General features: G+C 43.6%; 1 protein-coding gene across 4 annotated transcripts; it reads left to right on the top strand.

The window, feature by feature from the left end:
• Positions 1-16,921: 16,921 nt before the first annotated feature.
• Positions 16,922-111,855, top strand: PRR5 (proline rich 5; the record flags this gene model as incomplete). 4 transcript variants are annotated; one of them, XM_082280264.1, is made up of 10 exons in its annotated part: positions 16,922-17,032; positions 48,203-48,341; positions 60,879-60,992; positions 69,230-69,310; positions 74,776-74,824; positions 75,473-75,530; positions 80,641-80,732; positions 82,850-82,990; positions 107,649-107,787; positions 110,509-111,855. In XM_082280264.1, the coding sequence occupies 8 exons, from the start codon at positions 60,889-60,891 to the stop codon at positions 111,057-111,059; spliced, it is 1,215 nt and encodes a 404-aa protein (XP_082136390.1). In that variant the 3' UTR covers positions 111,060-111,855. The 4 variants fall into 4 exon arrangements, with proteins under 4 accessions (XP_082136390.1, XP_082136391.1, XP_082136388.1 ...); XM_082280265.1 differs by lacking the exon at positions 16,922-17,032 and adding an exon at positions 17,302-17,437; XM_082280262.1 differs by lacking the exons at positions 16,922-17,032; positions 48,203-48,341 and having other exon boundaries at positions 60,862-60,992.
• Between the last annotated feature and the right edge of the window lie 32,324 nt (positions 111,856-144,179).

Consider the following 144,179-nt stretch of genomic DNA (forward strand, 5'->3'; position numbering starts at 1 on the left):
ACTGGTGAGAGTTATCTTAAGAAGGTTCTTTAAATACTGACTCTCCCTCCCAAATTCTTTCTGGGCTTTGCAAAGCTCTTTCAGCCCTGCAGAATCAAAAGGTTTCCATGTGGGATTATTGCCAGTTCGATCATATGTTACAGGAGCAGCAAAGGGGTAGGAGGGGGCTGAGGGGACTCCCAGACCCGATTTCAAGATGGCGTCGGTTCCGGTTTCTACCCTGTGGGAACCGGAAGAGGGGGCGTGGGAACCAGGAAGTCCTCCACAGGGGGCGGGGTTGGAGGATCAGGAGGCGTGGTCACAGGATGGGCGGGGATTCCTGACACAGGGGGTCGTACCTGATGTGTGGGAGGAACCTGGTGACGTCACGTCTGGGGGTGGGGATAGGAAAGGGTTGGGGGTAGGAGTGTGAAAGGGACTGTGGGAAGAAGAAGGGGGGAGGGGTGAACTGTGCCATACGGTCAGTGCCATTGTTCAGACACGTGGAGTGGGGGGGGACAATGGCAAACAGCGTTTAGAACAGTTTTCTGGGCTTACAGCTGGGGAAGAGGGCGAGGAATACAGGGTTTGGGAAGAGGTTGAGGCAGCTCGGCCAGGGCTAACTTGACAGGGTGGCTGAAAAGACCGAGAGGGGCCAGAGAGAAGGGATGCCTCTGGACATATCACCCCATTCGGTTTTTCCAATGAAGGGGAAGTGGGATGAGGAACAGGAGGGGAGGAAGAATGGATACGAGAAGAACTGTGAGGGGATTTGTGCTTTTCTTTTACTTTCTGATCCATTTTATGCAAGTCCCAAAGGACTAGAACTAGAGGAAAGAATTTTTCTCCAGAGGAGTCTCCTTTTCGCTTTAAATCAGTAATCTTATCCCCCACAGCCTGCCAGAAGGCAGGAGATTTTAAATTTGTGGGAGACACTTGAGGAAGGTAAAAGAAAAGCCAGCGAACAAGCTGTTTTAACAGACCCTTTGAAAATTTAAAACCACTAACTTCAAGGAATTTCACAACTTGGAGAAAAACCTCTCACTGGGGCTTTGGGAGTTTTGATCCCATCTTTCTCTCAGCACTTCTTCTACCCGCCACCCGCAAAATGAAAAAAGAAACAAAGTATCAGGGACCAGGGATACTCACACAAGTTTCAGAAATCAGTTAAAAGGTGTCCAGTCCCAAATTAAAAAGCACAGTTGGGGTTCTCCGAGGCATGGCTGCTCTCCAAAGCCAGTTCAGTGCACAATCGGTGGGACTTAGCAGTCTTCTCTCAGGACACCGCTCCTAAACCAGAGCAGACTGCACTGAGAGGCGTTGGCAGGTCCAAAGACACTTCTTATCGCTGTCCACCAACAGCCACGACGTTGCAGGGATTCACTCGCGTGAGCCCCACGCTTGGTGTGCCAGCCTAACGCAGTACTTGTGTTCGAGGCATGAGCTCTGGCGTGTCCCAGGTCAGAGAGAGTCCAGCTGTGTTATTTCTGTGTGTTGCTGGAGCGACTTTGGCATCAGGAAAAGGTGCTGCTGGCTGAGCTAGCTAGCTGGCTTCTTTGCAGAGGAAACACGGCAGGAGCTGATGGGATCGGCTCGCGTTAGCTCAGAGACAAAGGAAGAGAGAGGCTGTTCTGGTCTGCCTCCTAACAAGTTTACTGTTAGAAGTTTCGCAACCCAAACAAGCTCAGAAGGGATGGAATGTGATGGGATCCTCCCCTGAGGCTTGTCCTCAGTTTTATAGAGCGTTTGAAAACCGCGGGGAAAGGGTAAAACAACCAATGAGTTACAAGCCAGGGGGAGGATACAATTTAACAAGAACCACTGGGGGAAACTGAGAGGCGGGAGTTATAACAAAGAACCAGTGACCAACCGAGTAACCGAGAATTTTCTTGAACCAGGGAAGGAGGCTTGTACCAGGGCGCCGCCCGGGGGGGTGCAGCTTAGGCTTCTGAGCCGCCCTTCGACCCACCCTCTGAGTCTGCCTCTTCGGGAAACTCGATCCAGGGGATGGGCTGGGATTGATTGGCATCACGCTGCCCCAGCCCCGCAGTGGGCTGTGTCACCGCAACACTCATGTCCAACAGGAAGGTCACGGGGCAAGAGCCTGTTTCTTTGCCCAGTTCATAGTGAACAATTCACACCAAAATTAATAGTTACAAAGAAAAGACAGAGACGGATCCTCCCTCAAGCAGCCAGTCGCAGTTGTAGTTCTGTTCCTAGTCTTGGTTTGAAAAGACAGGTGTCTGCTAAGGAAGACAGGACCCTCCCTTGGAATGGCAGATGCAACCCCCCTTCCCTCTGAGTTATTATAATTTTGAAATCAAGAGGCTCTCAGGCAAAGATATGGGAAATAGGAATAACAGTTCTTTATTATTTTATATGTGTATAACAAGGTAAACAAGCAGCAATAACTGTGGCAGTAACAGCACACACAAACCCAGTCCCAGCCTTCTCGGCTGTCAGGCCCTTTCCCCTCGGGTGCAGTTCCGCTCGCAGCCGGCAGGGGCGCTGGCGGCTCCCGGTGAGCAGGGCAGGTGCGATGGTTCCCCCGCGGCTGCAGGGGGCGCTCCGGAGCGAGCTCGGGGAGCACGCGGCACTGGTGGCCTGGGATCCCGGGGAAGGATGGAACAAAGGTTTCACAAACCCCCTGGGCAGCCGATCCGGGTGTCCGGCCGGACCCTCAGAAACAGCAGGCTGGAACAGCAGGGATGAGCACAAATCCCGGGTGGCAGATGAGATGTATCAAAACTGCAGAGCTGTGGTGGGAACCCCCCCCAGAGGTCTGGGCAGGCAGGGTGAGCAGGGGTACAACACAGCAAAGGCTAGAAGCAACGGCGGGGCAGGGTGGCCATGGCCCAGCTCCCAGCGGGGCAGGGAAAGGTGGGCTGGGATCCCGGGGTTTCTCCGGTAGAAGGAAGGCAGCCGAAGAGCAGCCTCTCTCTCCATCCAAACGCCGGGAACTGACCTCCCACACAGCCAGGTGAAAAAAAAAGAGTAGCTGTAGGTACAAAAATGCTGTTAGCGAGGATTTTCTTGTTATTTTTCTAAGTCTGTGAGAGACTTTTCTCTCTCGCAGAAAAGGTAGCAGGGAATGTAAACAACTGTCTCGGTTTTGAAAGACAGGTGTCTGCTAAGGAAGGCAGAAGCCCCCCTTGAAGTGGCAGATATAACCCCTTTTCCCTCCAAGTTATTATATTTTGAAATCAAGGGCCTTTAGGCAAAGATGTGGGAATAGGAATAACAGTTCTTTACTATATATATTTATATATATATGTATATGTATATAACCAGTCAAACAAAACAACAACAACTATGACAGTAACAGCACACACAAACCCAGTCCCAGCCTTCTCGGCTTTCAGGCCCTTTCCCCTCGGGTGCAGTTCCGCTCGCAGCCGGCAGGGGCGCTGGCGGCTCCCGGTGAGCAGGGCAGGTGCGATGGTTCCCCCGCGGCTGCAGGGGGCGCTCCGGAGCGAGCTCGGGGAGCACGCGGCACTGGTGGCCTGGGATCCCGGGGAAGGATGGAACAAAGGCTTCACAAACCCCTGGGCAGCCGATCCCGGACTCTCAGGAACAGCAGGCTGGAAACGGCAGGCGGGAACAGCAGGCTAGAGCGGCAGGCTGGAGCGGCAGGGACGAACGCAAATCCCGGGTGGCAGGCGAGATGTATCCAGATGGGAGAACCCCACGGATGCCCAGGCAGGCAGGGCGAGCAGGGCTACAGCGTAGCGAAAACTCGAAGCAGCAGCAGCGGGGCAGGGCAGCCACAGCTCGGCCTCCAGCAGGGCAGGGAAAGCGGCTTTTGGGCTCCCGGCGTTGTTTCCAGCAGGAAGAGAAGAACGGCCAAAAAGAAAGAAACAGCAGCTCCTTTCTCTGCAGCTTCTCTCTCCGGACGCTCAGAGCGAACTGACCCCACACCCAGGTGTAGACAAAGGAGTAGCCAGGCCCGCCCCACTCCCCTTTTTGTCTTTCTTAAGTACAGCTATTTGTCCCCTAGCAACATGCATATGGGAGAAAATTCCTTTAACAGAAAAAAAACCAAGACTAAACTAAAACCCCAACAACAACCAAGCCACCTGCAACCTTGGAAAGTCTTGTTTATGATATAGTAGAAAATATTTTGATAATGGATGTTTTAGGATTTTGGCCAGTCACCCCCAAGGGGTGGCTGGTCCTTTGTCCAATTAGACTATGAAGAAAAAAGTCTATAAAAGAGTTTGTAAAATAATTAAATAAATCAATCTTGCTGCACAATTCCTGCCTGCTGGATTTTCTCCTCCTCCTCCTCCCTATGGCTGCGGGACACCGTGATATACCGTAGGAACCAGGCCTGCGGTAATATTTGATGCTGCTCGACGTGATCTGCACTCTCTGACGTGTCCTGCTGCTGCGAGCCAAGCCAAATTCCTCTAGAGGTACGCTGTTCCCCTTCCCCCTCAGGACCGGGAGGTCCGACAGAACTAAGAAATGGCGAGCAGCGGCTCACAGAACGACGCTGTGGTACTGGTCTGGAAAGGTGTGTTTAGCATATTGCGCACCTCCATTCCTGAAAACTCAGTTCGGGAATTATTAGACTGGGCTACTTTAAAAGGGATTTCCACAGACAAAGATACTGCCCTGGACTTTTCCTTATGGAAGGAACTCAGATGTGTTGTCCGACACGAGCTCCCAACTGGGGAGCCGGCAGCGTTAGAATTATACAAAACCTGGCGGTCGTTATTTATTCTGCTGACAGCCCCTGACTGTGATAGCAGAGCTGGATCGCCTATCTCAGTGATGAGTGACGGAGGAATGTCCGAGGGGGGCCCCGCTGACTGGGCTTTGGGGGCAAGTGATGGTGGATTCGGAAAAACCCCCCTGGCTCCACAGGCAGAGCCTGTGCCGGCTCACTGGGCACAGTCGCAGGACTCCGCAGCCCCCAGGGACCCCACGCCGGCAGAGGCGGGGCTGTCGGGGCAGAGGCAGGGTGCACAGCCTGCCTTGCCATTCGGCTGGACGGCAGCCACGGCTTATCCAGGGCCGCAGATCAGCGGCTTAGCAACTTGGACGCCCAGAGAAGCTCCTAGCTCAGTTCCGTATGCACCTGGATCTAACCTTTTAGCAGGCGTAGCACCGGGTGTGCCTGCCCCAGGACTGCCTGGCTGTGCTCCGCTGCCCTCCCTCGCACTGGATTGTTCTGCGCAGTCACAGAACCGAGCCATGGACCTTTTAATGCAACATCTGCCCTTTCTGACAGAGCTACCAAACCTATCCCGAAGGATGGAGGACTTGCTCAGCCTGTTAGGGCGGCAAATGCCCGAGCCCGCACCAGCCACGCCACCCGCGCCGGCTGCGCCACCCGCACCCCCCCCCCGCCAGCTGTGGGAGGCACGGCTCCAAGCCAAGAAACGGCGCGGCCGGCAGCGAAACCGGGAACAGCGCTGCTGTGGGGAAACCCGGAAGCGGTGGCGGCTGCAGAGCGCCAGCCAGAGACGATGGCGCCGAGTGCGCCCGGGAAGCGTGAAACAGCAGCGGAAGCGGCGACCCCGCTGAATGCGGCTGCTGTGCGAGAGACGAGCGCGGCTCCGGCCGCGGCACCAGCCGCGGTGCTGGCCGTGGTGCCGAGCGCAGCCATAACCCCAGAGTTGGCTGCAGCTTCAGTACCGGCTCGGTCGGATCTGGCCGAGACGGCCTCCCGTAAAGAACCTGCTGTAAAAACTGCCGCACAGCCAGCTGCAGTCTGTGCTCTCTGTTCTGGCTCTGGCGAACTTAGCCAAAGTGCCTCTCCTCCCCGTACTTTTCTGTTCACTCCCAGCACCCCGAAGTTGCCTTTGCCTGATGATTCCTCGTCAGGCAGTGAGGCAGATGAGGTTCTGGCCCCAGGTCGTCAGGCGGCTGTAGCCACGCGGCGAAGGAAAAGGCTGCGCCGGTCTCGCCCCTGGACCTTTCCGGACTGCATGGTAACAGTGCATCCGACGCATTATAATCGCTTCCTAGAGTCTATTAAGATGCAAGCATTGGAGGAGGGTGACTGGAGGTTATTAGAAATCCTTGGAATGCCAAATAGATCTGAGGATTCTGGGGGTAACCGGGGAGCTGTTACACTCCATCCGCAGGCTGTGCCAGAAGTTCAGGATGGTAGTGCTTCCCCAAAAGAGATCCATGCTTTCCCAGTGTATAAGGCTCTCCCAGATTCAGGAGAGCATGACAAGCATGAGGTAATTGCTTGGAAAGTTGCCCAGGACCTCCAATCCAAGGTGGCACAATAGGGGCTAGGTTCTGCTGAGGTTATGGCAGATAATAAGGGTGATAAATACAGATTTGCTTTCTCCATTTGGTATCAGACACTTAGGTCAAATTCTATTTCAACCTGTACAATTTACAATTTTTGAGAAAACCCGGAGAAAGCTGGCCAGCAAGACTGCTTAGCAAATTTGCAGCTCCCTGCTGCTGATCCTAGACAGACAGCAGGAGTGGATGCTTTGATGGGGACTGGTCCCTTCTCTGATCCCAGTCTACAGGGTAACTTGTCCTCTAGCGTCCTGCAGCAAGCTCAACGGGTTGGCATGGCTGCCCTGTTGAAAACCATAGAGTTGTCAGCACCCAGAAAGCAATATACTGAAATAGTTCAAGGGAAATCAGAGTCATTCCTCTCCTTTGTAGAGAAAGTCGCTGCTTCTCTCGAGAAGCAGGTTGAGGATGATGGGTTAAGACAGATGTTGTTAAGGCAGTTAGTGAGAGATAACGCAAACGAGGAGTGCAGAAAAATCATAGATGCCTTACCAGGGGATCCTGAGGTAACAGACATGGTCGAAGCCTGCGCTAAGGTGGGATCTGGGAACCAGAGAAGGTCTGCTTTGGCTGCGTTCCTGCAGCCTGTTCACGCATCTTCTGGTCGTGAACCAAAGCAAGCAAAACAGGTGAAAAAACAGAAGCGGCCTAAGATGAGCCAAAAAGAGAACACACCGATCCCCCAGTGCAAAAGGTGTGGCAGGCCAGGGCATTGCACGGGCTACTGTAGATCCCGGACTCATGCCGATGGTCGGCCATTGCCAGGAAACTTCCGCCGGGGTGCAAGGAGGGGGAATTGCTCTCCGATGCAGTCGCTCCCCCAGAGAGTGGCACAGGTACAGGCACAGGCCTACCCAGCCACCCTAGAGACAGCACCAAGGGATCAGATGGTTTTGATGTCCACACCGCAGCCGCAGTCATCTTAGACTCTAGCGGTATTTATAAGGTTCCCTTGGACGCATATGGACCCTTAGCCCAGGGATCCAGTGCGATGCTGGTGGGAAAACCTGACGTTGCCCATCAAGGAATCTTAGTGCACTCAGGAGTTATTGATGCTGACTTTAAAGGTCACATTTGCGCTATGGTCTCCACGCAAAAACCACCTGTCACTATTCCTGAAAAGACCTGCCTTGCTAAATTGGTGCCTTTTAAGTCTTGTGTCCCCAGGATAGAACAAACTCACGAAGATAACGGCAGCGGATCTACGGGACTTCTGCCAGCCTTCTGGACTGCAGACATCTCTGACCAAAGGCCACAGATGACATGTACCCTGGTCCTGCCGAACGCCCGTCCACCCCGGACTCAGCTTCAAGGTTTGATTGATGCGGGTGCTGATGTAACTATCATCTCCTTCTCTGCATGGCCTCCCTCATGGCCTTTAGCCCTGGTGGGATCAGCCATTGCAGGATTAGGAGGAACCACACAGAGCTATTTAAGCGAACGGCCTGTGATGGTGAAGGATTAAGAGGGGCACACAGCTACAATTAGGCCTTATGTTGCTACCACTTCCCTTAACCTTTGGGGGCGGGATGTGTTGGCAGCTTGGGGCGTACGGATTGGGACAAATTTTTAGCAGGGTCACTGTCTATAAGGGCGCACAGCATCCTATACTGCCTTTGCGGTGGCTGACTAACACACCAGTCTTTAAGCTGCAGTGGCCCCTACCAAAAGAGAAGTTAGACACCCTTCATCAGCTAATTCAGGAACAGTTACAACAGGGGCACCTTGAACCTTCACTAGCCCCTGGAACACTCCTGTTTTCGTAATTAAGAAGAAATCAGGTAAATGGAGATTATTGCAGGACCTCCAGAAAGCTAATGCAGTAATGGAAGGTATGGGGGCATTGCAGCCTGGCATGCCCTCTCCCACCATGATTCCTACGGGGTGGGACATCCTGATCATTGATTTAAAGGATTGTTTTTCACAATTCCTTTGCATCCTGATGACAAACAAAAATTTGCCTTTACTGTGCCTGCCATTAACAATTCTGAACCTGCTAAGAGATACCATGGAAGGTCCTCCCTCAAGGGATGAGGAACAGCCCAATTATCTGTCAGTGGTATGTCGCCCAAGCTTTAGCCGGAGTTTGCAAGCAGTTTCCTGATGCACGCTGCTACCACTACATGGATGATATCCTGGTGGCAGCATCCACACGGAATGAACTGCTGAGAATACAGCCTCAGCTGCTCGCTGCTCTGCATGCCTATGGATTAGAGGTAGCTCCAGAGAAAGTTCAACAGCATCCTCCTTGGAAATAATCAGGAGTGAAAATTTTGGACCAAACTATCCAACGCCAAGAGGTGCAATTCCCGGATTCGATTAAAACTTTGAATGATGCTCAGAAGCTGTTGGGTGTCATCAATTGGTTATGACCTTATTTAGGTCTAACTGCAAAGCAGCTTTCCCCTCTTTTTAATACATTAAAAGGGGATCCTGATCTGAATTCACCTCGGGAGTTGACTCCGGAAGCGTGACAAGCGCTGCAGGAGGTCCAACAGGCTGTTTCCACTCGTCAGGTTTATCGAGTGGATCCCTCCATTGCTATCACTGTTTTCATTACTATTCCAGTCCTCCATCCTACAAGTATCATTGGCCAGTGGAATGCACAATGGCCTAATCCTTTGCATATCCTAGAATGGGTCTTTTTGCCTCACCAGCCAAAAAGGACGGTAACCACAGTGTTTGAATTGGTTGCTTCTCTGATAATCAAATGCCGTCAACGGTGTTTGCAACTGATGGATGCGGATCCTGCAGTAATTGTCATTCCGATCTCAAAGGAATACTTTGAGTGGAGCCTCATCCATAGTGCTCCTTTGCAAAGCACGCTGCAAAATTTTTCAGGGCAGATCACTTACCATCTGCCCAGCCATAAATTACTGCAGCTGGCAAAATCAACCGTACTTTCCTTGCAGCCGAGAAGTAGCCGAGTACTGGTGCAAGGACCCACCATCTTTACGGATGGTTCAGGGAAAACTGGGAAAGCCATTGTTACCTGGAAGGAGGGATCGGAATGGCAGGTGCTGAAGGAACATGAGTCAGGCTCTGCTCAGTTAGTTGAATTAAGGGCTGTTACCATGGCTTTTCAGCAATTCTCACAGGAACCTTTGAATTTGGTTACTGACTCTGCTTATGTAGCAGAGATCACCCAACGCTTAGATTGTTCACTTCTGAAGGAGGTGAACAATGCGGCTCTGTTTTCACTGTTGCAAACCTTGTGGTCTGCAATTCAGGCTCAAGTGCATCCGTATTACATTCTGCACATTCGAAGCCACACCAATTTACCAGGGTTTCTAACAGAAGGCAATGCCAGGGCTGACATGCTGGCCAACCCTGCGTGGGTAGGGCCTCAGCCTGACAAAATTGCACAAGCCAAGGCATCGCACGGTTTCTTCCATCAAAGTGCACATACCCTGCAGAAGCAGTTCCATTTAACGCCAACCGAGGCGCGCGACATTGTCAGTGCTTGCGCTGACTGTCACGGACTCGCTGTGCCTTTGCCAGCGGGGGTAAACCCCAGAGGGCTAAAAGCCTTGCAGATTTGGCAAACAGATGTAACTCATGTCCCAGAATTTGGTCGGCTGAAATATGTGCACGTGTCTATTGACACTTTCTCCTCGGCTATGTGGGCTACTGCTCACACTGGAGAGAAGGGCCGTGATGTCATTGCCCATTGGAAATTGGCTTTCTCAGTCCTGGGCGTGCCAGCTTCTGTGAAAACCGATAATGGTCCTGCCTACGCCTCGGAGAAGATGCGGCAGTTTTTACACCTATGGGGTGTAGACCATACCTTTGGTATTCCACATTGTCTTACTGGCCAAGCCATTGTCGAATGCGCTCATGGTACCTTGAAGCGTGTTTTGGACAAACAGAAAAGGGGAATGCATGGAGAAACCCCACAGAGCCGACTAGCAAAAGCTTTGTATACAATTAATCACCTTACAGTACCACAAAATTCAAATAATCCTGTTATTCTGAATAATTTTCTCTCATTGCAGTCTGCAGGCGAGACACAACTGCCCCGGGCAAAAGTCTGGGTACGGAATTTACTCACTAACCAGTGGGAAGGCCCGCATGAGCTTATCATTTGGGGTTGTGGGTATGCTTGCGTTTCCACAGATACTGGGGTACGGTGGATACCTTCAAAATGCGTTCGCCCTGACCTACAGCAGCAGAGGCAGAACAGGCAACCTCCAAATGATGACCAGAACGCCAACCATCCAAATGGCGACCAGAATGTAGATCATCAGCCTAATGATTCTTCTGATGATGACCAGGATGTCGACCATCAGGCAGATGGTCCTTCTACAAGCAGAGACTGGGATGGTCCTTCTACAAGCAGAGACTGAACTTTAAATTTCTTGTTATGGAGTCAGATAGTTAAAGCCTTAAGGACATATTTAGAATTAATAACTGATGTAGATTTCTATTTAGGATTAATAGTAGGGTTGTTATCTTATAAAACAAGAAGAGGGAATTGTAGGTACAAAAATGCTGTTAGCGAGGATCTTCTTGTTATTTTTCTAAGTCTGTGAGAGACTTTTCTCTCTCGCAGAAAAGGTAGCAGGGAATGTAAACAACCAAGCCACCTGCAACCTTGGAAAGTCTTGTTTATGGTATAGTAGAAAATATTTTGATAATGGATGTTTTAGGATTTTGGCCAATCACCCCCAAGGGGTGGCTGGTCCTTTGTCCAATTAGACTGAAGAAAAAAGTCTATAAAAGGTTTGTAAAATAATTAAATAAATCAATCTTGCTGCACAATTCCTGCCTGCTGGATCTTCTCCTCCTCCTCCTCCCTATGGCTGCAGGACACGGTGATATGCCATAGGAACCAGGCCCGCGGTAAGAAGTAGCAAGATGCACCCTTTAGTGGGGGGGGGGAGGGGGTCCCAGGTGCAGAAGAGCCAGCCGGAGTCACAACACGAACACTGATACAATTTGAGCATCGTGCTCCAGTTTTATTGTTTACCTTCACCAAGTTATACTTTTTCAAAGTTCATGCCCCTTTCCCACAAGAAAGCCTCTAAGCAGCAGGGGAGCTGACCAGTGTATACCTTTTCCCAAGGCTGTTCAAGGCTGCCAGCTAGCAAGTGCCTTGCAAGCCCATCTTCAGCCTGAGGCCCCGTCAGGGGTACTTCTGGAACAGCCCTGGGATGCCCAAGCTCTTCTGGGATATCCTATGCCCCTGTTCCACAAGGAATTCCTCTACAGCACGCCACTTCTGTGGCCAGGTCTTTTGTTTTTCTTAAGCACCCAGTAATTTGTCCCCCTGGCAACATGTATGGAGAAAATTCCTTTAACAGAAAAAAACCCCAGGAGAATTCCTAAAACCCCAACATTCCTACACACACTGTGTGAGACCTGGCGGCAAACTCAGCAGTTGAATCAAAGCAGGACCTTGGTTCCCTGGCATTCTTGACAGGCATTTTCAGGCACTGTGTATTCTCAAGGCGGCCTCACTGACTGGGATCAAAAATTTCAGATTTTCCTAATGAATGCTTCACTCAAAAATTACCCAATCCTGACAAGACAAGATTGAACACAAGGAGGATCTCTCTCCCCACTGTGGTTCATAGTCAACTCCTCTCTGGGATGGTGGGCTTGTGGCTGTGGGCCCCTGCCAGACTTCACCAAGGGGGTGTTTAAGCAACACTAAATGCAAAAATAGCAGAGATCCCAGCCAGCATCTCTGCAGAGCACTACAGTGCCGTTACAAGGAGTTTTGCTCAGGCTGACACTGCACTGAATTCCATCGTCTACAGTGCTGGGTTTTGAAATGTTAGCTGAACCGCAGTTTCTTTTCCTTTTCTGCTGACTCTCAAGTTGAAACTTCTGGCTTATTTCATATAGCCTCCAATGCTGGCCAAAACAACTCCAAAATAAAAAGTGTTTCTAATGTTCAAACCTGTTTGTGCTGAACCCTTGGTGGCAGCCATCTACTGCTGTACTTATGCATAACTTACCAGCACACCTGGAGATACTTTGACACTGGATGTGGGAGTGTGTTTTGGTTTAGTCCGGGTCTCCCCTCAGGTTTTGTACTCTTGTATTTACCCAGTTTGTACCCTCCCAGTTCTCTTGTCAATTACCCTACTTCCCTCCTTTGTCTCCTCCCTGGCCCTTGCCAATCGTGCTGGTACCCCTCCCAGGCTTCTAGAAAGCTCTGGCTGGGGCGTTGTGTGATTGGCCAACGGAAAAAGGTCCCTCCCTTCTTCTCTCATGATTGGTTCCCTTATGCGCCTTTCATCCTGTTCACCACACCCTCCCATCCTCTGATTGGTTGTTCCGATGATCCCTCCCTTGTTACCACCCTCCCATAAAACCTCCTGCAAGTACCTTCTGAGCTCGCTCAGAGCTGTGCACCCCTGGGAGGTGGGATCTTGTGTTGGAGGGCTCAATAAACTTCCCAGATTTCACCCAGATCTGAGTCTGCCTCCTCCCTCCACCACCTGCCTCCATCGCAGCGGTCCTGTGGAAGGACCCACGAGCCAGACCTCTGGTCTCCCGGAGTCCGGAGGCTGGCCCCCGCAGCCGACTGCGTCCGGAGCTGACCGGGCTGAGTGGGATCCGCTCCAAGGGGACGCAGAGGCAACTGGAAAGTTCTTGGACCTCTGAGAAGCAATATGAGATGCAATATAGGATGTCTCAGACACATCAGTGGTACATCACTGATTTGCTACATACCTTTCAGCAACTCATGCCATCTCTTTTGTTGTAAGTAACCGTACATGCATTTTGGTGTTTTAGCTATTGCAGCTATTTTGCAAAATAGTTATCAGCATCTCAGCTGGATGCTACGACAGAGCCAATTAATTAACATTAGTGAAGCATTTGATATTCTTGGGTAAAAGACGCTACAAAAAACCAAGTTATTATCCCTTTGCAAATCAAAATCCCACTCTATTCCTAAATACTTCTATTATCTTTAGCTGATAGCAAAAACCGACAAGCTCATAAAGAAAAAAAATTAAGACAGAGTTGCCTGAAGGCATCCTTAATCAGAGATTTTTTCTTTTCAGATGAAAAAAACAGACTTCTGAAGTGAACAGTTTCACTAGCCAAGAAACAATAGAGAGGGTTCCATGCTAGGGTGGTAATTACTTTGTGGCTAGAGAAGGGAAGAAGCCTGAGACAAGCATCCAACTTCTAAGATATTCAGGCTATGGAAGAAACCAAAGGCCTACAGCTCCATTAAGAACTAGAAGTTAGAGGTTTTTATCTCAGTTGTCCTACAGCTGAGAAAGTTATTTAACCGCTTACTTGGGCCTTGGTTGCCTCGGTGAGTTCCCTTTTCCAACTCATTGTCACTGTACCTGTGAACTACAAGCCCTATTTAAAAAGTTGTGGTTATAGTTCGTCATGACATCCCTTGAGTTTCCCATCTTCAACTTCCCTGACAATAACCCCTTGTGTCATTTGAGGAGATGCAACAGTAGGGACATGTAGAACAAGTGTGCACACCAACATTGTAACTGTGTCCAATAAAATAAATTTGGCCTCATATTAATTTTAACCAGCTGGTGGAAAATGAGCTGCCTCTGCTCTTACTTCAGGAGTTTAAAAAAATGACTGATTGTGAGTTACTGTTCTTGCAGATGGAGGGAAATATCTGTCTCCAGTAATACCTGTGGAATGAAGTTGCCTGGAGTGGGCATGCTATGGCTTAACTGAGGCCACTCTGGCAGTCATATTCTTCCACAGTGTGAGATGGCACTTTTCCACAGCGTTTCCCCAGTATCAGGACATCAAGCTTTTTCCATTAATTCATCCTTTCTGCAGGTCTGTGGTTTCCTGTGCTTGTTCTGGTGTGAATTTCCTTCCATCCACAACTTTGTTAGGCAGCTTTTACTTCAGGATGCAAGACGTTTGCCTTTGTTTTCATAATTGGGAACTGCTGAGGACACAAAAATCCGCTACCAGCTATCACCCTTCATTTCCCAAAGCCCTAAAAACTCTTTCTGCTGCCATAACTGAGACATCTGAAAAATGTGCACCTCAGCATATGAGGCATCAGGAAACATTTGCTTAAAATTAACTTTTACCAATCTCCTGTCTCTTTGGCAGCCTGAGAATATGAGCGCCAAGGTCTCCAGCAATGCATGGATGACCAGGTTTCTTCAAGAGCGGCTTTGAGCTTGGCAGTCCAACCCAGTGTGACTTCTACAGATGTTCTCACTGCTCACCTTGGACTTTACTGCTGCCACTCAGGCTGCCCTGGTGATTAACATGGTTGGCAGGGGAAGAATTAATATTTGGTTCCTATGTACAGATAACTCTTCACCAGGCAGTTTTGCTGTCCTGGGAACTGGGTCTGACTGCAGTTATAGCACTCATAGTCTGCTTCCTGATGCACTTATACCTGTGTGGAACTGACAGGGAGCAACAAAATCAGCTGATGGTTTCTCTGAACCATGTTCTCCGTGTTAGAACTGTTTCTGGTGTAGCTCTGCTGTACTAAACTCTGCCCATCATCTCCTGCACTTACACTACCAAGAAGTGTAAACATGCAGATTAGACCCAAGTACGAAGATGTTGCTAGTGATGTGTTTTTTCTAATGCAGCTGGATTCATTTGACTGTTAGCAAAGTACTCTGACAGATGTGACTCCATCTGGCAACAAGATTTATTTGAATTCTTTAGTGTTTTTTCCTGCAGTGAAAACTAAGTATGTCTCACACCAAGATACCATCTTGGGATGGTATTTCACCCACCTAGCATAATCACAAATTAATCCAGCAAAGTGAGGCTCTGATCCCATAAGAGGTTCCTAACAGAAGTTTAGTGCCCATGCTAGTTTTGATGGAAGCCAGCTGAGCTGCGGAAAAGTACAGAGCTCATTCAGCTCTAGCTATGATCCTCTAGTCATCACTAAAGTTCCTTGAAAGTACCAATTTCTCTTGGGTTTTTGTTTACTTGTAGTTTTTAAAGCAAAGCTTTTGGAAAACTTCCAGAAAGAAGGTAACCTGTGCATTTTTGATTTGTTGAATAAACAAATGAATGTATATGGGGCTTCTGATGACAAATTCAGATACCCTTTCCTACCAAAAAAGGATGAACCAATAGTGATTCTGTAACACTTGGATCAAAGACCCAACTCAGGTTCCTTTGCATGATACATAATTGTGTTTTAATCATTTGGTTTAGATTTTATTAAACAGAGATAACTTAAAACAGACAGTGATGAAAACGTCTCTTCCACGGGCTTCAGTTTGTCCTAGGGACCTACTGTTTGAAAAAAATGCCAGATTTGGAGAAGAAACTGCTCCCCAATTCTAAGATTAACTCTTCCTTGCATTCAGGGACAAGGGCAACTGGGGAAATTCCTCTCATTGCTCCACTGAAGATTTAGAAGGGCAAAGCTGTCTTTCTCAGATTTTTGGGTCACTTAAGATGATGAAAAATCATAGCTTACTTTTATGCTGGATTGTAGCTTTATGGCTTACATGACTCTTGGACTACTTAGTCATGAACTTGGTTGTTTCATGATTTAATCATGAAAGACATAATGAATTTGGCTGGTATATATGACAATGACCCAATAACAACTCATACACTGCTGCTGTTTTCTTTGCAGTCAGGAAATAGACAAAAATTGCTTTTAAAGTGTAATAATTTGCCCAGAACATTGCCAAGGAGGACTTCTTTGTATGATCCTTACTTCTCCTCTATTAGATTCCTTCATATACTGTCACTGTTTAAAGTCGTTCTAGTTCAAATGCAAACTGGATTAAATTGTTACAGTAAGTGGTGATGTCCAGCTTCCACTGGAAGTGGAAAACTGTGAAGCATTAGCAGCCCCTAAGACCATGTAGGTTGAAACCTATGGTACTGTGACATGGCACTAATACGCAAACACAGCTGTCATCTGAACTTGCTTTTTGGCACTGTCATTCCCTCAAACAGGACAGTTGAAGCGGGTATGAGTGCCTGCCAAATACCCCAACCAAGCTATGATTTGGTGTGGGTGAAAGTCAAGCTGGAACTGATTTTAGAAAACCTCCTTGGTTCAAACCCCTGCAAGGTTTACCTAAAATCCCATAACTCAGATCAAAACTACCCCTTCCAGCCCTGGCGAAACCACCAGTTTTGGCTGATCAGGGGCTGCGAAGCACACTCTGGCCAGTCCCACGCTGCACCACATGCTCCAGCAAAACCCCCGCAAGGACCGCTGCACACCCTGGTCTGCGTGTCAGTGGAAAAAGGTGTGATGCTTTCCAAGTGGCTTTCTAGCTCCTCCAACACTGGAGCACCGCGAGCAGCATAATTTCTCCTTGACACGCGTGAATGTGCTGCTGCCTCCACGTGCACCTTTCTCGTAGGCACGAAGTGTCGGTGTCGCTGCCTGGCCGCTACTCCCTTTTTTCTCTGTGGCTGGAGCAGGGAAGGGGCCCATTGGCCGGGCTTGTTCCGCAGGACAACCCGGGGGCTGCACGACAAGCCCAGCGGTGCCTGGCCGGCCGAAGCACAGGACCCGCCGTGACCCCCCGGAGTGGGGGGTGCTGTCCCAGACGGCCCTGCCGGGCTGAGGTTGGGTGGGTCTGGTGGTTCGGAGCTCCTGGTTTATAGCCGGGTTTCTCCCTGCCGCCCCTCCCGGCGGCGCGGGGCCGTCTCCCAGCCCTCCTGTCCCCGCCCCGCCGGCGTGGCTGCCGCGGCCGCGCATTGTACGCCAGCCGCTGCCCCAGGCGGAGCTCGGGGAGTGGCTGCGGCAGCTCAGCACCTCTGACCCTCTTGGGCTGGGCCTCGTCTCTGGCTCTTCTCTCGGGTGCACCGTCCGAGGCTGACGGTGAGTGGGGGTCGTGCGGTCCGGGGTAACCGGGTGATGCCGCCGCCGAGTCTTATCAGCCCGGGGCTCTCCCCAGAGAGCTGGGCGAAGGGAGAGTAGGTCTGTGCCCGGCCCCTACTGCGGCGGACGTGGGGTGCGGTGCCGGGGGCTCGGGGAGCGGCTCCGAGCACCCCCCGGGCCGGGCGGCGGCGGAAGGTCGGGGGCTCTTGTAGAGAGCAGTAGGCTCGGGAGGCTCCAGGCTTTGTTTATGGCTATGAGCTGCAGTGAGACATAGCCCTGGTAGTCGTTCGGATGGTCCCTGGGACTGTTGGAGCTCGGGCTCGCAGATTTTACTCCCTGCGTGAATATTCAATGTTTGTGCAGACACTGCTCTCCTTCTCTTCCAGTCTGGAATAGGGATCTCAGGTAACTGTAGTAGGCTGTAAATGTGATTCCTGTGGGCTGACTGCTGTAAGCTTTATTCACGCAAGTAAGACCTCCATGCATGGGTAAAATACTTTTTGCAGAATGATTTTGCATGTTTCCACCCTCAAGTGCACAGTCTTCGATGGCTTCTGCAGGAGATGAGCTTGTCCCTTTCTGTGTGTGTGTGTGTACGGTTGCTGTTAGTTTTGGCAGCTCATAAGTGATCATTGGTAAAGGTCGGGTGTCTTCATGTTCTTCAGGAATGCATTAGGCTGGATGTGTGCCTGTGTTTTGATACTGCAGAAGCAACAAGAGAGAGCAGCCTTAAAAAAAGGTTAAAGGAAATTGTTTATATTTCGTAAAGCTTATCATTTCCAGCTAGCATACTTGTAAGCAAGTCACGGTAAATTGCAGGAAACAATCAGGTTTTGTGTTTACTAGCATGTTGATGAATAATGAAAAGATAGGTCTAAAGCTGAATTTTGATGCTTCATTCAAAAAAAATTCTTGTAATTTCTTCCATCTCTTGCACCTGTTAGCTTTTAGGAAAAGACAACTATTACGTGATTATTAGGTAGCTTTCTTACAACTTTATTTAAAGAAATAGTTTACTATTGGCCAGCTATAGAATAATGGACCCACTTGTCATCTAGTACATAGTTTAATGTAGAGCTGTGGTACTGCCTGGCAAAACTGTTCTTTGCCTGTAACTTCTCCCATAGCCAAAGCAGAACTAAATCTTCATTCTGGGAGTCAGGTGAATACCGTGTGTAAATCTAGTTTTTCTGTGGAAGACTACTGATAAGTGGCTTACTATGAAACATGTATTGACAGGGATTTCATATCTGTAATGTACATTGTTGATTGAGTGACTAAATGCTTCATTTCTCTGTTTCTTATTAATAATCGAATTAGGGGAAATCTCTAGAAGGAATATGGAATTAAGACACAGTCCCAGTGGAACTCAGTAAAAAAGACATTGCAGAAGAGACGGAGTGTAAGAGGAATTTCCTGAAGTACTTACTCATCACCCAAGACAGAGACAGATTTTGAACACTTCTAGCTTGTCTTTAGGCTCCAGAGTTAATTGCTAGATGTTCAGGTCTTTCTTTTCAGTATTCAAACTTTTATATCCAGAGTGCTTTGGGGAACAGTGAGGGAGATGTGTCTGTGTAAGCCAAATCAATCTTCAATGCATAAGAAAATTACACTCTGAGCACTTAAAAAAATCTGATCCTTGGGTTGCAGTCATAACTCCTACTACTTCCATTCTGAAGGCACTTCCATTTAATTTTTACAACAGATAGAATTACAGTTGTAAAATCTAGCAACGATAAGGCATGCCAGTAAAATACTTTGGTTTTTTTGTAATGTAGAAACCATCGGGGTTGATGAAAAGCTCTGTAAATACAGTAATAAACTGTATGTGGCACTTAATCTCTGAACAAAATAATAGGTAACAGTTAAAAATAGTATTTTCTCTTTCAACAGTAGAGTTAAATATGGATAGTAACTGCAGCATGGTAGAGTGGTCCAGAGCTGGAGACTCAGATCATTCATGCTTGCTGACCTGTCCTACTTCTTTGTTTTCCTTTAAGGTATCACTTTTGTGTGTGTGTTTGATAATAAATCCCAAATGCAAATCAAAAAGCTGTTCTTTAAAGCAAAAATTGGAGCTTGTTTTGCTGCACCATAAAGGCACTGTAATTTCTAGAATGTGTTCTGATCCCTTGTAGCTTAGCACAAACTACTGAGCTGTGTTGAGGTTGTGCCTCTGTTTACACAAGTGGCTGTTCTCACACGTGGGCAACAACATCTTTGCACTAGGGGAGAACTATTAGGTCTGGTTCTGATCATTTAACACTGCTTGAAGTGGTTCAATGTTACTGCTCAATAAATGCCTTCATAAAAAGGTCAGATAAAAATTTGCCTCTCTAATAGCCCTGTCACAGCCTCTGAAGGAACTGTTGAATTATGAGAGCTGGTGATTATCTGCCTACGTCTGTGGCCTGGGAATCATTGACACTGAGCACAAAGAAGAGAAAAAAGATGACAAATGCTTGTCCAGCAGCACATCCTCTTGGAGGTGTTTGCTTTCCCCTGGTTTCTTAGGATAAGACTGGTGAGTTTGAGGTGTGGCTAAAAGAGATCAATTAGCTAGTGCATATATAGCCCTTGGAAGATGGAAAATAACGTATGGGGATGATTTTAATTAAGTGATGTTATTCCCTGCCATTAAAGAAGTTTCTTGCCTTCTCTGTGTCTCAAGTTGGAGCTGTAGGCAATTTTAAAGCTTTATTTAAGCTGTGGTTTAGGTTTGTTTAAATACAAGGGTGAGGGAAAGCCTTTCAATAGGAAAAAATAGTAGGTAAAAATTTTCTTGTTTAAGCCTTTTTTTTCAGTAGCAGCAAATCTGTGTATATGGGAACGAGGAAAAGGGAGTTGAATGGAACCGAGCAAGGAGCTGTCATGTGAGGTAAAATTCTGGTATTGTTTTCTTATGCCATCCTGGAAATACATTTGCATTTAAAATTTCCAGGTGAACCAAGCTGTAGGACTACTGCAGAATGCTAAATGAAACCTGACAGCTAACTGAAAATGCCACACAGTGGTGCTCGGCATTCCTCTGCTCAGACAATTGAGTTGAAGACGGTTTCTTTAAATGATTATGGATCTGAAATGAAGACTGGTTCTGAAAAAAAATGGGATGTCAATTTTATTATGAGATATTTTCACTTGAAAGGTGTTTACTTTCTGTCACGTTACCCCAGGATTGCTTGAAAACTCAAAGAAACTGTAAAGCCCAAATCCCTTTCTGTCCATCAGATGGCCACAATATACACCTTTGTGTTGCTCAGGCTGAAATTCAATCTCCTTGGGGGGCTGATGAGTGGTTTGGGGCACAGTTGTGATCCCAAAGATACTGGGTTATCACCACAGATGTACCTTTATGTTGCTTGTTGGAGCAGGCAAAGTAGTAGTTCTTTCAGGGAATGTGGGAATGCATTTCCTGTACAAGAGTAAAACATGTTTCTGCTCAGGAGTAGTGTGATGTAGAAGCCAGGATGATGGCAACTGGGGAAGGAACATGAAAGGCACCGTGAAATGCATCAGAAGAGATTGGTAGGTTTTACCTTTTCATGTGTCAAACTTGGGTGCCTGCAGTTATTGGCAATAAACTCTACCTGTGTAGACAGACCAATGATGCAGAACAATCTGAGAAGACCGAGGGTTGGAAAGGGAGAAGAAAATGAGTGATAGGTTAATGTGTGTATTGGGTGTGAAAGTGCACCTGCAGTCACAGGGCAGGAACAAATCAAGGGCCCATGCTTGGCTGTGGCTGCTGCACTGCAGCAGTAGTAGGAGACAGCGCAGTGGTCTGTGATATCCCAGTTATGAATGGAAGAATAACAGGCTTTACACATGCAGTGTGGATGCATTTGGCTCTCTGACATAAACGTAAGGTACTTGCCTTGGAAAGTTTCTGAGGAAAGAGAAAGAGCTGATCAGGAGAGCAAAGGGACTGATTTCTGAGGAATGATTAAAAATGCTTAATATAGATTATCTGAGAAGCAAAGACTTCATTGATTTAAGGTATGATTACTCAAGAGACATAATCTCTTAGTGTTTGCAAGAGGGTGTGATTAGACATAATGGGCTGCAAAAGAAAAGGTGACTTGAACATCAAGAAAAGCTGCTTGCAATGAAGCTAAATAATCTTCCATGAAAAGTGGCGGTAGCATTGTTGTTTGGTGTTGTGTAATGCTCACATAGAGCTGGGGAAAATGTTCTGCAGGGCTGGTGACTTGGAGTCACATCCTCCCTGTCTGAGCTGTCTTTGGGGTTAAGGGGGAAGATTTTGGAAACACAGCTCTTTAGTCTGCCAGGTCAGCTCCTCTGCTGGGAGTCAGATGCTAAGCCCTGCTCTGTAGTCTGCTGGAAGGGCAGTCATTCTGTGGTGGCTTGGATTTGTATGGATGAATTAATAGGTTTCATTCTATCTTTAGCCTCTGATCCAGGAAATACATAAACATTTGCTGGCAGCTGACATGTCTGCTGTTACTCTGTAAAACAAACACTAGAGCATCTTGAATGCTGTTCTGATCATGCGGTGAGGGAATATGGAAGGAGGAAAGTGATGAAAGGTGCTCCAGTGCTGAGCACAGCAGGCTGGGCTAGAAATCTTACTGGGTTTGCATTGACTTTGTTAATTTGTGTTCTTGGACCCATGCTGAATTTTCCTCTTAAATAAAAGCTGAAAACCCACAGGCTTGGGGTGTTTTCCTGTTTTAAGTTTCAGCCATTACTGGCAAAAAAACCTAATGGATAGTTGTCGGGGTCTCCTCCCCCCCGCCATGTAGCCCTGGGAGAGGGGCCCTGAGGGGACAGACATGGGATTTCCCTGCCCCTGGTCAGCTTTGTTCCCCATTGGTTGGTTTGTGTTTCCCTGCGCGGGCAAGGACCCTCGGGCCTGGGACAGTGAGGGTTCCTCGGCAGAGCTCCGGCCTTGCGGCTGGAGAAATAAACATCTCTGAAACATCTGCCAAGAATCCATCCATAAATATATTTCTTTTCCACGGGACTCCTGGTTTGATATATGTGTGTTACAGTAATCCCCGCTGTAACAGATAGTCTTGGACAGCAGTTGCCTCTTTCTTTGCTGAGCCCAGTAATAGGCACAACTCTATTCTTGTAAAAATGTGAAGAGCCATTTCAGAGGGTTGTGCAGCTCTGGGTTTTATGATACTGTAGTATCATACTGTAGTGTAGTAGTGATACTGTTCTGTTTCTCTCTTCAGATACAAGGTGGATCGGTTCATGAAAAGCCTGATCAGACCACTGAGAAGTACAATGTATGATAACTTATGTCTCCTGGGTGGTTTGATATTGTAACAGGCAATCTTTCCTCCACTAAATTTTTTGTATCCCACAATGAACATACTTTTCCTGCAGAACAGGTAGAGTTATAGGGGCTCCAAGATGGTATGTTGTTGCTATATAGGGACGAGTATGTTTATTCTGATTCATAGTGCCTGCTTTAAAAATTGGAGACAATTTGTCTGCCTTCAGCATGAATGGTTTATTGGAGGGCATGCAGAAAATATACAGACAAGCATTTACAACGCTGGTTTAAGAATGTGCTTCTTTTAATTAAGTGCAACTTGAGTCACAAAAGTTCCTCACCCAGTGACCTGGTGTAAGTCACTTCCTGCATCATCCATTTGTAGTGAAGATTTAGAAGAAAAGAAACTCTGAAATGTCATTGTTTTGGTTGCAAAAGAAATCAGAAAGGTGAGAGAAGTTAAGCAACTTCCAGAAAGTGCATTAACTCAGCTTGGATGTGCTCATCCAGCCCCTCTGAAAGCCAGTACTGCTGGTTTTCCTGTCATCACTAGATTAATTTTTCCTTCTGTAAAATACTCTGCTAAGGCTTTCTTCAGGAAGAGCGGAGGGCCGCTTCTTTTCCTTTGTTTAACTACTATATCCCGATCTAGAGAAATATCAGAAAACTGATTGGATTTGGTGATTATCAGTGATTCCAACACTGTAAATAAATTTTGCTTCCAAATTTCCCTTTAAAAGGAATACCCATTGTTGTCTGCATCGGTATGACTTGGGTTTATAATATCAGTTAGTTTTTAAAACATGGGCCGTAAGAACTTCAATGCAGAGTTGAAATGAATGGTCAGTCACTTGAACAGGTTTAACTGATTTATTAAACAAAACACAAACAACAACTGGAAGCGGGGACCCAGGATAGACCCAGGACCCCAATGACAAAGCAGAAAGGATCAGCACTCTCGAGGGGCTGGGTGCTCCCTGTATGCAAAGGTAATGGAAGGAGGATGTGGGGTGAAAGCCCACAAGAGTTCTTACAGTCTCTGGTTCACCATGATTGGTTCATTTTTCAATCTGCTTTCCCATTGGTCCTTTCAGAGTCTTCTCATTGGCTCATTTTGGGAAGTGTTCTTGTCTAATAATTTCCTTCATTCTCCTTCCCATTGGTTGGTTGAGTCCACCAATCATGTCCCAGGATGTTAGGGTGATGTAAGACACTTCATAAGCTATTGCCATCTAGTGGTTACATGGGAGCGTTACACCCGTACACTTTCAATGCTGACATTAATTAACTCTTATAATTAACTGGTCAGAAAATCCAGCCCCAACATAACCAATTAACAATATAACATTTAACAACCGCGAATGCGTTTATAACTATTCCCCCCTCTAATCCTTTGATTGGGTTGTTTTAACCATCATCAACCATCATACTCTTCATAATCCTATACAACTTTCTTAACCTTTGGTACTTTTTGTATGTTTCCTTGTCTGTATCAGGAGTCTCCTTCTGTTTGTCAGTTTTCAGCATCATTATCTTTTCTTCTGTTAATTTTTCCAGGGAACTTCACACAATTCTCGTAATCAATTGAATTAAACAAGGTAAAACACAGGGGAGAAAAATGATGCCTGTTAATGCATACAAACCAAAAAATAAAATCTTACTCCACCAATTCCCTCCAAATAAATTGTCCCACCAATTGGCCTTAAAAGGAGGGGTCCATCTCTGGGCAGGTACATGGGCTAATTTTCTGGTGTTGTTAGTGATGTTTTTTATGGCCTTGCCATGATCATCAATTCCCACACAATATTGTGATGAGTTGAACTTCCTGCAAACACCTCCCTCCTCCGCGAGAAGATAATCAAGGGCCAGTCTGTTTTGATAAATTGCCACGCTCAAGTGCCTCTGTTGAGAAGAAATCAAGTTCAAGGCAAGGGCTGTCTGATTTGTTATTATCTCCAGGACAGCTTGTAATCTAATAACTCTGTTTAACATATAAATTAGAGTTCTGTACCCCCATGAGATGTCCTGGGCCCAGGTGGCAGGGCCATAAGTCTCGATGATCCTCTCAGGGGGCCACTCATCGTCCTGCCATTTCTGGATTCCCCCAATCAAATTCCATTTTTTTTCATACCAATTCATCATACAGGGAAACCCCTAGTTCTTGACCCAAGTTCTGGGGAAGTAAAAAGAAAGAGGGGCGAATAATCCCCAGGGTACAATTCCCAGCCCATTCCCTAGGTAGAGTAACATGAGCTGTTTCCCCGCATAACCAAAATAAACCCTCGGGAGCGTCCCAAAAATTTGGTCCCCTCTGTCCAATTTGTCGCCAAAACTTAGAGATTCCAGGGATACCTAAGAATGGGTTGGGATTTTGGGTGATACATTCTTCCTCTCCATCCCAACTCTTACCAACCCTGTTATCTCCTTTTCTTTGATTATGTCTAGTTCTGAGATCTTTCCTTTTATAACTTTGTCATCGGGATGTTGCTCGGCGTGTATCCATGCCGCCTTAATAGGGCATTCCCCTTCTAATTTTTGCTTAAAATTTCCTATATTTTGTACTAGCCAGTAAGTTTTCCCATCTTCAGTGCAAGTTTGAACTTTACCGGGTTGATACACTTACTATTCAGATTAGCTTGAATTCTAGAGTCTCCCACATAACGGGGTAATAGTACCTATTGCAGGGGCCAGCCTGGTTCCCCTGGATACAGAATATCCACAGTATCCACCACAGTATCCACAGGGGTCCGGTACCATATACGCACCCAACTCTTACAGCTGCATAGGTATTACACATGGTAAAAGTAGAACCTGGCCCGGTCTTGCCCCCTGTGATGCCCCTTCCTCCAGTCTGCCGCGGTGACTCATCTTTCTAGTCCCTTGCGTATTGACCTTGGATGTTTCTTTTGGAGCCAGATTACTAAACAGATGAGGAATGTTCTACCTTTCCCAAGGTGTGGACTTTTAAACGTATCTATAATAGGATAGAAAATATACCAAAGGTTAAGATTATTAATTAATAACAATTAAATATAATAACATTTAAACAATAACTCTTAGATGTCAAACTTTATCTTAAATTGAGCCTGGGCCACTGTGAGGTAGATTAATTGTGATGATGAGGTCTCTTTCTGAGGGTTATTTTTGTGTCGGCTCAGTCTACTACTGTCCATTCTGTTGGCTCTGGTACAGGTCCTTTGACTCTGGTGAAATGGGTCCACCCTTTTTCCTGAGTTCTTACTGCAGTCTCGGTGGTGAGGAGAACCTGGAAGGGGCCCTCCCATTTTGAGGTTAATGGGGTTTCCTTCCATACCCTAATCAACACCCAGTCTCTCAGTTGGAAAGGATGGATTTTAAAGTCTGTGGGTGTGCTCTGAGGGAGGTACCCCTTCTTTCTGAGGTCTTCCAAGGTTTTGGCTATGGTTTGCATTTAAGTTCTGATACCTCGCTCTCCTTCTTCATAGGATCCTGAGTGGTTCATGGTGGTTAAAAATGGTAGGCCAAACATAGTCTCGTAGGGTGACACTCCCATATCTGATCTTGGTTTTGTTCTGATTCTTAGCAAGGCTGAAGGGAGACATTTTATCCAGTTCAACTTGGTTTCAAGCACTAATTTAGAGAGTACTGATTTCAGGGTTTGGTTCATTTGTTCGACCTTACCTGAACTTTGTGGTCGCCATGGCATGTGGAACCTCCACCTTATATCCAGTGCTTTCATTGTCTGTTGTAGTACCTTTGCTGTAAAGTGGGAGCCTCGATCTGAATCTATGGTGTTGACAATGCCATACTGGGTATGATCTGCTCCAACAGTGTTTTACTGACTACATTGCCTGTAGCACTGACAGTTGGAAATGCCTTCACCCACTGGGTCAAAGGGTCTATGATGACCAACAAATATTTAAATCTTTTTACTGGGGGAAGCTCTGTAAAATTTGAATGTTTTGAAATGGTCTTCTCACCAATTCTCTCCCCCCTTGTGTAGTTTTCCTCATTCCCTTTTTATTTATTTTCTGGCAGATCATACAGTTTTTAGTTATTTAGGGCAATTTCGAAGGCCCCCACACACCCGTAGCTACTCAGGAAATGATTGCATATAGCCTGCATCTCCCAATGTGTGGACTGATGGAGGTTTTCCAGAATCCGTTTTGTCAGTACCTTATTTAAGACCTGTTTCCCATCCGGTAGTATCTATTGGCCTTTTTCATTTTCTTTCCCCCACCATTTTTTGAGTTCCTCCTGTTCTTTTTCATTGAAGATCAGGATATCTTCCTGTTTCTCATCCTTGCCTCCTCCTTTTCCAAAGCTGCTTGCTTTGCTTGTCTGTCGGCCAGATTATTACCTTCTATTTCAACTAAGATCCCTTTTTGATGTCCTTTTATATGCACTACTGTGATACCTTCTGGTTTCATCAGTGCCTCCAGAACTTCTCTTACCAACTTCTCATGCACTCAGGTTTTTCCCTTTGAATTTAGGTAGCCTCTTTCACTCCAAATCTTACCAAATGTATATACTATGCCATATGCATACCTTGAATCTGTATACACGGTCCCCTTTTTTCCTTCTAGTAACTCAAGTCCTCTTTTCAATGTGTAGCCCTCTCAGCACTGGGCAGACCATTTTGCGGGTAATTTTCCAGGACCTGCATATGTTTGCCATCCACTACGGCGTAGCCTGAAGCTTGTTTTCCAGCTATTACCCTGGAGGAGCCATCCACAAAAATTCTCTCTCCATCAGGCAAAGGTTGCTCCTGGAGGTCTTCTCTCACCTTTGTCTGTAAATCAATTATTTCTAGACAATGATGCTCTAGATCTGCTGCCGGTTCACCATATAAAAATTGGGCAGGGTTCTGGATCTTTGCAGTATTTAGTTCAAGGTTCTCAGTTCCCATCAAGACCAGTTCATAGTTTAATATTCGGCTGTCAGAGAGCCACTGGCCGGCTTTTTGGCTTAATATTGTTTTCATGTCATGCGGGGTGTGTACTCTTATTTTTGCCCCAAAAGTCAACTTAAAGCCTTCTTCTATTAGTGCCACTGTGGCAGCTACAGGCTGCAGACAAGTTGGACAGCCTCTGACCACCGGGTCTAGTAGTTTTGATAGGTATGCTATGGGCTTCCTGATCCCACCCCAATCCTGGGTGAGAACCCTGCAAGCCACTCCCTCTTCAACATTGGTGAACATATCAAAAAGTTTCTCCAAATTTGGTAAACTTAAAACCGGGGCTCTAATTAATTCATCTTTCATATTTGTTAGCTGTTTTTATCTTCATCACTCCAATTAAAAGGCTCTGATTCCCCTAACTTATTGTAGAAGAATTTAACCAATTCAGTGTATTCCCGTATCCACAATTTACAATATCCAGTTAATCCCAATAATTTTCTTATATCCCTTTTTGGTTTTGGTGCTGGTGAGGATATTATTCCCTGAATGCGGTCCGGGCTTAATCTTTTATATCCACTCCCAATTATGTGTCCTAGATGGGTAACCTCTTTCTCTACAAATTGTAATTTTTCCTTCGACACTCTCCAAAATGTTCAACAATCCAATAGTCATTCTCCTAACTGGTTCTTCCCTCTCTCCAGATATTAACAAATCATCTACATACTGTGGGATCTGCACATTGTCTGACGGTCGAAATTGTTGTAATAGCTTTTCTATGGCCTGTCCAAATAGATTCGGGGATTCAGTGAACCCTCGCGGCAGACGGGTCTACCAAAGCTGTTGTTTTCTCCCTGAATCTGAATCTTCCCATTCGAAGACAAACCAATTTTGGCTGTCCTCTGCCAACGGACAGGCCCAAAAAGTGTCTTTTAAATCAATTACTGAGAACCAGTTACGATCAGATGGTAATTTACTTAATAGACTGTAGGGGTTTGCCACCACTGGGTACCTGGATAAGGTGTGTTTATTTATTTCTTTCAGGTCTTGTACTAAACGGTAAGTTCCATTTGGCTTTTTCATAGGTATTACTGCAGTGTTATAGGGTGATATGCAGGGTTTCAGTATCCCTTCCTGTATTAAGTTTCTTATTATCGGTGTTAGTCCCCTCCTCCTTTCAGCTAATATGGGATATTGCTTTACTCTAATTGGTGGAATCCCTGTCTCCATTTCCACCTTTATTGGCCGTATGTCTAACAAACCCCTATTTCCCTCTTCTGGCCATACACCTCCTTCTATCTCACTTTTGTTTTCTTCTCTCATTAACATTACTTCAGCCACCATTCTTCCTTCATGGAGTATCACCCCCCACTCCCAGTTGGACCTGAAGGTCCCTCCCCAACAAATTGCAACCTAACCTTTGCCTATACAATAAATTGCAGTAGCCTTCTCTCTAATTCCCTTTTATGACCACCTCTTCTATTATCTTCACTTCAAAAAGTTCTGCCTTCGCCCTTTTTACTTTACGATTTTTTTCACTTAATTTACAACCTATTGGTACTTTTAAAACACAAGTTCTAGCTGCCCCGGTATCCAGTAAAAATTCAAATTCTTCCCCCTGGGGGCCAACTTGTAATTTTATCAAGGGCTCTACAGGATGTTCAAAGGATTTCCCGAGGGGGTAGAGCCCCTGACACCCCTAATCTTCAATTGTTTCTCCTTGTGATTCTTTAAAAACCTTTTGATTCCTCTTCCATTTTTCACATTGCCTTTTGATATGTCCCTTTTTGCCACAGTAATAACAATAATAATCTTCCCCTCCATACGGGCCTCTCTGCACTTCCCATGATTTCAACTCCTCTTTACCTTCCTTTCCTTTCATATTTTTTCTTCCTTCCTCTCTGCTTTCTTTAGCCACTGCTACCATGATCTTTGCCTTTGATTTTGCTTTCTCCTCCTCCTGCCTTAAATATACTTTCTGAGCCTCCCTTAACAACTCATTCAACATTTTTTCCTGCCAATCCTCTACCTGTTCTAACTTCCTCCGTATATCTTGCCATGATCTGGTTACAAATTGTACCTCTAGGATTACTTGACCCTCAGGACTTTCAGGGTCCACACTTGAATATAATTGAAAATTACGCTTTAGTCTAGCTAGCCAAATGCTAGGTGTTTCCTCTTTTTCCTGTTGACAGTCAAATGCCAGCTTAGCGTTACTGGTCCTCAGAACCGCCTCTTGTATTCCTTTAACTATCAGGGCCCTAAAATCCTTCATATTTCTTTATCCAATCTCATTATTTGGGTCCCAATTAGGTGTGTTTAGTGGCATTTTTTCCTCACCTGCGGATCCTGGCTGATTCTCCCTCTCCCAAATCTGCATACCAGCTGTCCTTATTAATTGTATCTCCTTGGGGGCAAACAGAATACCCATAATTGAGTTCAACTCTTCCCATGTATAAATGTTCGGCCCCAAAAACTGGTCTACCTGGTGGTTAATACCAACCAGATCCTCCAGCAAGCTTTTAATTTCCTTTTTAAAAATTCTAACTTCGGAGGCAGTCAATGGTGCATTGATGAAGCCAAGTCCCCCCCTCATCTCTCCCATAGGGACTTCTCTCAAGGGGAATAACATTTCTTCTTTCTTTTCACTCGCCTCACATTTTGCTGCCTTAAGTCTCATATTATATTGATGCCCTTATACCTCAGTCGAGTTTCCCTGTGAATTATCCAATTTCTAACAATTACAGGCCCGTCTACTGGCCTCCTTCAGGGCCCTAGAAGAGGCACTTCCTTCTAGAACTTTATCTTCAGGTGTGGGTGGGAGTTTAGGAGGGACAGTGGTTATGGATGATGACAAGAGCTCAGGAGAAGTGGGAGTTGCTGGTAGGGAAGAGGAAGAAGGGGATGTTGCAGCCTCCAGATGGGGAGAAGAGACTACGGAGGGGGCTGCTGGGGGTGCAGGTGGGAGGGATTACGAGAGTTGCAGGGGGTGGAGAAGGTGGGAGATAGTCAAGGGGGTCCCATTCTCTTCTAGGTATTCTCTTCTTTAGCCTCTTTATTTACAACTTTATACACCATTGCCCCTTCACCCCTAGACCCTTCATTCAGCCAAGCCCCTTAATTCAGCCAACAGGCCGCATATCTTGATTTCCTCATCACTGGGACTTTGACGGGTGTTAACATACTTATTTAAAGCTTTACACAGCCACTTTAGAACCCTACCATGGGCAATGCACAGGTCCCTCCTGAATCACCTCTCTAGGCCATTCCTCCACACAGAATCGTACCATTTTTACTTTATCCAATTCTTTTGTTTTTCCCTCTTTCTCCCTATTTTCCAACATTCCTCCCAAAGGACTGTTAGGTGGAATATCCTTTCCTCTTGGTTTGCCCTGCTTGCCCTTACGTGGGGCCTTGCCTGCACATTGTCCCATGTTTATATCCACAACAGTAACAACCACTTTAACTATAACTTGTAACTTTTAACTCCCGGGGGTGATATTTATACAAACTTACAATACAAAAAGAGAGGGTGGAGGAAACAGAAATAAAAATTGGAAGCAAGTAACTGTTGTATGGTACCATGGGAAAACTAATAAGGCTGTGGGAAAACAAAATCTATTACTAATCAATAATAAAGAATGAAACTGAGAATGGATTGACGGAAAATGAAATGACAGCCTCCGGCAAATACAATAATCAAGAGAAATAACCAAAATTATAAACAGAAAAGAAATACTTACCTACAACATAGGTAATGAATTACTCACTTTAGTTATTTCTCACACAAGGCCTCTTCCCAGATGTCACTTAGAAGGAAATTATCACACAGTGTGCCTGAAACACAATCAATATGCAAACTGGCACCCCAGTATAGATGTCCACTCAAGATTTTAATAAACTACCCACACAGATACAGGAAAGATAACGCCCTGTCAGAACAGGACTCAAACTTATTCACAAAATGGCTTCAGCCACCAACCCAAATCTGATCACTCCTACAACGACCTCTCCCTTACATCAACACTCACTCTGGGTGAGGACCACCCCTCACCCAAAGTGATTGACATCAGCAGAACCAAATCACCACAAAATGACACCTAGCTAACCAAAGGAAGGCCAAAGGAAATGCGTTCAACACAAAATGGTGCTCTAATCTCAGAAATTAAATGGCTGCCTGAACACAATTGAATCAAAATGGTGGCAGTCTTCTGAACTCTTGCTCAACCGCCTCACTCAGCGAGTGGTCCAAGGACTTTTGGCTTGCTCAGGCCTCACGTTGGAACACACTCCACCCCGAACACAAACTAATTACACCAACTAAGAACTTAGTATCACTTTATAAAAGAAAAAGATGTAGTTCCTAGCTGGCAGGGTTCTAATTTCCCTCCCACTCCTAACGAGTGAGGGGTCTTCTCTCAGCTGGTTGCCCCATGCCCAAGTGGCACACCCCAGGAACTCCTAACCTGGAGTCCTGGGGACACCCTCCAGCCCTCATCACCGTGCTGTGAGGCAATCTTTCCCTCAGTCAGCCTTCCCTTTGGCTCTTGCACACAGAGCCAGTAACTGAGGTCCTAAGTTCCCCTTGGTCTGGCCCTATCTTGTTTTCCCCACCCTGCCTAGTGAGGAGCTCTCCCAACTGGTGGCCACACTTCAAGTGGGCCTCCAGTTGAAAGTTTTTATACCTCCGCCCTGAGGGTCCTAATTCCTCGGCTGTCTTTCCATGACTTGGGTCGGTCAGCTGCCCAGACCCTCACCGAGGAACCCTCTAACCTTCCAGGTGTCTACACCCTGTGACCACACTTCAACCTCTCCTCCTTTGCCCCATGCGCAGGCCTCCAGTAGGAGGATAGGTGGTGATCACGGACCCCCAATTGTTGGAGAGGATGAAAGTTTGGTAAGAAAGTTTCACAGATATGTAGGCTTGGCAGAAAGATCTCTGAACGTAGAAACTGAGATAGAAATGAAAGCAAGCTTTGATATAGAATAAAAGATGTTTTGCTGAAACATTGAGCACTGAATAACTGAGAAGGCAAAGGCTGGAGATGAGTTGGAAGGAGATTTTTATGATTAGGACAAAGGTATGTGACTACAAACAAAGACATGTTTTTCACCAAGTAAATAACTCTCAAGAAGAGCGTAAGTAAATAGAAAACATGTTTTTACCAAAAAGAGCTATCACAGGCAAACAAGAAATGTCAATGTAGCAAGAAGAAGAGAGGTCTGAGAATTTTCCATTGTAAGCTTAAATTGTAACATACTTACTCTTGTGATTGGATAATAATGACTATAACATGGTAATGGTAGTAGCTATGATAAGCTATAGGCAAATGTAAAGGTATTGTGTATGGTGCTTATTGGTTGTTATGTATTAAGATACTCTGCAAAGAAAGGTATATAATGCTTTGTAACTTGAACAGAAAGTGGCTTCAGGTATGCCTACAGCTGTAGCTGACAGCTGTAGGGCTGGCTCTGGATACCCACTCCCTGAAATGCTGTAACTTTGCCTATGCAATAAACAGCTTTCAAGAGAGCCTCCTGAAGTCCAGACATCCTTCGTGAACCTTTCTCTTATACCCAGTGTTGTGTGGCCTTAGGTAAGATGTCCCTAGGAGCTTCCACCTGGGAGAACGAGAGCCTACTCAGGTAAGGGCCGGTTTAAAAGAGAGTGCTCCTCCGTCTCCCGCTCCACAGGTCCTTTTGGAGTATCCACTTACTCGTGCCCCCCCCTTCGGAGTGCCACGCTCGCTTCCACTTGCTTCCCCCTTTTCCGGCCAGGCTCCTCGCAGAGAACCGGAACCGTGGTACTCAGGGGTCTGCACTCACTTTGGGGGTCTGTACTGTACAGCCCGCATCTCATTCACATCACAGTCTCGCTCGCACTCTCTTTACCATACCCTACTCACGATACTCACCGCCTACCGCGAGCCCCACTCTCTCTTGGAAGTTTGTCCATCAACGGGGATATACCCCCCTGCAGGGTTCTGGTTTGCTGGGCTTCCAGCTGTCTCCTGGGTATTAGCCAGCAAACCTTCCATGGTCGCAGAAAAGTCCAAAGCCGGGCAGTTGAAATCAGCTGGGGGCCATCTCCCTGTCCTCATCCTTCTTTGGGACTGCCTCTGGGCATGGCTTCCCGGGTTTCGGCACCAAGTTGAAATTAACAGTCAGTCACCTGAACAGGTTTAAATGATTTATTGAAACACAAACTCCAACTGGAAGCGGAGACCCAGGATAGGCCCAAGACCCCAACGACAAAGTGGAAAAGATCAGCACTCTAAAAATGCTGGGTGCTCCCCCTATGCTAAGGTAATGGTAGGAGGACGTGGGGGGTGAAACCCCACAAGATTTCTTATAGTCTCTGGTTCACCATGATTGGTTCATTTTTCAGTCTGCTTTCCTATTGGTCCTTTTAGGATCTTCTCATTGGCTCATTTTGGGAAGCGTTCTTGTCCAATCATTTCCCCCATTCTCCTTCCCATTGGTTCTCTGAGTCCACCAATCATGTCCCAGGATGTTAGGGTGATGTAAGACTCTTCATAGGCTATTGCCGTCTAGTGGTTACATGGGAGCATTACACCTGTACACTTATTCTTAATTTATGATGGTTTTGGCTTACTGTGAGGAAGTTAAATGGATTGTGGCTCTGGGTGGTGAGAGAAGATGTCTGGGAACAGGGACTCCAGCTCCTATGCAAACAGATCTCAGTGCTCTTGTCTTGCTTTGTAGCTGCTGAGGGAGTGTGATGGACTGGGGCTTGCACTATCCTTTTGCAGACTTGGGTGAATTCTAGAAGAGTGCTTGGGTAAGAAGTCAGTGAGTGCGGAGAAGTTGAGTGATGCCTGTGCATTTAGAATAGCCAAAGGTGTCGATTATTCAGCACTGAGTTTTTAGGTACAGCAGTACCATGTGCCCTCTTCCTTGGAGCTTTTCCATGCCAGCAGTGCTATCTTGTGCTTTAGCTGAATCCTGAGCACTGACAACCACATCTTGGCACTGTCCTGCTTCCCATCCCTCCTTTTTCCCCACTCTCTCTGATTATGTTTTGGTGTCTTCTACGTAAGAACTGTAAATTTCTACAGTAAACCTATTACTCTCTGGGATTACGCTAGTCTGTTGCTCATTTTAATGAATAGAACTGTGCAACAGTCCAAAAGATAAAATCATGTGAATTAGAGTACTAGGTCATGTTCCTAGGCTTTTACTTTCTGCTAGATATAAGAGCAAATATTGTAAGCCTGAAAAAATACAAGGGAAATATTTACTATGTTTTTTTATGCATAGAATAATTTAGGGAGGGATGCAGATTGGCTAGCCCTGCTGTATCTCACCTAAGTGATGTGCAGTGCAGCTCTCTGGTGCCTTAGTGGAAGATGGATACCAGCACAGCACGGCTGGGTGCAGCAATGACCTTGTGCCTTGTCCGAGCAAGGTTGTGCAGTGGGGGACAGTGGCAGCAGGAAACAAGGACAGAAAGGATTCCCAGGAAAACCTGAGTCTTCTGAAGTCACCCTGAAGCTTAAGCAGTTTAAAAAGTCACTGATTCAACCCACCACCTTTGCTGGAGAACAGAAATCTAGCCTTTGTTTCAGTTATTTCTGATTCAGCCACCAAAATGCCTTTGTGTTTGGGCCTGAAGCCAGTCTGGCTTAATGCCATCTTGGGGGAAGAACCTTCCTCTTATGGGAATACCAGGTCTGGAGGTCCTCTGGTTCCACACAGAATATCTGTGCTCCAATAGAAACAAGCAGAGCTTTTTACTGAATCAAAAACCCTTGGCTCCCTCCGGTGCGTTTGCCTACTGCCTCCTGCAGTCTGCTGTTAGCTGTGCTTTCACGGCTCCCTGGCAGTTTCTCCCCTGTCGCATTTCTTTATATGTTTTCCATGAACACAAAGGCATCTGTGTTAATCTCTCATTTTACAGGTGATTTCACATTCTCTTCCAGCCTTTATCTGTCTCATTTTTCTCAGCTTTGTCCCAAGGTGGAAGTCAAATTTGCTAAAGATTAGAAACAAATATGTACTAAGAGGAATTGACCCAAGTTTTCAAGGCTTGAAGATGACTATGAAGGGAAATAAAGTGCACTTACACCCTTCTTTTTTAATATCAAGCCAGATTCAGCCCAGCTTGTTTCTGTGACTGTAGTAGGACAGACAGGGCAAGAGGGGCTCTTGCATTTTTTTCTTTGGCAAAACTTGAAAATGTCTGGTCAAATCCCACCACGTTAGAAAGGCAGTATATTAAATCAGCTCTTGAAGGCCTGCCTACAGACTGCTCCATGCCTGAAGAAAATGGACTTGGAGAGCTGGGAGGGAGGGAGTGTTCCCTTGGCTTTGATTTTGTCTTTCACTTGTGAGGGCTCCTTTTGTTTGTCTGGTTTTTTTTTTTCATTTCCTTGAGCATCACTGTTGTGACAGAAATGAAACCTTTTAGAAAGACTGCCTCTCTTCTCCTGCCCTTTAATTGGGAAGTGAGAACTACCAAATATCATCCCATGAATATTTCTGCAAAATCAGGGTATTTCTGGTGTGTGTATAGAGGAAACAAATGGAAGGAAACCCCAGGATTTTATAGTAGTCATACAGTATTCATAGTAGTCTTTCAGCTTCTTCTGAGGCTTCAGAATTAACTTTGAGGTAGAGAACTAATTTTTTTAATTACCTGTCTCAGTTTGAGACAAAATAGGAAGATATGTCCTGAGATGAACGTGTCCTCTAATGGAAGGCAGGTTTTGGCAGCCCCTCCCCCACAGGTTGGAAAGGAATTTCTTGGAGGAAAGTAAAAAAAAATCCGTTTATTTAATGATCAGGGTGCACGCAGGCATGAGGAAAAAAAAAAGAATAATGTTAGATAATAAACCTTCTCATTGTGAAGAAAGATGGTGGATGTTTTTAGAGTCCTGCTCAGCTTCTCCTGAGGTCCTCTGGAGTTGGGGTGTGGCATCCCAGGGCCTCCCCTGTGGTGCGGGGCTCCTTGCGATGTTCTGGTGTTTTGGACCAGAGCAAAGCTGAACAGTTCCAGAAGAAGAAGAAGAAGAAGAAGAAGAAGCCACAGTCCCAGGAAGAATTTCTTGCCTCAGCTAACAGGCTAGCTAAAAAGCAGGAAGGTGCTTCCTTGGCTCTGCAGCAGTGAGAATGCGGGGGAGTGTGTGAGTCCTTGAACACAAACTGCACTGAAGAATTTGCCTGGGTTCTCCTCCCCCCTCTCTTGGATCCAGATAAAGCTGTGGGACCCATTTCTGGGCAATAAGCAGATGATAGAGGAATACAGTATTATCATTAAGTCACCCCAAGACATTACCTTTAAGTAAAGTGCTGCTGAGGAGTAAAAAAAGCTGCGTTGACCCTGTGTGGGGAATGTAGCACCAAGGATCTGGCCCTTATTTCCTTGGGAGCCACTGCCTTATCATCGTCTCAGTGACATCTTTGGTATTCAGTGAGATGCTGACTCAGCATGGTATAAATGGAGTCTACCAGCCTTTTGTGACATCTTGTAATGCCTTTTTCTCCCTCATTGTTTGAAAATGAAGGGATATAGGAGTTTTGAGGTTTGAGTCATCTGGCTTGCTGCTGTGAGATTTTGTGGAAACGCTTTCACTGTTCTTTAGTTACCCATATATGATTGTGTCTAGAATGTATCCTGGGAGAACATGTGCTTCTCTTTTTGCTTAATGCTTAATTATCTTTTTTTGTGCTGCCTTCCCACAGCTGCCTTCTACAGCACCTACCGCTGTCAGATTTTGGTCTGTGAGTCTGTGACTGAGGTTCCACAGTTTGAATAATGCAAAAAACCCCAAGAAATAAGGATTCTAAGTCTTTCAATACAGCTACTTTTAAGCTATCTTGTAAATGCTTAGGAGCCTGTTCAATCAAGCCTGGGGGAAAAATTGCCTGACTTGCAGTTAATTTTTATTGAAGTATGATTGCCCTTGAAGGTCAGAGAGAGTTTTCCCTGAGTTAAAAGTCTAAGAAATGATGCTTAGGTTTGTGCAGGCTTTTGAGCATCTTTCAGGTTTGGGGTTAGTTTTTTGGGGTTTTCCCCTCTTAGTTTGCTTTGCCTGGACACTTGGCAGCTTCCTAGCATTGTTTTCTGACCTGCTGGGAAGGAGTGGAGGAACAGTGCTCTCTAATTCAGCAGAGGTTGGGCGATAGCATTTGGTGAAGGTTAGAGCTCTTACTAGTTGATACTGTCCACCATCGCAGATTCAACAAGCTGCATAGTATGCCCTGATACCCAGATTCTTCCTCTTCTTCAGTTATCACCTAATTTTTGCTATTGTAATTTTGTAAGATTTTACAGAGTTTGGTTTCATACATAGCAAGATCTGGTTGGGTTGTGCCACTGGATCTAAAATCTAAATTGTGTTGCTCTTCAGTTACTTGTCATATCGGATCTCCACTGGAAGCTGGAACACTCTTTAACTGTATCATCTTTTGTTGAAGAAGCAGGTTTTGTTCAGGTTTAAAATGACTCCTACTACTTGCACAGAGTTGTCACCTGCTTGCAACAGGGCTGTGGAACTAGTGTTTAAAAAGCTCGTAGGTTTGTGTTCTTCTTGCCCCATCAGAAAATTGCATTGAGGCTTTTGATGTATGACTGAGATAAAGCATAGCAAAGGTGCTGCACTGCCACTGACTTTTCAAACTACTGCTTCCAGTTAAAATATGAAGAGTCCCTTTTGCCTTGGCTGTTTGGTAGTGCCCCTTTGCCAGCAGTTAGTCTTGCATGTGTCTGCTTAGCAGAACAGAACCAGTTGAGGTAAAATCAGAAAACTCAGGTTAACCCATGGATGGGAGATGCTTCAGTGAGGGTGGCTGTCTTAGTTCTGCTGTGGCTGCTGCTCTTCTGTGTCAGGGTCTTGCCCCCGCTCAGGGCCATGTAGCCCTGGGAGAGGGGCCCTGAGGGGACGCACGGGGTTTCCCTGCCCCTGCTCAGCCTCGTTCCCATTGGTTGGTTTGTGTTCCCTGCGCGGGCAGAAGGACCCTCGGTCCGGTGACTGGAACAGTTCCTGGGCAGAGCCCCGGCCATGCGGCTGGAGAAATAAACATCTCTCTGAAACAGCTATCAAGAATCTGTCCATATATATTTCTTTTCCACGGGACTCCTGGTTTGATATAGGCGTGTTACAGTATCCCCGCTGTAACACTTCTGCCCAGGCAGGAGGGATCCCCAGGCTGGTGACTGCTTTAACCCTCCTGCTTGCAGCCACTAAGGGATCTGTTTGCATAGGTTGACAGTGTCCAAGCAGAAGCTTAGGCTGGTTTAGTTAAATGGATTTAACTGTTTTGGCAGAGCTGGAGGGTTCCTGTGAGCTTGGATAATGTGTTAGTCTGCAAAATGTTCACCTTTAAATTGCTCAGTATTGTTTTTCTATCAGCTCTTTTCCTCTATTTTGCCTGGTGAGAGGCTGATGCTTGAGGCTGAGTGTCTTTTTTGCCACGTGCCTTCATACAGGCTTCCAAAGCTCACAGAGTGCCGTGTTAGTAGCAGGAGGCCTGTGTACTCTCAGGAGGTCATAACTCTTCCTTTGCTGGAAACAAACTCATCCATCCATTTGTGTGTGAAAATTTCAATGGTCTTAGAAATTTTGGTAGGAATGACAACATGACAGTGAAAATCTCTGAGGCCAACCTGGCAAATGAAAATGGGTAAGCAAAAGACACCACCACCCAGACTGAAAAGGGTTTTATTTTAAAAAGCTGGAATTTTTGTGGAACAAGTTGGCAACCTGTTGGGTGGTCCAAGATAACTTGTTGCTTTATCAAGTGAAGCAGAAGGAGAATGAGGAAGAAGTCTTAGGTTGTTCTTTATATTGATGAATTCCTTTTATTACCTTCTTTTTGTGGTAAGGTTATTTATCTTTAATTCATCTAATATCAGTCTCGCCCTCAAGATGATCCTGAGGCATTCGTGTTTGTATGCCCACAACCATGGCAGCTAGATGCCAATGAGGATCTGAGAGCCTCCTTCAGTCCTCTGATAAATGCCTGGTGCCAACTGGCACAATCCAAGAATTAGTGGACTTGTCCATTAGGCTTTTCTCTGATTAAACCACCACCCACTCTGCAGGAACAGCTTCCAAATCACACTCCCCTCTGCAATAGGCAGGGATTTCTTCCTTGATTTCTTTGCAGCTGGTGAGCCAAACTGACATCACACCTGCCTGCTGTTCATCTGCCAGCACTGCTGATGCCAGAGCAGCTGTGCAACAGCCGTTGCCTTCTGTCTGGGGTGAGGACAGATTGCTACTACAGAGACTCAGGAAGTAATTAGATCAAAAATATAATTTGCTCTTTAAGCACACTGAAGTGCATGTAGATCTCCTTCCCCCCTCCAGAAGAACTGGTGGGGGAGAGGAGGGTTGGAGAAAAGAAGATACTAGGAGGGAAATAAAGGGAGGAAAGAATTGAGCTGCATCCTTGCCATCTGTCTGCTTGGAGTGGTGCAGCTTCTCTGCCATTGACAGGTTGCTGTCTCTCCACTCAGTGCAGACAGCCAAATGACTTGTATTGTGAACACAAATTGCTGAAGATTAATACTACTAAATAGCCTGGTCACAAAATCGACCCCTAAGCAAAGCCTCTAACTGCTTGAAAACCTTAAGAATCCTCTCCCTCTTGTTTCACACTTCTCTTCAGAGACTTTCTTAGAACTTGGTTGCCAAACATTTCAGCACACATGCTTTTTCAGGATCAAATCCTGTATCTTTGCAGCACAGTCAGTTTTGGAACATTGATAGATTATCTAGAAACAAAGGAGAATGGCCAGTTTGGGTTACAGTGGTACAGCTACTGCGTTTAAAATTAGTTAAGAATGTGTTTCAATGCTTCATTAGCTCAGGGTCTGTCTGCTACCCAGGGGTGCAGAGTTTCTGACAGTCCCAGATCCAGGAATATGTGGAAGATGCCCTCCTTTCAATTGTAAAGAAAATGTTCTTTGCATCAAGTAACATGGAAAACAGGCAAGCATGAACTGCAAGGTAACAGACACAAAACTAAACAAAAATTCCAAAGGTGTAGTGTGCTTTTGTGAATGGTTGTAAATACCTTTGTTGAAATCTCAGCTGGGCACTCGAGGTATATGAGGGGTTCACCCAGTGCAAGGAATGTGGAATTTACTTCTCCTCTCCCAGAGCCACAGGCTCTTTTAGGTGGTCTCATGATAACCTGTGTCCTGATCCAGTACTGTTGACATCAGTAGAAGAATACCTTATGTACAAAATTTAAAAAAAAAATCCAGCATAACACAATTTTGGATACTCCTCTCCCAGTGTTACTAATGATGATAGAGATTTTCCAGAGATGAGTCACTGGCAAGTGTCCCTTCCTGAGGCTGAAGGACCATTCAGGCAGTTGTTAATCCCTGAGAATAGCTCTGCAACTGAGTCATTACTGAGAATCTGAATATAGTTTAGGGGCTCAAGGGGTGTCTCATAACTGTTCAGAGAGGTCATGATGAGATGGCAGTCTTTACATCACATATATTTGCAATGTAGGAGTATAAATTAGTGATGGCACAAGCTCAAAAAGATAGCTGAGTTGAATCCAAGTGCTTTTTGTGATAGCTCTGTAATTGCTGCTACTTCTCTTTAGCTCTTCTTTTTTTGTTAGTTTATTTCCCACAAAACCATTCCCTACATACTGCCTCCAGCACACCAAGTCCCAACTTTGGTGCATGGCTTATCCAGCCTCTGGCTGGTTTCAGTTATGGAGGATCAATGGAGCCATGAACTTGCCAACCTTGGTGGAAGTCCACGCCCTGTACTCACATCTCCCTAGACTTTGTGAACTAAGAGATGAGAGACCTGCTCTGTCTCCTCCCACAGTAATATATGCAGGCATATCATCCTCACTGGAGAGGAGGCAGAAACTTCTTTTATAGCCTTTTCTCCTGTTATTCTCAAGGGGTTCAGGCAGCAGTGTGTGCTCTGAGAATGGCAGCAGATGCAGGCTGTGTTCTCATATTTCTGGGTTTCCTGGGGAAGCTTTTGTCTAAGTGGCTGCCATCTCATGAAGAGTCAGAATCTGAGTCTGAGAATGTGGTAGAAATGTCAGAGGAAATATAAGAAGTTGCTGCTTCCAGCTATTTGCTGCATTTCTTCAAAATCTGCAAGGCTGCTGAAGCAGAAAGTATCGTAGTAATGCATCTGGCAGCTTCAGCCAAGCTTCACCTCTCTTGGCAGCAGAGCTGACACCACTGGATTTACACAGCAACAATAAAACACAGCCCGTCGGCCATCCTTGCTTTGGTAGGGCAGGAGAAGGGGCAGAAGGGATAATAGTGGCATCTTTTATTTTATTTCTCTTTGCTTGAAAATCCTTGACTTGAAAAGCCATCTCTGATGAGCTTAGGATGAACTGGAACTGCCTACTTAATGTTCATTTTTTTCCTGTTTCCCTCATACTAATAAATGCAAGTGACTGTTACTTCTGTTTTCAGGATTCATGACGGTGGAGTACTATCCATGTAACCCACTCACAGTTTTTGTTTGCCACTGGGGCCTTGTGAGCATCTCTTGTAAAACTCCACTACATACTCTGTGTATGCCTATATCTGGTGCCATTGCTGGCATTGTCAGGCTTGTGATCCCCACCGAGGGAATAAGTAAGCCCAGCTCTGCTCTGAAAATAGAGACATGTGAGAGGTGTATTCCTGAAAGGTGCTGTGCCAGAAGCCTGGTGGTTTGAGTAGGGATGTTCATGATAACCTTGGTGATCCTTAGAGCATGTTCAGCAAAGTCTACAGAACTGTGAAAAGAAACAGATAAAGTTGTCAAGGGGGTTTGTGGGTTGTGACTTTGTAGTTACTTTTTGCCATGCAGACTATAAATTCCTGCTGCATGGGAAGTCACTCTTGGCTCTGCTCTGCTGTCAGATGCCTCTCTCCCCCTCTTCTCATGCTCCTTCCAAAGCTTGCTTGCTGCTGGCCAGGAGCGGTGGCTTGGATGAAAAGGGTGAGATTTGTTTCTCTTAGCTGGCTTTGAGTCCAAGTTGCCCAGGATCCATCACTGTCTTAATCTCCTTAGAGGGTGGCTATTGTTCTTAATGGGAAACTGCTATTCCTGAAGATGTTTTCCACATGTGGTGTGACACCTTGGCAGACAAGCTGAGCACTGGGCTCACTGAGTGAGGATGACTCTGGGCAGGACCTCCCCACTGTGAAGGAATAGGAGGACAAATTGACATGTTCCCTTTTTGTTTCCCCACCTCCCACAGTTCTTGGGAATGAGGAAGGAAACCAATAAGAAATGTTGGCATTTCAGTCAAAAGCAAAGGAAGATGAAGTAGAATGCTGCCTTCTTTTTTTTTTTTTTTCCTTCTGTTTTGTGGTGGGCAGAGAAGTGTTGCTGCAGAGCTAGTGCTAGGCTGCTGCACAAAATGTCCTCCCTGGATTTGTTCAGTTTTCAAATTCAGGGGTAAAGCAGTCGACAGTTCTTGTCTGCAAGATGCCTAAAGCAACTAGCCAGCAAAGGAGACCCAGCAGGTTCTCAAGTGAAATTCTTACAAAAGGACCTCGTTTACACTCACTGGATCCTCTAGCAGTAAAACCCTTCAAATGCTACTTCAAAAATTCATGAGTTCAAGTGCTTTAATGGAAGATAAGAAGAGACCTTTCTGTTTTGTCCTGAAAGAGCCCATGGAGAGTTCAAAGGGAACTTTCAGTGTCCAGTTATGCTGTGCCCACCCATCCAAGAACTCTCCTTGAGTTAACCTGAAGCTTTAATGTTTTATTGAAATCACTGTGGGATATGGACTTTCATGTGAGACTTGTAAATGGACAGCCTGTAAACCAAAGCACTAATACATCAAAGGTGAATTTAACTTCAAATTATGCACACTATAAATAGGATTTTCTAGTCATTTCCTGCTGAAATGGTTCAATATTTTTCTATGATTTTCCTTAAGGCAGAGCTAAGGCAGTGCAGAAGGATTTAAAAATGTCTATAAAAACATGAATTTATGAATTTGAGGAACATAGCCATCATCAACATTTTCTATCTGTTTCGTTAAATTGTAGTTCACCCCTTGAAAAATGTGTTGCTCTTCTACCTCCAGGATTAAATTCACAGCCTGGTTGCAGTGTGTGAAAATTCTGTCAGTGATGCAGTTGAATTTGGAAGCTTTGCTTGCGAGGTGTTTTCACTTAGCTGAATATGAATTAAACTTGGGGTGCTGTGAAATGCAGTTCACTAGGTGCTCTCTGCAAAGTGTCACCACTCTCACCCATGTAAGCAGCTGGCAGAGATCTGTGCATGATTGTCCCTGTGATCAGTTAGTCCTTACGTTTAAGAGTCAGTTTATGAGAAGTGAAGAATGAAAGAGCTTCTAAGTATGAATTCCTGGAGCTGTGAGTGTGAAGAGAGGTTTTAAGTAGGAGCTTTGAGTATTGAAAAAGTCATAATCTGAGATAAGATGGGAGATATTTTGATACTTTTAGACCATGTTAATCCTGTAATCAGCCCCTTAAATTTTAGTTTTTGTTTTTAGTACATTCTTGCTTTCTCTTTGTCTTCAGAGTTAAATTTGACACTTTTTATTGCAGAGCTTTCTATAACTTTTTCATCTGGCTTCTTTTAAGAGTAGCTTGAAGGATTTTCAGGAGAATTATTTCCTTTAGGTTGCAATCTTCATTAGTTTATGTCCTCAGAGATATAAAAGCAGATTAAGTGTCACTAATGCAGCAGAAAAGAAAGTCAGCAATACATGCAACAGAAACAGGCTGTCAGCAAAAAAAAAATCCGCTATGAAATGTCAGCCTTAAAAACAATCTAATTATTTGTCTGAGGTACAATGTTGCCCCAGGGAAAGTCAACAGGGGCTTTTCTATCTTATTCTCTGGCCAGAACTCATCACAATTCATCCTTTAGTTATAATTTGATTTTATAGTAAGAACTTTATTCCATTAGAGTGAAATACAGAAAGATCAGGGATGTAAAACCCAGAAGACATACTGTCATCTTTTTATCTCTGGTAAAAACAGAGACGAAAAAGTCTTTCACAGGTTTGAAAGAAGAGTGAACCATGGTGCTTGGGAAGTCAATCATAGGCTGAACCATGTGGTTCTTTGTGTTGATACCAGTTGTAGGCTGACTAGTTAAATGGAAGGGGAGGGGAATGCCAGAAGTACAAGAGGCCATTGAAATAAAGCTGAGATAGCCCGAAGGAAAAACTACATGCATGTAACTTGAAGAATAAAGCCAAGAGTATGGATGGTGCATTTTATATTGATGTCTTTTCATTTCACTATTCATGCACTTTTTTCCACATTTGTGGTTGATTGAGCTGACCTGGCAAAATTTTGTAAGTAGTGACCAAGGCCTTTTCAGTCTCCAGCCATCAATACACTGCCCTGTCATTGCAGCCCCAGATTAAAATTTTGCAGTAGGAAAAGGTTCATAATAGAGCCACAGTGGGTTTTAACACAACAGACCCTGATCACATCAGCCTGCCAGACTGATTAGAGTTTAATTGCAATCACCTTTTGCAGCCAGAGCTTTGATACTTGGCTTGCACCTTTGTGGAATGCAGTCACTGAAATGGTAAGGCTTATTTGCCGGCCACTCATGCTGAATTGAAAGACATCCGCAGTAACAGCCAAAATTAGAGTCTGTGTGACCGATTTCTCAGGCTGTAGCTGGCTGAGAAATAGATGATAAGTGGGGCAGCTCTTGTCAGCTACACTGAAATACTGATTTACAGCAGCTTTTGTTGTCAGTACTGAGGAAGAACTGATATTCCCTTCACTGAGCAAGTTCATGTTGTATGAGAAATCAATTGCACCCTCAGAAATAAATTAATTTCAAAATATAGTCACTTAGAAAAGGAGGGCAGTTGTATTACTTGTACTGCACTTGCGAGGAGTGGTCCTGTGGTTTGCCCTTTATTTTTGGATATATATATAAAATTGTATGTCCAATAACATTTGGACTACTATCACCTCTACCAGGAGTAAAATTTTGGTTTTGAACAAATTCCCAAACAGCATCAGTAACCACACTACATCTTTTCCTCTGCCTCACATGTAGAATTTACCTGGAAACTGTACTGCCATGTGGCTCAGAACAATTTGAGATGACTCTAGATTTTGTGGCAGCTTTAGGGTCCAAAAACCCCGGGAGTCGTGGTTTTTTATGTGCTAGTCAGGAGGTCTCCAAAGCTACAGCCTGATGGTAATTTTGGGTCATTAACAGGGATCCTTCTGAGAGCCTTGTGTTGCTGCTTTCCCTGGAGTAGAGGGTTGGGCCAACATTGTGTGCCCAAGAAAACGGTCATGCAATTCTGAAATTCTGCTTCTGGGAAATGCTGGTTTAAGGGATGGTATCAATACTTGATGACAAATGAATTCTTCATTTGCTTTATCTGCCAAAGACTGCACCGATTGCTCAGCTGGAGAAAGGAATATTTAATTACAATCTCCTGGAACTTCTGTACAACAGCATCATGGGTTGGGTTTTTTTTAGGCATTCTCTTTTTCTGCTGAACCTATACATTGTTTAGGATATACTGAATATTAGATGAAAGCAAGATAAATGTATTTCACAAATTAAAAAAACCTGATAATTTATACTTCATTCTTGCATTGATGGAATAGCTGAGCTTTAATTGTCAAATTTAGGTCAGTTTAAGTGAAAAAGGCAGTGGAGTTTTATTCTGAAATGACCTCCTCAAATCCTAAAGAATAGCACTATGATGTAGGTTTATTATCCTGACTGATCAAATTATCACTGGTTATAGGCAAAATGGAGGATTTTAAAAGATCTGCTAGCATAGAAATGTCAAAGCAGGTTCTCCAAGCAAAACACTATTTTCATATGCATAAGCACTTCATTTTTTGAGAACCAAATAGCTATTATTGTGCTCTTTGTCAATAATATCTGTCTGAAATCAGTGGGTGTTCTGCCAGTTGGTGGGGCAATTTAAAGGACACAGACACCAATGGAAAGAATGGTCTTATTTTACTACAAATATTAAGGCAACACAAAAGTAAAATGATACATCCAGTAAAACTACGCACTTGGCTTTAGCAACAAGCAAAAATAAGCAAGGTAATGCACCTAATCATTACTATACAAGAGAAAGGATAGTGATTGAGAAAGATATATCACCACTTGCCTAAATACTTTACCATCATCTAGAGTCGGCAGTCGCTGCTGGAGGCAGTTTCACAGCAAGGACCTGCAGAACCCTTCTCAGCAATTGGGAAAATCCTACACAGTGTGTCCACCCATAGGTGAAGTCTCCAAATTCACCCCGAAAGTGGGCCCAGCTTTTATAGGCCCAAATCAGTAAGTCGAAGTGACTTGATTATATTTTTAGCACAGAGACTCCTGGATCTGAGGGCACGCTTCCTGACCAGCAGGGGCCAGGACTTGGCCAGACAGAGCCCAGGCCTCGGCTGGGAGGGTTTCCTGTAAAATATCGTAGAAACAAGTCTCTATTCATGTCGGTTTTGAAATTTCTTAAAATGATTCATTTCTTGGAGATAACTAACTACTATGTGAAAGTTTCTAAAGGAGCCAGCTAGCATAAGCGTCTTAGTCATCTATTTTTAGCTAAATGATACTGATGGTGTTAGTCACATATTGCCCAAGGTCATCTTGTAAGTCAACTTGGGTTGAGGCCTGCTGCTCAGGCCTAAACACATCAGTGGGATTTCTCATACAATTAGAGCAGTTTTTCATATACTCATGCAACGTCCAGCTGTGTCCACAGGAGTTGTTGCTCTGGTGTGACTGTGTTTGTACCTTGTGTTTTTGCACCACCTCATGTCGATTTTGTGTATGTGTTATCTCCCACATGCTGCTGAGAGGTTGCTTTCCGTACCTTGGCCCAGGTGCTCAGGACACCAGTTCAAGGCTCTGTAGCCTCCAACCGAGAGTGATTTCTCCAGTTCTGCAGCTCTCTGCTGAGCTGCTTGTGTTTGTGGTCCTGAATGCATTGCAGGCAAAATGCCTAGCTTTGCCCAATGCTCGGACTTAAGCTAACATCTCTAAGTTCGCCTAAAATAAGTGGTAACAGAATGAAGCTGATACCCATGGAGCAGACAAAGGTAGGAGTATAAGGGGATTGTTTAGCTCTCTCAAGTGCAGGAAAGGTTAACTTTAAAATACATAGTTTTAAACATGTGCAGCCACATCCTTGCAAAGTGGGTATGAATGTCACAAAACAAGAGTGGTTTATACCCAGGATGAACTAAGCCATAAAGGACATCTATGTATGTTTAGTTAAATTTAGCAGTGTGTTAGAGCTGGTACTAATGACTGTGCAAAGTGCAAGGCATGAAGAACTGTACTCAGAATGTGTATGCATGTGAATACCACTGTGTATCTGTGTGTATGGTGTATATATGTATGTGTGTGTGTACATATACACACACACACAGACACACACATATATGATTTTCCTAATAGTATTCTATATTTATTGACCAGTTATTTGCAAAAATAATCTTTAAATTATGAAAGTGTTTATATTGGGGTTAGAATTCACATAATTCTTAATTCTGTGTTGCACCAGTCTGTCCACTCTGGAGTTGGTAACTATGTTAATAGTCACCTCAGAGGGGCACTTCAAGACCGGACCAGGGCAGGCAGTGATATTACACGCATCATTTGAAGCCCTAAAGGAAGAATTCCCAGTATTTCTAAATGATGAATTTAAGACTTTCCTGGGCATCCAGGACATCTGCTTTTCAAAGCTGATCACAGTAGATCATGCAGCATGTTTCAAACCTTTTTCTGTCACCTCCTTAGTGCTGGGAGACAGAACTGCTTGTACTGTCTGTGCCCCTGGAAACTCTCTTGCCTTCTCTGGAGATAAGTGTAGCTTAATGTTGGTGCCAATGAATTGCTCCCCATGAAGAAAAAAAACCAGGAAAGGGAAAAGTGCAAGAAGAAATATTTGAGTCACCAATGAGGCAGAACAGCACTGATTATTTGGCTTATTTTACTTCTGTGTATGTCATTATGGGTTTATTAGTGCACTCTTGAAACATATTGTAGAATAGCAGTATTTACAACACTACTCTTTTGTTCATCTTTCATTGCAGAGCTGACTTTTTTGTAAGGGCCTGACTTTTTTCAACCAGTTTATATCACCTGTCAAGAATTTTCATGTTGGCTCTTGGACACCTGATGCAGAGTCTCCCCTGTTTATTATTCAGTCCTGTTTTCTTCTTCTTTTAGCAGGTAAGCACATGTTTCTGCAATACTAATTGCAACTGGAAAATGTTTCCAAATTCAGAGACCTGGAGAGTTCGTTTCGTTGGAGTCAGCAGGGTTAGCATCCCTCCTCCAAAATTTCCGTGTTTTCTGCCACAGGAAAATACCTGAATAATAGTGCAGTACTTTGGAGTCTATAGCATCAGTGCATGCCAGTCTGCATCTATCTAGCTTTAATGCAGCTTAAAAAGTGCTATTCATGAACTTTCAGCTGGAAATCTATTTACAGCTGAATCAGGATTGTGAGTGAGCAATATAGAAAATTGCTTGAATTGTTGCTGTCTGAGAGGAGCCTCTAAATAACTTTATGTCCTTGAGGAAAAAAGCCCTAAGGAGGAGAGCCAGAGTGGGTGATGGAAAACCTGGGGTGTCACCCACCACAGCACCCTCAAGCTGAATGAGAGCATTCAGCTGCTGTTCACCAAGATCACAGTCGTGTTGCAGAAACAGATTTAGCTGCCCTGGCTGGCTGTGCACTAAAGCAATGAGGGATTCTCAAATGACCCATATGTGATTGATGTATATATGGGTGTGGCAAGAAGGGACACTGAACAGCTGAGCTGTAGGAATGTCTTACACAGCTGCAGCTTTTCTGCAGGGGGCCTGGCCAAACCCATAATATTCATTGTTAGAATTGGATTTGTGTTTGAGATTCAAGATTTTTAGGAAGAAGAACATTTTTAATGTTTACTTGAAATCACTTTGTTAAATGCTAATCATCAAAGGAGAGTGTGTATGGTGGTGTGCAAGTGCATTTATGTGAAAGGAAAGAGTAAATGTGCTTACTCTGTCTTTGATGTTGTTGTTTCCTTTTTAACATTATCATCACATGTAATAACTCTTGTTTTTTTCAAAACAACTTAAAAATTTTCTCAGAAAACAATTGTCAGTTTCGTCCTACAAAAGAATTTTCTTTCTGAATGTATAGATATTTATTTATTTTATCACTAAACTGCAGTCTAACCTCTGCTGTGGCTTCGGTGTCTTTTCTAATGGGTTGGCTCTTGAAAACGTCTATTTCGATTTATTTGGTAGTAATGCATGCTTTCTTCCCAAACTGTATGGAGTGGCAATGGTGGGAATTCCTGTTCTATGCTACTTCATTGCAGTGGTAGCTGGATTTTCCTACAGTGTTACTTGGTCTCATCCCAGGCTGCAGGAGTAAATGGTCCCCTATAAACTACAGTTTGCCAGAACCTTGCATGGCTCTAATCATAGTCACAGTGTTGGGTTGGAAGGGACCTTGAGGACCATCTTGTTCCAGTTCCCCTGCCATGGGCTGGGACACCTTCCACGAGAGCAGGATGCTCCAAGCCCTGTCCAACCCGGCCTTAAACACTTCCAGGGACATATGCAAGGCTGAAACCTACAGTAGAATTTATCTTGTTCTGTAAACTGGGCACAGATGTTTCAAACAGAGAAAAATGAGACCACTCATTTTTACTTGTCCTGTACCTTTTTTCCTTTAGGATTTCTAGGGTGCTGTTTAGGTACTGCCACTCTGGATTCTCTGACATGTGAATTAAGGATGTCAGTAGCAGAGAGGGGAATTGTTGTAGTGTAGTACAATGGGAACTTGATAGTCCCAAGTCATGAGGAGTATGGGCATTGCTTTTCTCTTCACAAGTGATTCATCAGGAAAAGGTGAGGGAAGAATTACTCAGGCAGGAAATCCCTGCTACCTCTGCCTGCATTATTTCAAGCACACCCAGAAAATTTCTGCTCTTGAACTTTACAACCCTCCCTAAAACAAATCTCTAAAACATCTGCTCTTAGCTAAATTAACAGTCTAACAACTAATTTGCTATCAGACATGAGTTCTCTCAGCTGCAACTCCAAATACAGCTCCTAGGAGGATTCAGCCACTGCCAGCAGAACTAAAAGCTGCTTTAATGCTTCACTGAAATATTTTAAAAGTTCATTGTGTACAATCCATCTTTGGTTTGTTCATCATTAAACTTTTTATTCTTGGTATTCTAAATAATTCAGAGTTAAAAGAGACACATGTGTAAGCTCCACTTTGTTTTTAGTGGAGCATTTGCAAACTATCCTATTATAAACTGTTTATAGATTGCCGTGTAATCTGTAATGTTACTGTGATGGACAGTCAGATCAGAGTTCCCACCATGCGAGGAGACATTATTAAACATTATGCCTGGAGCAACTTACCACCACCCTGACAGAGTGTTTGCTGACTGGAAGTATCAAAGTCTTATGAAAAATCACTGCCTTCCCACTATAAACCCAGTATTTTATAACCACTTGGGTTTTTTTCCTTTGCAAAAATGCATTACTTGGCTGGCAATATAGTAAACTTTAAGCAATGCTTACAGTTTGATTGTATTCAAGTTTTATATTCCAACATATTTTTATAGTTAGAAGTATTGCTTGCTCTTCACTGTGTTATGCTATAATTTAAAGATCTTAGGAGTCTGGCTGTACTGTAACAGGGGCCATAGGAAACAGGTATTGAAGGCTTCAGGCCCGCATTAGTTTACATCTGCAGGCCACAGCCTTTGTAAATGTTTGTACATAGGTTTTACTTTCTGGATGTGTCCTGTGTTATTCCATGGAAATGTCACAGGTTTCAAATCTAGCACATGCAGAAGCCTTGGCATGTCAGGGCCAATCAGAAATGGCAAAATGACATATTTGCTGTCCTCATGAGGAGACAGAAAAGTCAGTAGGAGAGTGTTGAGATAATAAAGGAGGTTAGCAGGGTTTACTGTGTCACAGCAGAGGAGCGCTCATTTTTATAGTAATTAGTATTATGGGAATTACTGGCAAAACTGTAACTCTTTGTTTGCTCCCTTTTTCTCCTCCTCCCAATACAAAGAGGAGAACCTGACAGTATTTTCATTTATTGTTCAATTCTTGTTCACTGCTGGAGGGTGTTACTCTGAGCTGAAGTCTCCTTAAAATCCCCTAGCCAGAAGATGTTCTTAGCCAGTCTTTCTATTGTGGCTGTCTCATGAAAGTCTTTGTCCTTTTTCTCTCAATCTCTTGATGCCTTTGGTCAGCAGCAGATTCTCCTAGAAATACTAATTTAGTATCTCCCAACTTGAAATACCAGCTGACCTTGTAAACCAGTGATAGCTCTTGAAGATTTCTTCATCCCGGGTCAGAGTATATATTTGAGGAGATTAAACATTCTTTAATTGGAGGCCAGACTATTTACACTTGTGTTGTGATCAATCAGGCAAAAAGAGACTGGGGATGACATTCATGTCATCTAATTTTAGGTATTTACAGCTTGGAATACCATATCCATATCTGAACTCCTCACATTATAGTCTCCTTATAGCTGGTGGAGAGAACAGGCACATCCCCAGCATGACGTTCCTGACCAGGCTGAAATATCCTTTAAAGGATGCAATGCTTTGCACCCTGAATGTGCCCAGTTTTCTCCAGCAGTTACAGAACGAGATCTGGATTTTCCTGTACATTTTCTAGTAGCTAGAGCTGAGTGAGCTTAAAAAGAATGAAAGACCAAACTGGAATGACAGAACTTTATTTCAAGAGTGTCTTAAATGCACCTTCCAGTTTTGGCCTCCGAGGCCACTATACTGCTGTTGCTGTGGTCATGAGTGTATTGTCTCTCTTCACAGTTCTTACGGAGAATGTAATTAAAAGGAAGAAAGTAATTCAAATGCTATTTCCAGTTTTCGTTCCTTTACTTATTTGCCATCTCATGAATACAGGCAGTAGTAAAGTGTAGATACAAGCATAAATATTCTATCTATATATCTACCTGTTAATACTATGTGAAGTAATTCTACCATATAACAGCTTAAGTCTTATATTTATTACATTTAATTTTGCGGTAATTAAAGAAAGATAAATGTAGTACCTTTCATTCCTCTTCCATTTCCTCCAGGAGGACAAGTCACGTCACTGAGGTCTGAATAATCCTCCAGAAGTTAAATGATGAGGATTACCCAAATAAGGCTAAAAAAAAAAAAAAAATCATGATATGGGCTTGAAAATTGATTGGGTTTTTTATAATGTCTTTAGAACTTGTGCTCTGCATTTGAACTGAAATGGAACTTTTAGCTGTTTCAATGCCTGACATTCATAACTAGATAGCATTTCTTGATAAAGGTCTAAGAAAAGTGTGAAATGCAAGTGGGTCCTGGTTATATTTTCATTAAAACTTTCAGCTAGATCTTAAAGTATGTAATAGTTTTGGATGCCTTTGGTTTTGACTACAAAAGTTTAGTCCCTCTCATAGGGAAGGACAGTTACACACTGGTAAGAATTCAGCCTTTAAAATAAAGGCTTCTATACTGTTTTTATTGGTTTGTTATTTTGGTTTTTTTTTTAAACTACTGCGTACCAGCAATAAGTTGGAAAGCCTTTTGCCTTTTTATAAGGCATGTTTCAAAACATTTGAACCAAGAAGATGTTTTGTTGAAAGCATTAGAAAGGAAACAATACACTACCGTAAAAAAACACTGAAACTTTCTATTTTATTCCAGCAGAATAAGTTTAGATGTGTATATGTTTCAACTGACATGCTAAATTCTTGTATGAAACAAATCAAGGAAATCCAAATTAAGTCAATGAACCAAAAACCTGGATTCAGATTATCTTTATGCCAGTTGTAATCAAAAGTTCAATTCTGAATACTCTCCTTCCTTGGGAGTTCAGGTCTGGTTCTGAAACTTTCTTTTGGAACCAATCTCTGTAATAAATGACTATTAAAACCATCATAATGACATGGACATATATACATGCACATATCTCCTTTTTAACTTGGAGTATTAGATGAGGGCCAGGATCATTTTACATTTATTTTACAAAAAAGTGATTCAGGTCCTTTCCCTGTCATCCTCCCTGATTCCTCCAGTCTGCTCAAATGTTTGTGCTGCATAGACAGACACTGCAGAAAGCACGACTGCTTTATTTATTTTTTTAATTTTTAGCAAGAAGATAAAAGTTTTGGTTAATTTTTTCCCCGTGTTCATTAAATTAAACAGATGACCTAAAAATTGATGCAAACAAATGGCATCCAAAGTCCCCTTGTGCGTTTTGTAATTGCATGCAGCTATGATTACAGTCCCACAGAAGGTACTTTCGCATTTTCTTTTCTTTCCATACACTGGTGATTCACTCCCTAGAAGGAATTCACACCTTTTAGGAGAGAGTGAATTGACTGGTTGCATGACTTTTTATTTCTGCGGGTAGAAGTGCGTGAACTCACTTGGAATAAATATGAACCAAGCCAAAACATTACTCAGGATAAAATTAATTCTAATTCTGACCATTCTGAGACTGAGGGGAAAAAAAGAAACTTTTTTCCCCCTGTTTTCTATCTTTTGACTGATGCCCCTACAATTTGAAAGCAGCAAAATATCACAGCAGGGACTAGAGCTTTAAAGATGCGGCAACACTGGAAGACTTCTGCAGGGACTGTCTCAGCATAAGTGTGTGAAGGATGTCAAGAAGTCCCCATTTTTAAGTTCCTATGAAAGTTCCACCACACTGAGTGCTGCAGAGTCCAAGTGCACAGATAGATGTTGCAATTTTGGACTGTCTTTTAAATGTGTCTGGCAATTTTTCCATTCAGAAAGATATCCTTGTGAGGCAAAGGAAGAATGATGAATTTTCTGACAGAATCCATTTGTATTGAACAGCAGGGTTTTGTGATTGATTCTTGCAGGGTTACAGGATTTGTTCCAAAGAGCTATAGTACCAAGCAAGTAACAGCAGTGTAATACTACCATAGTCAAAGATTCCCCAAGTTTGCAGAGCATTCCTCAGGTCTGAAGTGAACTCCCTGACTTAGGCACAGGAGGGGAAAGTGATCTCAAGGCACAATTCATGTTTGTAGCCATGCTCAGAGAGAACATTAGACAAGCGATATTACGACTTTGAGAGAAAGACAGGATATTACTTGTAACTAACAGCTGGCCACCAGTGCAGTTCATTAGAAACTCAGTGAGTTACTGAAGTGGATTCTTTATCTTGGTGACCTTCCAGGGCAATCAGAGCCTTCTTGGAAGACCTTGAATCAGAAATGTTTGGATATAAGAAAATAGCACTGTGCAGCACACACTTCTGATCTCTCAGGGTTCACAGATTTGGAAGGTGCTGTACCATATATAACTGTAGAAGACAGCACTGAGATACTGTAGCTGCTGCATCAAGGTCATGGTGTTCTGGGATCCAATTAAAATTATGCAAGATGCAGTTTAGGAAAGAATTCACATAGAGCTCAGGAAGGGGAAAAAAGTCATGTATTATAAGCTCAGTTACTTTGTAAGATTAATTTTCCACTATCTTGTGATCTTGTAATAAGAGCACAAAGTATTTTAAATGTTTGATTTACTTATTGATCAGAACTCTTGAGACCTTACTTTCTAAATCAAAATTAAAGATTTGGCTTCCATTTAAGAGCAAAGTTCTGAGCTTGTCTTGGAGTATACACTGGTTACAGTGGATTGTTTAATTCACTGAGTGGGCAACAGTAATACCTGAAACAGGTACATTTGGCACTCAGAACCCCATCTCCTTTCCTAGGAGCATGTGAGTGGAAGGTGGTAATGCCACAGGTCCTATAATCAAGAGCATTGGTCCTCACTTCTTCCAGTAGAACCACTGTGTTTTTTTGGACTGCTGCACTGTCTTTAATTCCCAGAACCTTTACAGAGATAACTAGAAGCAACACTACAAGCCAGGAGAATTGATGTATCATGGAAAGCTTGATATTTTGGATGGGGGTGTAACAGGCCTATTCCTGTCCTAATTCTCTCCTAATGCCTTTCTCCTGAAGAACAAGAAAAAAAGATTTGGCTGTCTACTGTATATTAAGAACTGCTTATATTGCTATGCTCTGTAAAACCAAAAACTACTGCTGACAAAGGGGTTGGGATTTCATGGATGCTTTCAGCAGGTACTGGTCAGTTCACAACCTGTGTTAGATTATGCTGGGGACTGGGGTTCTATATCTGACCTTGGAGCCCTGTTTTGCTGGCTGAAGAATGAAGTGAACTGCCGAAGTGGAAAGGATAAGGAAGAGCTCACAGTCCAAACAGGCAAATTGAAGCCTTAATTCCCTGAGAGCCAGCTGAAAAGTGGTTTGAAAATATTGTGGTAATACCAACTAACTATTTTCCTTTCCCTTTATAGTTAAAAACTGCCTGAGGAAGAATTAGCTAGCCAAGAAAGACAAAAAACGAAGAGGGAGTACAAAAGCAAAGGGTGAAGGAGAAGCAGGAAGGGAGCAAGGTGGGGAGGCTGAGGAGCTCAGTGTAAAGGTAATAAATATCATCCATCAGCAGACTGTGAAAAGAAACTGGAGTTGGATGGTGGCTGCAGTCTGAATGATTCTTTGCTCAGATGCAGGTCTCTCTGCTGAGAAAATCTTGTAGGCACACTCATACTGCTCTGCCTCACACTGAAAAACTTCTGGAAGGGAAGGTCCAGGAAATGGGCCCTGGTTGTCTGCAGGTTGCCATGACATGGATGTCCATGTTTGGTGGAACCCAGTGTATCTCTGAGGCAGGCAGTGGAGCTGCAGCAGCTTTGGGTTGCCTGAAGGTCAAGTCCGAAACTTTGCTGGATGGATTATTAACTGCAGAGGTGGCGACAGGGGCAGAGCATCCCTTTCTAGCCCTAGTCTTCTTGGGTGTCACCTTGTGATTGCTTAGGAAGGAGATACTGTCACGAGCATTTCTTTGTCACAACCTAAAAGACAAATGCCATGTGTCAATCCCACGTGGAGGTGAAGAGGCAGAAAGCCCAGCTCTGTCTAAAGGGAGGCAGCTGTGGTCATGCGGGCATGGTTGGTCACAGGATGCAGAACTACAGGAGGTGTTCCAAAGGTTGGGAAGATGTCTAAGTAGAGGCCAAGTCCTCTCTTACAAATCAGTGCTTGGCTGTGGTGAGGGCAGAAATAAGATAAAGGACTAGCAAAACCAAGGCTGTCCTAGGACTAACCTCAATAAACCAAAAGGCATCCTTGAGAATGCCTTTATCTCCAGAGGTTGGCAGCAAGTCAGTGGGATGGAGGAGTAAGGGTATAAATAGACCCTGTTTGGTTTCATACTTTCTTTACTCTTTATTCTTTGTTTTCTGATGATAAAGGAGCTTTATGTAGATACCGTAGCAAAGGAATTGATGAGTTGTAAGGTTTATGACTTCATTTCCCCCTGGCACTTTTTATTTTTTCCTGTTGGTTGTGTCTCCTTCCTTTAACTTCGCTCCTTGTCTGCTGGTGTGGCAAGATGTGCTGTATCTCTAAGAAGTGTTCTGTCAGAAGACTAGTTCCTGAGCTCTGGCATGTGTCAAGGCATGCCTTAAGTTTTGTGGTATAGTTTATGAAAAACTAAAATGCATTTGTGTAGGGAGGGTTTTAACTCCTTTCTGCCACAGAGACACTTTACCATTCTCTTCTTTGGTTGCAGAGTGTATACCACTCAGCATCACTATAGGAAGGTCTGCTCTCTTCTCCAAAAGAAATAGGGAGATAAAGTAAAGTAGTGGGCTAGCCTTTTTTTTTTTTCAATTAAAATTTTTATTTATTGAGTTGTTTTGTTTCATGGCAAAGCTCTGAATGGTGAATAAAGCTGAGATAGCAAATTCTCTTACTGTTTATATCCTCCACTGGTACCAATACCACTGCAGTGCTCACCTGTCATTGTAGTAGCAGAGTGGTGTAGTCCATGTTGACCCATAGCAGTCACAGCTTTATTATGAATTTTATATGTTGTGAATTTCTTAATGTTCCCCACTGTGAAGATTACTTCTTTATTCTTTTTCCCTCTCATCATGGTCAGAAAGAAACTTGTAAGTGAACAATACATTTATACTGTAAAAATTAACATAACATTAGGTAAATAAAATGTAAGGTTCTTTCTTTTTCTTTTTTTTTTCAGCAAATCTCATTCTCTTGAAACCAAGTGTATGCTTGGGGAGGACTGCCTGGATTTTTTTTCTAATGTTTTCTAGGGACAGCAATACAGTCTTTAAACCACAGCTCCCAGCAAGAATGTTGCAGACATCACTGGCATATCAGGAGGTAACTATGGAGTTACCCTTGTGGTTTTAAAAGTAGTGTTTGATACAAGGTCTTGGATCTGTATGTTAACATGGTTTTCTAGTAAAAGCATAAATCCTCTTCAACTTCCAGCCTGTATTTATCTACTTATATATTGTTTTAGGCCTTGAGATAGAAGTAAGTTCAGGTGAGCAGAGATTCCCCTATGACTCTGGCACTGTGGCAGGTCTGGGACTTGCTGTGCAGTCACCCGCAGGATGTGGGCCCCACAGATCAAAGAATTCTTTCTAGTAGAGACAGGCCTGTTTACAAGGGGAAGTACTGGAGGGGAAGAGAAGGAGCTAGGGCTGGTAGTGCCTTCCTCACTGAGGTGGTTGTGTGGCTCTGATTAAACTACTTAACCTTTGAGCTGCAGGTTTTGTGTGAGCTAAATAGTGGTATTAGCACCCTGTATGGCATGCTGGGTTTAAATGAATTAACCTACCAGTACTTTACAGTCTCAGCTCTGTGATTGTGCTGAGTGCAGTTGTTCTATTAAAGAAGCTTGTAGTGCTCCTTACTGAGCCTACAGGAGGGCTCCTCCCAATTCCCAGTCCTCCCCTCCCTCCCGGTTAGTCCGGCAGTGCTGTCATCCCTCTCCATGGCCAGTGGCGAGCAGTCTCTGCTGCTGAGCCACTCTGGGAGCAGTGCTGTATTGTGACAACTCTTTACCAGGGGTTGCAGAAGCACAGCTGCAGCACAAGCACACAGCTGCAGCACAGCTCCTCTTCTGAGGAGCTCTCTCTTCTGCATTGCCCTCTGCCCACTCAGGCCCCAGGAATGCCCAGCTGCCTCTTCCCTGCAGCATCCACTCATTCCTTTGCTGGAATGAGAAACAGAGGTCCAGGATCTTCTGATGTCTCTGCCACCTTCTCATGGGGTGGCCTGGGCAAGTAACACCACCTCTCTCTTCTTCACTCTTAATGCTGAAGTGCAGATTTGTCTTCTGCCTTCATACCCAAGACCTGCCTAGGCCAAGTTAATGAATGACATGAAGTCAAGCATGTCTGTGGACTCACAGCACAGTATAAATATGAGCTATTACTCTGCAATTGTGGGTAGAGGTAGCCCTTGTTGAAAATTATTTATTTTGTCATAAATCAACATTTGATTGGGTGTAATCATAGGAAGGAGAAAGGAGTGTAGAGAAAGCCTGTCTCCATTACAAATTTTTCAGGAGATTGGAATGCTGGCTCACCCATGTTTTTGGTGCATGCATTGACTCTGAGTCTATTACTGGTTACTGAGATTGATGGGGTGGCATATAAATAGAATGGCGTCTACAGGTGTAGTATTTCACCGTACAGAGGGAACCAAAAAGTTAAAAGGGTTTAATCCAGTATAATAACATTTTGCAAAACCTATCAAATTCAAAGAAAGTGAGAAGCAGAAAAGCAACTGAGCTAGGTGGAAAATGAAATTAGAGGGAATTATATTGCCACTTGTTTATCTAACTAGTTTTTTCACTTAACAGGGCAGACAAACATTTGTGTACCCCTGATCTCCCCAGCTGTATTGTCCACAGAAATGGAGTGCCCTTCATCCTGTTTGGACAAAGCAGTGTTCTGCTGGAGTTGTGCTTGCTCCCTCATTTGTATGCTGTAGAAGACATCTCATCCCTTAAAATACGGCTACATATATATATATATATATATATATATATATGTAGTTGTGTTTGTTTTCCTTTTGCTGCCATATATATTGTGGATTGTTGTTTGTTTGAAGGATTTAAACATCTGGAAGAACTGGGGATAGCAGTGTCTTTGTCCATAGGTTAGATGGGGAGCTGCAGGTCCCTTCCAAAGTGAAATATTATATGCCATCTACTGTGATGCTCATTTGTATACTTGAGAATTTCGGTGTGGGAAGGGCAGTTAATACAATGCTAATTAATACAATGCTAACAGCTGGATAAAACCACTATGGCTAAAACTGGCACAAGGTAAAAATAGATTTATTTCTCTAAGTAGTTCTGCAATTGGTTCCCATGGAGGTAACACCAAACACAAATTTTGGAAGTAAATATTTGTATGCAATAATCTTATCTGATCTCAGTTGAATAGTGAGAGGAATTGTTTTTTACTAAAATTATGTCAGTACACGATGCGCATAGGGCAGAGCTCTCTGTGAGAAATTGAGCTTTCCTATAATGTAAGCTTTGCCATGTTATTTGGACACCCACAAATCCAGTTACAGCCTGACTGTAGACAACAGGCTATCACAGATGAAAAGAGTAAGTAGAAAACAGGAAGAAAAAAAAAAAGAAAGGATAAGTTCTATTGCAGCCCCTTTGCAGTGAGTGGGAGCTTACTCTGCAAGGAGCGTTTGTGGCTTTTACCAGACTATTTGCAGACCAATGCTGTAGCAACAGAAGAGCAGTTCTTATGTTCTGGCTCAGTCTATTGCAAGCTATCCCAGAAGATTAGCCAGGCACTCCTCGATTTAAAACAGAACTGCAAATGAATGACAGCAAAACTAAGCATGGGGTGGAGTCTTGGAGCAGCATATCCTTCAGCTCCACTGCTGCAGTCAGAGAGAGAAAGAAGATTTTTCCTTTGAAGATAAGACACCTGGGGCTTTTTTAGAAACTAAGTATGCTTTGAGTTGTGCAGCTGTTATCTCAATTTAAAAATAAAACCCATACAAGGTAGAGAAAGGCAAAGCATCTGGCTCTTCTGCGCACCACCAAAAATTCCTTAAAATGCTAAACCCCAGACTAGCACTTTTCATTCTGCAGTTATGTTGCTCGTGAATCCTTTGTGTGAGGCTTTGAGCTGGAGCAGCCTCTGAGGGTGTGGATATGGATGTATGAGTGAGAGTGCGTGTGTTCAGTGTTGTAATGTGGCAGGGCACAGGCACTTACGAAACTTTCCAGTAAAGTCTCAGTGTGTCAGTATTGGTTACTTGGGTTTGTTGTTTGGTTTTTTCCTGTCCGTTGCCCTCCAGTTTTATTTCTGAGTGCAGTAAGAGGGGAGAGAGGTTGGGAAATGCTGCAAGACCCCCCCCCCCCCCCAAGCTGCTGGAGGAGCCAGGCAGTTCCTATGACTGGTGGAACACCGCAGTGCTGAGCGAGATTCCCGGGACATGGTGCCCAGGGACATGGGGAGGCGAAGCCCTCACACTTGGGGCAGCTGTGGTTTTGAGGGGCCCCTTCAATGTGCTGTAACAGCAGCCAGAAGTTTGACTTACTTTTTGAAAGGAGTGGAGAAAATATTAACCTCAGTTGATGACGTCAGAGTTGATCTGATTAAAGGTTTGTTTTCTTGCTGGCAGAGGTGTGCTCTGTAGAGACTGGTTCTCTCTTCTTTTTTTTTAAGTTTCTTTTTTGAACAGCAAACGGAGGGAACTGCTTGCACTGCTGCTGCTGCCGCTGCTCCAGCTGCGTGTGTTATGTGTGTAAACAGGATGGTGTATCTGTAGCTGCCACGCGCAAACACACATTTGACCATGAGGACTCTTCGCAGGTTGAAGTTCATGAGTTCGCCCAGCCTCAGTGATCTGGGCAAGAGAGAGCAGGCAGCCTTGGATGAGCGGGGGACCCAGCAGCGCCGGGCCTGCTCCAACGCTACCTGGAACAGGTAAGATCACACAGTGTGCTGGCTCCTGGCAGTCTCCCCATGCTCCTGCAGTGGGATTGACATGTGAGTGGCTGTTCTGCAGGCTGCAGGCTGGGCTACCTGGCTCCCACCTTGGCAGGCTCACAGGCACTGGAGCTCCTGCTCAGATAAACACAGGAGTGGCTTTTTTCCCCTTGCTCTTGATCTTTCTCTGAAGGCTGATAACAGAGCCTTCCCTGCCTTCCCTTCAGCCTTCTTTGTGACAGACAATAACTTGTTTCAAAGGGTCCAGCTACAAATATATCTTTGTGTCTATCTAGATACTCTCATTCAGTGTTTATTTGGCTTAGGTTATTTTTTAAAAAAATTACATATGCACAACTATTAAAATACATACTTTTTATCTGCATATCTACGGTTGTTGCTGGTAGTTGATATAGTTATGATAAAGTCTATTAAATTTACTCATGTAAGTACCAATAGATATGTGCGTGTGTGTATGTGCACATGCAAGCACCTGCACTTTGGACAGGGAAAATAAACCCTGGTTGTTTTCTTTATTGTGTTTATACATTTGAATTCTGCAGCTGTTTTACAAGAAATCCTATGCAAACATTTTGTTGTGAATGTGTCAATTAGCTCAGCTATTGAGAAAGCATCTTAATGTCCATTTTGGTGACAATCTTAAAAGATTAATCTAAGTCTCTTAAATTTTCAGGAATTAAATTCTTAGGTAATTTTTGAAATGAAATGTCCCCTTCTGGTTCACAGCTTGGAAAGTGTCATTTGTAGTATTTATAATTGAATGGCGGTACAACTGTAGGAAGAAAAGTACCAGTGAACTACAGACACATTTGCTAAAGTTCTGAGAAAACTAAAATGTATAAAATATATCTTCTGTCCTTCTCACCACTCAATTTGTGGTTTCATGTCTCTATTAAGAATTAGTTGTTGAATGCCAACAGTGCACTAAACTCTGAAACTGTGCTGATCACAAAAGAGACTGAGTTTCTGCTCAAATATCATGCTGTTTGTATGACCCTGAGTTGTACGTGATGTGTGGATAGATGGTGATGGTAGTTCAAGGATAGATTGGACCACCTTGAGTTGTGCCAGCTGGGACTTTATTTGGCCAGTAGCTCTAAGGGAAGCAGCAGGGAGTGAGAAACTCCTGGGTGTGGATCAAGGTGACAGAATACAGTCCCCAGAGCCTTTTTGTGATGGTGTGGTGACAGCTTTTGTTGGCAGGGGTTAGCTTTTCCAGGTCTTGCATGTGGGGAGGGAGCTGTGGAAGCAGATGCGAATGGAGAGCAGGTCAGGCACCTGGCTTGCTGGGAGGCAGAGAGTTCCAGGCTTGGGGCTGCTGATACTCAAACTAGAGGATTTTCCTAGTTGAGATGAAGCAAGAGTTTGTTCCTTTTAACTTGGACAGGACAGGTACAGCTCTGGCCAGAAGTGCTTGCCAATCAATGAGCTGGACATCTGCACGTTTCATCCAAACAGTTAGACAACTGTCCCATTGCCTGTTCCTTGAATAGGTGTACGTGATTCGTCCTGTCACTGCTTTCTATGAACTCAGACCTAACTGTGTTTTCCCCCCCTGGGCTGCCTTTTCCCAGTGTGTGGATTGCCAGGCTGTCCTTTTTGGTGGCATGTTCCCCTGAAATGCCTGGGAGCACTGGTGGAGCTGTCATGTGGGTGCAAGTCAAGTGGGCGTCATGTGCCTACATTAACAGCTGCCTAGAGCTATGGCAGGTATTGCAGATATGAGCTGGTTGCACTGCATGAGCTAAGGGAAGGTCCTTTATTTCTTTTTTAACAGTGCAAGGCTTTTGGCTTTCTTCTGAGTGAAAGAGAGAGTGAGGGTAATTCTTTTTTCAGGCTCAGAAGGACTTGTATCATCTGTTGCTTTTAAGAAAGTCAGATATTCTACAGGCTGTAAAACTGGGTCTTTATTCTGAGGAAGGAAAGGTCTTAAATTGTATTGAATTAGATGGATTAAGAAATTATCCACTGTAGCTTCTGCCTATCACCAGTGCATGCCCATCTTGACATATACAGCAGGGTCTGGTCTGGAGGGAATCTGTATTCATCTCTCCTGGGGAGACTGTAATGTTGCTGGACATCTAAAGTTTGACTCACCAGAAATCTTGTCTGGGTTTTTAAAATCTTGGGCTGTGGAATTTCTTTTATTTTTCTGCTGCAAAATTGAAACAACCCAACATAGGACACTTTGCATACTTTGGTTTACAGGAATATTTTTCCTTCCAAACGAAAGGATTGCTTGTGTTGTTTCATTCTGTGTAAGCATAAGAGCTTGCTGATCAAGGAAGTCAAGATACACCAGCAGAGCACTCCCCTCTCACCAAGCCTGGCTGTTCTGTATTTAAATTTCTGCTGTTTTCTTGCCTGAAGTTAGCAGCTGTGCCTGGGTGTGGCATGTCTGTATTTGGTTTACAAAAAGCTTTGAATCAAGTTCATGAGAACTGAAGTGGGGAGAGTTGAAGCACAACCCACAGCAGGTTTGGCCCCACACAAACTGGCCAATCCCGTGCTGAAAGGCAGATCTTTGAGGCAGAGCAAGGATGCTGCTCTGGACATGCTAGGGACTGAAAAGCTGAAGTGCTGCTAGTGGGGTCTTTTGCAGGACAGCAGCTCTGTCACTACAGGTGTTTTTGAGGAGGGGGAGGGTGCATGGCTGCCCCTCTGCACGTCTTGTGTGTGGCCACCGTGGCCCAGGGATGTCCCCTCTGCCACCTCTGCCCCCTTCACACCAGTCTCAGCTCAGACTGTTCAAGCCTGAGAATTCTTTCTGCATTGTGACACCAGGGGAGGACAACCTGAAGGAGCCTAATTCAGCATACTGGAGGAACACAGCACTCTGGTAGCCAGGAAGGTCACTTCCTCCCTGATGACTTCCCTTCAGCTCTGAACTAAAATGCAGTGAAACTTCTCAGCACTGTTACATCAAAGGGAAATTGGTGCCAAGCTGCTGTCTGCTACTAGGCAAATGAGACTTTATATCATGGCTTTTTCAGAGCTTGCTTTCCCATGAACCCCAGATCTGTGCAGCAAAGCACTGTAAGTGCAGTTAACTAGCAACCAACAGCAACATAGAGGAACAATACACTTCATTACGGCTCACAGTATTTGCACTGGATTAAAATAGTTTAGATTTTTTCACTAGCACTGTCTTCAATTTTTTTTCTCTCCCCACTACCCCCATTTCTGCTTCAGGCAAAAAAATGAGGGCTGAATGCTGACTAAACCAATTGTACTGAGAAACCCAGGGGTTTTAATCTTGAGCTCACAAGCCAGGGGGGGGCACTCAGGCCAAATAAAATCAATGGTGAGGTTTTCATTCTGACTAAGCTAGCACAGACTGCTTAATCAGGAGCTGATACTGTCTGAGTTGTGCTCTGGGAAAGCCTCTAGTCGAAGGCTCTTAGATCCTCTTTGATGTAAGAACATAGGGAAAATTCACAGAGTTATGAAGGAGTAGGAGATAGCAAAGAATGGGTGAAGAAAACTGGTAAGTTTCTTGTGACATTAGTGAGGTCACTAGTAAATCCAAGGAGACATACTGGATCAGAAAGGATTTTATGGCCTGGGCTAATTTTTTACAGGGTTGTAATAAGCACAACTACTTGCTGTAAAATAACTTTTACAGCCATGAAAACCATATTTCATCTTCTAATTTAAGATGAATGTTTTTTCAGACCACAGGGAGGCTTTTCCAGTGGAGAAAATATTCCAGACCAGCATATTTTTCTATGACTTCTACTTGGAAATTTTATTTCTTCTGTTATTCAGTGTTTATTTAGAAAAACTTTGAAATATTTCTGCCTGTCTAAGAATCACCCTTTTGTTCCTGACCCTTTAGTTGAAGCCCTCTGTGGAGTGCTTGGCACTCTATGTGCACAGGGGGGGCAGAGAGAGTCTCAGTGTGGGGTGGGAGGGAGGACAGAGCTGATGAAGGGGACTTCCCACTGACCCAGCCACAATGCTCCATGGAGCATTTTCCAGCTGTGACTATAGTTACAGAAGGTGGTGGTGGTAGTGGGGAATTGCTGCTCCCTGTAGCCCTCCAGAATAACTTATACTTCCTTGAATGCAGGGAACCAGGCTTCTTCGTCCTACAGTCCATAGAGATATTAACTCTCAGTAACACCTCTGGCAAGTCCCCTCACCTGTCTGTCTCAATTTCTTGGTGTGAGCAGTGATTATAGTTGGTGAAGTGAGTAAACTAAAGCCTCCCAAACTCTTTGAAGAGGGAGTTTTCCAGACCAGCTTATTTTCACTTATATGACCAAGTGCTTAATTGCAGCCTATTCTGCTTTGTTGGTTACCTTACCTTGGGTAGAAATTCCAGGAACATAAGTGAACTAGCATCTTCAAGCTTATTTTGGAAGTGTCAAGGCCTCATGGAAAGGTGGTGGAGTTGCAGCTGGACTGAACCTGTGCTGAAAATGGGCTCTTCCCAATTGGATTAAGATAATTCAGAAAAATGATGTTTTACTCTGGAGCAAGGGTGTCTTCAAGAAGGTTTTGATGTAAGTATATCAGGTTAATTATTGTTAATTAGCTGTTCATGTAACTGTGCAGAGGAAATTTGTCCTAACTAATTTAGTCCCTTTTGGAAGTGTAAATGTTGTCTTTAACTGCCGGGTAGTCACAGGGTGCGATTATTCACACAGCATTGTTTTTTTCTTATGGACTTCACCTGGAGCTCTGGGAAGAGGAGAATTTGCAAACACTACATAAAAATCATTGTAGTTTTTTCACCTATGCTGTTTGCACGCAAAGGCAGTGACTCCTTTAGAGAACTAAAATTATCTGTGTGACGTTTATGGAATGTCGACGTTGGCTAGTCCTGCTGCTTTGCCAGGAAATGCTGAGCTGGGAGGGCCATGGCCATGGTTGAAACACACAGAAGGTCAGGACTTAAAAGACTTGCAAGCCCAGCTTTGGAGTTGTTCATCATCTCCGTGGCCAAACTGATTCTGATCTGGCAGAATGTTTTAATCGCAATAGTTTTTCCTTCTTGGCTTCCAGATGTCAGTAAAAGAACAGGGTGTTGTTACTGGAGGGAGCCAGGCTCCCACCCCAGTGCTGTCTGGGTGGACAAATAGCAACTCAGGAGAAATGTATGTTATGGTGGTATCAGGCTCTATGGGTAGTAGCCTATAATAGATTGATACTATACAAAAATCAGAATTATCCACCAAATCCTGCCCACCTTGACCCTGGCACTGTTGGGCTGTTTGGGAGTGCTGTCAGCAAGCATCCAGCTCTGTGCTCCAGGGATTTACACCTTCCAGATCCCTTCATGCTGAAGCTAATGGTGGGGAAAGTCTGTGCTGTGTGTGCTGGAGCTGCCATTCCCCACGTTTTGGACAGCTGGAGCCACCTCCTCCTCAGGTGGTTCAGTGAAATGTGGAATGAGTTGTTGTTTGAAAGAGGTAAAGTTTCTTAGGCTGCTGAGTTGATTTTTGTGGCTGTGAGTCCTGCCTTGGTTTTAGGTAGTTTGCCTTTGGCAATCAGTAGCTACCATGGGACAGATAAATACAATACATTGCTGGAACTATCTGACATTTTGTTGTCATTCTAAAGGCAACACCCCAAAAAACCTGGTCTCTTCAGTTTTCTCATCCTGATTTCCCCTCCTCCAGCGAGCCTGCTCTGTTGAGTTTTTTGGGCTCTATTGGGCTGTTTCCTGCAGTACCGTTTTCTGTGCACACGCTTACACACAAAGCAACTACAGGGAAGGTGTTTACAATAATATTAGTGCATGAGTGCATCCATTATTAACTTTCATGTTGTAAAAGAGTTACAGAAGGGAGTTTACAAGGCATTTTCAGTTCAGGTTAACTAATGCAATATAAGTTTAATTATGTACATTACTGACTTAAGCCTCAATGAAAGCTGGTTGCAGGCACGGGTAAAGTGATCTACCCACCTCAAGCATCTTGCAGGACTTCTGTGTGTAAGCAGCAGCCTAGATTTTCTTTATGCCAAAAGGTTTAACCATTCTGACCACATCTTTTTAAACAATCACTTGTTATAGAAACCCATTGATTTAAGCAAGGTCTGGGTGTGTTTTTTCATTAGCTTAAGGTAACTGAGAAGATTTAAGCCAACTTTTCATCATCCTGACACCAACTGAGGCCACCAACAGCATCCCGGTTATTCCGACTCCTCTGTGTTTGCTCTTAAGGAAGTGTGGACGGCCAGTTCCAGTGCCATCCTCACATAACCTGCAGGCAGGGGCTGTATCCTGCACCTTCCATACAAGCACTGCTATCTGTGATGGGAAGAAAAGGCAAGTGGTCAACTTAATGAGGCCAAGACTTGTTTTCCAGACTACGACATTGTCCCTCACTACAAGGGAGATCCCAGGCAGATTAAAAGCTCACTGCTAGCATGTTTTATGTAGATGCCGTTCTCCTGTATAGACAATAACTTAAATCCTCACAACCTGTCACCCTTAGTTCTGGTTAAAAAAGCTTGCTCTCTCTTATTTCTTTGAGGAATAAGAGCTGGAGAGAGAAGACCTCTCCCTCATTTAGAAAGGGGTGCCAGAGAGAAAGAGAGAGAGCCCGTTGCCTTTTAGGAGAGATAGTCATTCTTTGCAGAAGACTGTCAGGGAACATTGCAAAGTTCATTTCAGAATCAGAGCATGTAAAGACTGCTTGTGTTATTCACTACATTAATCTTATTTCCCATATTACTCATAATATTAAAATACCCAAGTCATTTCACTGTATACCAGAGACATTTATCTGCCAATTTTCAAGGAATCATTAATTGAGTGTGTCTGTATGAGCTAGCCAAAATATTCTGGGTTAGATCATGAATGTATGCCTGTGCTTGTGGGTGTAGGGGGGAAGGAGGGATTGCTGTGGCAGTAGTAGTGTGTAAGGCCTCAGAAACATCTTCAAAGGAACAAAAGAGAGAAGAGGATAATGGTTCTTATTTCTGTCTGCATCTGTATTTCTCCACAGCAGGTCAGACCCTTCACCTGCCACTTTTAGGTTCCTTTTTCATTAGATGAAGATGGCCGAGCTTTTCTGATAGTGCATCTCTTTGCTATTGTATGCCTGCATTTTGAATCTCTCAGTGAACAGTGTTGAGTTTACCTTCCAGCCAGTCCTCTGCTCCCAGCAGGCATTGAAAGGAGCTGTCTTATGGGCCTGGGAAAGTTTAGTGTGGGAACTGGCATTCCCGAGGCACTCTTTGCTGCTGCCTGGCATAGCTCCTGCAATGACATCCCCTTGCAATGGGAGCAGCCCCATGCAGCTGGATCTGGCCCTGGATCAGGCCAGAGCTGACCAAGTCTTCCAGCAGCTGAAGGGAGCCTACAAGAAAGAAGGAGAGAGACTTTCTACAAGGACATGTGGTGACAGGACAAGGGGGAATGGCTTCAAATTGACAGAGAGTAGGTTTAGACTGGATGTTAGGAAGAAATTCCTCCCTGTGAGGGTGGTGAGGCCCTGGCACAGGGTGCCCACAGAAGCTGTGGCTGCTCCATCCCTGGAAGCATTCAAGGCCAGGTTGGACGGGCCTTGGAGCAATCTGCTTTAATGGAAGGTGTCCCTGCCAATGCGGGGGGTGGGACAGGATGATCTTTAGGTCCTTTCCAACCCAGGACATCCTGGGATTCTATGATAAGCTCTTCCACCAATAGGAATCAAGCTTCCTCCCCCTGGACACCTTATGAACAGATACCAACCACCTTTAGCTCTTCTTTACAAGACACAGCCCCACATCCTTGTACCTCCAGGAGGGGCAAATCTGGTCCTGGTCCTGCTTTCCAGAGCTGTAAAGCTGATTGCTGCTCCCTTGCACAGACTCTAGTGCAGTGGATGCTGTTAATTGTCTCTGCAGTGAGTCACAGAGATAAAAAACTATACTTCTAAATACTTCAAATATACTTAATATGTGAATGTATTAAAAGTTATAGTTGACATACTTAAAGTACTTAAAAATATAGGCCTAAGTTTTTGAAATTACTGATTTCAAATCTGCAGCTGTTGAATTTACTGAGTTGGAACAAGTCAAAAAGAACTGATTTTCAAAGATGTTATCTATTTTCTAGGCAGTTCCTTTAAGGCATCTGGGATGGATGGACTACCGGAAGTCATCTATGACTTTTAAAAGGTCCTGAAGTGTCTAGAGAGAAATGCTGGGCTAATTGTGGAGGTGATACCCTTCTTGAATCTTACTGGGTGCTAATGACTCCTCATGTCCTCTTTCAGTATCCACAATGGAGTGATAGCAGTATTCCAGCGTAAGGGTCTCCCAGACCATGAACTTTACAACCTCAATGAAGGAGTCAGGTAAGAGACTCTGCCACGCAAGGTGTTCTCAGCCAGATGCTCAGTACTGTTTGCCAGCCCTCGCACTTCAGACCTTCTGCAGAGCGGTAAGGTTTTTCTCCCAGCGGCAGTTTTGACCAGCACAGTCCATTTTCCCTCAGTAATTGCTGCTGCTGATGTGTATCAGCACCTCACTGTGGGCAAGAGCTGATCCCTCCTTCTGCAGGAGGAATTCAGCCCTGAGCAGTAGGGTTTATTTAGAGTCCGTTTTGATGTCCTGGTTTAAAACTAAGAAAGGGAAAACCTGCACCCCTCTAGTGATTCAGCCCTATTTCTCGGTAGTGATACTGCCATTTCCAGAGGTGCCACTCTCAGGTGCTTCCCTTGCATCTGTGGAGGAGGTAAAGCCTCAGTGAGACATGGCAAGGAAAGATGTCCTGCCTGGTGATCCCTTAGATCTACTGCTCCTTCCACGCAGCATGAGTGTATGTGAAGTTACAAAGCTGTCCTGTTAACACCATAGCCTGAGTAACACTGAGCAACAGACTAACTATAGGCCAGTGAGATGTATAATGGGAACTTTCTTCCCTTTAAAAAAAAGTGAAAATCCTACTATTTGAGTTACTTAAGTTACAATTGAAAAGAAAATTAACCAAGATATAAGCTGATATCTGGATTTACAGCACTTCACATTTTACTACTTTTTCAGCACTTATTATTACTTACCAAACCCTCCTCTCAGTGGTAAGGGCAAGGTAGTAGATTTCCTTTTAGAAGTTTGTCCACTGCTTTACAAAATAAATGGTGGAAAAGAATCTGCACTTACAAAAGACAGACAGCTTATTACATTCCCTGGCTGTCTTCAGATATGATCCTTAGTTATTCCCTTTCCCTTACCACTTACTCTGTCTGGACACTGGAGTCTGACAAAATCCCCAGAATACCCAGAAATTCTGGGTTTATCTGTTCCTGTCTGGTTCCCAGTCTGGGATAGTTGGCCCAGTCTGGTTCCTTTAATTGTGAAAATACCTTCAGAAAAGTCCAGCCAGATGATACTGGGCCTGTGTTTGCTCTTTTTGAAATTAAAATAAACTTACTCTCCAGTTATTTCTTACTTCTCTGGGGAGAAAATCACATACAAAGAATAGCTTTTCTAGGATGTCTGTCAGTTAGCATGATCCATCAATCATGTTGAGTTACTTACTGGAATAATGGTTAATTATTATTATTATACTTCTGGGCTGAGATTTCTTCACCCCATGCATTTCCCTTAATAGCCTCATCTACTGGTGGGGGACAGGAGAGGAAAAATTTTCTGCTGATGTGTCATACAAATATAATCTTGTATGAACCAACAAACAGTTAGAAATGTGCCCAAATTTTGCTTTAATTTACCTTGCTATAAACCCTGCACCACAATGATGCTTGGTAACGCAGTTGAGTTGAATTTATTGCAGCATCTCGTTGTGGCTGAACGGACAAACTGACTAGAAATACACTGATTTTTTTTTTCCATTTTATGAAGGGCTTTGCTGCCACCTGATAGGCCCATTTCTTTTTGTTTGGGTAGGGATAATGCTGCTTTGTTGGTATCTCAGCTGATAGCTCACTTCAGGGAGAATGCCTGGTGCCTCATACCTGAGCTGATGATGAAATTACTGATTTGACACGTGCCAAAAATACCTTACTGCTCTTGCTATTTATTTCAAAATAACTTCTTTGGGTTAATGTTATTATTGAGTGCAAAAATACCTGATTCATAAACATGACCTCAGAAGTGGAACAAGTGTATATTTTCCTTACGATTGTTTTAGATGCATTTTCCCATGAGTACAAAATGAGAAAGAAATACATTATTTCCACTGGGCAGAATTCAAATGTGGAAACATTCAGGTAAATGGTTAATATTAGTTAGTTACTTTTTTGAATAGTTACAGGACAGTAAAAGAAGTTATTTTACTTTACTGCTTTAATTAGAGCAGATTCTGGAATATTTTTCATAATAAACCCCTGAATATCCAAGTTGACTCATAGATCAAGTGTAAATATTTGAACAATATTTGCACACCATTGTTTTGACTCAGGAATGTCACGTATATTCAACTACCATGTGTCACATACATGCAAACAAATACATAAAACTTGTGAATACACATCTGGAGGCTTTGAACCCTGATTATTTAAGAAAACATCAGTGGATACAAATCTGTGCAGTACCATTTACTTTTCTTCTAGGTTTGGCTCATAAGAGCTGCCACTTATTTATACCAATGCCTTTTGACACCGTTCTTGTGTTCCTGTGTCATTAAAAAGTGGCCTTAAATACAGAATTACATACACAGCCCTCAGAACCCCTATTGCAATAAAACCAGTGTGTCTCTCACACTGCTGGAACTCCTGAATTCCTCTGCTAAAGCTGATGAAGCACAGTAAAGTCCCAACAACTGGGAGCATCACCAGTACGTGACCTGTGCCTTCCTTCTTCAGGGCCCTTACTGAGTAATTTAGTAGGAGATTGAGTCAAAATCTGGTAATAAAAATCTCCATGCGTATACGTACCGTTTAGTTTTCTCTTGGTCCATGTCTGCAATATTAATAATCAAATAGCGTTTTCTCCTTTTTCATTTCATGTACCATATGTCATTTCAAAGTGTTTATTTTGACCACTTTTAAAACAAGGAAGAAAAAGAAGGAAACAGAAACACAGTGGAAGCAGGATGTCCTGTATTAAAACTAATACATATTTATAGCTGCCCCTTTTCTGAATTTCAGGATTCTGATGTGATTCAAACAAAGCACATTTTAGTGGCATTTCCTCTTTTGCAGACAGAGTTCAAACCCAGTAAAATCATTTGTTTGCTTCATTTAACTTTATTTAACATCTATTATGCAGTATTACACTTTCCATTCTGAGTAATGTTGCAAGAGTTAATTTTAAAATGAACCAATGAAGCAGCAGCAGGGGAAAAAAAGTCAGGAGCTATTTTAGCACACTTAAAGGGAATTTATATTACCATCTTAATTTATTAAGTCATTAAACGGGCAATGAAGGCCTCATATCAATGATAGAGAAGCTTTATGAGTGCAAAGTGCCTGGCTTAAAAATCAGATGTACTTGAAATAAGATCTGCTGTCTGGTCAGGGATCTCTTTTAAAGCTAGTCAGATTTTTTCCCAGATTCTACCCTGATGTCCACATGTCTAGATAAGGTTGGTCAGTAATTGAAATTATCCAGGATCTGAAAGCCTAACTGTTTTTTGTTAAAGGAAATTAAGCAAGGGTGAAAAAGAAATTGCAAGCAATGTCTTGGATCCAGTTTTGTTGTGGGTCTCTTTTAAATGAACATATAAAAAGAATATCAAACACCAGTGTTCTGATCTGGCCTGAGGGCCTCACTGTTTCACTAGAAATGCATTAAGTAGCTTGAAGTATCTGTCTTATTAGGGATTCAAAAAGCAAGATGCTTGAATTGTGTTGTCAATTCTTCTGTCCTGTAAAAAGAGATGTTAATGTAGGCATAGTGCTGCCTGGTGTGGTGCAGTCCAGTGCATATAACTACGTACACGCTGGCTGTTTGATTTCAGCTGAAGAAATGGAAATGTGGTAGCATCTTGTTTTATCAGAGAGCTGGCTATTGGATAAACAGAACATACATTCTTATTTCTGGCCCTAAATACCAGAATTTATCAGTAGAACCTAAAATATTCAAAGAGAAGGTAGTTGCACATCACCTTTTCAAGACCGTGAGGAATCCATCTGGAGCTGCTAGCTTGAGGAGAGAGTAGAAAATTAAGCAGAATCTGTCAGCATAAAGTACTAGTATTTTTTTGAAACAGTGGCACAAAGAGATACATGAGAATTAATTGTCACTCTCATAGGAAAATTCAAACCTGCAACTTTCTTGTTAGTTCAACCTAAAAATGGTCTGTCTATCCATGTTCAAAGTAAGATGAACCTTTAGTGTCATCACTTGTGATCTAGAAAAAAGTTACCTCACTGGACAGTAAATTTCCACTTGGAGTGAACACGCTGCAATTTGGCTGTCACAACCTTTTTCCCCTTGACTTCTGTTAAGGCACTGGAACTTGAGCAGCCTTTGAGAGAGGTGGCTTTTAAACCCTGCCAAGGGCTTGTCAGTATTACTGTTGAGGGCAGAGTTTCAGGGTGCTGCCAGGGCTGTCTTCTCCCACATGTTGCAGCCACATGCTGAGGGAGCTGGTGATCCAACAGCTCTTCATGACAACGGGAGACCTATGGCTAATGCCTCAGCTGGCTTTCAGAACTTTTGTTCATAAATAGTTTGTCCAAATTAATCAAGTTTCTAGCTGAAAAGGACTTTGATGCTTAGGAGCATCTGAAGATGCTCTTCCTTCTGTTTATTTTTTATTTAATTTCTGCCTAGACCTTCCAGAGCTATGAGGTCAGTGTGGACATGTGCTTAAGGATAAATAAACCAAGATACCATATTTCAGCCTCCTCAAGACTGAAATGCTCCTCTCTTCCCTGAACTTTTAGGAGATCTCAAGAGGCTGTGCTGAAGCATGCATTGTAAAAACATCAGAATCAAGTCCTGTAGACTTTCATGGAATATGGAGCTATTCTGGATTTGGTTTGATATCCCTGTTTACTTGTTAAATTATTTGATTAATCAGTTGTCAGTTAAAGATATAACAAAAAGAGATAGATGATGTGCTATTGAATATATAATTCGTATAATTACTGTAATCAAAGGTGGTGTTTAGATTTTAAGTCATGTTTGACCTCGCGTCTTCATGGGACCTGACATGGTCACACAGACAAGTTTTCAAAAGAGATATAGGCCAGATTTGCATGTGTTCAGAAAACCCAGCTGGGGCTATCTATGTTTCTATAAGGTCCGAGCTGTCGTTTATGCATTTAAATAGTGACCTGACTGATGAGAAGTATTATCTAGCATCCAGCGTGTGAGATGTAAATAACACGGCTTTTTAGCCATGTAGTGAATTTTACCTGGATACAAAAAGGCTTATGGACTGGGTTGAATCCAGTTTCTGAATCTGAGAGTTGTTTGTGGGATTTTGTTTTGCATGGGAGCTTCAATTGCTCTCTGAGATTGCTTTATAGGTTTTAGTGTAGAGGAATCATGAAAGGCAGAGCTAAACTGTTAAATTCCTACCTGCCTTTTCGTTGAAACCATATGCAACTTCAGCTGTCTTGAGTCTCCTGAGTGGATGTAGGATGGAAAGCATCCTCTTTTCATCAAATCTTATTTTCCTTTCATATGTGCAGTTGAGCCATCTAAAATGACAGCAGATATTCTTCAACACACAAAAGTGCTGGTTTGAGTCTTGGTATTGTTGACTCTGTTTGCTCTCTTTGTAGTTAATGACAGTCTCTGTGCTCATACTAAAGTAATTTGCTATTCGTGACTTCCCCTCTTTCATGCAGTGCACAGCTAATGTGATTTGCTGATTACACAGATTCCTTTCTTGCTCTTTTTAATACAGGCAATTACTGAAAACAGAACTGGGATCCTTTTTCACTGAGTATCTGCAGGTAGGCCTGTGTTTTCTTTATTTAAATCCAATTCTGTTATATGCTACTGAGAAAAATAATTTTGCCCACTCTAAATGATGACCTGGAGACCCTTGAAACCATTCAGAGATGTCCACTGACTTCTCTGTGATTTTGAAATTAAGGGATTAATGGGATTCGGATTTTATACACATACATATAGTTAGATTGTGAAAGCCCAACCTGTGACTTTGTTTCTGTAGGTAATTTCTGCTTTCATGAGGTTTCAGACATTCTTTTTTAACTTAAAATTGAAGTCCCTGAGTAAACCAGTGAAGATAATTGCAGTAGAGTTACTAGGAAAGACTTTTAGAAGTAAGTACCACTGTCTGTTGAAGCAATATTCTTTCTGCTTCTCTAAGTACATGTTTTGTAGGTCAGTCATTTGAAGTTTGAGAAGCACTTTGTACTGCACAAAATACATCCTTTATCCTAAAAACAGCAGGCGATTATAGCATTTCACAAGTGTTACAAGTGATTTAAATAAGATGGACACAGCAAGAGTCCTCTGATGATTAATTTTTAAAATAAAAAACCCCCTTCACTGTCTAAAGAATGAACAAAATGTGAAATATGATGGCTGTAGGGAAGCACAGAATTGAGTAAAGGTAGTCTGTATTTTATTTACAGAATCAGCTGCTCACAAAAGGCATGGTGATCCTAAGGGACAAGATCCGGTTTTATGAAGGTAACTTGGATTTTAGCATGGCTATGTATGTCACAGGAGTTTTAGCAAATGCACTCTAGAGGCACTGGCGTGCTTTCCACTATCTTCCTGGGACTATGGATTAGCATGTCTCAATCCATTCCTACAGTATGTTGTTGGGTCCCACCTTGGTGTTCTCACTAACCTTCATAAAAGGGAGGTGATTGCCTAGAGCAGCATTGAGGGAGTCAGGGAAGGATTGCCTCCAGCAAGGACACTTCTTTCTCCTTCAGTTATATCCTGCTGAAGAAAAGTGAAAATAGACTGAGATATGTAATAAACAAAAAACTAAGCACAAAGATCCCAGTTAGTTTAAGTATCTAAGTCCAAAATAATGCTGTAGCTTATTTTAAGAGTTATTCTGGAGTCATGCTGACATAAATGAGGTCAGGCACTGTCTCTCTGGTTTTAAAGTCAAGGCCCTATGTAACTGTCTACACCTTCTGGAGGTACCACCTTATGGAAGTAACATCAAGGATAAATCTCCACCTGGTGTGTTGCTTATAGTCACCCATATTTTGTCTTATGCTATTACATGGCATTTAGATGTATTGTTAAATATGCTGTCTTGTCATAGATTTGGCATTCAAGTTGTGCCAGGGGAGGTTTAGATTGCATGTTAGAAAAAAATTTCTTCACCAAAAGAGTTGTTCAGGCATTGGAACAGGCTGCCCAGGGCAGTGGTGGAGTCACCAACCCTGGAGGTATTTAAAAGTCATGTAGATGCAGCACTTGGGGACATGGCTTAGAGGTGGCCTTGGCAATGCTGGGTTAATGGTTGGACTTGATGATCTTGGAGGTGTTTTCCAACCTAAACGATCTGTGATTCTATACATCAAATGGTGAAATGGTTTTGTAATAGCTTCAAGAATTATTGCCCATGTAAACATTCTAAAGATCTTTGGGGAGTGAAGGCAGTTTTAAAGAAATGCATCTTTCCTTTTCCAAAGCTGTAGTCACAAGGTCACTTAGTCTAAATGTACTGCTTAAGCAGGAGCTTGGAGACAACTGTTTCCATTAGTCTCAGCTATCTATAAATCCTGGATGTGACCTTTCATTACTGACAGTACAGTTGATCAGATTAGGGTGGTGCTATAGAATCAAGCTTTTCTGATGAAAAGACAGTAGCCCTGAACACCGCAAAAAGAGAGCCAATTTCACATTAAAAACCCCAAAGTCCACAAAAAAGTACTGAAACTCCTTAAGCTGAACATCAAATTCCACAGTTATATAAAACAACAGCTTGGAGAGCACAGAGGGAGCTCAAGGCCTTCATAGCTGCTTTGTAAATCACAAAGGAAGTTGTTTTATAAGTATCAAATCAGCAGATGAGATACAGACCTAGCAAAGTCCAATCTTTTTTTTTTCCTGGTATTACCAGCTTGAAAATCAAAAATAATGCATCTGATGTTTGAGACCAAAGCTTAGATGAAAACCTAAAATGTGAGACCACTAAAGGGCTTTCAAATATAGGACCATGTTTAGGAAATACCTAATTTCAGCAAGCCGTTGATTTAAATCTTATTTTGGTTTTTGATTTAGTGTGTCATTTTATGGTTGCCGCTTAAGATATAGTCAGAAGTTCTGGTGACAATTAAACTGGTCATGTTTTTTCCAAGTCTATGCTCAGAAATGTTATCTCTCTAAAACTGGCAAGTTACAGGAGGGTGGCAGTAATTCAGGCATCTCATTCAGAGGCAGAGGTATTTCTGACACACAGCTTTCCTGGGGAGTTGCTGGTGGACTTGAGTTTCCAAGGCTGGAATTTGTGTTTCTTGGCAGCAAATGCAGCCCTGCCCCAGAATCCATCCTGTAGTCAGTGACCCCATGGCTCTCAAAACACCCAAGACAGAGCTGGAAGCATGGAAGTCATGGAGCTCCCATTCTGAGCAGGGTTTGCTTCCTGGGTCTGCAGCAGCAGCAGTCCTGCCCTCAAATCTCAGGTTGCCCCCATCCCATGGTTTGAGTTTCCCTCTCCACTTGGTGTTCAAGTTTTCATAAGAGAAAAAACCCCACACTTCGGAGGGCTTTTGTCTTGCAGAAGGTTTTGAAAATCACAGAATCACAGAATGGTTTGGGTTGGAAGGAACCTTAAAGATCATCCTGATTCACTCACCTGCCATGGGCAGGGACACCTTCCACTAGACCAGGTCGCTCCAAGATCCGTCCAGCCCAGCCTCAGACACTTCCAGGGGTGGGGCAGCCACAGCTTCTCTGAGCACCCTGTTTCAGGGCCTCACCACCCTCAAAGAGAAGAATTTCTTCCTAATACCTAATTATTTATTCTTATATTTATTTAATGAGTTTCAATTAACTTTTAGAATCCCTGTGAAAAGTACCAAATGCATTTTTATGCCATACAAAATTGACTATATTGTACTTCATTAAAATAAGCATTTATAGTAACCCAGTTTCCTGGAATCCAGCAAATGTTTATGCTAAATGTAGCGATGTTTGCCTGACAGTAAAAAAAGGATATGTCCTTGATAACACATGTAAGTCACATTCCTTCATGTGGAAGATGGTCGTTATCAACAAATCATAGGAATTATTCCACAGCCCTCAGTAAAAGGCCTGCCTGCCTGTGTCATTTAACTCTGCAGCCTTTCTGAGCTGCTGTGCAGAAATTAAGTCTCAAAACAAGCTGTCCACAAGATTGAATAAGTACTTGATGGTAAAGGCATGTTTACCTCAACAGAGTAATTTAACTTCATACTATTCTAGCAGCAAGATTGATAAGGGCTTTTAACCTCACCTTGTGGGAACTAACATATTTAACTCCTTAAAACTCTGCCTTCAGGGTGTAGTGGTTGGGCTTTTCCTTCATGATTGGATTTATATCTTGGAAGCACTTTGGTATTTCAGACACTAGTATTGGATTTGGTTATTTGGTCATATATGCAAGGTTATTTTCATGATTTAACCCCAGCCAGCAGCTCTGCCCCATGGAGCCACTCATTCACTTCCCTCCGTGGTATGGGAGGGAGGGCTGGAGGGGTAAAGTGAAAAAACTGGTGTGTTGAAATAATGACAAGTTCATAGGTAAAGCAAAAATTATGCATGCAAGCAAAGCAAAATAGCTTTCATTCCCCACTTTTCACGGGCAGGCAGGTGTTCAGCCGTCCCAGGAAAGTCGGGCTCAGTGACACGCAACGGTGACTTGGGAAGACAAACACAATCACTCCAAATGTCCTGCTTTCCTCTGTCTTCCCCCAGCTCTGTATGCTGACCATGACACCATATGGTCTAGGATGTCCCCATGGCTAGTTGCGAAAAGCAGTCCCAGCCATGTCCCCTCCCAACTCCTTGTTCCCCCCCAAGCCCTCACTGGTGCGGTGGGAAAGGAGCAGAAAAGGCCTTGGCTCTGTGCACACCCTGCTCAGCACTAACTAAAACATCCCTGCGTTATCACAGTGTTCCAGCCACTACCAGATACTGGGAAGAAAATGAAACTTATCCCAGCAAAAACCAGCACATGTTTATTACTATTATTAATAATATTATTGTTATTAATAATTAATATTACTACTATAATTGTTATTATTACTAATACTACTGCTACAGCTGCTAGAAATTTTTGGACTTGGTTCCCTGCTGTATTTCATTAGAACTATGCAAAACAGATTTCTTTAAAAAGTTTTAAAAATGGAAACAGAGAACACCCTTTTCAGTCTTGTGCATGACTATGCAGGATAGAGAGAACTCCTGCCTGGTGGTGCTGAAAATAAGACATTGGTGTGTTCCATAAGCCAGAAGCTGCAGTATAGCAAGGTGGTCCACACTTGTCACTGAAAGCACTTAAAGTTATCAACCTGGAAATAATTCAGGAGTTGCAGATTCACCAGAGCTATTCATTATGTGCTTAAAAGGCAGGGGGATCAAGTATCCCATAGTAAACATTGGCACTTGGCTAACTTTGAGTGTGGTTGGCAGTGTCGATGCTTTCATGCATAATTGCTTTGTGATTTGTGTGTAATTCTGGGCAAAATATTCCCTGGCTGAGGCTCAAAGTAATGCTCTAATACAAAAATTAAGAATAGTATCAGATTCTGACACCATTAGTAATATTGATTGATTGCTACCGATTTGCATCCTGGTAAGTCATATTGTCTTCTATGAATTCCTCAGAATCTCTGATGTGTTTATCTCCATAACACTTGTTGGTGGAGGTGCAGGAGCATTGCTCTCCTCTCAAACTTGGGTTGGGGGCATAGGGATGGTAAAGAGCTTGTCCAAGGTCACAAGGGCCATTTTGGGGAACAGGGATCTGAAGCCAGAACCCACCTATTGAACCAGGTTTCCTCTATGGATCTCCGCTCCTGTATTTGCCTCTGTGTTGTGTAAAATGTTCTGTGAGGAGCTCAGTGTCCAACTTGGTTGCACAACCTGGCCAGAGCTTATCCAGATTCCACTGGGGAGGATTCCAGGTAGCTGCAGCTGGGGAAGGAATGGACATGGAGGTGGCCTTGCTGTGAGGACCACAGGGAACTCACCCCATAGCAAATTCTAACTGCATCGCTTGAAAGTTACAGTAAAAATTAGAGTCCTAACACCATTGTTCCTTTCCATAGATCTTGGGTGAGTTTTTCTGTGTAAGTGGAAAAGGGAACAGTGGAAAAGCTACTCTTGTAGCTTTTGTAGATCAGTTTGAGGGGATGCTTTATGGAGCATCTCCACAGAGTGTGGTTTGCTCTGCTGCCCTGCAGCTTGAAAGGCAGGCGGGAGAATGGTGGGGTAAATTCCTCTGCTTCCACATTCAACCTGCTCTCCTCCACAGTCCTGTCCAGCAAGTATTACTGCAAGAGGAGGATGTAACCTGGGCTATTAGTCTTTGTTCTTCACAGGGTTTTCCTGAGTAACCTCAGAGTCTCTGAGTTTATTAAGAACATTAGATGAGTCACCTGAAAAGACACAAATATGGAAGGATCTGATACACCAAAAGGAATACTAATTCCATACTGCTGATAGTAGCTCCTGCATAATTCGTCTTAGCATATAGTAGCAGATTCACATTGTTTCCTGCATGTTTTACTTTTTGCAGTTAGGTGGTTACAACCAAAACTGTTCACTAGTTTGTTTTGTGTTTTTGCAGGGCAGAAACTACTGGATACCTTAGCTGAAACGTGGGATTTTTTCTTCAGTGATGTCCTGCCCATGCTGCAGGCTATTTTCTATCCTGTGCAGGTGAAAAAGTTACTCTATTACCATAGAATCTTGAAAAACTGGGAAAAGCAACTTTACAGGTTCATCAGCAGATTGATGCAATCCTTAATTCTCTCTCCTTGGGCCAACCTCCCAGTGCAGCTGTTCTGTATAGTCACATCATGCAAATGAATTACTTATCCAAATGGTTTGAAGTGCTTGGGTGGAAAAAATGAAGGGGAACTTGGAAAACAAAAGTGGCATGCAGGGAGGCTGGTTAGTCCTTCTGCCAATCATACTAAAAGTCAAAAAATGTTATGAATGATAAACTGAAATGTTGCACAGTGAAATAAGTGGAGCTGTGTTGATTTAAATATATGCATTTCCTTCTCTGCAATGTGACTTTTGTCTTTGAAGTATCTCTGCTTTTGAAAGGCAATTGTATTTCTGAGATCAAATTCTATGCTATGGTAAGTGGACAGCAACAGTCAGTGGAGTTTGACCAGTTTAGATGAGCACAGATTTTGACTCCAGTAATTTTAAATACACAATAGATACTTGATCTTCTAATGTAATGATGGCCAGAGAGTATTGTTTATCACTGAAGTCTCATGGAAATCTGTACCAGATAGGTGTGAGTGATCTTTGCAACTGCTCATAGATGTCTACAGATTTTAGTGGGAACTTGGTGCCTGAATATATTTGGGGAAACTTCAGAAACCTTCTCCCAATTTTTCAAGTGGACTTTATCCCTAAAATGATTGCCCAAATGTTTATGATATTACCATTTGCATCTTCAGACATTTACAGGTATGAAGTCTGAATTTAAAGGAAAAGCTGCTATTTCACACTGAATTTTATTCTGAAAGGGAAGAGCTCCGAAAACATACAGGGCTACTTCACCCATAGACTTGTGTCTTACCAGTAGAAACTCTAAAACAATAGAAATAAGATATTATTAAAACATACTAGAACACAATGGGAGATTTTTCCAAGTGTCCTGTAATTTAAATCCAAGATATTTGTACACTTAGAGATATAGGTAGGCTCTAAGCCTTTTTTTATACAGCACTTGACTAAATTAGAACTCACTCAGTTGTTTTTGAGAATTGCACCAAACATCCCTATTCTCTGTTGTGTTTCTGAGGCCTTCGAAAATATTTTAGTAACACAAGTCTTCTCCCCTATCAGACGGAAATAATTACTTGAATTTCCAAAGGAACCTTGAGGGTTTAAGAGCCCTAAGTCCCATGTAAATTCAAATAGATCTAGCTGCTCATGTTCTGAGGTTTCTTCCAAAAGCCCAATTGGTGCTTATGTGCTCTTGTAAATTCTATTAATTATCAGCTGAAGCAGATTTGGGGCCTTCTTTACTTCAGTTTAAATAATTTAGAAAGTGAAAAGGAATGGGTAGGGTCAGGTTAGGCTTCTTTATTCCAGACATAAGTCAACACCAGTTGAATACCAAACCTTCCATGTGTACAGCCATATATACCCAAGGGAAAACCCCTAATGCCAGAAAGAGAAACAGTTTCACAGTTCTACATGAGGCAGGTGCTGTTAACCTCTGCAGACAGAGCTGGAGTTGTATTCTTCAACTGGGAGTTTTCCTCAGTGAGAAGGTACTGTTGAACTGAAAACAGATGGCTTTGAAAATGCAATATGAAACTTCAGCTCTGCTCCTGTCTTATAGTGAAGTCTCTCAAACCGTATAGAAAAGAGGATCCACAGGTGAGCTGAGTCAGGATTCTTGCCATATTTGAAGACAGTAAACAGCGAGTACTCAAAATCTTACAAAATAATGGAAATTCAACCAATTTGCAGCCCTGCTTTTTTTTTTTTTTTAACTTATGGTACATTTAATTTGTGATGTACTGTTAAAATACAAAATATTCATATATCATCCAGGTCTCATCCCATCTCAACCCTTTATTCTCTCCACATGCAGTCAGACTCAGTCACCGTCTGTTCATTACTGCCAAATCAAATTTACTGTGCAGACTTGGGGGCTGCTCTCTGTCCTTTGTTATGTTTCCTTCATGTTTCATTTAGGCTTACCATTCTTGTAATCCCTCAGGAGGGGAGGATTTTGAACAGAGGATTTTGAAACTCATTTTCATACTGCTCATAATCCATCTTGATTTCTTTCTGTTTCCAAGGGAAAGGAGCCCTCGGTTCGGCAATTGGCTCTTCTGCATTTTAGGAATATAATTACCCTCAATATAAAATTGGAAGATGCATTATCCCGTTCCAGAGCCAGAGTTCCACCATCTATTATTCAGATGCTGTTAATACTTCAGGTAAATTGGTTACTTTTCTCAGCCTGTCTTTCTGTACTGCGTTGCTGAAGTCTTCTTAAACAGTCTCTGATTTTGCTCATTCATTGAAAACTTCTTATCCAGAATGCCAGAGCTTCTGTGTTCCTGTGGTCATAATATCTAAATCCTAATATTCTAGTATCTAAATATCCTAATGTCTAGTGTCTAAAAAATATAATTACCTAATATCTAAATTATCCAGTATAATAATAATAATAATACATTCTATAGTAATATGCAATATAGTATATAATATCTAATAATATAATAATAAATAATGTGACATATAATGGTATAATAAAATAATATAATAATTGCAATGTAATAATTAAATGATCTAATTATTTAATATCTAAACATCCTAATATCTAAACGTAAGGACTGTAGAGATGCCATAAGAGCCAGAGGGTGTGACAGTACAGACTTGTTTTGAAACTAGGCCTTGAAACATGAAGTTTTGCAAGCTGACAAGTGCGTGGTGATAACATGATTTCCATTAGATGCTGTGCGTTGCTGCATTAGCAGTTCAGGATATGAAGCTTCACATCTGGAATAGGCATCAAAGTGAATATACAATTTATGGTTGAATCATGGTCATATTTGGTCACTGGAACCAAATTCTATCAAAACTGGTGATACAAAAACATTAGGACCAGATACTGATATTTGCCTTGAGTGTTAGATATTTTCTGTGTGTGTGTAGTAGTAGGAGAAACAAAATGAGGAATTCCCGGCAAAAGGCAATTTTAAGATACTTTTATTTGCTTAATTAAAGAAAAGCACAAAGTATGATGAGGAGAAAGGGAATGAGGCAGAAGGGAAGGAGAGACCCAGGGGTGGATTCTTAAAGGGTGATGTCTTGGGGTGACCTTATGCTGTGTATCCCATATCGCTGCCTATGCCCAGAAATTAATTTCTGTACCTTTCTATACCTCTAAACTGAGCCTGAGAGGGGGAAGGAAAAACTGAGCAAAACTTCTTCAAAGCAGTTTGCAGCTTGTTCAAGGTCACACACAGATAGCATTTGGTTTCCCAGCTGTGGCAGGGGAGGGAGGAAGCTTTGCTGTTTTCCCGAGGACAGTTTTCTTGGCCAGTGGTTCAGCTGCTTTTTCTCTGGAGAGAGACTGAGAGTTGAATTTTTCCTTCCCTGGAATTTCGGATTTTCTCCCTTTTCTACTGGACTGCTTGATTGCTTTAACATCAGAGCACATTGGGAGAACTTTCCACCGAGCGCAGAGGGCCTGGCCCTGGGCCAAGCCCCAGCTCCAAGGAGACCAAAGGGAGGACTCTAACACTTTCCCAGGTTTTTTCTCCACAGGGAGAGATTTTATTATTTAGCATTATTATCCTTTTCCCGTGTGTTTGTTAAATAAATAGCTTTCATCTCTTTCACTTTCCTTCGAGGAAAAAAATTTTTTTTCCCGAACCTGGTGGGGGAGGGGTGGTTGTGGCTTCTCTCAGAGGATATATTTCTAATTTGGCCAAACCGGAACAGGTGATGAAATTGAGATTCTCATTGCTTCTGATTTTTTTATAAACATGTTTCTTTGCTTTTCATCACAGTATGAATTAGTTCTGTATCTGAAATTGTTTTGAAGAGCAGGATAATCTAATGAGGCCAGTTTTGAAAATGGAGGAAAGGAGTAAGATTCTGTCTCCAGGATCAATAAATGGGATTTGACCTCTCAGTGAAATCAGTGATATCTCAGCTATCTCAGCATCCATTTGTCGGAATGTTTAATGGTGTGTTTAACCTGGTTGTCTCAGAAAAAGATCCTTATCCTACAGGAATGTCTGCCCTGTCTTGTCTCCCTTCTCATAGCTCCCACCTTCCAAAAGCTTCTTGGAACTGCTGGCTGAATGTGACACAATAACAGCAGTATGGGAGTTTCATGGAAACTAGTGTCTGGAGAGAGGAGAGGAGCCTCAGGGAAAAGCTGGAGCATGGACTTAACTGTGTAATGAGGCATCAAGGAATTCACAGTGATGGAACCATGTTAGCAAACACCAGAGACTCCACATGTGACAGTACCATTGCAAAAACCTTCTTCACAGGAATGTTCCTTCTTTAGGCCTCAGCCCTTCCGAGGTGTGAGGTAAACTGCCCATTCTAAATCAGGCTTCAGCAGCATTGTTGCTAACAGGTCTGCAAGCTTTTTTGTGGTTACTTTAGGGAGTCTGTGTTGGCTGTGGGCAGGATCTGGCTTTGAATGTATTCAATGGTGAGCTGGGAACTGAGCAACATCCTGATTTTTTCTTTGCAAATCTGCTTTCTTCAGCAACCTGAAGTGTTAACACTGTGGATGCCTGTTTAGGGCAAAGGGTCAAATCCATTCTTGTTGCAAAGCTGTTTATGGAAATCAATAACCCAGTGAGAGGGAATTTGCCCCTGGGTGTTTATTTCTGCATACTTTGCCTGTGGTTGTGTGGTGGGGATGGTGAAAGTCTTTTCTTGGCAATAGCTGTGATAAACTTGTGGTTTAAAATCTAAGGGAAATTGTGGGAAAAGGTCAGAAGAAGTTATGGGAATTAACTATTTATGCTCTGAATTCCAACTACTAACTAACACTGCTAAGTCTTTTTTCTGAACTCAAATGTCATGTTAAACAAAAGCAAATTTTATACATCAGTCACATAATGGAATTTTTTCAATTTAGTTTAACTCCATGTGTTAATAGGGCAAGAGAGCAATTCAGCTGTCCAATGAGCACATGGTGGTCATGTGGGCTTTGATTTCCTCGACTGAGAGATGGTGTGTTGATGGGGATGTTGTCTAATCCCTATTTGTGTCCACTGTGAATATCTCTTCCATAAGAAACTTGACACTGGACTCTCATGATAGAAGATGATGCCAGTGATGTTGGCTCTGGACCAAGTGTTGAACTTAGTGCTAAGATTCCCTGTTTCTGTTCTTGACAGCCTCACGCAGCTGTGTGATGTAGTTAAGGAATAGCTCATGTTCTTTAAGACAGCAGTTGTAGTGTAATGTCAGAGGTTGAAATGCACCACTGTGTTCTGTTAGACTGGATTAAAGTGGCAGAGCTTTGGGAACTAATGCAGGGTGCATGTGGTATTACGTTTCAGCTTGTCATGGTGTAGGGGAAAAGCTCTGTTACTTTGTAAGGAGAAGACACTTTCCTTACTGGACGGAAAGTTTTATAAAGAGGAAATGGAACTGCTCCATTTAAAGGAGCAGAAATCAATTCTCAGGTTAATTATCAGACTTGGGTTCCTCAGTTCAGTAGAGCTACTTCTCACCAATGCTATAACCTGGTGTAATTACAAACCAGCAATCTTTCAGGAAAGAGAGAACTCTGAGAGGCATGATATTCCTGTTCTGCCAGTCAGTGGTAGTTCTATCACAGCTTCGAAGAAGGGCTTTGTATCACTCAAACTGTGAGTTGCCAGCATAGCCTGACTCATTTACAAAGCACAAACTGAAACGTTAATCCTTTGTGGCTGCTTACAGGCAGCATAAGCTGAAGTGCCTCCAGGATGCTCCTGTTTAAATTGCAGAGAGTTCAAGAGCAGAGTCATGGCTGAAGGAAGTAAAAGAACTAAAACTGCTTTTCAGTAAAGAATGATGCACAGGAGCTCAGTTTGGGTGAAATGAAGGTACTGGAGGGAGTGGGGTAAACAGAGGAAGAGTTTAGAAAATAACTTTCTGAACTAAAGAGAGCAGAACTACCACAGTCTGACTTGCTTCCCAAAGTATGTTGTTAAAGATTACCCTGGCTGCTAAAACTGGAACATCTTATCTCCAGGTATCTCTCCTGAGGTCTGAGAAAGCTGGAAGAGAAGAATTAAAAAGTGCTCATCTGCATCTTTCAGTTAACGTCAGGATTATTTGAATTCACAGAATCTCTCAGGGTGACCTGACGTATTTGAAAAACCTAGAAGAGCACAACACGGTACCTCTTGTGCTGAGGGAGCAGGCCTCATGAAACATAACACAGTATCTCTCATGCTGGGGATGAGGCCTCACTAAATATAAGCTCTGAAGAGAAGAATAAAACCTGTGGTTTCCTCTTTGGCTCCCTGTGCCTCATTTGAACTCCGTTGTCTGTTGTATCTCTCTGTAAAGGAAGACAAAATAAATACATAAAGCTGCCTAGTATGACCTTTTTGTTATTTCTGCATTTTAAATTTCCATTTTAAAGGAGTGGAAAAGTACATTGCAAGATTTGAAAGCGAAATGCAGAGAGTGCTATTTTTCCATCTCAGCAGCCACACATCAAACCAAGGACAGCATAGTGGTTAAAAACAAAATACCCTTTGCTATCAGAAAACTGCAGCTATAGATGTGCTGTAACACTGTGATGCCAGCTGCAGTCAATTCTTTGTGGCCATAGGTTTTCACAAGTGGTGGTTGCTTTTGGGAGGTTTTCTTACTAAGTCTCTTAGACCTGAAGCATAGGTTGAACAAAGTGGTGTGAGGTTTCCACATGCTTTTAATGTCTCTTTACCTTTGTCTGAGTTCCTGGTTTAAAAGACACAAAAAGAGGAAAACAATAAATAAATGTATTGTAGGCCTTATTTAAATATAAATCACCGTATCAAAAATCTGTGCTTTCTCTGGGTTTTGCATAAACTTGTTTTTTTTCTTCCTTCGTGGTGAAAGGGTGATTTGTCTGTGTTGTTTGCATCGGGTAAGAAATCTTGCAGCCAGGACACAAAGGGAAGAGCCCTCTGTTGTTTTGTGTTCACACATGCAAAACTGAGAATCTGGCCCTCAAGATTCACACTTCAGAGTGTCTTGTAGATACCTTTGTTTCTGTGCAATATTCTCTCTTATTCTAGTTTATTTATTGTCTCTATCAGCAAGTACAGTTTGCAGTAGTTAAATTGACACAGGTTTATTATCCTGGAATAAATTTGTATTGCTGGGATTTTTAACAAGGCATAACATTCATCTGTTATAGGAAAAAGATTTTTTGTCTATTACAATCAGTACAAGTACATTGGTAGGCAAATCCTTAATCCTTATCAAAATAGAGTGAAATCAGTAAAATAATTCTTAACTTGAATTAGTATGTAGTTGCAGACCCTAAAACTTTGTTGAGTAAGAGAGGGAGAAGGTTTTAACTAATTGCATTCGTCTGTACAGATGTCTTTTGTGGACCCATTTGGGCTCGTAGACCAAATCTGGCACAAAAGATAGCATAGAAATTTTGACTGTTGAAAAACTGAGCAGGAAGAGTTCCCATGGTGCAAGAATCCTTTGAGTAAGGGTCCTTTAATACTGTAATTCATGAGTTGTCTACAGGAGGAATAGCAGAAAGTTAATCTAAGCTACCTTTCAAGGAAAATTAATTAAACCCCATTAGAACTCTGTATGGACACTCATTCTGAGAATTAGAGTAGGAAGGGAGGCAACTAATGATGCTTCAATTCTTCATCAGAGGCCTAAGCATGATTTATCTTAACAGATTTCTGTTCTTAATTCAGTTAGTATAATTTAATTTCCCTGAATGCCCCTAGGTAGACGAAGGCAGGAGGGAATAGTGGCTTTTGAATTGCCCAGGGCACTACAGGTAAAGTCCTCAGGAGGTGGCACACACTTTTTGACTGTTAGCACGGACCACAGAGCTTTGAGCCATCTCAGGTGCCACCAGCACCCTGGGTGGTGTTTACCAGTACCTGGCATAAAAGGTTTGCTCTCTGTGACTGAGCTGTGTCAATGCAGGTGGCAGGGGTAGCCAAGACTGTGGTCGGGGTCGCTGCTGCAGCACTTCCCATTCTGTGCTGCTGGGATTCACTGGGCACTGTTCACAAGAAGAATGTCAGAAGTGATTTCTAACAGAAAAGCTGCATGGGGTCATTTTCTAGTGTTGCAAACATGGTCTTTCCTGTGGTTTTCAGAGCCAGGTCACCATCGGTTCCCAGTCAAATGTGCAGTGAACTGGGACAGGGTGTGCAGTAGCTTGGCTAGTTCCTGAACAGGTGCCACCATGCCTCTACCTTCTCACTGCCCAAAGCTTTCTGTCTGGGCACAAGGTGAGAAGCTTCCTGCCAGGAGATTGAGGCAGCCCGTGTGCTCATTATTTTGCTTTGTGAACCTTTCCTGTGGCAGAGAAGGGGCTGCACAGTGCTCACTGCGTTTTGAACACTGGTACTTTTTGATAATACAGCTTCCTCTCCCATCATCTTGCTGTCTGCATTGTCACCTTTTACCTTCCCGTATGTTGACTTCTGACTCTTTTCCTCTCTAACTCAATCTTATTTTCCCACGAGAGTGACCTTGGGGATTTTGGTGCTTGCCTGTTTCTCTCTGTATGTTACAGAATTTTATTATTATGGGAAGACATGTTTCTATTTAAGCTAACAGAGTGATTAAAACAAATTATATAAAATGTCTTAGCTTCTTCCTTCTCCGCAGAAGGTGCACTGAGAAAGGAAAGAGTTGTGAAAGGTATGGAACTACCTTCTCTGGCATACCACCAAGCCCCATTCCCAAGCTTTTCCTCTCCCGGTCTGTGGTTGCCCGTGCCAGAATCAGCAGCCCATGCATACAGCATGGTGACACCACACTGGTGGCACAGGGACTTCTGCAAAGGGCAACTGCTTTGTGGTGTATTTCTCCCAAAAATAAAAAGGCTAATTTGTTGTAATTTGCTAAAGATTAGGGAATGATGGAGTGAGTCTCTTGAAGGCATCTTTTCTCCCATGGTGAGTAGACACTGTTAACTGCCTTCTATCAGTAATTTCACAGTCTTACCCTTAGTTTTGTTACAGCTGCAAAAGAAACAAGTATGTGACAAGGTGATATGTGACATGTACTGTGAAATTCATTAACTTGGCACTACCCAATTATTACAAGCAATTAAAAGGTAAATGGATAATCATATAATAGAGCAGGATTCAGGTTACATTATTTGATTTAAACTGTTATCAGTTGCAAATCTTCTTCTGTTTCCAGTGAGCTACATGGCAGTGGCAGCAAAACTTCTGTAGCACAAGGTTACAGTGATGTGACAGGTCGTGCCAGGTGTGTGGACAGCTATGCCGAGTGCCCCCAGTTATGGCTTTGGCATGCACAAAATGGCCAGACGTGGCTATGGTTTGGCTGAGAATGACCATCCATGAGGAAGAGGGTGGAAGTTGTGGTGGGACAAGGCAGGTACACAGAGAGGGAACAGAGGCCTCTCATTAGGCATTAGGCAGGGCCTTGTGCTTTAGTGCTTTCTGATCCAAATGCAAAGCAAAAACCAAGAATACTTCCTCTGGCAAGAGGAAGAGCCATCATTTAGCCTGGCTGAAATCTGTCAGAAAAGTACTTTGCAAAATGCAATTGTACTTGGAGTGGCTGTTGCATAAAACCAATTACATTTCTTCTGAGGAAGCTAAGAGCTGTCACCTGCTTCTGTTACTGGACACCAGGTATCTCCAAGCGTCCTTTATTGCTAGAGAAGAGTCTTCAAGCACTGGGCACTGTATAAACACAAGGAAAACATGGTCTCTGCACTACAGATTGTGCAGCCTGATACATGAGAGAGTTGATGTATATGGATGGACAAACAGGGAATGGAAAGAAACAAGGAAAGAAATATCATAAAAGTGATTTTATGACTGTTAAAATAATAATACAACACTGACCTCAGTGGTAAGAGGTCCCCTAGAGGCCTCCTTGTCCTCTTGTTGTAGGTTGATTGTTGGGCTCCAAGAAAAAAATACATCCCTCATTCCTCCTGTATCACTCATGAGCCTTGTTTAGTTGAAGAGAACAAAACATTGGAGCAAGCAGTGGGATATTTCTATTGTTTCTCCTCTGAACCACATGAGAACAGATATCTAGGCAGTATGAAGTTAATGCAGCTCGGCTAAAGCCCTTGTGTAGTAGAGGTGGAATTATGCAATGGTTGCCTGAAAAGCTCTAGAATATGGTTGTACGTATAGCCGTGTTGATAACATTTAGAAGCAGGGAGAAGACTTGCTCCTTGGACGTGGCTATGTGATATTATGTGGGTTAAATTAAAGCACTAGCTAGCACTGAGGGGAAAAAAACAAATTTTGTTTCAGTAGTAGTCATATTGCCAAGAGGTAGGTCAGGGCATCTCTTGGTTTCCATTGCATGTAGCTCTCTATGGTTGTTGTAAGAATTCTGAATATTGCTGAATTTTGCCAGAAATGTGGAGTTGCCACGTCCTTGGCAGGTGATGGACGAGGGAAGGTCAGCCCTTCAGAGCCACTCCTGTGACCACGTTGCTGATCCAGAGACTGTTTGTGTTCAGGGAGTGCAACGGCTCTGAACTCAGATTTTGTATGTTCGTATTTCTTTGCTTTCTCTACACATTGGGCTGCTGAGAGAGGGTATTGGCTTTAGATCCAATCAGTTACTTTCCAAGTATTTTGAATTGGCAAAGACTTTTTTATTGAATTAAACTGTTACGTAGGAATGTGTTGTTTTCAGTGAGGCTTTTGCTACAAGCCGGGAGGGCTGCCTCAGGCCCAGGCTTCCAGGCTCCTGGACTCCTAAACTTATGTGTTCTGGGACTGATGGAAGCTCAGCCTCCTCAAGAGTAACTGCAAAGTGTCAGGATAGACAGGTGATCTGCTGCTTTCTGGGTCACAGGGATGAGTACTGGTGATGAAAATGGTGTTGATACCAGAAACAGGAAAAATTTAAAAAAATCCAGAAGGCACAGCTGACATGTCTGCTCAGTTTATTCAAGTGTATTTCAGAAAAGAAGAAAATTCCTGGAGTAGTAGTCACCTTTGAAGGGTGAAGCAGCTTGAAGGATGCTCATTAATGATTTAAAAGGGGAGTGTGACTTAAAGGCAATGTCAGAAATCCTCACAAGTGGGTAACAGCAGTCAAGCTAATGTTTGTGCCTCTTCAAAACCTTTACTTGGATGTCTCTTCACAACAGTCTGGATGCACTGAGGGAGAGCTCTGCCATCCTTTTTTCTCTTTGAGTAGCTGCCTGAAAATAAATGTAAGAAGGATTTTCTTAAAATAAATGAGAAAACACACAAGGCTGGGTAAAAGTCTTGAATGCTCAGACTTAAAAGTCATCAATTCCCCAGCAAGGTTAGATGAGCTTAAAGTGTATACATCAGCAACAACCTCAGGAGGGAGCTAAGAAAAATGAGAAGATTTATTCTCTTGGACATTAAACATCACATCTTATTATGTGGCGACTCACAGATTATCTCTGTATGGGACTGCACAGGGCACTTCCATGCACATGTGTATTTGCCTGTGAGTGTAATGTGACAGTCCTGAAGCATTTGTGAATGCAGATAAACTAACTCCAGCTCAAATGTATTCCATAAACAGCTCTTCAGATACACTCATCTTTGTATTGATTCATTTGTTCAGTTGTTGGAAAGTCACAGGAGCTTATTGACTGCTCTGGCCTGTTACCAGGAGAGTCACTTAGGTGGGAATTAGACAACCTCTAGCCCTAAACCTATAAAAGGAAGAAATGCATACCATTATTTTCATTGGATCTTTATTAACAAACTGGTTGCTCAGCTTCTGCAGAATCCTAAGCACTGTATTTAAAGCCTCAAAGTAGTTTCCTCACTTTTCAATCATTACTATCTTTTACTGGTCCTTATCTTCTGCTTTTTCTTTTGCAGTCCTATATAAAATGTTTAATGACAGTTTAGAGAAACATAGGACATTGGATATCTGTAGGTCAGATGAAGAATAGCCTGCTTTTAGTGTTTGGTTCTTTCTGGAAAGAAAAATCCTATTGCTAGCTACCCTTGTGCAGCCAAGCCATTTGAAAAACTCACCAGCTGAACACAAACCATGGCTGGGTGTTTTGTTTTCCTTGTCTTTTGTCAGTGCCACCAGTGAAAGGGAGGAAGAGACAAAGCAGCTTCTCACACTGACGTTGACATAATTTGGCACTTGCTGGAGATTAAAGTGAATATGACAAGATCTTTCTTTCTGAGGCAGTAACAGGGATCTGAAGTGCTGACTTCTGTCAATACGCCAATGGCAAACTCCTCTGCCTCTCCCTCCAGTGACTGCTGTTGCTATGAGAAAAGCAAGAGGTAAGGCTTTACCAATATGCCAGTACTTTAGGATAAAATGAAGAGAGGAAAAAATAATGTGAGGCAATGCTATCTAGAGCTCATAACAATACAACCATGAATTATGCAGTTGCATCTGTCCAACATATGCAAAAAGGATACCAATGCCTAGGAATGAACATGTAATGCATAGGGCACAGCTTCCCATGGTTGTAAACTGGTATAAAATTATTAACCTAACAGGGGTTATTCTGACTTAGAGCATATAAGAATGTGATGTACAAGTCCTGCTTTCCCACTTCATTCTGCCATGAGGTAATACCTGTTCGCAAACACATATAATATAGTCTGAGAGGTTTATTGAAAGTGAGTCTATTGTGAATTCTCAGCCCCCTCCACTGGGCTCAAAGAGCCCTCTCAGAGGGCAAACTACATTCTTCCAGCTTGTTCCAGTCTGCAAAGGTGTGACTTCTGTTCCCTCCCAGTCCAGGCACATTTTCTTGTTTTGCCTTTGGACTGTGGCAGAGGAACCCCCATGGGGCACACATACTTCCAGCAGATCAGGTCAGCTTAGTCAACACAGGCTTCAACAAAGCAGAAGCAGTTTTGATTCTGTTTTGAATCTGTTTCCTAAAGGGTAAAAAATGTCAGAATTGTTTGCTTGGGATGAAAGTACCATGAGTCATCAGGGAAACCCAGGAGGAAGTACCCAAAATTTTCTAGCCTGGCAAACATGGACAAGTGGGCTAGAAGCAGGAGCAGGTACATTAAACTCTCAGTCCTTGTCCCTTGCTCCCAGTTACTTGGATGCAGGGCATTTCATTACCCAGATGTCTCTCCAAAATGGATCAGTTGAGCTTGTAATCCCTCACAGCGAGTTTACTCAGCACTTTTATGGGACTTAAAGCTCTCAAATGTAGAGTCCTCCAGAAATGCTGAGCCCTGTTGAAACTAGTAGAAGAACATATGCCAGCATTGTACCCTGGCTGCAAGGAATGCCAGTGGTATCCTGGGCTGTGTTAGACTAAGTACTGTCAGCAGGTCAGGGAGGTGATTCTGCCCCTCTGCTCTGCACTTGTGAGGCCACACCTGGAGTGCTCTGTGCAGCTCTGGGCTCCTCAGGACAGGAGAGACATGGACGTTCTTGAGAGAGTCCAACAAAGCACCGTGAAGATGGTAAAGGGACAGGAGGAAAGACTGAGAGAGCTGGGGCTGTTCAGCCTGGAGAAGGGATGTCTTGGGGGCATCCTATCAATTGTTACAAATACCTGAAGAGAGAATGCAAAGAAGATGAAACCAAGCTCTTCTTGGTGGTGCTCAGTGTCAGTGAGCACAAACTGAAGCACAGGAAGGTCCCCTGAACATCAGGAAACATTGTCTTTGAGGGTGACTGAGCAGAAGGATTCAGCATTGTGTTCACCCACCTCCTAAATACGGAAGCTGCAACCACACAAGGAAAGCACTTTGAAAAAGTACCAGAGATCCATCCTCTCCTCTGTTCAGAGGACTCAGTAGTTAAGCTGGCTCTTTATTTCTGGAAACTAGTTATTCTATCAGTTATTGACCATCTTCATCTTGATGGCTAAATAATTTTTAGCACAGATTGTTTATGCTTAAGGGCTACTGCAAAGTCCCATGCAGTAAGTTTTCTACATCCCTGTTTGCTAGAAGCACCAGCATATTCTCTAAGAAAGCCTGCACTGTGCATGCCCTATGTCCTTTCTTTGCCTATGACATTTCTCCTGCTATCACTTTTAGCAAGAAAACGCTGAATTTAATTAACTTTTAGTCTGACACTGCATGGCTGATTCTATGCCTTGGTCAAGATTGCAAAGGATGAGAAGAATCCATTATCACATCTCATACTTCCAGGAGTTTACTCATCAGTTTGCATTGACTGCATGTGTAAATGGAGGCCAGATGTTGCTACACAAATGTATTATAATACTGCTGTACAAATTTGTATATTACTGTGGGATTTGCTTTGCAGCACTGACATCCAGGGAATAAGGTGGGCATTGGAGGTGAGAGAGCCCAGTATCTCCTCCTACTTGTGAGTGAGTTCCTGCAGTGGCTATAAGAGGGAGTCTTCGAGGTTTCCTTAGAGTGCTGTGCACGGTCACTGAAGATGGAGGGCATGTGAACAGGAGACTTCCAGGATGATGCTCTGTGGTGCAGTAAGAGCAGCAGCTCTGAACAGCTGTGCACTAGAGGAAGGCTTCAGCTTTTGGGCAACACTTGCTGCTCCAAGAACCACTGTGGTCTCCTCCAGAGCATATGCTGGGTGGGTTTAGATAATGAAACAGTGCTGTTGAGCAAACAAAAGTTGTACATCTCAACCAACTAAACTTTGTAACTTTGCTGCCATAGGTTTGTCTGTGAGCGGTCTGTGACTTTTGTCTGGAAGATCAGTACAAATTGGATGATTGGCTGTAAAGTATGTGCATCTGTCTCCATCCAGAATGTAACTAGGAGCATATGCTGTACCATTGGTGATGCATGTGGCAAGGACAGTGTAACTGGGAGCATATGCTGTGCCACTGGTGATGCATGTGGCAAGGACTAGTGACCCATTTGTATCCAGTTCCTACCCATGGTGATTTCTTGCCTGCCCTGAGGCAGGGCTGGTCTGTGTTACTCAAGTTCCAGAAGGTTGTCATGCAGTGAAAGTGAGATAACAAGTAGTCCTGACCTGTAAGGGCACTGGTTTCCAAATGCCTGTACTAGTTTGAAAACAAACCAGTGGGAGGCACCAAGTCAGAATAACAATTTAATGGAAATTAAAGAAAAGGAAAAAAAGTAAAAGAAAACACTGGTTCAAACTGACAGAGTCAAGGTACAACCTGACACCCTGTTAGGCAGGGTGGTGGTAGCAGTCTGGTAGAATGGTGGCTGCAGTCCTCTGAAGCAGTGATCCTGTAGTAAAAGAGTCTGCTCTTCCTCAGAAAGTCCAATGGTGGCTGTGTAGCTCCTGTCCTCTGGAAATCCAGTGGAAAGGCCTTCTCTCTGGTGTTCAGTCTCAGCTTATATCCACGCTGGGATGCTTGGTTCCTCCCTCTGGGTGGAGCATCTCACAATGGGGTAATGAGTCATGAGGCCAAGTGTTGATTAGGCTCATTAACAGATGATAGTCCAGAGGGAGTTATCTATGAGTCAGGCGGCAGGACAATGATGGGCAATTAACAGAAAGATAGTCTAGGGGGAGGAGGCAAGGAAACACTGCCCCACCTGGTTTCAACAGCTCATGAGGATGGTAATAGAATACACTGCAACCCAGGACAATGCCTCACAACCAAGGCTGTTGCTCTCTCTTTGACTATGCCAAGCAGCAGATCTTGCTGTTTATGTGGTCAGTAGGGTGTGCACTGCAGTCTGCACACCCTTATCAATTCTCCACCAGCAGTGTTAGCTGAATAATGTGTTTTCACTACACATACTACTCTGTGTCTGCCTTGTGACTTTTAATTTCAGTTTTCTCTGGGAGTGGTTGGGCAACAGTTTTTATCCGATATGTGTCAGATTATCACCATTGCCTGAGTGTTTCTTTCTGTCATATTGATCTCACCTGTTGTCGGTTAAGGAAAGAAATGTGATTGTTTGGGTTTTTCTTTTCTCCAAGGAATCTGCTGCTTTTAAGCAGAAAATAGTTACATTTCTTAGCTGTTTGCCTGTGTGGTTAAGACAGGGCGGTACATGAGGCCAGGACCTCACTTTGCTCTCAGAACTGACCCTGTAAATGCTTCTGGTAGTGTTTCCTTTCACATAGCACCAGATCAGGACTGTTTCAGCATTTTGTTGGTAGACAAGGGTGAGTCCAGGCATCAAGGGCACCCCTGTGTCCTCATATGGAGGATGCCCCAGCAGACTGAGGTTCAGAGTGTGTTGTGTGGCCATGAGCTGAGCCATACACAGTCACTTCTTGTCCATGGGCAGAGAACTTTGCTCTTCTGTTCCATTAAGTTACCAATAATGATCATTGCTGAAATGACTTTACTAAATAATTCAGAAGTCTGCCTTTTCCTCCTTTCTTTCCTGAGTCCAGAAGGTGGTAACCTAAGCACCAAGACATGCTGTGTGTCCCTTGGTGCTGTGTCTGCTCCTGGCAGGGCCTGGGGCTTGGGTCCAGAAGGTCTGCTTTGTTTGTTCCCCAAGGTCTGGACGAACACAGATTTTGTTTCATTTTATTCTTTTTTATTTAAAAGCTATGCAGCAGTTTGTCAGTTGAAGCAGAAGACAATCCTTTGCACCAATACTTACTCACGTACACATGCTGATCAGCTGAAGTGTAAAAGCTCAAGGTGAGTGCTCCAGCCTTTAAGCAATGACCAGTCATTGATTTAGCACATCCACAATTTTCAGGTGGTCATGAAGTAGTTCCTCCATTGTGTCCAGTTTTCAGGGTACCTTTAGCCACTAGAGATACTATTCAGTGTATAAATTATTAAGTAAATGGTCTTTTAATAGTCTATGCTAAAGAGGGAAATGAAAAGCAACTGAGCAATACCACCATTTCTAGGTGTTACAGGTGGTGGGTACTATTAGTCAGAACTGGAAAACACAGAATCTGTCACCTTTTAGAAGTATTCAGCAAAACACTGAGTTACTTCTGGTCAATTAAAATCAGTTTGGGTGTTTAATAGTTGTTTATGATGATTTTCATACACAGATGAATGAGGAGTTACTTGAGGCAACATGTGTGCAGTTGTCCAGCCAGAAGTGAAGCAGCCTCTGGTAAAGGTGAATGCAGAGAGGCTCATGTGGCAGAGGAGCTCAGCAGATGACAGGGGGCTGGCTTGCCTGCTGAAAGAGGAGCTCGGGATGGATGTGGGGCGTTATGAAACAGCTGATGTCAAAGGGACGAAGCAAAAGGTTGAAATGGAAGGAATCAGGCATGAGAGAGTGATGGCCAGATGGAGATCCAGCTAAGGCCCCAAAGTGGAATTACGTAAGTCAAACATTAATGAAAAGCAGCTGGGTAGAAGAACAGCCAGCAGCCAGGCTTGTTTCTTGCCATATATGAGACATCCCTTTGAGGTGTGCCTGATGGCCAGAGGATGTGATAGCTTTAGCTGTAGCTCTTTTGTCTCCAGCTGTTGTGAGTTCCGTGCTTAGTTCTCTGGTCTGGTGCATTACAGGATTTTTAGGGTAAATCATTTTTTCATCAGTGTAACCCACCAATTACCAAGATTTCAAGGCAGTTGGATGGGGTGGTGAATATACCATTCTTCTGTGGGTGGCCACCAAAAATACTTGAGAAGAAAATTTCATCTTTGTTCTACATAGTGCTGTCCTAGCAAGCACTTGTGAATAGGCTGTAATTCCCCAGAGTAGTGAGGCAGAAGCTGGTCTGTGATCCAGGAGCAGGCTCCCATGTAGTGGATTGGATGCCAGGCACCCACCAAAGCCTTTCTTATCACTCACCTCTACAGCTAGACAGGGGAGGGAAAATGTGAAAAAGGGTTGTGATAAGGACCAGGAGAGATCAGTCATCAAATACCATCACAGGTAAAACAGAGTCTAATTACAGACATTAATTGAATTTATGGCTAACGAAATCAGAGCAGGATAATGAGAAATAAAATAAAACCTTAAAATCACCTTCTTCCCACACTCCTTCTTCCCAGCTTTACCTCCTACCCCAGCAGCACAAGGAGACAGGGAATGGGAGTTAAGGTCAGTTCATCACCCACTGTTTCTCCTGCTACTCAGGGAAAGGAGTCATCCCCTGCTGCACTGTGGGGTCCCTCCCACAGGAGACAGTTCTCCATGAACTTCTCCAATGTGAGTTCATCTCACAAGCAACAGATCTCTGCAAAGTACTGCACCATGAGTCCATCCCACAGGCAACACTCCCCCATCAAACTGCTGCAGCGTGGGTCACCCTACCATGTCTTTCAAGGACAGGCTGCTCCAGCATGGGCTCCTCTTTCCATAGGCCTCCCACGGGGTCACAGCCTCCTCTCGGGCATTCCCCCACTCTGGCATGGGTCACCTCCATGGGTTGCAGGTGGATCTCTGCATCCCCCATGGATCTCCATGGCTGCAGGAGCAGAGCTGCCTCACCATGGTCTGCACCATGGGCTGCAGAGGAATCCCAGCTTTGGTGCCTGGAACATCTCTCCACCTTCTTCTTCACTGACCTTGGTGTCTGCAGAGTTGTTCCTCTCACATATTCTCACTCTGCTCTTCTCTGGCTGCAATTACAACTGTGCAAAAACTTTTTTTCCTTTTTCCTGAAATATGTTATCACAGAGGCATTACCACCATTTCTAATTGGCCCAGCCTTGTCCTGCAGCACATCTGTCTTTGGAGCTGCCTGGGACTGGCTCTGCCAGACATGGAGGAAGCTTCCAGCAGCTTCTTGCAGAAGCCACCCCTGTACTCCCCACGCTGCTACCAAAGTTTTTCCATGCAAACCCAATACAGTTTTATTTCATTATTGGTCTGTCTGTGCAGGCTGTTAATGGTAGGGATTTGCCACCTATTTGTTCCCTAATACAGGTAAAAAGGATATCTGCAGCTTCACATCCAGTTTTTGGAGTAAGAAGTGAGGGGAATAAGCAGCAAAGGATCCACAAACCCAACTCGCATTCTGCCATGTGCCAGGTTTCCACGAGACAGGAACATAACACATCCTACCTCTGCTCACAAAAGCTTGGGAAGCCTAAAACTCTGCATCCAGTTTAATCAGGCTGTCTAATGACATATACTGAACTATCAGCAGCCTAAATAGTTTTTCATGGCTGTCATTGTCTTTGGGGATTGCTTCATGTCTGGGTTTCTTACCAGAGCCTGAGGAAAGGAAGTAGTCAACACCAAGTGAGAAGTGATGTAAGGCAGGTGATTAATTTCTGGATTCCTTTTCGACACACAGCCAGAGCACCTCCCCAATGGGCTGGGCTTGGGCAGCCTTGTTTACAGTCACTTGGAAGGGCTGATACTATCTGTTGAAATGTTAGGTGTCTTTTTAAAAACAAAAATCAAAGTATTTCTGTTATAATGGTAAATAAAGAACCCGGGAGATTTTGCAGCAATGACCATCTGGTTGCAGAGGGACAGAGGCTGCAGGCATGTTTGTATCCTACACCGAGCAGGAGCAATGGCAGGATTACTTGCCTGCATGTTCACTGCTTTGAGGGAAGAACAGGGTGGGAAAAATTAATGTAATAGGAAACAGAAGTACAGATCTGTGATTGTGGTTATTTTATTGCTACGGTAAAAAAAAACAAGGACATTTAATGATTTTCAAAAATTTATTTATTTAAAGAAAAATTGTGGCAAATGTTTTCAAAATAGAATTTATGTTTCTGGCAGCTTTACAAGTGAGGTAGCTTGTGCCTAGATACAATGTTCATAATAGCTTAGAAGTACTTTTTGTTAAAACTCACATTCATTAAAAAAAAATCTTCAAAGCACTCCATATTTGGTGAACAGCATATAAAAGGTTAAAGTAATGAACGTTGAACATGTTTTAAGGTTATCTTTGAGAAGGACTCTTCAGATCCTTAAATGCCTGAGGTGGCCTCCAGGACTTTAAAGCTTAAAGAAATCCTATATACGGAAGAAATTCTTCCCTGTGAGGGTCTTGAGGCCCTGGCACAGGTTGCCGAGAGAAGCTGTGGCTACCCCACCTCTGGAAGTGTCCAAGGCGAGGTTGGATGGGGTTTGAACAATCTGATCTAGGGGAAGGTGTCCTTGCAGGGGATGGGATGAGATAAGCTTTAAGGTCCCTTCCAACCCAAACCATTCTCTGATTCTATGATTGTACCTACTGAAAAAGGAGGCTGTGGCCTTTTGTAGTTAGGTACAAATCCCCCAGCTATTCTTCTGAACATACCTGTTTACTCATTTATTCTTTCCTTTGTGCTTTCACAAGAAGCCCTTGTGCCCTTCAAAAGCTCAGTAGGAGTTCATAGTTAATTTACAGAATTAACAGGGATGGAAACCTGAGCATTTTGGTGCATCCATACTTGCTGGAATGATTGTGGATTTGATGATTATGGGGTTTTGTTTCCAAACACAAGAAAAGTTTTATTCCAGTGCCACACTTGAGTGTAGCAGTGGAGCCCACGTGTGTGGCTGGTGCTGCAGTTCAGCAGGTGGGGCAGTGTACTCATAAAGTAGATACATCAATTACCTGTAGTCTTTAAGGATGTAGCCCTTCTGGGAGTGTTTGCATGTTTACATATCAAAACCAGCCATGCGTAGGGCCCTTTTAATGCATTTGAACTATTATAGAAAAATTTTTGGTTTCAAAACCATTTAATTAAGGTTAATGAAGTTTGGGACTTGGGTACTTGTAGTGGTTTGGTCCAAAATACTCATTACTGTTTATCTTCTGTGAGATAAGAATTAGGAGAAATGCAAAGCAGGCACCAAACTTGAAAGAATATAAAGAAGTTTATTAACAACTCTAAAAGAGGGAAGAAAAAAAATATTATACCACCTTCAGAACTCTCCTCCTCCCCCCACCTTCCTCCCTTCTCCCACTGACAATGTGAAAAAACAACCCTTAAGATGTTCAGTCTGTTTACCACTTCCATAATAACCTTGTTCAGTCCATTTAGAAAGAGAAGTCTCTTCTTGCTCATGCTATGAAAACAGTATCACAATGAGACAGCCGCCCACTTCCAAATATTGTTCAGTCCATTTAGGAAGAGGAGTCTCTCTGCCTGCGTGTGAGTCCTTTCCCCCGACTTGCAGCTTTTCCCGCAACTGCTTTCGAGGGTCCACTCTTGAAGTTTTTTTGGGGTACAATTTTAAGGTTGAGCCGTTCAGAAACAAAAACAGAGGCCCTTCTCCTTCCCTGGGAGCAAAGGGTCTCCATCATCTTCATCGTTAAGACTATCTCTGGGAGCATCTCTAGGGACTGAGGTTTTCTCCTTTCCCGTTTGGAGCAAAAGTCCTCATCTGGTTCATCTCTAGGGACTGAGGTTTTCTCCTTTCCTATTTGGAGCAAAAGTTCTCATCTGGTCCATCTCTAGGGACTGAGGTTTTCTCCTTTCCCATTTGGAGCAAAAGTCCTCATCTGGTTCATCTCTCCCTGTCCAAACTTCTCATGAAATTACAGCTGCGTCAGCATCTGCCTATCTCGGCGCAGGTGCTTTTGCTTACGAGTTGAACACTCCACCCCCCATATCTTCATGAAATTACAACAGGATACTCTGATATATCATAGCTTCACAACAGAATTTCAGCTTTAAGCATCTCCTCTCTCTCTTCCCTCAGGTTTTCAGCTCTTCACAGCAGTAAAAGGGTTAATCTCACCTCGGCCTTGCAGTTTTGCAGCTGGAATGTTGAATTTTTCTTATCGCAGTGGAGAGGGGGGAGAGCCGAGCCACTCAGGCTGCCCACGGCAAGGCAGTGGGGGGGGGTTCCACGGCTGGAACAGGTCCATGGCTTCAGGATGGCCGTGGCCCGGCCCGGCCTGGCCCAAGCAGGGCCTGGCCAGGCCCGCTGGCCCCCACACGGGGCCTGCAGCCACCTGTGCCAGCACCGGAAACGAGAGAGCTTGGAGGGGGAGTTTGCCTATTCTTAAATATGGATCACAGAGGTGTTCACAACTTTAAGTGGCTTAGAGAATTGTCCATATTCAAACTGGCCAGCTGATAGGTTCTATCAGTTCCCAGAGGAAACTGTAAGCACCCCTTAGCAAGGATGTCCCTTCCGGGACTATGCTTGCTAACCTATGACAGTACTGTATTTCATGCAGTAATACATGTGTCTGTTCTTGATAGATGTCTTCCATTTGCAACAGTATTCACATATTCAGGACTCAAATCCCCATTGTTCCCATGCCTTTAGAGTAGGGCAGACTCTTGTCATAATATTACATTATAATCCTTTCCAAATGCGAAGGTGGTAACTAAAAGATGCTGAAATGAAAAAGAGGTGGAGATTAGCACTACTTTGAGAGAGCAGGAGTGAAGGTTGAGGGCAAGACTGAAGATGATGCAGGTGGTGAGGGAGTTGGGATTTTGAGAGAAGAGTGTTTCTCAGGAGCAGAGAGCCAGTGGGCTCTCCAGGTACAGCAGCTGCAGGACAACAGTGGTGGGGATGAGGCAAGTCTGTGCCCTGCACAGCTCCCTGGCCCCATCATGGAGGGTTGTCCCAGTGGCTGTAGCTTGGGGGTTGAGTCCCTCAACTTACCACAGGAGCCTATCCCAGCCCAGCAGAGCTGCTGCAAGCCTCCTTGTATCCCTGCAAGAGCAGCAGTCCATACAGAATATAGTTCTGGCTTTTGAGGAGTTCATCAGGGGAAGAGGAGTGTAGAGCAGAACATATAATTAAAAACCAAAAGAACTCCTCAATTCTGAAGGCTGATAGGAAATCAGACAGTGTTAAGGTGCCACTGGGCAAGGATGCTTCTGTTACTCATACTGTTCTGCTGGTGGTAGGAGTTGTTTCGTGGGCAGCATGGCACTAGTGAGTTACTGGGGTTTGTGAAGAGCCAATTTAGTTTTGTCTCACTACTTTGTCTCACATTGTCAGAGGCATGTAGAAGAGGGGTTACACACATGCCATGTGCAGGAGGCAACCAGAAGAAGATGGGAGAAAGCCTTGTCTCCAGGGGTACTTTACTTGGCAACCATTTCATGTCTCACATGGGACAGGCAATCAACAGGTGAACACCAAAGACACTGTACAGACTATACATGCCCAAGTTAAGGAGAAACAACAACTCCGGTCAGATGGCAAAAGCACCAATGGACTGCAGTGGAAGGTTGGACTGGGCCAATGGTGTCCTTCCAGCAGGCAGACTTTGGGAGGAGCCAGAGGGCATAAAAAGTAACTGCATCACAAGTTCTGGGGGCTTTTTAAGACTTAGTTTTCATTTGGGCTTGGTGATTCTGGCGCTTTTTGAGTTGGGGCTTTTTGAGTCTGGGGACCTTTTGAGTCTTGTGTTTTTGCTTTGGCTCCAGCCTGCTGACGTCTGCTCCTTTGCCCTGCCTGTCTTTTGTCCTTTTTGCCCTGGGTCCAGCCTGCCTTTTGGCTCTCCTGCCCCTGCTGGTGCTTGCTCACCCTCGCATACTCGCCTTCCCTCTATCTGGGCACTTGGTGGGACACCAGCTGACCTCTGAGTCTTGTTTGTAGCCTGTATCCTGCCCTACCCCTTCGCCCGTCCCAGCTGCTGCCTGTCCTGTCTCCCTGTGTCCCTGACTGCCGCCCTGGCGATTCGCCCCTGCATCCCTGCCTGAGCCACCTGCCTCCGATCCAGCCCACTGCCGTGATCCCCACCGCAACCCTGCATCCTGGGTCCTGCACCTCCTGCCCGAGCGCTCGCTAACTCACCGCATGTCTGGCTGCCTGTCGCTGCGGGAACCATGCCTGTGGAGCCATGCCTTTCCAAGAGCCGCACAGGCTCCCCAGCAGGCAGCGTGCATACACCCCCTGCCACGTGGATGTCAACGGCACTCCCCATCCTGCTGGTGGTAATGCCTGCTTTACCCCTCTGTGTCTCCCCTCTCCCTCTTGCTCTCTCCCCCCATTCCTTTTCCATTTTTCTTCCTTCTTCTCTGTCTTTTCTAGCCCTCTTTAGTCAGGCAACTTCTTTTTTTGTTTTGGTTTTTTTAGGTTTTTTTTGTTACCAATAAACGGTTCTCAGATAGAAGGTTGTCTCTGTTGACTTAATTTCGTTCAAGACCATCTGTTTTTAAAAGAACTCCTCACAGTTCCCCACAGTGGAACGCAACAGGGTTCTTTCTCCACAGCTGATATTTAGCTACTGTCTTTCACAAGTATAAATACCAAAATGGTAGAAAAGTAAATAAAGCTCTACAGCAAAGTCTGGACATGAGCAATGCTAAATACCACTGGGTTCTGCCACTCATATATGTCATGTTTAGGAGACTAGTTCCAGAGGTATTTAGTGTGGGAGCCTGGAGCAGGATGTCTTAAACCCTGGCCTTTGCATGATGGGATAGTGAATATGTAGTAAGATAGCAGGCATGTTGCCTTTCTGGGGGCTTGACTAAATCCCAGCAAGGAACACTGGAACAGATCTCAGTAGGTCAGTAATGACTTGGAAATAATGCTCCTTCATTAAGTCTTCTGAATTATTCCAATATTATTTTTGCCTGGCTGTATAGCTGTGGGCTCATTCTGCTGTTCCTTTGATGTTTGCAAGCTTTTGGATCCACTGGATATGCCTTTGTGTTCAAATTTGTATTTGTGGCTGTCCCAGAGTTCTTCAGGGCATAGCACCAAAGATTGTTATTTTTTATTTAAAGACTACTGAACTGTGTTGCAGTGGGGATTTCTGCAACATGTATAGACAGCAAGGCCCGTGGAAAAGAAATAGGGACTGATTCTTAGTAGATGTTTTTCAAACATCTTTATTCTCAGCTGCATGGCCGGACGACTGCTGAAGAACTCTTAATCACGGGACCGGCACGGCCATTCCCGGGCAGGAGAACACAAAACAACCAATGGGGAACAGGATTCACCAGGGAGTAGGGAAACCCCGTGCCTCTACCCCAGGGTCCCCTCCCCCGGACCCCACGGCAGCGGGGAGGAACCCCAACAGAACTGGAATTCAAATTCTGTCCAAATTCACATTTTGTCCTAATTTGAATTCTCTGTTGGCCATTATGAATTTTCCATTCATAAACTTTTTATCAAGTGATGAGGCAGCATTGAGGCAGCGCAGCAGCGGGGGTGGGGGGGTGGTGGAGTCAGCCATTCAGAAACACATCTGAGAGTCACTCTAGACTCTGGTTGGTGAGTAATACTAAGCTGTGAACACATCTTGAACATCAGGATCCTTTCACATGCTGAAGGAAGTGTTGCAATTTTAGTCATCCGATCTTTATATTGCTCTCTGGAGCAGTGTGTTTCTTTTTACAATAACTCAGGAACACATAATGAAATTGCTAAATTCAAGCAGAGTTCTTGCTGAGTATGGCATTTAGGATATTAATTCTGTGACATGATATGTCAAGCCCATGGCAAATGTGAATTTGCTCCATATGGCAAGAGGCATCCTACACACAGTGTACAGGGCTCTGCTCAGACAACACAGGAGCACGCACTCTGCAGCTAAAGGGAGAATACAATTCTGCAGGGTTTTTCTGTCACCTCTGCAGCCTGTCATACATGAAATCCCTATTTGTGCTTGGTCTTTGCATATTAAGTGCTTTAATTAATTAATTTTGAGTTAAATATTTTTAGATTGAATCTTAAAATTAACCCATCAGCCCAGGTACAAAATCCAGTTCCGTTATCAGTGTTTTCAATTGTTCAAAGTAGTTTATTAAGAGAGTTGCACCCTTCCCAGTTAAAAATTCCCCAGTTAAAAATCACCAACTTGCCCCTTTTCAAACTTCAAACCACCGGTACACCATAAGAGTTACCTTTCCTGTGTTTACTGTATACTTTTACAAGTGTTTTGAGATGTGTTGGATGTATTTTAATACTTTTTTTAGGTGTTTTTACTTGCATTTGGTTCCAAGGCCATAACCCCCAGTTCTAACAGCCAGCAGCTATTTTTAGCCCATAGCCGTTGCCCTGGGGGCAAGCTCCATGGCAACCTGGGTTTTGGTGGGGGCATTTTAGCTCCCTTGTCTCAACTAGTACCACCCCTCTGGCAGCAATGAGCCATTGGTGGACGGAGATGATCCATCAAAGGGAAAGCACCAATCGCTTTAGACCGAAGGGGCGGGCTGTGGGTGGGCTGTGGGCAGAGCAAAGACACTATAAAAACAACGAGGCAGGGCTTTTTTTCCCTCTCGCTCTCTGCAGGCTAGGTGTGGTGTACGCCAGTGCTGGGTGTTAAAAGCCTACTCCTATTAAGGAGCCTTTAATAATCTTTTTCCTGACTTTGGACCAGCTAAAAGTCAGCCCAGCACTGCAAGTTCTTTTTCTCTACCTGAGGTCTAGTGCTGTCTCAGCCAGAAGATCTCAAATCCCTGCGCTCCTGGGGCATGCCATCTACTGAGCCATAGGATCCCAAATTTTTATGTTTTTCTAATTTCTGTAATTTTTCAATTTTTCTGTTTTCAATAAATTAATCTTTTTAAGAGTTGTCTCATTTCTCACACTAACAAAGCCTGCTTGTGGGTGGAAGTGCAGAGTTAACAGCTAAAGGCTAAATATTTTGCCTGCGGGTGACTCTTAACCATGCTAATTATAATGTGATTTTTGCCTGGAAAATGGTAAGTGCCAGGGGAGGGATGAGGAAAGAAAACAAAACTTCTTTACTGTAAACATTGGTTGTTGGAAATATCCTGGAAGAAATATTCCTGAGGGTCTCAGTTTCACCTTTTTCTTAACGGTGTTGGTATTGCTGAGATGGCAGTGATACCCTGTGGTATCAGATGCTATCATTCAGGAAGTCACTGTAAAATTGCAATAGCAAAAAGTCCAGGGATGGTTTTAATTCCTCTTCACAGATCATGCCCTCTATCCTTCCCTGAGTGCTGTGCACAAAGTAGGATGTACCTTCCTGGATTTAAATGTCCTGGTAGCTCTGGTCTGGTTCACATGTCTTGGCTTTACAGAAGAGGAATCAGCTGTACTAGCAAACCAGGATCACATTGCAGGGCACCTTTGCTTTCACTCAGTAAAAATGCTTGTTCTCTGGTTGCCCTGGTGAGCAAGGGGAGGTTGTGATTGGAGGGGGCAGTGCTCATCTTGGGTATTTCCTCTTTTTCAGGGGGTTCATGAGTCGAAAGGTGTGACTGAAGATTATTTGAAACTGGAATCCCTGATCCAGAAAGTTGTTTCTCCTTACTTGGGCACATACGGTCTGTATTCCAGTGATGGACCCTTCACGCACTCTGCCTGCATCTTGGGTAAGAATAACACAGACTCCATTTGGCACAGCACAGAGGACTTCCCAAAACCTTGCTCCATGCAGGGTCAGGGCACACACAAGAGGTGACTGCCAGTGCTCACATGAGTACAATCAGGCTTTTTTTCTAAGACTATGCTCTTTGCAAGGTGCAGAACCGCAGTGAAACTTGCAGTGGCAAAAGATGAAAGCTGATCATCGTAAGAGTGCTCAGTAATAAAAATCAGTAAAATGAATCTAGAGTGTGTTTAGAATTTCCATTCTACCTTTTAATGAGAGAGCTTTAACACAGGATGCTTTATGGACAGTGAGAGGAAGAAGCAAGAAGCCACTTCTAAAGTACTCAGTAGTTAATTTTCAATCGTGTTAATTAGTACACAAAGATCGTACAAGGCTGTTAAAATTAGGGAAGAAAGTAGGAATTTGTCTTAGAGAAGACTAACACATAAGCCTTCAAGCATGTAAAAGCTTTCTGCAGAGTAGAATGTAATAAGCTGTTCTCCATCCCAATGGAGTTAAGAAATACAGAGTGGATCTCACATAGCAGGGGAAATTCAAATTATATGGAAGGAAAAATCTCTAATTTCACATGAATTGCCTCTGAAGGTTATTGAATCTTTACTGCTGAGGCACTTTGTACATCAGCATCCTTAAGGAGCAAGGGGGAAACGTGGGCTGGCCTGGTGTCAGCTTGAGTCCCCTTCAGCTTATTTTCTGATTGTTGGAGCTCTGAAGCCTTCGGTGACTTTTGTCATGGCAAGATTTAGCCAGAATGAAGGTGGAATATCCTATATAGCAATTAAATCTGTTGAAAATATAAGGGAGATACTACCAGCATAATGAAAAAGGAAATGTGGTAGTACCTGAGTCTTTTATTGTAAATACGGTGATGGCCTGATTGAATAGAGCAGACAGAAGGGAAAATAAGCTCAACTGCACATTTTCTGTGCAGTCAATTCAATATGTTTGCTTGTCAGAAATGGCCAATAAAGTAGTTGATTTTCCCTTGAAGCTGAATGGCAAAACATGTTACAGCAAGTGTTTAAGAAACAATGAGTTTCAAGTAAATAAATAGAGGCCAGTTATTTATGGAAAATGGTTCATGATTACTACTTTGTATGCATTGCTTGTCATTAAAAGGCCACAAGCATTTAAATGGAGCCCCAAATTGGCATTTTCTAAATATGAGCTTTAGTATGTCAAGATAGGAAAAATGCACCCAAAGAGAATAAAGCACCAGTGAAATGAATTTTTAGTAAATAAGTGTCTTACTATGTGACTGCAGAAGATAGGAAGGTTTTGGTGGACTGGGCTGTAGATGTAGCAATATCCCTGAAATGGGTCTTACTGTAATAACTGCACCTGGATCCAAGGGAGCTGAGTGTGTAAGCAGCTGCTTCTTTTAAACTAATGCATCTAATTCTCTTCAACTATTTTGCTAGCATGTGGCATGTTGTGATGAGAAACCAGAGTTCATAGCCCCAGGAACCTTTTCTGTTTGCCAACTCAAACTCCTAACAAAGAAAAAGTCCAAAAATGAACTTGGATCAGATGATTTCATTGCTGAGGCAGACACAACTGCAAAATACAATCTTAAATACAGAAACTGGCTTTTTTAGTAGTACAGCATATGATTGGAATTTGTGTCCAGGTAAGCACATAATTACACAACAACATAATTATAAGAGATTGGCATATGTAAAGGAAATTGCAGAGTTTGCAGGGAACATATACCAGCATCCTGATTTAAAGCAGTTTATTTGCAGTGGCTGTGGTTGACTTCCAGAGGGTAATTTGATCTCCTGCTCCAGTTGTGTCCCTTTCATGGGATGGCAAAGTGAGAGTAGCAGAAAGCAAGCTTCAAAAGTGAGACCTATTATTCACACCACTTTTTTTTCTTATAGCACAAGTGAATCTGAGCATTGAGACCTGCACGGAGTTTGAATGGTAGTCGTTTTGCTCATGATGGTAATTCTGTTCACACTGCCAGGACACTCCAGCACTAAACCATTGCCAGAGAGGGAACTCCATGCTCACTTGCTGCCATCTGCTGCTTATTTTCTGGGAAAATCCCACTTGGTTAACAGCATTCAGGCAATCACTGCTGGATTGAATGCAGGTTTGCTCCCCCAAAAAGAGGTTTCTGTGAGCACTGCCCTCTAGTTAACATTTTCAGACACTCTTGGTGCTCTCTCCCGTGTGGTCTCTGAACAATGCTTTGAAAGTTTTTCCAGAATTAGTAGAAAAAACTGCCTGTCTTAATCCTCATGCTCCAAATTTGAAGAGACTTTATTTTCCCAGGATGGGTGGAAAAGTTAAATTTCAACTACTAGAAATGAGTCATTACTTTTATAGCCTGAAAAAGAACAAAATTGCACTTTCTGTGCTTGTCTTTCTGTGCTTGTCTAAAGGAAGTATTTACAACTGTATATCACTACTCCTGCAGTATTTACTGTTTTACTCCAGCTGCTGAAGTTGTGTGAATATAAGGGAATCTCAGCTATTATTTGTAAAGATAGATTTGGGGTCTTCAGTATGCTAAAGAAATCTAGGAAGTCTGAAGCCTGTGAATCTACAATACAGCAAAATGTCTTCTTCTAGAAAAGTTTCATTCAAGAAAAGATTATGAATATGCAGAACTTCACATTTCTTTTGAACACTCATAATTATTAGTACCGTAATAGGAGACTTTGCAGATATTACTCTGGATCTTTGTTTGCAGAGAAGAGGTTCTTCAGGCGTTCGAAGTCGGGTGACATCCTTGCCAAGAACCCTGTGGTGCGTTCGAAGAGCTACAACAATCCACTGCTGACGCCAGTGGCCGAGTATGAAACTGAGGGCATGGCTGCCAACGGAACCGGCATCCGAAGGCACTCTGTCTCAGAAATGACCTCCTGCCTGGAGCTCCAGGGGTACTCCAACCTCACCACCATCATGGACAATGGTTCCAAGAGCTCCATGACAACCATGAAAAGCTCACTGCCAGGAGACCAGGAGAGGCCCAGCACCGGGTCTGTGCAGTGCTCCAGCAAACTCAGCACAGCTGAGCAACAGAAAGGACTCTTCCACTCAATGGGCGACCCACACAGGTCTTTTGACCTAGACAGAGACACTTCTTTGATTCCAGTTCCCTCTTCCAGCCCTGAGAACATAGTGGATCAGATTTTGGAGTCGATTGACTCTGATTCTGAAGGCATTTTCATTGATTTTGGCCGAGGCTGTTCCAATTCATCAGTGTACAGTGTGGATGTGAACAGACGGAGCATCGTGTGAAGCCTATTAGGAGACAAATCGTGGGTTTTAATATTATATATGAAAGTTACGAAGGTAGTGAGTTGGACTGTGGGCAAGCTGTGTATGCCTGGGCAGAACCTCTGCCAGTACTGAACTGGCATAGTTGTACTGAACAAACACAAGCCTACAGCAGGTGGGAATCTGCTGAGGGGGAAGCAACTCCAGCCACTTTTCCCCATCCCTGTCACCCTGCAGATGGATTTCCTATTTCTTTATAAACTTAGGAGTTCATAAACTGACAAGTGTCTGGTAAAATGCTATTAGTGCAGCTTGTGGTGTTTGTTCAGTGAAACAGCCCAGCAAATAGCTGTGCTCTCTTTTAATTTTCTAAAGAGATTTCCTGCAGATGACAGGTTGTTCTCTGAACTGTGACACCTCAGCTGCAGTAGAAACATATCCTTAAACAAACAAACAAACACAAAAGGCTGTGGGCTTTCATGCCACAGAATACAATAATAAAGAAGTCTCTTTTAATCTTTTTCTTGTACATCCTGTATGCACTCCTTTGCCTAGCAGTGAGTTAGAGTTCTTGAAGAAAGGTGAATAAACAAATATGCATCCTGATGTCACATGATGCCTGGTGTCTCATTTTCTGTTTCACTGTTTCCTCAGCCAATACCTTGTGTCTGCGAGAGTTGTCTTGAAATTGGCTTTCAAGGCTGTATTAATTTGCTCTGAATGTGGCACTTCTGAGAAATCTGTACTGTCAGCTCCTGAAGCATCTCTTGTATGGAGAGATTCCATCATAATTCAACTTACTTGTTTCCTAAATAAATGAAAATATGGCCTCTCAGGGAAAATCCTCATTGTATATTTATATTCTTAAAGAAATACCATAATGCATCTGCTGGCAGTTATGATTTGGGCAGTGTGAACCTTGCAGCTCTTATCCTGAGCACTCCCAGCTCTTTGATTCTCCCTTGCAGTAACATGGTGGTCTAAGAGCTGGGTCAGTAGTTTTGCAGAGGATCGATGCATGTGATACTAAGGTGAAGTAGAAATCCTGCTGCGTGATACGGTTTTGATCAGGGGGTTTTGCAGTGAAGGCCACTCCATTTTGTGTCTGTGCTTTAGTTGAAGGAGTCAGTTGATACCTCCTGAGCTGCTCAGCAGACACTGGTCTTTGGTTTGGTCTGGGCAGTGCCTTGTGCTTTGCTCAGGGACTGTCCAGCTTTGCTCTGCACTTGCACTGCTGACCCCAGCATTTGCCACACTCTTCCCTCAGGCTTTGATTGTGTTTCTAGACTCAAAGCTGTGCTTCTGACACTCAATTTCCTTTGGCCTCGTTATATGTTAGGTTAGTCTTTTGCTACCACTCTGCTTCCCTGTTTGACATTTCAGCTGCTGGAGAGATGTGCAGGCTCTCTCTAATGCAGAGATTTGAGAAGCTCAGAAGCCATCTGAGGAAGGAGACCCAGAAATGAGGCAGGGGTTTGGTGCCTGATTTGCTTCTCTGTGTTTGGTGAGTTCAGCTGTGCAGCTGTGCAACCTGCAGGTAGGCACTTAAGTTAGATCATACTCAGAAGTTTCTCTTAGGCGGAGATAAATAATTGCTTCTACACTCAAAAGTCTCCCACCTCAGCCAGGGAACACAGGATGTGAGGCAGAATCAGTGAAGAGGAACTAAACACCAACTGCCTGAAATGCATGTGTGGCACAATATACCCTCAGAGAAAGCAGCTCCAGCAGGGGGGATCTTTGAAGTCCAGTAAGTGAAATGGCTTAGGAAGCAGGCTATCAGACTATCCCTCTGGAATTGCAGCTAAATTTAAGTTGCAGATTATTGTATCATCCATTTGGTCTCTCCCTGGCCATGGAAACATCTGCACAATCCCACAGTGGTGCTCCACGGCATATTCAAGAGTATGTTGGCAACTTGCTCAGTCTGAGGTTTACCCGTTTCCTAACAATGTGTCTTTGCCCACCCTCTCCTTCCTTGAGACCTCAGTCTCAAGGAACACTTGCCTGTTTGGCCCTGTGGGAACCACAGGAGAGACTGGAACTCTTGCTGAAATTGGATCCAGTATATGACAAGAGTGATGATTTCCAAAAGTGTCCTAAAGTGGTACAATCCACCATGCTGGGACCCTTAGTCTCCACCCTTGTTCTTTCTGACAAACACTGTTCTGTTTCCTAAATTATTATTTTATTTGGAGAAAAAGAGTATTCACAGGCTTGTTCTGAGGAGACAGCGAGGGGGAGGAGAAGATAAGATTCAAACCTTTACATAAAAAATATAACCCCAAACATAAAAAATACAGTGGATCAAGGCCTCTGCACACCTTCTTCCCTTAAGGAACTTTAAATGTTTTAAGAGTCATAAGCATACTTAATTATTGGGGAATGTTTAAGCACAGCTTCAATGGAGGAAAGAAGAGGACTGCTAGAACCCTTCCCACTGGAGCTTTTGCATGGTTAGTGCCTTCTGCTCTGATGGAAGACCTTGAATCCCCTGGTAATGCTGGCAATTAACTAACTTCTCCCACCTTTCACACATGGAGATAGTGAATGAAAATTCTCCTCTGTTTGTTTTCGAAGGTTATTTAGAGACTGGGTTCAAGAGAGTGACTGCATAAGAGAAGCTCTCCTAATAGCCACCTCAGAAAGCTTCAAGAAGGAAATAGCCTTGTTGTCAATGTTTCCACTTGTCCAAGACAGGCAGCCTGGCATGGGTTCACTTCACCTTCTCTGTTAGGGGAACTGGCTGTTCTGGGGTCCTCGGGCACTGCAGCCCAGCACATTCAATTAGCTTTTACATTTCCAGCTCTTAGAGTGAGGTCTTCAGAGTCACAGCTCGAGGAGCAGCATGAGGGAGATCTCCTAGAGGCTTTCATTAGGAGCACTTAGGCTCTCCAGAAGATAGAGTCCAGGGCCACTTCACTAGGACTACCTTGGAGAAGGACAGAGAAGAGAACAGCCCAACCTCACCCCCAAAACTGTAATTACCAGCTGTGGTGGGGTTAAATGAGTATTTAAAGAGGTAGGGTTCACTCACACCTACTGGGATTCATTATCTCTTGTTAGGATGACCTGTGATTTCTGCTGAGCTGAAGTAAAAGGCTTATATTTGTCCTCTTTAGGATGAAGAGGCTCTCAGTTAGCTTCAGTTAACATAAGTTGCCCTGAGGATGTTGTAATGGAACCAGCTGACCTGTGGTTTAGAGCTTGATGAATTAAATTGGTCACAGGTAACACATATGGTGTTCACAAAAGTGCTTTGTCTGCTGTACTGCAGATCTACTTCTGGGGTAATGAGTAAATAAGGAATAAACATATTTTGACTTTCAGGGTTTGAGCTGCACTTCCAGGGCTCTTTTTAAAATTAAATAAAATATTATAAACTCAGCAGGCTTGCTGTGAAGACCCTGAAAATCACAGAATGATTAAGGTTGAAAGGGACCCACTAGTGGGGTCATCTGGTACAACCTCCCTGCTCAAGCAGGGTGAAAATACCTGAAGTCAGAGTTCAGTTCCCTATTGCAACAGTGATAGGGTGGAACTTTGTCTCTCCTTCAAGTATATTTTAAAAGGTGTGGTCAGATATGATTGAAAATTGTAAAACTGGGTGTGGTGGTCTTACTGGCCAAACCCAGTGTTCCTTGACTTTAAATGCTGCACAGATATGAGACTAACTAAATTTGTGATCCTCCTACTAGTAATCCCAGTGCAAGCAGGTCAGGGATATGGTAGTCTTAGAGACAAACCATGGAGTCATTACAAAGGAGAAAGAACAGTGCAAGTTCTTGCCAAAATATATTTATAAAGTCATGGACTTCGAACTTTCAAATGCCGCTACGGGGCAGTGTCACTTGAGCTTTTCCCTAAAGGGGCATTCTGAATATGCCAGTTATTCCTCTCCACGCTTCCACTGTTACAATAAACTGTGGCACTTTATGCCCTAATCCAAGAATCAAAAGCTGTTCTTTCCCTGGTTGGGACACATTCCAAAGTCCTATGAGGGGAAATACAGAGCAACAGATAGCACTTAAATCTCCTGTCATCTGGCACTGCAGGGTGAAAATTATGCAAGCAAAAGGAACTGGGAGACTAAAAGAGACTAACCTAATGAACAGCTCCTATGCTCTGTGGAGAAGTAATACAGCTCCCTGGAGCACTGCTGGAAATAGCAGAATAATTGGCTGCAAATAATGCTGTCCAAATAGAGGGCTTTTCTGTCATAGAAATGGAGAAAATTACTTCCATTATTCAGTTAGCTCCTGGCACACTGGTTTTGACAGTGCTTTTGACTAAATCTGAACCTCCGAGATGTGGTAACAGAAGAGCTGTGGGCCACCTTCTCTTAAGGCCATTTTACAGACGTGAGTTTGTGAAAGTAACTGATCTCTCTACAGTTCTGGTTAGAGATGTATGGATTGCTCCTTTACTAGGATAATATGCTGTAAGAATATCTTGAAAATGAAGATGTCAGAAAGTCTTAAGTGTTATTTTTGAGCTCTGGTTTGCAGAGGTGTAACTGTCATTCCAGACCTTTGAGAAAAGTACCAAAATTTGGAGGCAGGGAGCAGAAACTCAGATATCAATTGAGCCAGCAGTGCTGCAAAGAACATATGTAGCCATTTTAATAATACATAAATCCTCGCCATCATGCTCTCCAGGAGAACAAAATGCTTGGTTTGCAGTTGTAGTCTTGTTTGCACCTTTCCACAAAGTCAAAAATACACTTTTAAAAGGAGAATAAATATATTTTGTGTTGAAGAGCACTGGAGGTATCCAAGGTGGATCCCAGTTGCTCCATATGGCCTGAAGGACTACAGGCTCTGTCTGTTCTCTGATGTTACTGATGGAATAGGGACCTCTGGGGGATTGAGATTATACCATGAGGTTGAACTCCCCTAGCTATTGAATGAAGTCCCAGAAAGAGGTTCAGATGTTTCGTGTGATCCCAGGATACCACAAACAAGCGGATTCAAACTCCCCCAGGTGCTGTGCTGTTGGCCTAGTTGCTCCATAAAAGCAAATGGTTAAAACTGGCTTCATCAATCAAACTAATGAGTCATCTCTCTGTACTCCCATGCCTTGCTTAAAAGGTCCTGCTTACTCCTCTGTATCACCCTCAGAAGGCACCTCTTGGGGTGATCAGCAGAAAGGAGCTGACTTTGATGTGGTGTCTCAATGTCATAATTACACTGACATTTTAATATTCTCCAAGCAGATAAGTTGACTAGTAATTAAATAATGAGAACACCCCATTCTTTCCCAAATGATGCCCCTTGTGGTGTTGTGTTGCATCATTGGAGTAGCAAGCTGGCTGCTTGCCTGCCCATACCAGGATTGCCTACTTGAGAGAGGAGCTGCCAGGATGCTCTGCCAAAGCCACAGGAGAGGGGGAAGGGAAAACTGGATGTTTGAACAGCTGTGGAACTGCTGGGATAATAAACCTGCCAGAAGTTTATTGTTACTTGCTCGCCTTTGTAAGCTGAGGCATTGGAGGTTAAGCCTCTTATTTCTCTTACTGACAGGGTCTCTGACAGCATTTTCAGCTTAAGGTTGTGAACTCTTCCAGAATATATTTATTTCCTAATTATTTCAGGATGATCTATTTTTTCACTTGCAAAAGTAAATAGTCTTAGGCAGAGTTTTAGCTATATTTCAAAATGCATTCCTTTAAAAATCCTAACCCTCTGAACTCCGGATTTGGAAATGAGGATTTGAAGAGAATTCTTAGGGCACTGTTGTCGTTACAATGAAGATTAGTCAGGATCAGATTGCTGGGCTGGAACTCAGAGACTGAGGTGACTTAATTCCATGACCTCTGTGGGCTTTTTGCATAGATTTAAGTCACTTAATAGCTCTATACATCTTCAGAACACAGGGATAACGTTCTTAGCTGTATTTCTTGCATTTCAAATTATTGAGTGGATTGTCTGTTGCTTGAAGGTTTGATGTGCACAGCAAGAGGAGAGGAGGCAGTGTGCTGGAGTATGATTGACTGAATGTAAATTAGCCATGCATCTCTAACACTTGTTTATTTAATTGTAGGGTCATCACATTCATTTAATGTAGCTGCGCCACTGATTTAGGTCTATACATGCTAATTGATTCTTATGTATCATCCATTCCCTATCTACGTCTTGTCTTTCCTTCTCAAGAGCAATCCTCACTGACACATTTACAGCGTCACTTGGCTCGCTTTCTTTAGCTTTTTCCTTAATACCCTATGAGCTCTGAGCACTTCATGACTTTGTTTTCCTTCAGTCCATGTCCTCTTCTTACCAGCTTTGAGCTTTTTATTGCCCATTACTGTGGATAGTTTCGATCCCTCTGAAATTCCTCATGTTCAGTCAGGCCTGAATATGCTCAGTAAACCCCCAAGAGCAAGTACCTCTGCTTCATGCTTCATTCATCTCTTCCAATCAAAAAACTGGAAGACATCAGGCTTGATTTCCTCAGAAGAAAATCTATCTTCCCACTTTCAGTAGTTCTGTGGAAATTTGAGATTATAATGTTCTGTTTTTCATGATTATCTGGATTTTTTCCAGATACAGATGTAAAGGTTGCTAGTTTGTGAGCTTTTGGATCTTACCCTCAGTCATATGTTAAAATACAGATATGGTATTTGTGCTCTCCAGTTCTCTACAGCAATGTGTGTCTGTCAGAAATACTGCACTGGCTGTGAATTATTAAGCCACTGCATTCTTAATCCTTATGGGTACACAGTCATCTGGGAGGTAACACACTATAGGAAGCTGGAGAACTTGGTAACTCTTGGGGTATCCACAGGCAATCATTTTACATGGTAAAATAGAGTAGAAAAAGTAGAAATGGAAATGCTGCACCTCAAAATTGGAAGCAGGATGGCATGCGGATGTTAGAGCAGACAAAAGATGCCAACCATTTAAAGGCAAAACTTAACTGATTCGAATGCACTTTAGATTAGATACTAGAAAAACGTCTTCCTTGTGAAGGTGGTGAGGCCCTGGCACAGGTTGCCCAGAGAAGCTGTGGCTGCTTCACTCCTGGGAGTGTTCAAGGCCTGTTTGGGTGGGGCTTGGAGCAACCTGGGATAGTGGAAGGTGTCCCTGACCATGGCAGAGGGTTGGAACTGGATGGTCTTTCATGTCCCTTCCAACCCAGGCTGTTCTGTGATTCTAAGGTCTCACCTCACATTTGTACCAGCAGCTTCATAATTGACCCTATTCTTAAATCTTGTTCAAACCTCCTTGGGGAAAGAGGGTGAACAGAAATTACTCTGAAGCAAAAATTGTATACAGCTCTTGAGTGGAGAACTTTATAAAACTTTTGAGTGGAGGAATTATGTCAAGGTAAGGGAGGAAAACATTTTCAGTTTCACTCGTTCAATTTAAAACCTGATTTATCAAGCAAATGCTCTCAATCTTTGTCAAAATTGGCTTTTAAAATTATTTTTAACAGCTTTTTGTGTCATCCACTCCAGAAGTGAGGAGTGTTGGCAGCCGAGTACACATTACAGCTAACAAACCAGGTAGTGCTCAAGTGGATAAAAGCTTTCTGAAGAAAACTCCTGATCGCCGGGGCATGTTGACTGAGGGGACAAAGAAAGGCACAGACATTCCTGCAGCTCCCCAGCCTCTGCTGTGCACAGTGAGGGGAAAGAAAATCATCTGCACTCTCTGGGATATGATGAACATTGCTGAGAAAAACAAGCTTGGGGTGTTGGTTATTTTCCAGGTTCATTTCTCCCTCACTTGGGTCAAACACCAACGGCTCTGTTCTGCACAAAACGGCATTTGGGTGCCAAGTTTTACTCTGTCAGATCTGGATGCAGCCAAACATATCTGTGATGACATTAGTCCTTCTTTGACTTCCCATAAACAAGTAATTGCTGATTTTTGACAGAAAGCTCTATTATTTTGAAATTGGTGTTGCATGGGTCAAGCCCTGGAAGGTACTGTAGACACATCGACAATGTATGGATCCATCCAGATGTTGGTGTTTTAGGAGTTCTCCTGCTATTTTCTTCTTATCTTAAAGAATTTTTCCCATATATGTTGCCAGGGGGACAAATTACTGAGTCCTTAAGAAATAAACAAAAGGCCACAGGGGGAGGGGTCCAACTGGCTACTCTCTTTCTCCTGGGGTTTTCTTGTATAGGGTGGGGGATACCACGAGATTTGAACTCAGAAGAAAGGGGTTGGGTACAGCCCCCGGCTGGCTGGTGTTCTCAGCATTTAGAGGGAGAGGAGGGCGGCCATCATTGTGGAGGGAGTTTGTTGCTGCTGCAGGCTTCTGCTTTCGGCTGCCTTCCTTCTACCATGAGTGGAGCTTGCTTGTTGGAGCGGCTGTTGCACTGGGACCCTAACACCCCACCTTACTAAAAGAGGGACCTTTCCACCATCTGCTTGGGCGCCTCGGGTAGAACCCCGGGATCCCAAGCCCACCTTTCCCTGCCCTGCTGGGAGCTGGGCCACGGCCACCCTGCCCCTGCCATTGCTTCGAGCCTTCGCCACTCTGTAGCCCTGCACATCCTGCCGGCGTCCAGCCCACCACATCTACCAAGTTTGATACATCTCATCTGCCACTCGGGATTTGTGCTCGTCCCTGCTGTTCCAGCCTGCTGTTCCTGAGGGTCCGGCCGGACACCGGGATCGGCTGCCCAGGGGTTTGTGAAGCCTTTGTTCCATCTCTTCCCGGGATCCCAGGCCACCAGTGCCGCGTGTTTCCCGAGCTCGCTCCGGAGCGCCCCCTGCAGCCGCGGGGGAACCATCGCACCTGCCCTGCTCACCGGGAGCCGCCAGCGCCCCTGCCGGCTGCGAGCGGAACTGCACCCGAGGGGAAAGGGCCCGACAGCCGAGTTTGTGGTTCTGTTTGCTGTTACTGCCATAGTTATTGCTGCTTGTTTGCCTTGTCATACATACAAATATATATATATACAAGTAAAGAACTGTTATTCCTATTCCTCATATCTTTGTCTGAAAGCCCCTTAATTTCAAAATTATAATAATTCGGAGGGAAGAGGGTTGCATTTTCCATTTCAAGGGAGGCTCCAGCCTTCCTTGGCAGACACCTGTCTTTTAAACCAAGACACCAGATCATTCCATTCAGCTCATGCATGGAGCATCAGAGAGCCTTCTGCAGTCAGAGACTGCAGCATCTGGCCCAGCTCAGGATCTGGCCCTGTCAGCCTGGGATTGGAAAATGATGCTGAAACAGAGTAAAACTGGTGCCACACTTACCAGGAGAAGAAACTGCATGTTGATGCCTCTTTTCCACATGTGCAGTTTCAAAAGGCCTTGCACATGGTTACTGCGCAGACTTGGGCAAACCTGACTTTTTGTCAGCAAGAATCACTTAATGGCTTGCTTGCACTGAAGAACAAATTCGATATCCACCTTTTGCATCTTCCAAAAGTCATTTCTTAACTTTTGTGTGTGGGCAGGGGTTCTTGGGTGGTAATGCTGCAATTTTAGTGTATTGTTTCAAATGCAGTGATGTGTCAGTCTTAGTTTGGGTTGTAGGAGCATTCAGATATAGCCCAAAGTCACTGCTAAATAGTTGCATATACAGGAAGATAAGGTTGGGTTTTTCCTTTTCATTGAAACTGTCATGTATTTTCTTCCTACTTGTTAAGTGGAGTTCAGGAATTTGTGTGGTGGGTGGGTTTTTTATACTTGTTTTTTTCAGAGAGGATGTTTTAAATCAAACCTTTAGTCTTGCCTTCTCTTGGCATGCACCAGGATTTTTCCTCTGTCTTTTCTAATACAGATGACTATACCGTTTTTATTTCTTCTGCTGCACAGTAACCCTGCTAGTCAGCTCATTGGGACACTCTATGACACAGGCTGGCTTCATGTAAGGAGATGCTCCCTTAGCAGTGTGTCAGTGGCCAGGCTGCATTTTTAAGAAGTGAGACACAGAGCTGACTCAAAAGGGCTATGCTGTTTGGTCTTTCCACTGGAATTTCTTTTTTCCCTCACTAATCTAGCTGCTGTTGTCTTTTTGACCAAGCTTGTTGACTCTACAAGCTACAAAGAAAGACCCCCACCATAATCTTGTTGGGGTTTGGGATCTGTTTCTTGGGCTCCTTTTTGCATGGCGAAGAATTATGGGAGGTGAAGATGGGAAGGAGATGATCCCAGAGTTGAGCATTTCCTTGGATATACTCGTATTGCAGTCTGGCTTGCAGAAGACAATTTCCCATCTCATACAGTCAAAAGTGGCGATCAACTTCCTTTAGCAACACCTCGTCTGCCTTTTCTCCAGACTGAATCACATGTAAAAACTACACTGAGTAAGGTAGACTCCTAAATGCTTCCCCTCCCAGCAGATGTTTTTCAGGAGCACCATGTAAGGTGTGCTCAAGTCACTGCCACAAGACGATGCTTTCCCAGAGCAGGAGGCAAAGGTATTTCTCAGAGTTATGAGATCCTTCTTCATCCTTCACTGGGTAACAGTCAGGCTTCAAAATAAGATTTTCAACATTCTGTTTCTGTGGGATTTCTATGGCCTCACCTCTGTGATTCCTTGTATGAGCAGTGGTAGCAAGCATCCACCATTTCCTATTGGGATGAGAATCCTGCCGGTCCACTTTGTATCTTTCCATGTGCTCTCCAGGCCAAAATGCCTATAGTAGCATGTTGGAACCCTGGGTTTAGAGAATTTAGGTTTCTGGGATATAATTATATATATAAGTGTAACAATATGGAGGATTTGGGGTGTGGATTTGTTCTTCATCTTTTCTCCTTCTTCTTCACAAATCTGAGTGTTCTGGTATTGGGTCAAAAAACCCGCAGTGCAGATCATGAAAGGTTAGTTATTGGATTATAAGTAAAAGCATATTACTTGGTATTTCATAATTGGTTGATTTGGACTTTAAATGGCCTTGGACATTAGAACTCGGAGCCATTTTCCACCCTGACAACTAGAAAACACACCCTGTGCAGCTGTGCTAAAGGTAAGAAATAATAAACATCAGTAAGAAGAAAAGCCTGGCATCTCCTGCGTTGTAATCCAAACTCTGAGTAAAAAACCTCAAAATTCAAAAACAGAGAAAATGAATGTCTGGTGCCTCTGTGTCAGGACTTAGAGTTTGGACTCCCTGAAGAAAACGAGAGAAAAGAAGAAAAAGCAGCTTTGAGCTGGAAAAGGAAAAGGAAGAAAAATATTCCCCAGGGAAAAAGAAAAAGGATCTCGGACTCTAGAGTGCTGGTGGAAGGAACCAGAACCGTACTTCTGAACAGTTAACGGAACAGAGGGAACTGAGGAAAACTTCTGACGTCACAGTCAGGTATGGACTTTATGCTTCAGGGTTAATCCTAGTCATAATGGGAAAAGTTATGTCAGAATCGCAGAGAGACGCTTTTAGTAAGTTAATAAGAAGCCTCCGTGGAAATGGTCCAGCTGCACAGCTTCTTCCCAGTTGCAGAGCTGTATATAAAGTAATAGTAAGCAAAAATCAGATAGAGCAGCGCAGCAAGAGACCTGCAGCTTTTCACACCGATGCGGCTTGCACGCAGCCTATGCAGCCTGCATGGAGGGGGGGGGGGGGGGGCCACCTCCTCCTCAGCCGGCGGGAGCTAAAACTCCGGAACAGAAGGCATTTGTAACAGATCGCAAGCTGCCTGAAATGCCAAACACAATTGCCAGCACAGCAGATACGGCAGAAGTGAAGCAGATAATGGAGGGGGTGCAGGGAAGCCCGGGTTCGTCCCTGGTCAATTCGGCGCAGGCCGACCTGGGGCTGGAGTAGTTAAAACAACGGGACCGCCCCAAACAAGCAAGAGGGAAGCAGAATGTGATACTTTGCCCGTCGCTGCAGCACGTCGTCCCCCTTCAGCTGCCTGCTTTTACGCAAAATTCTGCAGAGTTAGTCCAGCCCTGGAGACTTGCTCCGAAACTTTTTAATACAGCTACAAAACTGCGGACGGGACATGTGCTTCACTTTGCCGTACCGCAAAATGGCGGCGCCCTAGGTAACTTCCGTAAACAATGGCTACGTATTTTCGCCTGCGCCATCTTGTGATCAACAAGTTGCTCGTCCTCCACGTACAGCGCCACCTGTGGTCACTTCTGTTATTGCACCTTCAAATATATATAATAGACAAATAACAGAGACAACAAGATTTCTGCTCAAGGGAAGAAAGCATGAATGCAGCTTTGAAGCCAGAGGGAAAAACATCTTTACAGGGCATAAATCTACATAATACAAACAACCTATAGAATGCAAATAGAGAATCAGCTGCATTTTCTCCTAATTTAGGAGTATTTTCAGGCAATAATCCAAGCAATTCTTCAGAAGATATGCCTAACTTTACCAACTGAGCAGACAAGCCCAAGAAGATACAACAACATCAAGGAGATACAACAACATCAAGCCACAGAAGATACAACTTAGAACCTGCGTCAACAATCTACAGTATCTACAAGAGCTCTTGGGAGAAATTAATTGAATCAGGGCAATTTTGGAGATCACCAGTGATGAACTTGCCCCAGTTTTGGACTTACTAAGAGGAGACTGTGACATCACTCTCCCAGAACTCTTACTCCTGAGGCTCAAAAGGCTCTTGACAGAGTGGCAAACATATCACCAAATAGCCATTTTTTGGAAAATATAAAAATATCCGTCTGCCAGTGGATACATTTTCCAATGTGATTTTTGCCTCTTTGCACACAGGAGAAACAGTGAAACATGCACTTCAGCATTTTCTGCAAGCATTTGCATCATTAGGTGTGCCTCAAGAAATAAAAACAGACAATGGTCCAGCTTACATAGCAAAAGAGCCACATAAATTCTTAATGAATTGGGGTGTGCGTCACTCCTTCAATATTTCTCATTCTTCTACAGGGCAAGTAATCATTGAAAGAACACACCACACTTCAAAATCCCTTTTGGATAAACAACAAAGCAGGGAGGCAGAGCTTGAATAAAGCACTATACAATTTAAATTTTTTAAACAGCTCTTTTTCAGAACCAAATTCGCTAATAATCAGACATTTTTCCAACAGCACACATGCAAAATTAAAGAAAAATCCTTTAGTTCTAATTACAAATCCAGAGACAGGACAAATTGAAGATCCATTTCCTCTAATAACCTGGGGCAACGGGTTTGCACGTGTTTCTACAGGTACAAGACCCAGGTGGCATCCTGTGAAGAACGTGAAGCTATACCACACGCAGTAAAAAGTTGACAACCCCACAAGTAAAGAAGAAAGTCCACAGACGTGAACTATGCAGAGATTATAACTCATACCTGCAATCTCTTGTTTTCATTGCTAAAACTCTGAACTTCAGGTTTTGTCACTTTAAAGAGTATGAAAAAACAGACTATCATAAAGCTCTTTGGCAAATAATCCTCACATTCTTATTTTAAAGAAGGCACGAAGTACCTTTGTGCCTCATCATTAGGTGATGTTCAAACAAGATTGAGAAAATATAAAAGAATATTTGTAGAAATCATTTAAAAAATTAAAATTTAAGAAAAGAATCTTTTGCCAAAGGATAGCTTTAAAGAAACATGACGTTTAATCAGATGTTAAGTTTGTTTTTTGCTTTGTTTGTTTTGTCTGCTTTTAGTGGTGTAGCTTTGCCAGTTAGTCAACCTAAAACCAATGTTTGGGTAACATTAGCCAATGCCTCAGGCTTGGATACCATTTGTTTGACTTATTCAAGTCCAAAAAAGCCATTTGCTATCTGCTTAGTTGATTTGCTGGTAGACAGTTAGCCAATACCAAAAAATGTCTCCCGATCTTTCACAATTCCTCATGAATCCTACAGGGGAATGGGGTGTCTGGACTAAATTTCTCCCTAAGACACCCTATGAACCTCAAGAATTGGAAATCCTTGGCTCAGTAAAAATGGATTTCTGCATAATATTTTATTCTCCTGAGTCAAAACAAAATAAAACAAAATCACAGATGTCACTCCAAATCATGCATTGTACGAAAATGCAACATCTTGGTACAATTTCACCCCAGTCTTATAATCTGAAGGTCGTGAGCTCGATTCTCACACATTCTCCTTTTTTTTTGAATGTGTTGCATGAATCTTTCTGACCACTTAGAGTCAGTCTTTGCTAATATCAAAGAACTGCAAATAGATCTTTCAAAATTAAGAGAAGAAAATGAGTCCAGTTAAGTTTAATGATCTGTTTGGTAACTAGCAAATTACTAAATGGATCAAAGATCTCATAAAAATGGAAGGTCTAATTATCTCTTCATCTTTCTCATTTTCCTCCTTGTGCCATGTTTGTTCTCCTTTCTGCAAAGGGCCCTGCAGAGGACCACCAACGCTGCATTTCTGGTTGAAAAACAATTAGAAGGTCTCACCAAACTCATAGTTGAAAGAGCATCATGGTTGGATGATCTGTTTGATTGGTTAAGCCTTGCTCCATTATGGAGAGGGCTTTTGAAATTGGGCATGTATGTTTTGATTGTCATTATAGTCATCATGGGACTTGTAACCTTGTCTACTTCAATGTATCTGACAATGGTTTAACAAAGCAGTTAAGCAGTGTTCATGGTTCAAACAGGAGGGGGAGATGTTGGAACCCTGGGTTTAGAGAATTTAGGTTTCTGGGATATAATTATATATATAAGTGTAACAATATGGAGGATTTGGGGTGTGGATTTGTTCTTCATCTTTTCTCCTTCTTCTTCACAAATCTGAGTGTTCTGGTATTGGGTCAAAAAACCCTCAGTGCAGATCATGAAAGGTTAGTTATTGGATTATAAGTAAAAGCATATTACTTGGTATTTCATAATTGGTTGATTTGGACTTTAAATGGCCTTGGACATTAGAACTTGGAGCCATTTTCCACCCTGACAACTAGAAAACACACCCTGTGCAGCTGTGCTAAAGGTAAGAAATAATAAACATCAGTAAAGAAGAAAAGCCTTTACAACGTCTCCTGCATTGTAATCCAAACTCTGAGTAAAAAAAACTCAAAATTCAAAACCAAGAAAATTAATAGTAGCAGATCTAATACATCCACATTCCAGCCTCCAGAAGCTAACCCTCAGAAAATCAACATACATAAAATATTGATTTATTACTGACAGTGGCAGTGCTAATGCCTTTTAGGTGGTGGGTCCCTTCCTAGCTGGAGGGCTGCTGTGGAAGTAATGTGTTCCCTGGTCTTGGGTGGTTTTCTTCTGGGACATGTTTTCTGCTCCAGAGCAATGTGATGCTGGTCTTGGTGCCAATGTGCTCAGCACCACAGAGAAATCAGACTCAGAAAAATATTGGTGAGGGTTGTACAGTTCTCTGAAAAGCTATTGCACCTAAAGAATTGATTGATTCCAACAACCCAGTCCTGAGTGTCTCTCATCAAAAAAACATGGATCTTCTATGCATCTCTTTAAGATCACTCATCAATAGATGTCATTGCTTCTCTGCAAGCTCTGTGGTATTGCAGCTCCTTTTAGGTGCTTCCTGGTCTAGCAGTGGATTAGTTTGTACAGTATCACTGTGTTACTATCCAAACCAGCCACTGGATTGCACCATTGCTCCAAATATTCCATCTGGAAGCAATGCAGCACCTGAGAGCAGAGGAGCCAGCTCTGTGTGTAAAATACCTTCTGTGTTCTTGCTTTCCAAAGTCCCTCTGATGAACTGCAGCAACATGCTGAGCCTGCCACAAGAAAATCAGTCCCTGATCAAGCTTGTGTCTTCATTTGTGGGCTGATGGGGACAAGAAACACAACCACCTTAGCACCCTTTGATTTCCTCGGGCCCTGGTTCCTGTGGCATTAGTTGCTCTTTTGAAAGACCCTGGTGAGAGGAAGAAACAGCAGAGGGGCAGTACTGAAAGGCAGAGTCCTGGCTGCCCAACATACCTATCACAGCAGGGCCGTCTCCTCAGATGTTGAGAGTGGGGATGTGGAATGAACTGGAGCAAATAGTTCTTGCAATAGTTGTCATGCTCCCACCCCACACATCACCTCTCTAACCCCAGGTGTGCCTGGAGTTGCAGATGCCTTCTGTGTCCCCCAGCCCAGGAGCCAGCAGCTGAGGCACAGGCACGGCTGTAGACTGCTGAAGCTCAGTAACTGAGAGATCCATTTCTACTGAGAGATCAGATGACCCTCCTGAAGATTTGGACAAGGTTTTCCACACGTAGCCCCTCTGCCTCAGGCCATGTGCAAGGCATGGACCTCTACAATCAGTGTTTAGGTCCACCAGTGGGTCTCCTCTGCGGTCTTTGGTGGAACTTCCCCAAACCTGACCTGCCACAGCTTGTGCTTGTATTGGAGGTCTCTGCTTATTCAGTCTGATTCTTCTTTGTGTTGCCTTGGTGCTATTTGGTTGTCATACATCTCCAGTGGCCCTGACACTCTGTTGTGACTTTTGATTATGCCTGGCAGGTATAGTTCCTATCTAACCCATCACCTTAGAGACACAGTTTAGGTATTTCTGGCATACAGAGGTGGCCAGGAAAGACCCTGCAGGCTCCTTCACAGGGCCCAAGCAGAGAAAAGAGGCATGTTAGTGAAACATGGAGGGGCTGGCGTGGGGCCAAGAGCTGGGGCCAGGGTGTTTCCAGTAAGGCAGTCTCATGCTCTTTCTCATGTGTGAGATTTTAATGCAAAATACTTTTAATAAGATGACAGGCACCTCCTCACTGAGAGGAAGCCTCGCCTGGTCTCTCCAGGTTCAGATATGCTCATCCTCTAAGTGGTGAAGGAAAATTTTAAGTTTGTCCTTCAGCCATGAGGTGGTTGAGTTCTCCATTCCAGCAGCATCTTGACTCGAAACGCACAGTTCTATATCTGCTAATTGTTTGTGTGAGACCAGTGGTTTTGTGCTTTCTGTCTGGTACAGCATTTCAGCCAATGGCTTAGTCCTCCTCTTCCTTTTTTGTGCCTGTGCCAGCACTGTGACTTCTGTGCTTCTGGATGCTGGAGCTGGGATTTTTGCATCTTCCCATCTCACCTCTGCTCTGTTTATACCCCAGAGCTCAGCACAGAATATTACCTATTTTTATCTGGTGATACTGCTCTTGTCATGGGTATTAGGTTGATTGCTGATGTCTAAAAGCTATGGTATTAACTTTGTGGACCTTTTTGACAATTAAATGACCATCAAAGATTCTTGTTACACTGAGCAAAACCTTAATGATGAGGAAAACCTTAGCATTGTAGGAAAAATTTCTTCACAGAAATGGTAGTCAAGCACTGGAATAGGCTGCCCAGGGAAGTGGTTAGGTCACCATCCCTGGAAGTATTTAAGGGATGTGTAGAATTGGCACTTGGGGACATGGTTTTAGTGGTGGACTTGGCAGTGCTGGGTTAATGGTTGGATGATCTTAAAGGTCTTTTCCAACCTTAACAACACTGTGATTGATGAGCCACCTTGTTGGCTTTTCTGAGAGATAAGAAGGATACGAGGTTACTTGTGCAGGATCAGTACAGCTGTGGGAGTGGGAAAAGAAGTGGCACTGAAAACATGAGAAGAGTTTTGCTTTGCTTCATATAGTGCAATGGTCCAGCACAGCCAAGGGACACCATTCCCAGTGCATGCAAAGGGAAGTGACTGGCATTACATCTGGTTATTTATCTCATGTAGAGCTGGTTTTAAGTCATGGCAGACTTCAAAACAAGTTCAGACTAAGGGGCTTAACTCGTGTAGCAAGACGTATTCATTGCTTTATCACTGTGCCCTGTGACTTTTGCTAAATTAAAAAAACTTCACTGAAGTGGAAGTAAGTGGATTACTTGTACAGAGAGGGAGACTCCAAGGGTCTGTACAGTATCCTCCAGCAATGTTAGGTAGAATGTGTATTTATTTCACAGAAAACCAGATATATTGTGCAAACATGAAAGTAAAGCTTTGCAGTCATTGTTGAATTGTAGTTTAAGGTGCCCTTGGGAAATGCTGAGTTCAAAAACAATCTGTATCTTAAAAATACACCCTCAACATAGTCAAGAAGTGACCTAGCTTTGCAAGTTGCCACATATCTGTGATTGTTTGAGATTATCTAATATAACTGTGTTTTCAGAGTTTTGGATGATTCAAATAGACTTGCAGGAAGGTTTAACAGTTCGTTGTTGATAGAAATTCCATGCTGCTATTCCTGGCTATGATACCAAGCAAAGCCTACAATATTTGTCTCATGAACGACTGAATTTAATATCTATCTTAGAGCATGAGATAATGGGTTTTGTGGTTTTATCTATATGGCATTGTTGTGGTAATATATTAAAGTGCATAGTAGCTGTTTTATTTTGCTCACCTAGCTTAGAAAACAAAGCTGCAGTTAACTTGCTGATGTTGTTGGATGAAGATATTTTATATGCTGTGGAGGTGAACATTGTACTCTTTTTTAAAAAAGTCTTTAGGCATGAGGAGAAGGCAGATATAGGTAAAGGCGAGGGCAGGTGTAGGTCCCTGCTCCCATTTTACAGTATCTAGAGGTAACCTGGGACAGCATTCTTGCAGCCCAGGCACACTATAATATTAACCATGTCCTTTGCTTTCTATTACTCCTCTCAAGCATCCTGCAAAAACGATTCAGAAGTTGAAGGATTTGTCCAAGGCTATAAAAAGAACTTACCTAAATTTGCGACTGACCAGGTCATTACATAGTCCAGTCCTCCAGGCGCAGGTGTGAAGCAGAGACCTGGGAGACACAAGTGAGAAATGAAAACCAGAGGACACTTTTAAGGAGCTCTCATCAGTGGAGAGAGCCTAATTCCTAGAAAAAAAGATCCTGATCCTCTAATCTTTTAGAAGCCCTGTCTTCTAGCTATGGTGGAGGCTCACATCAAGGCAGCACAAGGAGCTGCATCAGACAGTGCCAGAAGATGCTTTTTCCAGCTCCACATGTTTGCATTGCCCAGGTACCTTGGTGGACAGAGCCTCCATCTAGTGTTGCTTGCAGAGTTCCTGCTCTCAGTGCCAAATGAAATGGTCCAAAGCTGAAGTGGCCCATTCACTGTAGAGGAGGAATTTTTTGGGTTCTGTTCTGGCCTGTGCCACATGGGGACAACTGGAGAGAACTTTGTCTTTCTTGGGGTATTTCTCTTTTTTGTTGTCTTCCTTTTCATTACATTCATTACTATATTTTATTTTATTTCAATTACTAAACTATTCTTAATTCAATCCACATGCTTTACAATTTTTCAAATTCTCCTCCCAGTCTCACCAGGAAAGGGGGGAAGTGAGAGACAAGCTGTATGGTTCTTTGTTGCTATCTAGGGTTAAACCACAGCACTTTTATCAGTTTCCAGCCCTCTGTGACATCCGTAGGGCTGGATGGAAACTGCCACAGCCACAGGGTGCGAAGTGTGAACTAACATAAATTCATTCCACTGGTCATGTTTGTTTTAAAAGTAATTATAAATCAATTGGACAAGGTAGAGCAGGGGTTGTTGGTCTCTTCACAGCATAAGCTATGCACCACATGCACTGCTGAACTTGATAGAAATGGGATCAATGCTTGACCCAGACTGTACTTTTGTGGTTAAATGATCTGGTCCTATGAAAATCTGGCATTAGGCTGCATGAAATCACATGGTCCCACAAAAGCCACTTAGCTTTCTACGTTCATTGGGAATTTGCAAGAGGGTATTTCTAGAAAGCACTTGAAAAAAATGCTTCTTATTACAAACACTTGCTGTATGCTGGGTTAATTAACAGTGGAATTTCTTTAACCTTGGGAACTAGAGAAAACGGCTTATAACAGACATGGGTAGGGTGTTTAATACACAACTATACAAGGAAGGCATAGCAGGGACATCAAATTGCACTCCCTTTGGTAGGCTTTATGTGGTGAGACATCACAAATGCAAAAGGGGGCAAAATAGCAAGTAAGGCATCCCAAAAGCCTTGGAGAAAGAAGAGCACACTGTGGACTCAAACCTATGCATGTAAGATCAGACTTTATGTTGAGATTTTCAAAGAGACTGAAAAAGAGAACAGAGTGGCAGTATTGCTTTTTTTTTTTTCATCTGGAGGGGAGCAAGTAACTCTCAGGTGGGATTTTGCTAAGGTTTCTAATCTGCAGGGGTTTGCACTCATCTCTACTTGCATTAATAATGAGGAGACGTGGGTGTAGCCAGCAGAATGTTTTATTTTTATTTTACATACATAAAGACTGTTTTGAGGCAGGATCTGGTCAGTGTCTGATGGTTGAATATGTGGAGGAACAAGATATGAAACTTGATTTCTCATTTCTTTTGTCTTCAGATCCTTCTGAAATGTCATGTGCTTTAAAAGAAGCTTTGGATCTGCCTCCCTCTCTAGGAATCTGACTAGAAAAATGTGGGAACACAGAATGGGTCAGGTTGGAAGGGACAACAGTTGCTCATCTGGTCCAACTTCCTGACCAAGCAGGGTCATCCCAGAGCACATGGCCATGAAATTGTGTCTACATGGTTCTGGAATACCCCAATGAGGGAGACACCACACTCCCTGGGCAATATTTCCCATCACTTGGTTTCTGTAGTATGTGGCATATCTGGCAGGGGCTAGTAGTGCCCCAAAAGGCTTTGTAAAAACAAAGCTGGCTGTTCATTAGGAGAAGCATGTGCTTCTGTGTGCATTTTGTTCAAGGCAGGAACACCAGCTGCCAACAGATGTAGATTCAGGGAAGAGTGTCTCCAACATTTCCCCAAAGCATCCTCCTCTCATCCTAGCCACACTGAGTGAAAGCTTCCTCTGGACTAAAAAATACTCTTCTTCAGTACCATCCAGCTTACTATTTCATAGGTGGAGTGTGTGCCCCTGTGGCTTTTGTTGAGGCGGACATAAAAGCACACACTTATTGTAATCCAAAGTCGTAGAAGTTTTTATTTTCTCTACTGCTATTCTTATACCTCTTCTCAATAGCTGTAGCCTATTGAGATTGGCTGCTTAGCAAACAATGACAAGGCTGTCTAACAAACAATGACCATTCAAGCAGTAAAATAATTAGCTATACAAGCAAAAGTATAGTTGTTACATATTATCTGCAAGTTCTTCCTTGAACACTGCTAATGTCCCATAACAAGAACATCCTCCCCTTGTGTCCAGAACATCTCTCATTGATTATCTTCTTGGCCTTCTCTGTGGGTTTCACTGAAGCTGCAAAATTTCACTGTAATATTCTCACGGGTAAATTCTGACTCGTTTCAGGTCTGATTCTGTGAGACTGTCAGTCCAGCTGTCAGTCTTATCAGGCCCCTGTAAAGCTACTGCCAAAAATGTGACCAAAGGTTGTCTGCAGAGAGCCCTTAGTATTTGCCACTGTTTTTCTTTCCACAGATGCTGGGGGTCTCTTGGATTCAACACAGGAAATCCTTTCACTAAAATGCACTTGCTAAGTGGCACCGAGGTGTGGGAATGTGCACAGGAATCCAGAGACAGTGAAGTTGGAGAACTCAGTAGTTTGCTGTCTAACATGCCACTGGGACTAGCTGCAAGAAGTGATACAAAAATGAATGCTACAGGCTGCAAACATTCTTCCACATGGTTTGAAATTGTTTCTTTAAAGAAAAAAGTTCCATCTTATACCATGAATTTGAGAGCCAATAAGAAAAAGCATCAGTACCTTTTCAACTAGTAACAGCAAATGAACCCACATGGCCTGAGCATGTTCCTAACCCTATGGGGAGAGATAAGATAGAATTCGGTTGTGGGCTGTGGGATATGCCTGCAGAGGCACATGGCAGCACAAAGGAGCACATGGTGGCACACAGAGAAGCTTGTCTCCACTGGACCCTGGGGGAAGGAGGTGTCACATGGCAGACCCCTACAGAGAGGAGCCTGCTGGCAGCTGACAGACGGGTGAACCATGTGTGATCACCCCATGGAAAGACATTTAGAAAGCGCGTTGCTGATGTGGCAACATGGGATAGGTCATGTAGTGAGAATTGCCATGTAAGGAAATACTGTGCCTTGGAAAAGTGTATAAAACCAACTCATTTCTTTGAATAAACGATTCAGATTCCCTGCTGGTCTGGGTCCGTGACTCCGTTGTTGCAAATGGCACCCTGCATCAGGTACTTGATAGGCAACTAGTAGGCACTGGTAGCGAAGCTTGGCTGAACTTTACAGGGGGACTGAAAGGAAGCCCAAGAGCTGAAAGGAAGCTCAGGAGCTGAAAGGAACTTTGTGGCGCCAACTGACCTGTCTGCAGGACGGTAGCAGCCAAGAACCATGCTCGGCTGAACTTTATAGAGGGGCTGGAAAGAAGCCTGGGAGCTGAAACAAAGCTTGGGGGTTGAAACGAAGCTCGTGGCACCAATTTACCTTTCCACAGGATGGAGGGTAGCGGCCAAGAGCCATGGGGAATGGTGTATCCCACGAACAGAATGTTGCAGACACGTTGGAGTGGATTTTAAAGAAATATGGCAGGAAAGTTGAGTCTACAGATTTGAACAGACTCTTGTTCTGGGCAAGACTGTGGTTCAACTTTAGATAGTCCCGATACTTTTGATCCTCAGACATGGGATGCTTTAGGGGATGCGCTGTGGGACTGAGTTACACAAGGTGACGCAGCACTGACAAAGCTTTTGTGTCCATGGAGGACAGTGTGCAAGGCCCTCATGGCGCATGTGGCACCCAGAGACCGGACAAAGAAAGATGCTTGTGCCACCATGGCAGCTGTGCCGACCCCTCCTGCGCTGCCAGCGAACGACCAGAAGTCTGTTGGGATTGTGGAAGGAGAACCAGAAGATGGCCCCTCGTCCCCCAAACCGTTTGACCCTGTAGGGGAACCGGACGGTATCGTAGAAGAGCTTGCACCACCCCGCACCATGCGGCATCAGCTGGATGGTGTCTCAGTGAGTGGCTGGAGGTGGGGGGGGCCCTTCCTGGTAGTGTGTTCCCTCTCCATTTGCCCTCTGTGAGAGTGCAGCGGTGGCAGCAGACACGGAGGGGGAGTTGTGTGTGGCCATGGGGGTGCAGCGCTGGTGAGCACAGGGCAGCGAGCACATGACAGAGCTGCCCTGCACCAGCGAGCACGTGGCAGAGCTGGGAAGCGGCAGTGAACACCAGACACAGTGGATCTGGTGGGGTGAGTGCAGCTCTCTGCATGTGGGAAGTGAGGAGATGGGCCAGCAGACCTCTGAGAGCCACCCAACCCACACGGCCACCTGACCTGTGCCGCAACAGCCAGCGCTCCCATCTCCTGCGGACCCTCAGAAACTGATACTGTGCTGGAGAAAAGGACTGAGTGGACCCATGGCCCCTTCCTCGGGGGTGGGGGCCTGCAGCATTTGCACCAGCTTATGTGAGGGTGGCTGCGGGCTGGGCATGTTATTCCTGCAGCTGGTCCGTGGAACTCTCCTGTTTTCCTTGCTCAGAAAGTTGCTGCAGTCCTGAACTCTCACTGTTAAAACTAGGTTTTTTACCATATCACCTTGTGACCCCCTGCATTGTTTTGATTGCGTTTTGTGATAGATAATAATTTGTAAGCTATCTTTTCAAGATGAAATGACACATTAACTCTTTTATATATTGCATATTTTCAGTTACGGTGTGGAGGCAGAAACATTCCCTTGTACTTTTGTTTCCCAAGGTTGTCTGTTTAATCACTGTCTCCATTCATGGGAATGAGATGTGTGTTGTTACCAGTTATTGGGTGTTTTAATCTGCTCTCCTGTTCAAGGGGAAGATAAACTCTTTTGAAGTCATATTCCTAACTGATGTTGATAAAGTTTTTAGGCAATTTTGTAGGTATTTTAGGGAAACCCTCTCAGTCAAGGCTTGAGGCTCTGGCCAAGCCCTCGCCCTGGCTGACTGGGGATTATACCATCAGACCCAAGTGTTTCTGCCCTAAAGGCGTAATCAAGTCACTTTGACTTGTTGATTTGATCTTATAAAAGCTGGAGCCTCTTTCAAAGTAAACTTGGAAGTCTTGGCCAGGGAAGACTCTCCAAGTCTTCACTACGAAATGGGACCTCCCAGCAATTGCAGACTCTGGGTGATGGTAAAGGTTTTAGACAACTTTACGTTGTTTCTCAAAGTTCTAGCTGTTTAATCACTGTCTTCATACATAAGACTAGTTACTGGGTGTTTTAATCTATTCCCCTGTTCATAGGAAAGATACTGCTTTTGTGAGGAATGGAGTTTATTTGGTTCAGGCAGTGGGCCAAACATGTTAATGTTAGAAGTGTTTTGTTTCATGATTCTTGTTTGTATAAAACAAAATAGAGGGAACTGTGGGGAGAGATAAGATAGAATTCGGTTGCGGGCTGTGGATGTGCCTGCAGAGGCACACGGTGGCACAAAGGAGCACATGGTGGCACACAGAGAAGCTTGTCTCCACCGGACCCTGGGAGAAGGAGGTGTCACACGGCAGACCCCTACGGAAAGGAGCCTGCTGGCAGCTGACAGACGGGTGAACCATGTGTGATCACCCCATGGAAGGACATTTAGAAAGTGTGTTGTTGATGTGGCAACATGGGATAGGTCATGTAGTGAGAATTACTGTGTAAGGAAATACTGTGCCTTGGAAAAGTGTATAAAACCAACTCATTTCTTTGAATAAACGATTCAGATTCCCTGCTGGTCTGGGTCCGTATCTCAATCGTTACATAACCCAGCTCAACAAAGTCACTGGATTAATTCTACTTTCTTTTTCCTTTATACCTCCCCCCCTTCTCCTTCCTTGCCCCCCAATTTCAAGGTAAGTCATATTTCAAGGTGTAAAAGTTTTGGGAGAGGGAAAGGAGTAGGTACATTTTAGTTGTGTGGTTAGTTGTATGCAAGCAAACAAGAGGTAAAAGCATGGTGAACAGCACAGCAAAAGCATAAATGAAGATCAAGGCCATATAGGCCATGGTACGTAGGTACTGCTTATTTGAGGTATGAATCTGGTCTTTTACTCACTGGTTGCACCCTACTTATACTTTAGTTTTGGCTTTTTTATTTTTAAAGCAAGCCCATGATGGTGCAGGAGCTTGTACCATATCTCAAAAGCATGGAAGTTGGATGCTTATTCCCCACAGATGGTTTGGACACTCAGTGGAAGAAAAGGAGCAGTTTAGAGCCCTGGCCTAACTTAGGTGGTGGATCCTGCATCTCATTTCTAACTGTAAAGGGAATCTCACAAGCCCACCACAATCTTGTGTTGTGCCTATTGCCCTTGCTTCATTGCAAAAATTTTATTTTGCGAGAATGACCTTGCAATAGCTTAAACTTTTGGCCACATCCCTGTCCTGTGAAAGTGCAGCTATTGACAGAGCAGGATGCTGACTGAGAGGAAAGGGAAAAGATTGCCAGTGCCCTACACTTAGGGCCCAGTTATATCTTGTGTAAGACTTTGTTGAAAATGCACAACAGTAGTGACAGGGACAGACAAGGGATGAACTTAACTGTAAACTTTGCATTAAGTCCTTCTTACATGGCATAAAAAGCAAAACTGTTAAGATAACATGAAGTAAATGAAGAGACGTAAAATTAAAAGAATAGTAGCTGTATACAGTCTCAATTTTGCTATATATGAGAAATGAAGTAAATAAGCAAAATAATTTAATTGGAGAGAACAGCTGGCCACAACAGTCAGATGGACTTAGTTCCTTCTTGACTGAAAGAGAAAGAAGGAAGATCAAGCATTGGGAAAGGGCTGCCCAGGGAAGTGGTGGACTCATTGACCCTTGAGGTGTTGAGGAAACAACTGGACATGGCCCTCAGTGCTCTGGTCTAGTTGACAAGGTGGTGTTTGGTCAAATGTTGGTTTCAATAACCTTGGAGGTCTTTTCCCACCTTAATGATTCCATGATTCTAAGTGAATGGGATGTCTTCAGTAATTCGAATGCAGCCTTTCACATCTAAAGGATGTGAGAGACAGAGGCTTCAGACTGCCTTCTGTGTGCCCTCATACATGAATCAGTCAGTATTACATGTTTAGTATCCCCAAGTCTGATGACTGCAGTTACCCTTCACTCCCTTTTTAAGTTTTTGGGTGTTGGTGTTTCTCCCACCCCCCTTACTATTTAAATTATTAGAGTTTCACCAAAAGCCCAGGTGCTAGAAACACCACCTGATGCTCAGAACAGAGAGCATTTGGCATTTTCTCCATTCAAATGTGGTGTCTAAATTGGCTAGAATAAACTTTCTTACACAATTTGAAGCATTAGAAAGCAGGCATTCTTTATCTATACAGGACACACAGAGAATATCTCCTTATTCTGTGTGTGTGGTGAGACTTTACAAGAAGGTATTTATCCACCATAATCACACATACTCATTAAAATGCGCTTCTTATCCAACACATAAACATCACTTTTCTAGAATTAAATTGAGTGCATCTGCCTCCTACTGGAAGTTCTTTTATGGTCTTGGAGAGTCATAAAATGGCTCTCAGGTGGTCATATTCACTGAATGCTTCAATATTAAAGGTGGCCTTTTCTTTAAACTTTTTCTTTGGGCATGTGCTGTTGCTTCTGTGTTGCAAGACCTGCAAAAAACCTGTGACTTGCAAAAAAACACCATAGTCCTTTTTATCAGTTTCTCCACTGGTTCCAGCCATGTTTATCATCCTGTATTCATACCTTTACATCCTTTTATCTTTTATTGCCATTTAGTCTTTAAGTTCTATTCAGCAACTTCAAGAGAACTGAAAATTTCTGTTCTCTCTTTTATTTATCAAGTGCTGTGCCTCATGTTCTATGTGATGAGCAATGCAAAGCATCCATGCACACCATGCCTACTAGAGAGAGAGCTTCCCGTTGTTCCTGGGCTCTGGCTGCACAGATGCTCACTGCCACAGCTCTGTGCTGACTCCCTGATTTCAGCTGCAGAGCAATGCCACGGTGTTTCTAACTTGGATGATGGTGCCTTGTGCCTAGCACACTGACCTCCCTGGTGCTTGTCCCCGGCAATTTGCCTGTGCAAAATAAAGGTAAGTCTGTAGAGATAAAACAGCACTGTCCAGAAGGGACAGTGTTGTAGACAGACTGCATAGAGGGGGAGAGATCAATGCTTGATTCCTTTGTAGATTCTCTTCTGTGATGTGCTACACAGCCCTTCCTCCAGCCCTTTAAATCTTTGGCTGCAAAGTACTGTGTGTTGGGATTATCATTCTGTAAATCCATTTCTTCTGTACGGGCATTTTTGAATTGGTAGAAGACATGGTAAAAATGTCTCAGTGCCTTTTGACAAAGACTGGGAAGGAGAAATTATTTTCTGTCAGTATTACAGTGTATGTCAAGTAAGAACCACAAAGAACTTGCTGACAACTCATCACTTGGAGGATTTGTGTTGGGTTTTTTCTTGGTGTGTGTTGGGGAGGATGAAAGCTGGAGCTGGCAGCTGTAGGGCTGGCTCTGGATACCCACTCCCTGAAATGCTGTAACTTCGCCTATGCAATAAACAGCTTTCAAGAGAGCTGCCTGAAGTCCAGACATCCTTCATGAAACTTTCTCCTATAAATTGGCGCTCAGCGTTTTAGAGGGGCAAAAAGGGATTTTTCCGCATATAGGAGACTTCTCGGTGAACGTGTAGTCAGTCGGTCACTGAAACAAAGTAACCTGAGTAGCTGCAAACGAGACACTTGAAACAAAAGCGTGTGCAGCTGCTAAGAGGAGACGCCTGAAACAAAGGCATGTGGAGGCCGGACGGACACTGCGACGGGTCAGCGCCTGGACCGGACCTCAACGAGAGACACCTGCTGCGACGGGTCGGCAAAGGTAAGCACCGAGTAATCCAGTCATGGGTCAGCATGTGTCTGCCCAACAGAAGGATGTCTATCAGCACCTAAAACCGCTAATTAAGTCCAACTAAATTGGCCAAAAAGAACTGAAAGATCTCATAGCATGGACTGTGGCCCATGTCCCAATCGCTGATTCTACAGCAGTCTACACCAGAGACTTTTGGGACTCAGTGGGAATCAAATTATTTAATGCCATATCACACCGGGACAAGAGAACCGCAAAACTTACCCCGGCTTGTGCAGCGCTAGTGGAAATACTCGCTGCGCACCCCCCGCCGCCGCGCAGCTCCACCCCGCCCCCTCGCCCGCCGCCTCCTCGCCCGCCACCACCGAGATCGGCTGTGCCGGAGTCACGGTGCCAGTCCCCCGCGGTCCCACCGCCTCCTCGCCCGCCACCACGGAGATCGGCCGTGCCATCGCCGCCCCCACCAGGCACCGTGCTCGCGCCGCAGCTGCCCCCGCCGGGGTCCCCGGCCCTGCGCAGCCGTATCCCTCCGCCGCCCAGCCGTATCCCTCCGCCGCCCAGCCGTATCCCTCCGCCGCCCAGCCGTATCCCTCCGCCGCCCAGCAACATCCCTCCGCCGCCCAGCAACATCCCTCCGCCGCCCAGCAACATCCCTCCGCCGCCCAGCAACATCCCTCCGCGCAGCGCAGCCTCGCCTCACAGGCCGCAAACGGGGGGGAACGGAGGGCAACGATGCAGCTCCAGTGGCAGGGGAGACGGAGAGCCGCTCTGCCGGAGCTGATCCTTTAAATCTAACAAAAGGAAACCCTGAAATGCAGCCAGATTTGTTTGCAATGAGCACCAGAGTCTCGCCAGCGAGCGGCGGGGATCTTGCAACCCAGAAAGAGAAAACGAGTTCTGAGAGTTTGTCAGCACTACTTTCTGAATAAAAAAATCCTCCAAAGTCCTCAGATTATTCTCAATTATCAGATTGGCATGAAATAAGACGCCAAATCTGTAAAGATGAAAGTCTTAATCTATTAGCTAAGCCTGTGATAGCTAGCCAACAGCCTGATAGTCCTAAAACGTGGGGTCCCATTAAAGAGCTAAGAAGGGCTGTAAGAAATAGTGGTATTTGCTCACCGTATTTTAAACAACTGCTAAAAAGTACCTAAAAGGAACACATCAAACTTTAAAACGCATTTTAAATCAACAGAAAGGGGGGAAAGCCCAGGCTACACCTCAGAGAGAAGGTTGAATAAAGCCTTGTATGTTTATAATTTCTTGAACAGCTCTGCAGAAGAGCCTAACCCCCCTCCCCCCCCCCCCCCCCCCCCCCCCCATTTACAGACATTTCTTGAACAACAAAAAATCAAAATTGAAAGAACAGCCCCCAGTTTTAATTAATTTAGAATCTGGAAAAATAGAAAGACCATATGATCTTATAACATGGGGAAAGGGATTTGCATGTCTCTCCACAGGTGAAGGAATCAAGTGGATTCCAGCAAAGAACGTGAAGCCGTACCACCCATCAAAGCCCGTTGTCGGTTCCCCTTCAGCCAGTGACCCTGCGAGTGGAAGCCGAGAAGCGGCATCCAAATGTGAACTAGGCAGAACCACTGAGAGAAGATCATCTGCCAGAAACGGCTCAAGAAAAGAATGGAGTTTTAGTATTATTTGTGCAGATGCGTGTTGCTTTTAACCTTTTGTTTTTGTTTTTGCAGTGAAGCTTTACTTGTAAATCAACCAAAGACAAATGTTTGGGTTGCTTTTAGCCAAGTCCGCAGGCTCCGACACCATCTGTTTATTCAACAAAAGCCCTGACAAACCCTTCTCAACCTGTTTAGTTGAGTGCCTTTCCCAGAAGGTTTTGGTAATGTTATTTTTGATAAATATTAGCCATATGATAATCATCACATTTCTCCAACTCCCAGCCTGAGACACATAACTTATATTGATAATATTAAAGTTGATAAATTTGACCTTCAAAAATTAGAAATTTTAGGCACAGTAAAGAGTAAATGCCACTTCTTCTATGATCAGTGACTTGCTGACAGATGAAGAGGCTGTCAAACATGCCACTTTACAAAAAAGAGCTGCCCTTGACTGTCTTTTACTAGTACATGGGCATGGCTGTGAAGATTTTGAAGGATTGTGTTGTATGAACTTATCTGATCATTCTGCTTCTATTCATAAGCAGCTGCAAAACTTAAGAGATTTAGCTAACCAAATTACAACAGATGAACCATCCTGTCTAGACAGTTTGTTTGACGGTTGGAGCTTTGCACCTTGGCTGAAGGAACTTTATAAAATAAGCTTAATTATTTTAGTAGTGATAATTGTGGTTATAGTAGTAGTACACCGTGTACTTCAATGTGTGCAGAAAATAATGAATAAGACAATTTCTAATGTTTTAATAGTTCAACAGAAAGGGGGAGATGCTGGGGAGGATGAAAGTTTGGTAAGAAAGTTTCACAGGCATGTAGGCTTGGCAGAAAGATCTCTGAATGTAGAAACTGAGGATGAGGTAGAAATGAAAGCAAGTTTTGATATAGAATAAAAGATGTTTTGCTGAAACAGTGATCGATGAGTAACTGAGAAGGCAAAGGTTGGAGATGAGTTGGAAGGAGATTTTTAGGAGTAGGACAAAGGTATGTGACTACAAACAAAGACATGTTTTTCGCCAAGTAAATAAGTCTCAAGAAGAGCGTAAGTAAATAGAAAACATGTCTTTACCAAAAAGAGAGATATGGCAGGCAAACAAGAAATGTTGATGTAGCAAGAAGAAGAAAGGTCTGAGAATTTTCCACTGTAAGCTTAAATTGTAACATACTTACTCTTGTGACTGGATAATAATGACTATAATAAGGTGATGGTAGTAGCTATGATAGGCTATAGGCAAATGTAAAGGTATTGTGTATGGTGCTTATTGGACGTTATGTGTTAAGATACTCTGCAAAGAAAAGTATATAATGCTTTGTAACTTGAACAGAAAGTGGCTTCAGGTATGCCTACAGCTGGAGCTGGCAGCTGTAGGGCTGGCTCTGGATACCCACTCCCTGAAACGCTGTAACTTCGCCTATGCAATAAACAGCTTTCAAGAGAGCTGCCTGAAGTCCAGACATCCTTTGTGAAACTTTCTCCTATAGGTGTGAACTGGGAAGAATGAGCAAATAAAATTCCTATCCAGAGAAGAAGAGCAGAATAGCAATTACCCAAATTACAATTGGTCTAACATGGTATGAGGGTCCTCTATGTCCTTTGGCCTTTCAGCTTCCAACTGATGAGGCTCCAGTAGCTGTTGGTTGTCATTGTTCTGTACAAATTACAGCCTGCTAAAACTGGATTGATGCAAAAGAGATTGTATTAAATCTGTTTTAATTACCCAGTTGAGTACTGTTTCCTTATGTAGCCTATTAGCCAAAGCTGTTGGATGCTACAGCTGACTTGACTTTTGGAGATGAGGCAAGTGACTCTTGCTTATGGAATCAGTAAACTGGTTTACCATTGTGTCCAACTGTGTTCAGAATTTTGTTGGGTGATCTGTGCCCTTAGTAATCTCTCTGTGTCATGAAAGGAAATGGGTAAACCCTCTAATTTGAAAGAGAATTTGAAAGAGATGTGGTAAAATATTTGTGCCCAGCTTATGGGAAGCACAAAGATAAATACATATTTTGCAATATATTTCACTGCAGCATTGGGACCTGACTACAGACAGGAAAGCTAAAAATGCAACAGCAAAAAAATGGGAAGAAAATTAAGATAGAAGGATTGGGGGTTACATGTTTATGAACGAGATAGTTATTATTAGTTTAATTTAAATGGGTTTTAACCACTTGAGAGAGTTTCCTATCTGTTCTTGTCTTGCAACTAAATGATGCTTCCTTCCCACTCCTGCAAGTTTTTTTCCTTCTCCAAAGCCATAGTGCCAGTGATCTTGCATTCAGGAAATACCAGCTGAGCCTTTTTTAGCCTCAGTGTATATAGCTGAATTCAGTGCTCTTAATTATTTTCCAGCTTTGTTTTACAAGGTTTACAGACATTTAAATGTTACAGCATATTTAAATACTGAGATCAGTTCAATTGTCCTTATCTTTTTGTTTAATAAATACACAGTGTAAATTCATCCACGCACACTAAAAACCCAATACAAGCCCTTAATGTATGTCAGGCTCTGGATTTCCAGATTGCTGTTTTGACATCTAACATGGACAGAACTGTGTGGTGTTTTTAAATTTGTATCTTGGATTTTTCTGTGACATTCCCAGCTTTTTTGTGTGACATTGAGCTGTTAGCAGCTCACTTTACATTCATCAAGTGGATCTTGCACAGAAGCAGTTTTACTGAAGACAAAAAAATCTGTCTCAAAATGCTATAGTAAAACTTTGTGTATTGAAATCATCCCAGACCAAATATAATTTGATACATATGAATTGACAACAAGAATCTTCAATTAAAGTACAGATTTTGATTCTGAAATAGATAGCAATGACTGGAAACAAACTGCAGTTTTGAGATATAAAATACTATTATAATTTTAGGATTCTAGATGGTGATTTTTAAATCTTGAAATGTAAGGTGCAGTACAAATGTTATTACTTCTTTATTTCTTATTGACACTGTAAGGTTTTGTGGGGAATGTAGTTAGAAAATGGAGATCTGGTTGAATTCTAGGGCTTACCTAGAAGTTCAGGACCTTTTATTCCCATTCTGGAAATGCATGCATTAGCTTCCTAATTCAGTTTTGGAGATTGCTTCCTCATGTATTACCTTAACAGCTGATTGACAGTTGTTTTCACTGGCCCATTGTAGCATGAGTTGTGTATAGTCTATTTTATTTGATTACCCTGGAGGCCAAGATCTGCTTGACTTTTTACTTTCATCTGGCTTTGTTTGGTATACAGCAAAATTGGGCTCAGTCCAGTGAGATGCCAGTAAAAGCCATTCAATTTTGGCCATCCCCTGCCAGTGAAGGCTGTTTAATTTTGTGTGATGCTGAGGTTTTGTGTAACCCTGAGACCACCAGCTTCATGCTGAAAGAAACACAGGCAGTCTCAGTGATGTGACAGAAGCCATTTTCAGAGCTTGTCACACCGATATTGGGACAGGACTTCAGCAGCATTACAGCACTCCCGCTATTTTTGTGTTCTGCAGCTGCTTTGAAAGAAGAAGAGGGGTAAACCTGGCACAAGGGGTGGCAGCTCTCCCCATCTGGCAGTGGAGAAAGGGGATTCCCCTGCAGTGCTTAGTGGCAGTTTGGAGGCAACAGTCTGCTGATCACCACCATCATGTGGTGATGACAAAACAGTAGAGGGGAGAGTCAGGCAGTGCCTGCACTCAACAGAAATAGGGAAAGAATCACAGAATCAGAATCACAGATTGGTGTGTGTTGGAACAGACCTTAAAGATCATCTTGTCCCTCCCCCTGCCATGGGCAGAGACACCTTCCATTAGAGCAGGTTGCTCCAAGCCCCATCCAACCTGGCCTTGAACACTTCCAGGAGTGGGGTAGCCACAGCTTCTTAGGGCAATCTGTGTCAAGGCCTCAAGACTCTCACAGGGAAGAAATTCTTCCTAATAGCT

Source organism: Coloeus monedula (assembly GCF_965178545.1).
Source record: "Coloeus monedula genome assembly, chromosome: 4".
Lineage (NCBI taxonomy): Eukaryota > Metazoa > Chordata > Aves > Passeriformes > Corvidae > Coloeus > Coloeus monedula.